This window comes from Carassius carassius, chromosome 13 (assembly GCF_963082965.1).
Source record: "Carassius carassius chromosome 13, fCarCar2.1, whole genome shotgun sequence".
Lineage (NCBI taxonomy): Eukaryota > Metazoa > Chordata > Actinopteri > Cypriniformes > Cyprinidae > Carassius > Carassius carassius.
In genome coordinates, this window is record NC_081767.1 from 19,219,050 (window position 1) to 19,363,228 (window position 144,179).

Consider the following 144,179-nt stretch of genomic DNA (forward strand, 5'->3'; position numbering starts at 1 on the left):
TTTATAAAAAATATATTAAAATATTTCATAATGATAACATTCTTGACCATTATATTATTTGACTAATATTTTTTGCTACATTGGAACCGCAAAGTTTTACAAATTTCAGCTTGTTAGTAATATGCACATTCTATTGTTGTTAAGCCCATTAATTCTTGACAAGGTCAAACTAAAAAGAGTGGGCTTTTATTGTGGCCAGCCTAAGGCACACCTATGCAATAATCATGCTAATCAGCATCTTCATATTCCACATCTGTGAGGTGGATGGATTATCTCGGCAAAGGAGATATGCTCACTAATACAGATTTAGACAGATTTGTGAACAATATCTGAGAGAAATAGGCCTTTTGTGTACATAGAAAAAGCCTTAGATCTTTGAGTTCAGCTCATAAAAAATCATTTATAATTTTCAGTGCATATACTGCTTACTTTATGACTTAAAGTCTAGAAAATCTGAACAATATTTGTTGCAGAATGCTGGACACATTTACAATTTACATGTATTATTTTTTCAGTTTGTGTAGAGGTCTATGTTGTGGATGAATATCTCTGCCCATATAGACGAGCCGCTCCCTGCTTCACCCCCAAAATGAACATTTTGTCATTAATCACTTACCCTCATGTTGTTCCAAACTCGTAAAAGCTTTGTTTGTCTTCGGAACACAATTTAAGATATATTGGATGAAATCCGGGAGCCTTGTGACTGTCCCATTGACTGCCAATTAAATTGCACAGTCAAGGTCTACAAAAGCATGAAAGACATTGTCAGAATAGTCCATCTTCTATGGTTCGCTAAAATAAAGGATCATTGCACAGCAAGTCAAAAAATATTAAATACCAAGGAGAAGAAATATTAAAAAATAAACAAAATAAAATACATTTTAAGAGAAGACTTAAAAATAGAAAGAGTTGAGGCAGTTCTGATATGAAATCGGGAGACTATTCCACAACTTAGGGCCAACAGAAAAAGCACGATCACCTCTGTTTCTGAGATGTGCCCTGGGAATTTGCAATAAACCAGAATCAGCCGATCTTGAGTGCTAGTCTTGACTGAGTGTACAGATGTAACAAATCAGATAGGTACTGTGAAGCCTGATTATAAAGAGGTTTATAGACAAACAGTAACATTTTCAAATCAGTTCTATATTTGACTGGCAGCTAATGCAATGAGAAACTGGTGTGATAGACTCCTGTTTGCGCTTCACACAAAGAAACAGAGCTGATGCATTCTGAACCAACTGCAGATGAGAAACACATGACTGAGGAGCACCGATATACAGTGAGTTACAGTAATCTAATTGAGACGTTACAAAAGCATGTCTAACCATTTCAAACTTCTTAAAAGATAAAAAATGTATGGAGTCAATTTAATGCCACATATACAGTATGTGCAAAATAAGTTTTGCAAAAGAAAATAAAGTTTTGCGAATTAAAGTTTTGTATGAAGTATTGAGAAAAAAATAAATGTGCTTTTTGCAAACAAAAATAAAGAATTGCAAAATATAAATGAAGCAATGATTTTGCAATACATATTTTCCATTGGCCATAACTACTAATTTATTTTAACACTGCTTTTATTTTGCGTTTCAGTCAAGTTTGAGTTTGCGATACCATTTTTCCCTTTGCGCTTCACGTTTCTGCACATCTCACTTTCTGGCACCGTTTTAACATGGGGTGGAGTCGAGGGACGGGGGCGTGTAGAACAGGCCTGGGCATGCCTCCCTGGAAGTGACGTCATCGGCCCGAGAAGCAGCTCACTGATCCAGGTTCTGGTGGATTCCAGGGCTGCATCCGACAACTTAGGCAGGTGACTTGCTGCCTTGCTATCTAATCAGTCAATGACTTTGCAGGCAGCGTTTTTGCCATAAGGCACCGCATGAAACGGATTTCGGACAGGCTTCTGAGGCTGAGTAATGGTTTACTGATCTACAGCAAAATATAGATAGCTTTGGTGATAACTGAGTGGATATTTCATTACTGCTATATTAATTTCTCGCTAGAAATTCCATAAAAAGTGGAAAGGTTGTTCAGAACTGCTATATTAATTTCTCGCTAGAAATTACATAAAAAGTGGAAAAGGTTGTTCATTTAAACACAAACTGACCACCGACCGCAACTTTCAGACGCCATCTTTATTTTTTGGCTTAACTCTCACAGAATGGAATGCACAGGATTGTGGGATATCGAAGGCAGCGAAGGATACATCTATGCTGCCTTCAAAAATCGGCCAGATGAAGGCAGCTCAGGAGACAGGAAATGAAGCTGACATTGATTTCGGACGTGCCTTGAAGCCTTCCTACCTTGGAATGCGACCTCCGAAGGCAGCATTTTTCAGTTTTCGGATGCAGCCCAGATATGATATATCACCCTCCGAAGGGCATTTCGGTGTGAAAACAGTCATGGCCGCCATATTGAAGGGTCGTTTCAAACGGAAGTGCTCAAAACTGGCCACTTCAAAGAGTCCTTCGGAATTAAGGATTTTGAAGGGTACAACTGATGGACACTTCTGGCTCCCATGATCCTTTGCACAGATTCTTTGCATGATGACGCAGCCTCTTTGATGATGACGCAGAAGGGCACTTCAAGAAACTTCAAGTTGTTTGGTCCCCCACACCCTTCAACCCTTCGAAGCTTTCACTCCGGAGGGTAAGCCTTTTGAAGGGATTAGGGTGTATGGAATGGAACGCAGGCACCATCATAAGCAGAGGCATGTAGGTGGATCATTTCCTTTTATTCACTAGCATTAAAACATGCATGTTTATTCAATCAAATGTGAACATTACGGAGCGCTGAACATTCTCCTGCAGTGTCTGTTTCATTCATACTCGAAGCTGGAGGGCGCTCTCCCACAGAAAGTCCAAAATGGACTCATAAGTAGTAATAACTTTTGACATACAGGAAATCCCTAATATGGACAAAGGCATCCAGCAATACTGTAGCTAAGCTGAATAACAAGCATAGACCATAAAAATGATTGCGTCTGACAACATATGTGTTTTTCCAAGTCTTCTCCAGGTAATAAATTATAAAAAAGTATATGAAGGATACAATGCTAACTGCCATAGCATTTATTACAGTAACTACACAATATATAAAATATATTATCTGCCTTATTCTGTGATTAAAAATGCAAAAAGTGTTTGGAGCTAAAATAAGGTTTATTTTTGTTTGTTAAATAATTAACTATTGCACCCAATGTTATGTGAGTTGGCACCACCTAGGGGTTGAAGCAGGAGATGGGAATAAAGGACCGGTGACTTCACCTGAGGGCGTGGCCAGAACCGGAAGTAACAGTCTTTGACCTCACGGCCTGACTCCATAGGAAACAGATTGATTCAATCCACCTTATATCTTTTCAATCCTTTATTTATATGAGAGTTTGATTTTTTGATTTTGTATAAACATACTTTTTTGTCATAAATATTATTTCAGTTTGGAAATCTATCCTGTGGACAATGGAATAATTTTGGAAAGTAGAAAGTATTTGTAGAATTATTATTACATTTGACATTTCTGCCCACCTCACTCCATGATTGCTATACCCCTGCCACGTAACATTACTGAGTATAAAACTTTAGCTGTTTTCTGTGCTACCTTCATTTTAGGGATCAAACTGGTTTTGTGGCTCCACGTGAATTTTACTCTGTGGAAAAGGGGCCAAAATGGCTCTTCTGATGTTGAAGTTTGCAGACCCTGACATAGGATTTAGAACAAATTTTATGTAAAGGAAATAAAACTGTTATAAATAAAACAATGTTTTAAATTGTTATCAAATTATATTTGTGATGAATAAATACATCAATAACAATATTATTTTGCAATAATATTGTTAAAAGGTGTTAAGAATATTTTCTATTTGATGCTATCTTTGTCGTCCCACTTTAGAAAAGGATGTTTCAAAAGTGGGACAGCATGTTTTGACTAATGTGGGACAGTCAAATATGCTGTGTTATTCAACTGATAAAAAAGTGCATTAAGAAGGTTAAATGCCATACATGTAATTTTGTAAATTTTGGGGCTTACAATGCAGCAATATTATTTGTTTTATGATCCAGATTCACAATTTAGCGACTAGGGGGTTTACATTTTTGACTTCCTTGATTATTATTATTGTTGTAAATAATAAAATAATAATTTATTTTAAATAATATATTTCTGTAAAAAAATAAATAAAATGCATTCTATAAATGAACATATAGGCTACTGTTTTTTTTTTCACTTATGAAAACAAGAAGACAAAGGTGATAAAAATAGGACTTGACCACCGCAGAAGTGTTAATATTAATTGTAACATCTAGTATATTTTCAACTGAGAAGACCTGGATGCCTTTAGAAATAAAATAAAATTATAAAGCCGTTTTCCCCAGTAACAATTAAATTAAAACAACGTCCAACATCAATTAGAGAACCAATTTAGCATGTTTTATTTGATCATAGTTCAGTGTTTAAATCAAGGAAACAGCTACTGTTCACTATATTCACTACTGGTTCACTGTGTCAAAGCCCCGACCCACACACACCACACACACACACACACACACATCGCACCCCTCACACAGCTTCCGTTCAGAGTTCATTTACTTGGTAAGTGGTTCACTGTGTCACAGCCCTCTCGGAGCGAGGGAGGGGGTGCTTTTAAAGGGCACACTTTTCATCTTGATATTAAGTTTTACAAGAATTTATTTTGCTGTGAAATCTTCCCTGAATTTGTCTTCCAAGTAAATATAAGAGTAACTATCAGGGGCGTAGCCATCATTTCAAAAGTGAGGGGGACAGAATGTCAAGCATTATACCAGTTTTTTTTTTTTTTTAGATCTTTGTAGACAGGTTATTGCTTAATTGGCTTAATATGCTATTCACGTGTAAAGCAATAAAACAGAAAGAAAAAAAGGAATACAGATGTTCTGTAATCTATATTGCACATGGTATTGTATATTTTACTATATTGTTTACATATTTTAAATAGTTTTTTGTGTATGTTGTTTTGTATGTGAATGGCACACAGTAATGGATACTTTCACATTCACACTCTACTTTATTCTAGTCCACATTTCAGGAAGGAAATAAAAAAAATCACTCAAACCACACATTTGCAGATACTGTATGTATTGAACTCAAATGACAAACATGTCACAGTAAGGAGACCTTAAATTAGTGGAACAATAAGATGCAATAAACAGTTAGTGTTCATTCACATTTATGCTTTTCCTTTTAGGCTTGTTTTTTTCAAAAGCAGCAGATTATTCATACAGAGTTAACGTGTATATATATCTCAGCATTTTAAGCTACTTGAAACTGCCAAAAGTGTTTCTGCGACGTTGATTTCCATCTATGAATTGCTGAGCAATCATCTCCCTATCTATACTGTCCAGTTTGTCACTGTGGATGTGACACACAGCAACATTGTTAAGACGAGACTGTGTCATTGTGCTTCGGAGCCAGGTTTTTAATCTTCGCAGACAGCTGAAGCTTCTTTCAGCCTCTGCTGAAGAAACAGGGCAAACAAGGAGCAACCTCACAAGTGTTTCCACTTGGTCAAAGAGTTGGCGGACTTCTGGCAACATATTCCGAAGAGTGTTTGCAGCCTCAGTAGTTGACTGATAATCGTACTTGGACCTGAACAAAATTCTGAACTTATTCCAGTCATTTGTTTTCCCTCACCTCTGAGGCCTTCTTGAAACTTTCTGCTTCATTCCCTCTCAACTCTAAAGTAACTTCTGGCTCTGTCTATTGACAATAAAGAAGTGTTTGAAATATGCAGAGACATGGAATTGTGACATACATAAGAAATTATGTACACTGCTGAACAATAACCAATAATTTGAATCGTAAATTATGTTTCCTATATTTTCCTAATGGTAATTTTATGATTGGTCTATATATGGTACTTCAAACACCTGTTGTAGATTTTATACAATAAAAAAATGCAATAGCAGGTGTTTTTAAAAGCCAGTCTATCACTTTTCACCTGTGAAGTTTCTTTTTGTTGTGTGTCATCCTCTTTCTGACCTGACAACCCTAGGCTCCCTGTTTCTTGATCAATCTTGACAACAGAGAAGAAAAAAAAATAAAAATTAAATTAGCGCAATAATATTAATGAACCCTATAAATTAAGACCTAAATCAGAACATTAATGCATACAATTGCATACTGCATTTATATTGAATGGTAATACTTTACAATAAGGTTTCATTAGTTAATCTATCTGTCTGTCTGTCTGTCTGTCTATCTATCTATCTATCTATCTATCTATCTATCTATCTATCTATCTATCTATCTATCTGTTTCACTTAACCAAAACTGTCTTTCATATTGAAAACATGCAAACTTAATGCTTTTAAAACTTCTTCAGACTTTCTGGTTAGGCTTTTTAAAGAAAACTTAAAGTTTGTCTACAAACTTTTTTAATCTAATTGTAAAGTGTTACCTTATTATATGGTAAACATCTTGTACACGTTACAACGCTGCATGATTCAAGCAAATAAATTAGATAATGGCTGTTAGCCTAATGCATGAAAATCCAAATTCAGCATTAACAATCACAATCTTTATTATAATTTGAAGGGCTTTGATAACATATCTGTGAAAATAAAAGACATTACGAATAAAAAAGATCAAAATAAGCTGCACGTTTGTGCAGTAACGTTAGTGAAAATCTTCAATTTATTTAAGGTTCTTCAATCTTCAATTCTTCATAAAGAAAATTAGGCGAAGTTATTCATCAATGACAATGAGCAACCCAATTCGGATACCACATGACAACTTACGGTGCTTGACTTTTTCGCGAAAAAAGAGTGAATAGTTTTTTGTCGTTTTGAATTCATTTCGACCTTCGACGATGGATTCAGTGCGGGTGCGAGCATGGGCGTGTGGTGATGCACGAGCGCGAGTGACTGATTACCATGGCAACGTGAAAGTCACGTGTAGATAGATAGACGATCTTTTCTCTTTGAATTTTAAATCTGTATGTATAACTACACATTGTCTTGCGAAAACCTCACCATGTCGTGAACACTTCCCCTATGAAAAAGTGCGGGGGACAAATTTACATTTTCTAAAAAGTGGGGGGGACACGTCCCCCGCGTCCCCCGCGTCCCCCGCGTAATCTACGCCTATGGTAACTATGATATAAGCAAACAGCAAAAGGCGCCTGTCCCTTTAAGATGACAAGCTACCTCAGCCAGTCTGACATCACCATGGCGGAAGCGCAGTCAAAAGAGGCTGCAGCAAGACGGTACACCCCCATTACAAGCCTTAATAAAGAAGAAATTAGGAAAGGACTCCCTGCTTTTGTTAGATCGCCGTGCACTAGTATTCTGAACTTCTAGCGACGTCAGATGCGTGACCGATGATGAGAGACGACTGATCTCGGCGGTGACTGACTTTCTGAGTCGAGTAGCTGAAGTCCAGAGCCAGTGTTGACGGAGTTCATTCAGTGTTTGCGTGATTATTAATAGACTCGGCTTACTGGCTCCAGACTGAAGGACGAAAACATTGTTAGCGCATTTTTAAAATTATTTGCTCTTGGGAGTTGTACAGCTATTAAAGACGTTCCGTGTGGTAAATAAGCTCTGTAACAAGGTAAAATCGCTTTATTTAATATAATATGTGAAGTTTTGAACGGGAAAAGCACTGGTTATTAAATGAGTGTTTTATACAGTACGGTGACAATAGCGATAGTTGACAAAGCTGGCCGTTTAAAGTACTGACGTGTCCTTTGGCGTGCGGTCAGTGCCAAATCTGGAGGGACACGCCTGTCGCCGTTCCCCCTAGCTTCTTTAACCGGGTGTCAGCCGCCAACGCCACGTCAGAATGTCAAGAGCCGGCCGAAGATACAAAGCTCTGCACGGCAATAACGGGCACGCGCTGACAGGATTCGACCTGCTGAGAGGGGCGCGCGTGCGCGTGCGCGTGCTGCTGCTGTGTCTCTGCGCCGCGCTCTCGCTGGCGATGATTCTGGCGCTGTATCTGTCTGCAGAGCCCTCCAGCAGCCTCCAGCATCATGCTGCACATCTCATCAGGGACAGGGTGAGCTGACATTGAGCTGAAATGCATTTCCAGTTATATAACAATTCTGTCTTATTGAATGTCTCGTTTGACCAAAATAAAAAAAATTCTGTCATTATTTTGATATGTAATTCCATCCTTATGATTGATTTTATAGCAAGGTTATTATTGTTAAATAAAACTATTACATTTTTTTTTTATTGAAATTAAGCTTAAAGAAAGAAAGAAAACCGTAACGTAAACGAAAAATGTTGTTGTGGAAACTTTAAATTAAATAACTTTAAATTGAAGCACTGAACTTATTAACTGGAATTAAACTAAACTTAAACAGAAATAATCATAAAATAAATGTAAATCATAAATTAAACCTAAATAGTAATTTAAGAAAAGTGCATTAAAAGATACTAAAATTAAATGTAATGGAAAATGCAGAAATAAAAGCTGCAAAAATTGGGGGCAGTTGTGGCCTAATGGTTAAGTCATGGGTTCGAGTTTCGGTACCAGCAGGGGTTGTAGGTGAGGGGAATGAATGACCAGAAAGTGAGGTGAGACCCTTGAGCAAGGCACCGAACCCCTAACTGCTCCCTGGGCAACGCCGCAAAAAACGCCTGCCCACTGCTCCCAGTGTGTGTTCACGGTGTGTGTGTGTGTGTGTGTTCACTTCTCACTGCTGTGTGTGTTAAGATAAATATGATCATATACTCACCTCTTCTTTTCTGTATTCTTTCTGCAGAATGCTCATAAGCCACAAAAACACTCTGTGGCACAAATAAAGAAGTTTGCAGCACAGGTGGACGGACATCGGCTCTGGGAGACTCACCTGCGGCCGCTGCTAATCGAACGCGTTCCCGGGACTGCAGGCAGTCAGACCGTACGACAGGTGATGCCTCACCCTGAAACATCTTCATTCACAGCTCAATAAACTCCCTGACCCTAGACCCAAGTCCTAATATATTGTACATTGTTTCCTATTTATCAAGATTTACAAGTCATAACATTGCTTTCTCCTTTTTTTTTTTTTTAGTAAGTAGTTAAGTAAAACATACTCTAAGTTAAGTAAGTACTTCACCCAAAAATTAAAAGTTGTTAAAAAAATAAAATAAAAACTCCTGCAGGACGTACAAGATGTAGATATGTTTGTTTTTTTCATCTTAACAGATTTGGAGAAATTTACCATTACATCACTTGGTCACCAATGGATCCTCTGCAGTGAATGGGTGCCGCCAGAATGAGAGTCCAAACAGCCGATGAAAACATGACAGAAATCCACAAGTAATCAACATGACTCCAGTTAATTAATTAACATCTTGTGGTTTATTGTTATGTTTTTATCAGCTGTTTGAACTCTCATTCTGATGGCACCCATTCACTGCAAAGGATCCATTGATGTGCAAGTGATGTAATAAAAAATAAAAAAATCTTGGATGGCTCTCAGAGTGAGTAAAGTTTCAGCAGCTTTTTAATTTGGAGTGAACTATTCCTTTAAGCATCTTTTTCTGATAAACATGTAGTGAAGGTCAAAAGTTCTCTCACTTCTTCCGACTGCAGCATATCTTGTCCCAGCTGGGTTCACTGTCCGCAGGATGGACGCTGGAAGAGAATTCCTTCGTTTCATCCACCCCGAAGGGTAAAGTGACCTTCACCAATGTGCTAGCAGTTCTGGACCCCACGGCTCCTCGCAGGCTGCTCCTAGCATGCCACCATGACTCAAAGATCTTACCCGCACACCCTAAAAACCCCAGGCGGGTGTTTGTGGGTGCCAGTGATTCAGCCATACCCTGTGCTATGATCTTGGAGCTGGCCACTGCTCTGGACACACAGCTTAAAGCTCTAAAACTGCAGGTAAATCACAGTCATGAAGAAAAGGGTGAAGACGTCACATATTTAACAAGAATCTGCTTCATCACACAGTGCTGAATCATGCCTAAAGTGTGTGCACATCATTATGAGTCAGAGAGAGATGGAGCTGGTTTGAAATAGTCCAAACACGTAACAGATTACATGTATGCTCTCTGTCTGCAGAGGTCTGCTGTGACATTGCAGTTGGTGTTTTTTGATGGAGAGGAGGCGTTTGAGGAATGGACAGAGTCAGACTCTCTCTACGGTTCTCGTCATCTGGCTGAATTTATGGCCCGTACTCCCCACCCTTCTGGATCCACCACAAGCACTCTTCTCCAGGCAGTGGTGAGGTTGTGTGTACTTGGATCACTCCGTTTGATTTTTCATATATTTTTAAAGACTGTTTATGGATGAGAGGTTTTTAGCTTGGGGTATCTGCAGGTATCAGCATGTCATATGTGATACTTTTTAATACCCTTTTCAAGATGTTTCAGATAGTTTAAGACCTCCTCGTAACTTTGATTCATCGTTCAAAACTGGTTCAATTCCATTGATTCAGTTCATTATTTAACTCTGATACATCAGCTACAAAATGAGATGTATTCAAATATATACAACAAATAAAAACATTAATTTATTGGTGGTTTATAAAAAAAAAAAAATATATATATATATATATATATATAGAAAAACACCAAAATACGGTATAGAAATGTTTTTAATGAAAGCAAAAAATATCTGATATTTGACTATTTTAGCTGTATTTTATTATTGTTATTTTTAGTATAACGTTACAGTAATAATTGATTTTTTTAATTGCAATTTTATTTTAATTAATCAGCCTAGAACTGAGGAGGGGAATGTAAAAAAAAAAAAAATCTATATTATAAACTGATTTATAATTTATTAGAATAACATTTAAACATGAATTTATATTTTATAGTATTTTGATAACGATAATTTTATTACATTTTATTTAATTATATTCTTTTATTTAAAAAAATTATTTGTTACCTTAAAGTAGTAAATTATTTTAATGTAAATTTTACAGTAGACCTGAAGAGGGAAATGTTAAAACAAAAAATATTTACTGGTAAATTGATTTATTACCCTTTTAATTTTATTATTTTTAATGCATGTGAATACCCTGTTGTTTTAATGTTGAAACTCTATTTTCTTCCAGGATCTGTTAGTCCTGCTGGACCTGCTCGGTGGCCCAGAACCATTGATTGTCAATCACTTTGATAACACAGCCAGATGGTTCGACCGACTGATCGCTGCAGGTATAAGTAAAAAAAAATAAAAAAATAAACAGGATTAGGTAGCAGCTTAAAAATGCATGAGGATTGCATTCAGAATCCTTGTCTGTTTCTCTTTCAGAGAAGAGACTCCACAAACAGGGTTTGTTGACATCTCACCCATCAGAACAGAGTTACTTCAGGAAGGATTTTTATCTTGGCCCCGTGCAGGATGACCACATTCCATTTTTAAACAGAGGTCAGTGAACAGTCTGAAAACATATGCTTCTATTACATTTGTTTTTACACATTTCATACTTTATACTTCTGAACCAGGTGTACCCGTGCTTCACTTGATCCCCACACCATTCCCTGTCTTCTGGCACACACTGGATGATGCGGAGGAGAGGATGCACAGGCCCACGATAGAAAACCTAACTAGAATCCTGGCCATCTTCGTAGCTGAGTACCTGAGCCTCTAATCATGCTATAATGATCATCCTACAGCAGACGATCACAGCACATGACCGTGTGTTCAGTGCAGCTGAATGTGTGATGTAAGAGCTGATGATGATGATAATAACAGAGCCATAGATCAGAATAACCAAAGAAACAAACTGCATAATGATGTTTATTTGGAATGCGAACGGTACATGCTGAAGATATTCATATATTTTTCTGCTGAAAAGAGCCATATGTCGTAATAGTCCAAACGTTACGGCAGCGGTATGAGCCCTTATGTCATTGTTAAAGAGACTGTTAATTTTGTGGTAAAACTTCACATTTGACTTTGAAGTGGAATTCAGAGTAAGGTTTGTTTAATGATTACATTCATTATTTATCATTTGCACAGTATGATGCATTTTAAATGCCGTTGCATTCAGGCTGTGTTCAGGAAAGGCAGTGATGGTGCACTTTACAAGAAGGTCAGTACGCAAGACGCTGAGAGACAAATGTTTAAGAATCTGTGAGTAGCATTTCATGTGAACTGAGAGAGATCTTTTTTTTTTTTTTTTTTACACATTTCTCAGTCATTGAGCTGTTACCATTATGAACCAAAAGACCTTGTCAAGGGTCTGATGGATATTCATAATAAACTTAAGGAAACTCTGGATTTGTTTGTCTTTAATTTTGCTGAAGTATAGAACACTAAGATTGATCCTGTGTTGAGTTACAGCCAATTTAAAGTCTGCTGATGTGTTGATATGTTACTCTTTGTGTCTGCAAAAAGTCATTGTGAAATGGAAGTAGAGGTCTGTCTTTTCTACTGTATTGAGATGCATGTCCAAGTTAAACGGATTCCTGAAAAAGGGGGAAAAAAGTAGTTAAAATCAGCTGTAATAAAGGATGGGGTTTGAGAACAAAATAATTGGAAGAGTTCAGCACACACCAGCGTTATGACATGATTAAAAATGATGTACATTTTTTACAAAATGAAGCATGCATGGATATATATAGTTCACAATAAGATCAATAACATGCAATTAGAAAACAGGTAGGGTGAATTTTAATTGCAAGCTGACTTAAAAAAAAAAAAAAAGACTATGCAAAGAGAGGATGTGACTTATTTATAGCAATGGAAGAAGATTGAGCAGCATTATAAGTCACAAATTATGAAAAAAAAGGAAGATATGTTGGCATTTTCAATTCAAACTACAGTTCCACATGTGGAATATACTTGCTTTACTGAAATACAGTATGCACTGAAGTACAGATGTTAGCGTGCACTACAAACTTCACAAACATTACCAAAAAAGCCTCGATGGTATTTGCTGCCAGCTGAACTGATGCTCTGTTTTGTGTTTTGCAGAGTTCAAGATTGACTTTGTTAAAGGTGCTTTGAGCGATTTTGCTAACTTCTGCCAGACTGTCAAATATGTCAGAAAACACAACTGCTTAGGAGGCTAAAAAAAAGCACTGGCCTATTCCCCTGATTCTTTTATGCTAGGACTCACAGCTGTGACTTATAAAGACGCCTATTTCAGTTTTTTGACCTGTATTCCACTGCATCAGTTTCAGTAGTGTGTTGGTCCCAGGTGACGTAGAGAGGACGTGTGGGGAGAGAGCTGCTGGGAGCAGGAGAAGAGTGTGCTGGGACTCGCCGGCGGTGAGAGTTCCTCATCAGAGCTCAGGAACGCTCCTGCTGATGTCCTGCTGGAACACAGGAATAACTCGGATATCGGATCTGAAATATGCCATACTGGGATCAAACAGTAATATGTAAATGGATTATTGAAGTTAGAGATACTGAATCCTTTTGGTTTGTGACATCCAGCAGAGGGCAGCATGGAGCCAATGAAAGAAGACAATACAATGCGACTGCTTTGACTATAAAGCGGTGGTTCTCAGCCATTTGTAGAAGGATTTTGTACTCCAAATTCTATTAAAACATTTTTGATTTTGGCATAGAAATATGTATATTCATTATAAGAAATGCCAATGAAGCTATATTTTATTAATTTACAAAACTTTTCCAGGCATAAAAATAAAAAAAGTTAATTAAGTGAAGTGACATTCAGCCAAGTATGGTGACCCATACTCAGAATTTGTGCTCTGCATTTAACCCATCCGAAATGCACACACACAGAGCAGTGAACACACACACACACACTGTGAGCACACACCCAGAGCAGTGGGCAGCCATTTATGCTGCGGCGCCCGGGGAGCAGTTGGGGGTTCGATGCCTTGCTCAAGGGCACCTATGTCGTGGTGTTGAGGGTGGAGAGAGAACTGTACATGCACTCCCCCCACCCACAATTCCTGCCGGCCCGGGACTCGAACTCACAAACTTTCGATTGGGAGTCCGACTCTCTAACCATTAGGCCACGACTTCCCTATCACATTATCACATTAGGTTAAATTAACCTAATTTAACGCTTGTTTTGTCATATTTTAGATCATTTGACGTCATCCTGAAGTCACCTGGTTGAGAACCACATATCTAAAGCCAAACATTTCATAGAGCTTAAAAAAGTAAGGGTAAATAAAGATTATTACAGTATGTTTTACAAGAAAATGCTCCTTCAGTCTACTTCAAAATTTAAAAATGTTACTTGCTGTTTCTTATTTGTGAAATGTATTGTTTCTGAGTCAAAATTGTTCACTGTGTTCCAGCAGGAATTTAATGTTGTTCCCCTGGTGCCTGTAGAGTGAAGGAGTGTCTCTTACCCCTGACGGCTGGCCGCAGCTCTGTCCCGCTGGCGATGGTTCTTGAACCAGTTGCTGACTTGTGTAGCAGTGAGTCCAGTGGCTGCAGCCAAATCTCGTTTCTCTCGCAGCGAGGGGTACGGCTTTCTGCAGTACCACTCTCGCAATACACTGCGAGACCTTTCCTGCGACCAAAGGATGCAACCAAAAACTCTTGAAATCTCCCCCAAAACATTATTTTGAGACTTAACACACAATCAGATAAATCAGCACTCATTGATCCATTTACATCAAGGACTTTGTGTTTTTAAAACTTAATGTACTACAACAGATTTAAACACCTTGAAGCAGTAGCTGGTCTCCTCTCCATCCCAGATGGTACGAGGAAGAGGGAACTTGCGGCGGATTCGGTACTTCCCCACGGCCCCAAGAGGGAGGCCCCTCTGTAATTCAGCCTCCTTGTAGTGAGCCTGGAGCCAGAGCTGCTGGAGCAGAGGGTGACTGCGCGGGGAGAACACGTTCCCTTCTAACAAGGCGTAGAGCTCAGCGAAACGACAGTGGTGGAAGGCGACCGCAGCCCGCGCTTTCAGCACGCTCTCTTGACTGTGGGCCATTCCCAGATACACATTGGCAGGTAAAGAGCATAAGAATGAGGACAAGCGATCCATGCTTCCACTCTGGAGAAGAACCTCACAAACACACACCACCTGTTCTGGGGAGAAGCCCATCGCCATTATGGGAACAAGGACGGTATAAGGTCCCACACAGGGTGACAAGGAATTGGTCTGCAAAACAAGTTGTAAATCATCCAACCATGTTCCTAAAAGTCCACTCAAGGGATCCGGAGGACAACTGAGGACAATCTGTTTCAAAGCCAATAGATGAATCCACAAGACGGCAAGCTTCACAAGAATACCGAAACCTGCAGAAGTGTGCAAAACCAAAGTAATGTAGAAACTCTCAGGTAAAGGGGATCTCACAATAGCCTTTTTGTTCTCCAGTGATGTGCTAGCCAATAATTACAGCCAATGAGTGTATCAGCTTTTTTGTTTTAAGAGGTTCTACCTATTCCTGCCACAAAGACCCGCCCAGACAACTTGGTACATGCAGGTAATCGGAGAGCATGGGGGTTAAAAAAAACAGACAGGCCCCAACACAGACGTACACAAACCTTTCAGACTAAGTGTTGTTTGTATTTGTATCAATTACCTGGGGGAGATGTCAGGTGCACAAAGGAGCTTATTTAAATATGAAGGCAATGTTATTTCCTAATCAAATCATGGGGCAGGATTTGTTAGACAATTTGGTTAGAGTTGGCATTGCACAAATATACGTATATAGAAAATAAGGTTGTAAAGATATGGCAGAGAACCACAGGTGGTTTGGTTCTAGGCGAAAAAAAGATTTTTAGTTGTACTAAGATAATTCAAACAAAAAGCATTCAGATGGCATTTTATATGTTTATTACATATCACAAAGTGGAATATAAAAAATAAAATAACTATTAGAGACAAAACACGCCTCTGTAAAAAGAGATGTTTACAATAATGACAAAAACTCCATTTACTAAATAAAATGACTGGGGGGTGGGGGGGGGGGGGGGGGTCAAGGGTGTACTCTTTGGTTTAATCAGCTGCATAATTTTTCTGTTTGTACATGAAAAGTGAAGAGAAAGTATTAAAAAGTGAACAGAGCAAATATAACTACTGAATAAAATACATGTGCATTAATATAGTAATCATTACATTCTGGAGTAATATTAATACTCAGGGACAAACACACACACACACACACACACACACACACATTCCCTTACTTTCCAAAAACAGTTAAAACATTGTCCAGGTGCTTGAAATAAGAACAAGGAGGGAAAAAAAACTTTGGAAAGTCAATGCAACAAGTCCTATGTAACATAAATGTGTAAAATACAAAAACTACACAAGACGCTACACATTGCAAAAGCAGAAAATGGAGTGTAAACCTAAGCTAGAATGAGGGAAAGAGCTTTAAGGTTGAATCACCCCGAAATGATTGATAAATGCATTAAATATTGTAAAAAAAAAACAGAGACAATTACACTTAAGGCTAGAGTTTACAAAGGTGACTACTATGCACCAGTCAAAATCTCACAGGCCAAATATTCCACAAAAGCCTTATTGTACAGTTGCATGGTTTAAAAAAAAAATAGCACCACATTTTGAAGGCTCATTAAAAAAAATGTAAATGCTCTATGAATAAAAACAATTAAATGTGCAAAATATACAGAACTGTGCTCTGCAATAAGGAAATCAGTCTGGTGGTTATAATGACCTGTGTTGAAAAAGACAGACTTGTAGCTTTGAATCACCTAGACCTAATTGCATTTGATAAGTATTAAGTGGGGGAGAGAAAAAAACAGACGTTTCCTGGAGCTATGTGGAAATTTTCCAATTAAAACATTTGATTTTGAAATATACAAAGACAAGATAAACATGATAAAAAAAAGGATTTCACTGTATATGTACATGGTGGATTTGTAGTGTAAGAAGCGGCTGTTTTTAACAGTAAACAAATCTCAAGGTTCATGTGGAACAGTTGCATAGACAAATATTCAGTACTTCAATTCCCTTCAAACACTCAAGCCTGTAGGTTTAAACACAGTTTTACGGTAAAGAGCTGTAATGCTTGGGTAAGCTCAATGGTTTATCTAAGGACACCAATGTCAATTATCTATCATATTACAAAATATAGGATATCCATGGTCGGTTTAGTGTGCCATCATAAATTTACGCTGCAAGATACTGTATACATGTAATATAAAACAACATAGAGTGCTTCACAGAGTGTATTGTTCAAAACCCAAGTGAATTGCCATTTATAAATCTGACACATGCACCATCTGCTCTCTCTCTCTCAAAAGGTACTTAAGCCAACTGAAATGTTAAAGCAAAATATAATTAAAACAGCACCTAGACTGAGCAGTGAGGATGCATTATGGCCAATGTAGTTGTCACAGACACACTTAAAAGTTAATTTGTCTTATCTTCCACCCAATGTTGCGAGTTCTGATTTCCTTCTCCCAGCGCAGGGTGCTGTTGGTGCATCTAGGTATCTTTATGAACCACCTGTACAGGCTGTCTGACAAAATGCTCCCAGTGCGTAGCTCGTGTTCAGACTCATTGCATTCTTAGATTGAGCTGACCCATTTCACTCCAAGACACCAGTTTTGTGACCAGCATAAACATGTACCTCTATTATATTGTCTCTAGGAGGGAAACCCTAATATGACTTGTTTCTCTTCTTTAAAGATAAAAGTACTTGTCAAGAGTCATTTAATCTATAAAACTGAAAAGTAACAAAAATGTAAGGCACAAAAGAAGGCATTCCCACATGCTCTTCACTCCCAGATAAAATAATCTTGATTGCCTCTGACATATTAGTGTCTTTTAGCCACTTAAGGAGTCATGTAAGCCCTTGTAACATACATCAAAAACCATGTAGATACAACCTTAGGTTCCTGGAGGTGAATATTGGTTATAATACAGTTCTCTGTGAAAAAATGGCAGTGCCTTTTAACCTCTATAGTCATGACCTTGCTGAATATGTAGGTTTCACAACTGAATTCCATATATAAAAGAGAGGTTCTTTTCTATAACTCCATTATTAGGTTGAATACTTCCACGACACAAGGGGTTGGAGTGGGGAAAGACTCCAAACCTCGGCGGTCATAAAACATTGCAAGCAACTCTTGCAGGTTGAGGTTTAACACTAACTGCATCTAGTAGGTTGTCAAAAGGACTGGCGATTACAAACCCAGATCATCATCCACAGGGACAGACTGCAGTTGTGTAAGAATTTTCGAGTCCCCATCCATGTCCTCCACCTCATCCAGCTGAGAATCTCTCTCCACATCTTCGCCTGGAGGAGGAGTGCCCAACAGGAGGGACTCTCTGCCTGGCAAGCCCAACAAAGCAGGGTCCTCTGGAAGATCTCCTTTCCCACGCATGTCAAATAATGTCAGACAAGCAGAGGAGGAGAGTGGGACAGGGCTCCAGACTGGCTGGGAGAGGTGGGGGCCAGTTGTCACACCGCTACATATTGGACTGAGTGGTAGCATGCTATCAGGGCAAAGGGTTTGCTGGGATTGTAGGACACTTGTAGGAGTGGGAGTGCTGGAAGAGTCTGGGGTGTTAGGAGAGGCTCCTGGTGTTAGGTTGGCAATTGTCCCTGGCTCAGGGCTGCAGTAAAGTGTAGAGGAGCCAACAAACCCCAAAGGAGATAACTGTAGTGAATTTGAGGTTTGAGCAGTGAGTGAAGGTGCTGGTTGATTCTCAAGTGGATGCATAGCGGAGGGTTGAGGATCAAGGGTACTGTTGCTTGAGACCAAATTATCTGGGACGGACTTGACAGGCATGCTGGTGAACTGGATGCCAGCTGGGATAGTGAGGATAAGTTTGCCATTTTGAACACTTAAGATGGGGCTGCCCCCAATGCCACCTGCAAGTAGGATGTTGCCTAGATACAAAAAAAGAATAAATACATCGGATTTCAGAACAAAACAAACAACTTTTTTCCACTGCTAGTTCTAGAAATTATTTTTGTGACCTACCTGGAGAGGCAGAAGGTAGCTGAATCACCCCAGAGTTGATAAGCTGAACACCTGGGATGGTACCAGTAGGGACACTCTGAGGAGGACCTATTGGGCTAAGGCATATTGGTCCCTGGGCAACACTGAATCCTGTTCCAGATCCAGATGTCAGAATCTGGAAACCACCTCCATGGGACGGAATGGAAAGGGATGGAGTTGCTGGGACCACCTGAGGGAAAGACAGGGTTCCAGTTGGAGTTCCCGCAATGGATGACACAGGCATAAGTTGAGGCAGTGACAGGGGGACCAGCTGAGGTTGGCTTGAGTCTTTGGTTTGGGATATTGGCACAACTTGAGTCGGGGAGGTGATGGGAATGACTTGTGTTCCCATGGAGGTCTGTATCTGTGGAAGGGTGGCTGAAATAGATTCGTCTCCTAGCTGAGGTGTAAGCATTTGTGTAACTTGCCCATCAGCCATCTGGGGGATTGATAAAGCACTACTGGTGCTTACTGTGGTCAAGCCGTTTTGGAGCTGTGTTTGCACAAGTCTTGGACCGATGTGCAAGGTCTGTGTCTGAACTTGAGGAATGGGAACTTGGGGTAACTGTGAATTCACTGGGGAGACTGGAACAAGCTGGGGGCAAGATGACACGGTGGCCCCAGATGGATGCTGCATCAGTTGAGAAACTGGAACGCCCTGTATTGATGGAACCACCTGGGGTAAAGACAGCACCTGAGGGCTAGAGATGGAGCTGCGAGTTGGTGACTGAGACTCTGCTTTTCCTAATACAACAAGTTCAGGTGGCTGTGTGGGCTGTAGTGGCACCATGGGACTGGAGATGACTGTACTCATGGAGCCAGCTGAAGATGCAGGAATACTATTGAGGGCCAGTGCCATTGAAGGAAGAGACGTGGGAGAGATGACAGAAGTAGAGATGGTGGGCGGGGACATTAAGTTTGTAGGCAGAGACTGAGTGTTATCTGAATTCTTCAAGGTCTCCGGAAGACTGATGAAATCCAATGGAGAGACGTTGCTGCTGGCTGTTTTTGCGTCCTCGCCAAGCGAGAGAGGTATTGTGCTAGTTAAACCGGCTTGTGGATTCAGAACCACAGTGGGCAGACTGCCATGGGCCTCTATATCATTGATGCCCCGTTCATCTTTGGAGATTACTTGAGCCCCATTTAGTAGAAATGGTGAATTAGCTGAAACAGGACTAAGAGTGACTGTGTGGCCATCACTCAGTGTCAACCCATTGATGATGACCCCTGTCCCTGCCCCCGAGAGTATAGGGCTCCCATTGAGTAGCAGTGGGTGAGAGCTTGTAAGGAATCCCCCAGTGCCGTTGAGAATAAGCTGACCAGTACTGCAAGGAGCACCAGAGTAAGATATAAGGGAAGCATTGGAGCTGCCTGTCTCTTGAGCAGAAGGTTTGTCAGCAATATCCTCCAGATCTCCTTTGCTGGCTTCATCTTCTGTGCTGTGGTTTCCATCAGATTCACTAAAGAAAAGACAGAAACATTACATTTGGTCAAACGGCCTACATGTAGTTTACATGAATGTCTACCATCAATTAGCAATCATCCAAAACTTTTTGATAGCTGTATCAATAGAGGAGAAAGCTAAATTATTTAAAGACCAGACCCAATGAAGCTTGTGGTTCAACTGAAACCAGCTAACTTGCATTGCATATGGTCACTGACACTCTTCTGTGTGTGCACTTGTAAGACACACTCATAGTAGTTGCAGACATTAAGATTCATTCATTTTATAAATCAACGTGCATCAGTCACCATGTGCAAGTGCTTCAATGATCAAATTAAAGAATAAAGAGTGGATTCACATATATACAACAGTTGCTGAATGTTATTCTAACATCTGATGCAGAATGTTTTAGAAATGTATTTTAGAACAGTTATCACATAAATCACATATTTGCTGATGAAAATACACATAATAGGCATATGCACAACATTTTAGTAGGATTTTAGGAATATATATATATATATATATTTTTTTTTTTTTTTAATAATAATGTAGATAAACAAGTTTAACAATGTTTGCCTTAGTATATTCCTCATATAATGTGACCGCAATATTTTTTTCTGAGGGCAGCCAATTCAAGTTGCACTGAAGGAATTTTTTTTTAATGTATCTAGTTCATTAAATAGAATGGGGAAACACACACACACACACACACACACACAACAAGACTGCAAAGAAACTAATGCACTCTAAATTTTGTCTAATTCTTATACTTAGATATTCCCAGATTAAGTGTGGCTTTCCTCTCCAAGTACTTTGTGGAACCACTGTAAGTAAACTTAAATCTTAATGCATCATCTCTCTCTCTCAACCATATCCTCTCTGTCCTGAGATTTAACTATCCATGGACTACAGAAGGACATTGTAGTTCAGGAAACTAGAGCCACTCCTGGCGCCCCATCTCACATTTCACAACAAAGCAACATGCTTTCAGTCTTGTTTTCTAAGACCTCCTTGTCATTTTCACTTGTGAGACACGTCATTTAGCAATTACAATGCAAGGGAAATTTTTCCAAATATATATATATATATATATATATATATATATATATATATATATATATATATATATATATATAAATCACATATGTATCACCCATCTGTGTTCAAACTAACAAAAAAAATCCTAGTATTTTCAAGGGTTAATTAAATACAACAATCTATCATCTGTTGCAAACTAGGCCTTATGAAGAGTAATTACAGTAAGAGAATGTAAAAACCTCCGTCAGACAGGGCAATCTGTTCAGATGTCAAGTTTTTTTAGTTTACACCCTCGTTCTAGTGTAAACCTCGCACACAATAGCGGTTTGTTTACTGCTCTATTGTCTCAGTTTGGCTCAAGAATGTTTCTCTCGGCCCTGAGACTTTATATACTTGATCGAAACACAATGTGCTACCTCTTGCTGTTGGTACCGGACGGAGTCCGGTCTCTCTGTCGGCGATTCTTGAACCAGTTGCTGACTTGGGTCAAAGAAAGTCCGGTGACTTTGGCTAAATTCTTCTTCTCGACCGGAGTGGGATACCTGTTGATCTTGTAACATTCCTTCAGAGCGTTGCGCGACTTCTCCTTGAAGCAGTACACAGTCTCCTCTCCGTCCCAAATGGTTTTGGGCAAAGGAAACTTTTTGCGCAGTCGATATTTGTCCACGGCGCCTAGACTGCGACCCCGGGACCTCTCAGCCTCCTTGTAGCGCGCCTTCAAGTAGAGGTCTTGAAGGAACCCATGGTTACTCGGGTGGAAGTCATGACTGTCCAGGATTGCGTACAACTCATTGAATTCCTCCCGGTGGAAAGCGACCAGAGCCTGGGCCTTCAGTAGGGTCTCGTTGCCACGTAGCAGATCGGCCGAAGGAGGGATGGTGGCGAGGAATCTCCACAGGCGATCCACATTACCCGCTTGCAGGAGCGCTTCGCACAGACACGCGACCTGATCGGTGGAAAAACTGAGCGCCGAGTTCTGGAAGCTTTGGAGCAGCTGTTCCGAAACTTCGTCCGGATCCGTCTCCTCTTTCACTTTGGCTTCATCTTGCGTGGACTCCTTTGGCTCGTTTTCAGTTTGTTCTGAGGACTCCAAAGACAAGGAAGCCATTTTTATTGTAACTTTTTTCCTTCAAGTTCCTCCTCCCTCCCTTTCTATGTCTCTCTCCCATTCTCCCGTAGGCGAGTGAGCGCTGCTGCAGAGTGAGGCGTCACGCCCCTGCATTTCGTCAACCTCCCCCATCTAGACATCCACCGCAGGCCTGCTGCATTTCAACCTGGCTCCTTCATCACCATTGTGCAATCCTTTTCCCTTAACCACATTTGTTTCACATTGAGAAACAAACAATAAAAAAAGTTTTGGAATTGTACTTATTTGCATACAACTGCTTTCTAATTCACGTATGGACATGAAGAATTACACAACAAATGACATGAATCATATCTAAATCATATTAGATAATTTCATCAATACTTTTATTTTTTATATATTCTTTTTTTCCATCTAGCAAAATATTTTACCAATTATATGAAAAATTTCATACAATGCTAAAAACTAATACTGGGATTCCTTAACAGTTTAAAAATGTATTATTGTGTATTTCTATCTATCTATCTATCTATCTATCTATCTATCTATCTATCTATCTATCTATCTATCTATCTATCTATCTATCTATCTATCTATCTATCTATCTATCTATCTATCTATCTATCTATCTATCTATCTATCTATCTACAGGCCTACTGAACACCCTTCATTTTATGCATTGAAACTGACTGGACTAAACCCATCTCTTTGATAAGTTTGACCAGGCCTTTATTTATTTTATTTAATTTTTGGACATAAACCATATTTGATATTCCATTATTGGTTTGGTTTAGTGTGTCAGTAAAATGTTTCGCCTGAGAAAACAGAAGTTGTTAGATGTCCTCAGTAATTTAATGAAACCAACGTTTGTGTGTGTGTGTGTGTGTGTGTGTGTGTGTGTGTGTACATGTTTTTCTTTACTGGTGGTGGGGACTTAAATTGAGGTCCCCATGGGTACAGAAGCTTATAAATCATACAGAATTATTTTTTTTAGATTGTAAAAATGCACAAAGTTTTCTGTGAGGGGTAGGTTTATGTGAAGGGCTGGTGTAGGGTGATAGAAAATACAGTTTGTACTGTACATTATGAAAAAAAATTATGCTGGAGTCCGCTCAAGGACAGTGAACCAGAGGTGGGTGGGTGTGTTTTGAAACTTTGCATGCTGAATGGGCACGGAGGGTAATGGTTTAAATATGAAAGAGGACACGCACACCTGGAAGCAGATGGACAGAATGAGATGAAGCAGAGCTCTGTACCCCATATATCATCCCTTTGCAAGAATATAAACTTTGTTTTAGGGAAAGTAGGAGATCTGTCTGTAGTCTGTCACCCCCTTCCGACAACTCTTTATCCTCTCAGCCCATAATCCCTAATCCTTTCATCTTCTACCTGTACACACTTGCCTTTTAACATAACCAGTCATGTTTTGCAGTCAATACATCTACAAATGAGTAGCAGTTTTCAGACTCACTTCATTTGCCACTGCAGAGACACCGTTAAATGTGCCTTGGTTTTTGAGCTATAGGCTGTCTTATATATTTGTATACACTCTAGCTAATGTGTATTTTAAATTATATCAGCTTTGAAGGTATTTCAACAAAAGGGCTCCAATAAGGTCCAATTAACTAACGTAAAAATATAGAGAGAAAAAGAGAAAGGGTCAGTGCTTTATATACGAACTTGTCACTGTTTTACTATTATGTAAGTCGCAGTACCAATAACTAGTAGTTTTTTTATCTGGTACTAGTACTTATATTTAGGTGGTGATGAGGAACTATTAAAATAGTTAGGTTACTATCAATTCCTATTTCCTATTTGTGAGACACATCGTTTCTATTATATATCCCAAACTATTATCTTAATATTTGTCTTACCAATTACAAATACATTTTTATTTTCATATGCAAAACTAGTAAGTTTTTATTATCATATAATTTACTACATAAAAACAATAAAGCAATGACAATTAGAGTACGTTTTCAGTCTTCCTACTTCAAAACGTGACGTTTAATTCGATGCGTTACATGTCCTTTCTTTGTGAAATATACTAGCAATTTCTGAATAAATTTACTGTCGCATGTTTTATCTTTTTTGAGGCGTTTCTAATACTCTAGCAGCATCGTGTGGAATACATTCAGTACTGCAAGCATGTGTGCTTTTCGGGCAGCTTGGAGCAGTCTGCTCAACAAAACAAACAGTGATTGGGTAATAACGCTTCACTGAGTAGCCCGATTCGACACCGTACGTTTTCCCCACCCACAAGACTAATAAAAGTTTCTTATTGGTTGAATTCAAGGTCCCGCCCCAATGGCCAATTCTTATTGGCTCAGAGATCAATATGGGTGGGTGGAATCTTCCAGAATCTAGTGGCGCGGTCTGTGACGGAAGACGACGTTTTCAGGAGAGCCAAAACAAGAAGATAGTACACGTTTTTGAGGTTTAAATTCTGAAGACAGCCCTTATAATTTTTGGACCGTGTGGAACTGGTGAGATCTGAACGTGCAAACAACTGACTGAAGTAGTGAATAAAGTGAAGGACTTGTCAAGTGAGTTCATGTGAATACTGGCTAGTCTCATAGCAAGCTGAAAGATAGCAAATATAAATATCAAATCTTAAGTGGAAGCCACGGAGAAATAACTTTTCTGTCCGGACAGCTGTATTTTGCTGCATGAATACCAAACAAACCATTTGATTTTCAGCTCGACCACCCCAGCAGCATCACAGTTTGTTAGTTCCTGAAGATGGACGGGAGTGTGACCGTCCTCTCCAGCCCCACGGTGTCCGTGCGGTTGACCAGCACCGCCAGCTCCTTCGAGACGAACCGGAGATTCAACCGAGGCATAACGATCGCAGAGTTTAAGGTGCGGCATGCCTCTTGTGTGAATTAGTATGGTTTTTTACCAATAGTCAGACATGAAATCATTATGTGAGACATGGGGTTCTGATTTTATTTTGTTCCCGCATTAAGTATACTGTTGTCTATTACAATTATGTGGTTTTGTTTCATAATTACAGTATATACTTTTCCCTTTATTTACCGCAAAAGAATGGAAGTGAAATGTGACCATGTGACCCATAGATGAGGCACATTTGAAACACGTAAGGGGCACGATATATCATGACCATACGACAGCATAAAGCGATTATGAACTGCATTTATTAACATTTTATAATGTTCTCTGAGGTTCACTTACAATGGTAGTCTGATTTTACATTAAAACGACAACTTAATTTTGACGTAGTAGGCTATTTTCTGTATGGTTTTTAAGCCTCTGCAGAAGGTGTGGCGCATTCAAGACTCGCAAGTAAACGCCCACTGCTATGATTGGCTAACAATGTCGCTTATTAAAATACAGATGAACGCTGCTGTGTGGAGAACATAGACTGTATAAAAACATGGACGTAGTGTCCGTGACGTCACCCGTAGACTCCTGAAGTGTGTTTTTGAAGCCTAGCACGACGGCAGTGTCAGTAGCTGCAATCCACCTGTCACTCAAGTGGCTACGCCCTTAATTATGCAGAACTTTAAGTCTTAATATAATTTAAACGGATGAGTTATAAAAAAAATTCACCCCCCTCACAGTTGTCATGAAGGGCATAATTATATATTTCGACAAATCATTTTTTGCACCAGGCTGTAAACATGTTTTTTCCTGCTGTAAAGTTTGGCATTTTAACATGGGGAGTCTATGGGACTGACTCCCTTTTGCAGCCAGCCTCAAGCTCAAGATGAATTGCAGTTTTAGTCACTTCCTTATTGGCCTCACGAGAGAGAGCGGGAGGTTGGCGCTCGGTGGAGAAGCGTCAAACTGCAGCCTGCGGTGGACCCACATCCAAGTGTGACGTCAGACACCACGCCCATGTCCAAATAGGTCACGTTAGGTGTGTTCGACATCGGCTGCGGCTGTATGCAACCGATCGGCGAGAGTAGCCGCGTGCAGGTGGGGAGGAGCTGCAAACGGAGATATGAAGCCGGACACGTTGTGGCTCCCGTAGTTTGCTGCAATTACGTCAGTCATGGCAGATCACGTGGCGTTTGCTTACTTGATCGCGTTTAAGATGCGTGTATAAGTGGTGTTTTGGAAGGGTGTCTTCCAAAACAAGATAACATATTGGATATATACTTTAGCAGTATGACATGGGTGTTTCTGCTAATACAAAATGATAAAAGTAACCTATAAAAAAATTCCCTGGTGGGTATGTGTTTTTTAAGAAGGTTTCAGCAACAAGATTTACAGTACCCTCCTGCTGAGCTCTTTTTAACATTTTAAACTTAACACCACTGATTTTCATATACAGAAAAGCACAATTCTGTTGGATTTATATTGTGATTTAGACCAACTATTTGAAAGTGAACAGAGTGTTGTCAAGTTGTTAAGTTGAAGTTACAGCAAGTTGTTAGCAGTTTGCTACCCACATTCAGGTGAAGTATAAACACAGCAAAAATAAACTAGAGAATATGAAGAAACCAAACAAATGGAGGAACATAATGTATTATGTATGATTTGTATAGGAGCATACATTTATGACCACATTATTAGATTGTTTGTTTTTAAGATTAACATTTTAGTTATTAAAATGCTAATTTGAATAGGTTATGCTGCTGAATACTATAAAAAAGAAAGTCATGCAAAATAAACATACACAAACTTTGTATTAACAATAAAGTAAATACAGTAAAACAATATTTAATAAATATGATTTATAAGATGAAGACGACATAAAAACGTATTGAACTGTTTTAAAAGTCCATATGAGAATTTCTGAAACTGAAGTCGAATCGCAATAAACTTGAAACGCACGTCATCGGTGTCATCAGTGAATTCAGCCAATCGTGGATCAGTTGTGTCGTCTACAGAACCTGTGCAGCCGCTCTTCAGAAGCTGCGCTGGCTGAGTTCTCCGGCTACTCTCGAATCGCTCTCGCGGTACTTTGATGGCACACGTCACTGTCACGTGGCGTCAGCGCTGTAGCAAGTCGGACAAAATTTCTAACCGGCATGCACTGCTTCAAGTCAGCCGACGATCGGTTTACGCAGAGCTGCATGAAGTCGAACAAGCCTATTCTCATTCATTTCGAAAACTGCGTCATAGAGGCTTGTTTGAGGTGCATTGGCGCTGCGCAGACCGATCTGCATGTCATCAAAGTAATTTGAAACAATGCAATAGTGTTATGACACGTTTACGCACACTTAAAACGCATCTAAAAAAATTAGAATATCATGGAAAAGTTCTTTATTTTTTTGTAATTACATTTTAAAAAAGTCTTATATTCTGGATTCATTGCACACAAACTAGATTTTTTTTATATATATATATATAATTCTGGTGACTTACAGCTTAGGAAAATTAAAAATTCAGTATCTCAAAAAATTAGATACTGAATGTTATCTGATACAGTTTGTGTGTGTGTGTGTGTATATATATATATATATATATATATTAGGGCTGTGCGCGGATAGTCAAACATTCGAATATTCGTTCTGCTCTAATTATTCGATAAATAAAAATTATATTCGAATTTCGCAAAAAAAAAAAAAAGTTCACAATAAAACCTAATTTGGTCTCTTTCTGTGATTCTCCACTGCATATTTGAAGATGTATGCAAGCAAAAAATAATTAATGAATGAATAAGGGGCCGTTCACATATCGCGCCTAAAAACGCGTGGAAAACGCTAGTCGCGCCGCTTTCTCCTTCTTTCCAAAGCGCTTGGGCAGTAGTGCTCCTGAGGCGTCTGCTGTTGCTAAGCAACAATGACGCGCTCTCTCCATGAAGACTTGGAAATTTCAGCAAAGGATAAATGGATTTGCAGCACAAAAAATCGCTTTCAGTAGCTCTGCTACTAAATTTATTTAAAAATGGCTATCCAATTACAGCTATGATCAGCTGTTCCTTCATCTTGGCTGAGCTTTCAACGTTGTTACGGGAAAGGATGAAGCTGATTGGTTGGTTCTTGTCACATGACCTGCGGTGCGCTTGCGGCATTCTGAAAAGTTGAGATGTTTTTAACTCGATGCGTGCGGACGTGCCTGGAAAAAACGAGTGCGTCGCACCCACTGATATATAGATCAGTGGTTGCACCGCGTCGCTTCCATTATGAGCGCGCATACCGCGCGCCTACATTGGAAATAACGAACTTGAGCATGCAAAAGACGCGATATGTGAACGGCCCCTAAGAAGCGGTCTTCTACAGTACTTCAAATATGCCGTGGAGAGTCACAGAAAGTGACTGAATTCAACAACATTGTTGCGGCATCTCTCAAGCAACGAATAAACACCGCTAACTTGGAGAATGCAGTGAAAACTCTTCTTCTCGCGTCTGCCCTAGACCCTCAGTACAAACATCTCAGGTTTCTCGATGAAAACATAAGATAAGTAAGAAAAAAAAACTTTTTTTGAACATTATCAGAACATTTTCTTTGTTGCGAGTGTTGCGGATGCAGCCGCCGTTACCAACGATGAAGAGGATGCAATGCCCACTCGTCGGAAAAGGCTGAGCCAGTTCTTCAGCGATGATTACAGAGAGTCCAGCCGAGACGAGTGGGAACCGTTCTTGCTGGAGCCATGTATTCCACCAGATGAGGATCCCATTCAGTGGTGAAGCGCTTCACAAAACTTATTCGCTTAGCACACCGTTATTTGTGAGTCCCGACAACGTCTGTGCCGTCAGAGCGCGTTTTCTCTGCTTTATTGTTAACAGACTAAGGAGCCGACTTTCCCCCGATCATGTTTACATGCCCGTATTTCTTAACAAGAACATTTGAAACAATAGAAAAAAAAGCAAAAAAAATTTGCTGACAGTTTCAAAGTTTCAAAGTTAAGTGTAAGCTACATTCTGTACAATAGCCTAATTGCTGCAGGCTGCTTTACGTTTTCTTTGTTCACTTTTTTGTTTTGTTTTTTGCTTTTAATCTGTACTTTTGTTTGTTTGCACGCATTGTTAAAGGTTTTCAGCTACTAAACATGATGTGTAATGTTCAAGCTTATTGTGTGTAAGCTTGTTCAAAATGACGGAAACCATAAATGTTGCTGAAAAATAACGTCTGTCTCATTAAACTTAATTTAAATAAACGAATATTCGAATACTAGATTTTTGTGAGCTCAAATATTCGAAAGTGATATTTGCGGAAAACGCCCATCCCATATATATATGACAAACTAAAATATTTTGTGAATAAAATAACATGCAAGTTTTGTTATGCTAGCACGTGTGGAAATGTTTAAACCATATGTATTACAACTAACTCTTACAACTAATTGTCTGTGATATTTGAGATATGTTATGCTATTTTTTATTTTATTTTTTCTAACTGTGGATGTATTATGATGATCACATGCAGATGCATAATGTGTTGTCCAGTGTGGCAATGTGCTCAAATCACAGCCATGAACACTCTTGCATGATATCATGATATCTAATATTCAGTACAACAGCAATTGTCTCTGTAATAATGAGCCCTTAAAGGGACATGATGTAAAATATGGTATAAGAAGAAAAATTATATTTCAATGTTTTTGTGTTCTCTGACAAACAGTTAGCATTCCCCTAAGAAACTTTGCCTTCTTTCATTCTCTTGCAGGTAAAAGGTATAAAATACCTGAGTTTCCTTCCACTTCATATTATTTCCACTGAAAATGTGTTGCAAATGAGGGCAACGTTTCTTGAGGGATGCATAGAATTGGTTTTTATGAACCATTTAAGGGTAAATAAGTTACAAAGTTGACCCTAAAGTTACAGCCCCAGTGGCAAGCTCTTTTACCCTAAAGGTACAATTTTTGCACTTTATTTTTTGTGTTTTACATCACAGGTCATCGAACCGTGAGGATCTATTTGGAATCATATTGATGAAATCGTTTATTTTTGAATTTAACATGTTTTTTTTTGTTTGTTTTTAAGTGTAAATTGGAGATGATTGTGGGCACCACAGCTGCCTATATTGACCTTGAGCTATTCAGCACTTCTGACAAGTTCTTGCAGAAGCTAGACAACAATGAAGCTCTGCTCGGCTCCTATCCTGTGGATGATGAGTGCAGAATACATGTGGGTATTGACTCCATCAACACAGAAAGCAAGTGATATGACAAAATTAGAACTTGTGGAAGGGATATGAGATGATATCCTGAGCTTCAAAACTCTGCTATTCTTTACATTTCGAAACCATTTTGATGGCATTAATAAAGATGGAGTTATACTGTAGTGTTGTCTTCTGTGCAGGTGACAGACCGCAGTGGTACGCAGAGTTCGGAGTTCACTGATTTGTCAAAGGTGGATAAATTCGAGATCTCTGATGAAGCCTATGAAAAAAGAGGAGGTAATCCAGATAGGACATCATATTTCTGCCTGTGACGCATTTGCTGAGTGAATTAATTTATAGCAACTTAAAGTAACTTTAAATAGTAGAGCTGTGATTTAACTCCCAATGAAATTAAATGGAAATAGAGACGCGTCATATCTTTCTTATTGTGACATACATGTGAGTTAAATGGACTACTGAAGATTAAAAAAACAAAAAGTTGAACAGGTTTCTGTCAATCGTTGACTGGATGGAGGCAGATCGACTAAATGTGATTGTGCAGTCAACTGTAAGAAGAGTGCAGGGTTTAAATGGAGTTAACATTCTGATTAAAATGGACAAAAATCAAGTAAATATACATGACATAATTCACAAGAAGTTCAGTAACCTGCATTTAAAAAATAGATAGGATCTCATACTGACTTTAACAATTTTGTTAAAAGTTATGGGTGAACATGGTGTAATTATGCAATATGTTTCCATTTGCATTTTTGGCTTCAATGCATGAAATAGTGTCACGTTAAAATAAGGTAGTCTATAATGGTTGAGAAATGTAGATCCCACATATTAAAAGTGCCATTAGAATTAATGTAAGAAAATATCTAAGTTATCAGGTTTCTTATTTGTCAGATTCAATACGGACCTTTAAGAAGAATTTAAAGTTAGGTCGATTTAATGAGGAAAACAGGGCCAAGCAAGAAGAGGCTCTTGCTAAAAAAGAAGAGGAGGAGAAGATGGCTGCTGGATCCATTGCTGTTGGGAACCGCTGCAAAGTTGAAGTTGTTGGGCAACCTAGCAAGATTGGCACTGTTATGTTTGTGGGTAAGTTTACCCTCATTTTCATATCACACCTCTCAGATTAAGGCTTTGTTTGCATGACCTGGTTTAATCACATCTACTGCTCTGGTTTACCACTTGAATGTTACATCTACTCAAAATAGAGCCAAGAAATGAATATGATAACATTTTTAGAGATGCTTTTTAAAAGTGTAAAACACCATCCTGACCTGGGGCTCCCTGGTTTCTTTAGAGATGTGATTTTTCCACACACAGATTGCTGTTTTCCAACCTGAGAAATATGTCCCATGTGAATTGTGTAAATCTGAGAAAAATGCTGCATTTAAATGCATTATTACTTACTAATATTTTTTCAAATTATTATTATTAAATACTTATATATATATATATACTTATATATATATATATATATATATATATATATATATATATATATATATATATATATATATATATATATATATATATATTTTTTTTTTTGGAAGAATATAATAATAATAAATAATAATAAATAATAAAGTAGTGGTAACAACAATAATATTCATAATAACTATTATTATTTTAAATTATTGCCATTATTGTCTAGTAATATTGAATGTGGCTCAAACGCTTTCTTTGTTTGCAGGTACAGTAGATTTCAAACCAGGCTACAGGGTTGGTGTGAAATATGATGAGCCGCTTGGGAAGAATGATGGCAGGTCAGTGCACGCCCAAGTTATTTATGTTTATGAATTAAACCAGCATGTGTCTGAAATTGACTGATCCTTCCATGAATATTATGAGAAAGTCTAACTGATGCGTTATGTTCGTCTTGATTTAGTGTGAATGGGAAACGTTACTTTGAATGTGAGCCAAAATATGGCGCCTTCATGAAGCCCCTCTCAGTGATTGTGGGAGACTTCCCTGAAGAGGACTATGGTTTGGATGAGATGTAAGACTCCGTAGATGAGCAGTCAGAAGCATCAGAAGGAAGATCCTTTCTTCCAGAAGTTTGGCTCCATGACATCGCTGCGGTAGAAGGTTTTTTGCTGCCGGTGCAGATCATTTTGTTTTATACTGGTGTGGAAGAGATCAGCAAAAATGTTACCTTCATTTCCTGCAGTCAAACTCGAGGAATGATCTTAAACAACATCTGTGCCCTGGCGACTAGAAGTAACTAGTGAGGTAAATGTGAGAACCCCAGCCGAGGTCAGAGTAAAGAAAAGCATTCACTAGCATGTTGTTTGTTCATTAATGAATTCCAAAGTTCTGCAGCTAATTTGAGCTCAAACCAAATCCTTTCAAAATTCAAACACAACCAACTACAACAGAAAATGTATTTCACATTTTTGCAATACTGTACACACTGTATTGTATAAATGTATTTTGTACTCCTTTTCTGCAGCCTGTTATATTCTTCTGCATCAGTATGACTGTGTTTAGAGTTTCAGTCCCTCATTGACTTTAGCGATTAGCTCACTAATGAGATGTGTAAAGTAGAATCCCGTGGCTTCAGTTTTTCCATTCTTCTGTATTTTCAGTGTAAATTACAAAAATGTGATTTAAGTCTTGCTTTTCTTGTTAAAATTGGCTGTAAGCTTTGTCATGCATGTCAAATTTACGTTTAACAGAAAGGCCTAATGTTTTTAATGGAATTCTGTTATGTAAAATCTCTTTCAAATAAATCCATGTGTCGATTTTGGACGTCCTGCAGATATATGGCCAAATTGTCTAATATTTTTTTACTGCTTCAATATTTAGCATGGGACACGTTGTGGTGAAAAATACTGATGTAGTACAGCCCTAAAACCTTGATAGCTCACAAGTAATAATAAACATCAGGTTTTGGTGCACAGCAAATGATATGATTCATATGAATGCTGTAATTATATTATAGTAGCTTTAACAAAACAATGCAGTGTAAAAGTAAAAACGTTAGACACTAGACTAAGGCCAGGCACAAACACTGATGTTGAAGATAGATCTCTTTACATCATGCTTGCATTAAGTGGCCATAAATTTGAAAAGACAGTGCTGTATTTCTGTTTTTCATTTTGTGATGCTTTGAAAAACGTAAAACCTGGCCTCAGTCACCATTTGCAAATAAAATACATGATCATTGAATTGATCATTGATCAATTACATGTGGCCATGGGATTTCTGGCTCAATTGGACGTGCCTGAGGGGATTTAATAAATGTATTTTGATTTGTCCCTCTAGACTGTGATGCTTAAAAAAAAATAAAAAGCGTTTCAAATCAATCAGTTTGACCTCTACTTTCAGAACAACAAAAAAGCATCAAAATGACAATAATGTTGCATCAGTTATGCAGCGCAGCTTTCGAACACACACACACCCACACACCGATCGACAGATGTGCAGTCCAAACCCCCAGTAAAGACCATCTACAGTTTCTACAGCTGTTGATTTAAAACTGGACATTAAAGTCTAACTTAAGTCTAACGCATCCCTCTGAATGGCACCTGAAGCAGTTAAGTCGTCGATAATGATAATGAGGACACACTGAGCTTTTTTTCCCGTCCGTCATGACTGTCGTTCAGTTTAGGATTGTAGTACGACTTTAGTTTTTCGTAAAGAAAATGAACCGCTGTTTGTGTTTCATCTTCATTCATTCCTGTCTGATTTTGTCATTGTGTAAGTGTTTCTCTGTTGTTTATATTATGAGAAAACGCGCTGTAACGGAACTTGCGAAAGCTTCCATTGTGTTTAAGTGTACACACACAGAGTTTGGTTATGTCTCAAAACTGAGTGAGCTGCCTACTTAGACAGCAGGCTCTGAAATGAAGCAGGGCTTTATGGCAAAGATGCTAAATTTGTCAGGTTTTTTTTTAGCATTGCCTTCGAAGCAAAACTTCACTATTGCTCATTACTGTTCTTATTAGTCTTTTGGGTAGTTCCCAAATAGTGAGGAGAAGCTGAACGGCTGTGAAAGGGTCAGAGAGATGTGCTTATAGTTTCTTTAATAAGCAGCCATTCAGAAACAGCCTATTTATTACCTTGAAACGCAAAGCCAGAGGACTCTAGCAACCATATAGCAATAGGCCCCAGTCATATACCTCAACACCTCCAGGAGCTCCATGGTTCCCCCTGAACATCTCCTTCAAATCGCGTTTTACTCAATTTCTACCTGATAAAATATCCCTCATACATCCAGATTTTTCAATACAGTGGAAACCCTGGTTCTTTTTTTCTTCTTCTTCTTTTAAATAAATAAATCTTAATTTATAGTTGTTTGGTCTTATATTAAAGTTATCTTGAGGCTGTCATGCCCTGTTGGGCCCTGGCCCCCATTTCAAGAAGAGCATACTTGAACTCAGTGTATTTTCAGTGTCTGTGGGAGACCTTATTGGATTATTTTTTTGGTTACAGTTCAGGGGTGTTTTGTTGAAAGGTGGTTTCATGTATGGTGGCCTGCAGGTTTTACTGTGTAAAGGCTTTTTTTCTCAGACACAATTACAGTATAAGTGTAATTCTTCACTCATGGTGAGTATCAGATTAAAGACATTATCTACCAAAGTACATACTTTATTCCAGTCCCTGATTGAGAGCAACTAATTTAGGCAGATTTCATTTCTTACTGTTTTTAAGACAATTTACATGTAAACAACTTATGAGTTATTCTTAAAGGCTTAGTTCACCCAAAAACGACAATTATGTCATTAATAACTCACCCTCATGTTTTTCTAAACTGTGAGACCTCCATTCATCTTCGGAACACAGTTTAAGATATTTTAGATTTAGTCCGAGAGCTTTCTGACCCCAACAGCAGGTCCTCGGTTTCATGCATGTAGTTTCATTGGCGGTATGATGCTAGCATTTATCATCATAATGATCGTCACTCTGGGCTACAGGTTGGCCTGCTCACAACAGCAAGTGCACTTTTTTTTGCAGTATATTTACCTTTAAATAATTGCAAATTTTGTGTTTTGTAAAGTTTGCTGCTTGAGCTGTTGTGGTGTTCATTCATATTGTTTCTAGATTATTGTGTACTCACAATGTGTGGAGTGATCAGATACATTTTAAATAATTGCAAAAAGCTTCATTGGCCCAAAAACGTTTTTTTTTTCACCTCAAAAAAAATAAAAAAATAAATGTTTTGTGTCTGACACAAAATGACCAGCTAACATTAATTGACTAATCATATCAGTAACACATGTGAAAGTGTGAATGAGTAATAGTCAGGTAAAATCACCATCATACTAATTAGACTGTAAGAGCAGACTGAAGGAGGGAAGAAGCACTTCCAATCATCATCGCTTTGCATCAAAATAACCTCACAGGCAAGGAAATTGCTACAAAGAATATTGCACCTGAAAATCGCCTGCAGTGAAGAAGTCTTCAGGACGTCCCAGAGTGTCCAGAAGCGTCAGGACCATCTCCTCCTCAGGAGTCAGCTACAGAATTATGTCAGCAACAGTGCAGAGCTTGCTCAGGAATGGCAGCAGGTTGATGTGAGCGCATCTGCACACACAGTGAGGCCAAGACTTTTGGACAAGGGCCTGGTGTCAAGAATGGCAGCAAAGAAGCCACTTCTCTTCAAGAAAAACTTCAAGAACAGACTGAAATTCTGCAGGAAGTACAAGGATTGGACAGCAGAAGACTAGTGAAAAGTTATTTTATCTGATGAAGCTCCCTTCCAACTGTTTGGGACATCTGGAAAATGGATTGCTCAGAGAAGAAATGGTGAACGCTAGCATGAGTCCTGTGACGTGCCTACAGTGAATTATCCTGAGACCATCCATGTGTGAGGTTGCCTTTCAACCAAGAGAGTGGGCTCTCTCATAATTCTGCCCCAAGACACTGCCATGAATAAAGAATGGTATCAAAGCTTCCTGCAAGAGTGTCTTCTTCCAACGATCCATGAGCAGTTTGGTGATGATCCGTGCATTTTCCAGCATGATGGAGCACCATGTCACAAAGCAAGAGTGATAAAGAAGTGTCTCGAAGATCATTACACTTACATTTTGAATCTGTGGCCAGGCAGCTCCTCGGATTGCAATCCAATAGAAAACCTGTGGTCAGTCCTCAAAAGGTGAGGGGACAAGCAGAAGCCCACAAATTGTGATCAACTTCAAGAACTAATAAGGCAAGAATGGACCGCTATCAGTCAGGATTTGGCCCAGAAGCTAATATCCAGCATGTCAGACTAATAGCAGAAGTTAATATGAAGAACAAGGGTCAACACTAAATATTGACTAATGTGTTTGAAATGCGTATCATTGTTTTTCAGTATAGCCTACTATAGAAACGTGGGAAAAATAATCCACAAATACTGAAGCAGCAGACTTTGCAAAACACAAAATTTGTCACTGCCAAAAATTTTGGCCATGACTTCCCTATTTCTCATCCACCTTTTCAGCCTATGTGTACTTAATGGCTTTTAAAGAGGTAAAGAACTTCAATTCCATGAAGCAATAACTGAATAAAAATGATAAAAATATAACACTACTTATCTATGAAAATAATAAAAATTGTGTTATATTTCTCTATCAAAATCAGTGTTTAACAGGTTTTTTTTTTTTTTTTTACAGAAAAATCCACAAGAGTAATGGCAAATATATATGCCATTACTCTGGTGGACTTCTGTACAGCATCATGGGTAATGTAGTTTTTCACAACAAATTCAGCTTTTAAACACATTTACAGCTCGTAGAAAACAGTTAAAAATGTATTTCCCTAAGGAGAAAATGATCAGCATTTTTACTTCCGGAACCGGACTGTAGCACTCTGTTATGTATTATCCCATGTTTTATATACGTTCATTTGTAAATGTAACACAGTTAATATTTATTTCATGTCCTGCAGTGAGGAACATGATGCCATCATTTAAAATGGAGCCGCTGAGAAAACACAGGCTAAAATACAAGCTATTCATAATCTGAAGATTACATTTTCATCATAATGTGGTTAATATGCATGAGATAGTCTGGTTTTATAAATTTTATATTGTAATCTAAAATTATTCCCAGCAGTTTTTAAACTTAAAGTAGTGAATACTTGAAATAAGAAATGTCTTTTTTGTTTGTGTTTCTACACCAGTGTAGTTAAATTTGTACTACAGGACATTTTAAGGAGTTTGAACTTAAACTAGACTGAACATCTATAGTGTTTATAATAAGAACCATTAAAAAAACATTAATGTTAATAAAAAAATAGAGTTAATCATTGTTAGTTCATGTTAATTCACAGTGTGTTAACTAATGTTAACAAGCACAACTTTTGATTTTACTAATGCATTAGTAAATGTTATATTAACATTAAGATTAATAAAGCCTGTAGACGTATTGTTCATGCTTAGTTCATTTTAGTTAACTAATGAACCTTATTGTAAAGTGTTACCCGTTCATAGTATCTGTTTTTTTAAATGTGTTGATGTTGGTTTCATGTAAGGTAGTGATCCAATAAAGTGATTTAACCTGTGTGGACTGCAAAATGTACAGTGTAAAACATTTTCCAATTAATCTCTTATAATACTCTGCTCATAACACATAAAATGTTGGATTAAACGGATCAGACACAGCATCTACCAAAGTATATACTTTATTCAAGGCCAATTTGAAAGTAATATGCAAAGAGATATAACGTAACAGAACTTAAGTTTCTAAGGTACATGCACATACATTGATTAAAAAAAGAAAAAAAAAGAGATCGTAAATGGATATAATTCATTGTGGGTGCATTTAAAAGAAATCTAAATACCAATCCATTAACTTGTGTGATTAGTACTACAACTACAACAAAAATAAACAGTTACTATATATTCTGAACAGCTGCACACTAAGCAAGCATAAAATCATGTTTAAGTGACATACACATGTTCTATAAACGTGCAATACCATCACTGTACCCACAATTCATAAAACATTTTGTTGCATTGCTCTCTCAAACACTGTTTTTACTCCACTAGAGTCTGCCAGCAATACTATGTTTGCAAAAATAGAGATTTCTCTTAGCTTGTCTTTTTGTTCTCCACGCCACTTTTATATTTTCTCTATAACCTCTTTCATTAACTTTCATTACAATGGCCTAGTTTTTGACCATAACATTTTTTGTTTACCGAGGCAATGGAGTTATAAACCTTACAGCGGTATATCCACCCCCAAAAGACAACAGAATATTATACTGATAAAACTTCACTTTTCAAAAACAAAACATTTCAGTACAACATATATTTAGTGTATGGGCCAGTTATTGAGCTATAATCATGTAGTGTAAAGGGAACCATATTGTAAACAAGAGGAAATATACATATGACTGAATTACTACTGAATGCAAAGCATCTGCAGCAAATCTGTAATGGGCAAATCCCTGTAGTGTTCTACTCTAGTGAAATAATGTAAACCTATGTAACCTTCCTACTGTGTCTTCAGGACTGCCATCAGAACCAGCATAAGAGGACTTGTCAAATCTTGCTTCATTAGAGATCTTCTCACCAATCAATTACACATTTTCTCATTAGCTTATATCTTACGTGTACATAAAAGTATGATGAATTCTTTTTTTTGTCATCCATTAAAAGAATCATTACTAACAACAACAACAACAATAAAAAGTCTTTGGAAGCCTCAAAGAAATCCTGACAGAAACTATAACTGATAGTTACCAGATTCAAATCCAAGCTAACAGCTAATCTAAAGCACTAACCCTCAAGACATGCTCATCTACCCATCTAAACGTATCAGAACCTTCCTTTTCCTTCCCCATATCCACCTCGGCACCAAACATCAACCCAACTGGCTCAGACTCTACTGGAGCTCATATCAGAGATGTACTGATCAAAGTTTTAGTTCTTTGCTTTTGGATGAAAAAAAAGAGATTTGCACTGAAGTATGCAATTAAGCAACAACATATCAACTGAGACACTAAAATCGTAAGATAAAAATAGATATCGGTAATAAAACCAAACGATCCCTCCCACAGATTGATCATGATGTAGCGTCCATCTAGTTAGCGTTCTTTGTGAATCAGTTACTGTAAGGCAGCTCTTAGAATAGTTGTTCTGTATACATGAAAGCAAAAACAGTTCCGATTTGTTCTTTGATCACACATGAATGCCATAACCCTAAAGAAACAAAATCAGGTTTAAATAAAACTAACACATAAAGAGGCTAGGGTTCTTTAAAGAGAGAGAGAGAAAAATAATCAAACCCTAATTCCCAACATAATATTTTTTTGTCTGTTTATAAAACCTTTGAAAGAAATATACTTTGATTAATGAAGCAGGTAAGTAAAAGCAAACGTCAAATTTGATCTATGATCTCTAGTGTGAAAACGACAGGATCGTGTTTCATTTTTTTTGTCTGAAGGCACTTGATTCTACAGTTTCTAGTGTGATATGCTGGCACAGCCAAGCAGCAGTATTTAATTAACCAAAGCCTTACGATTTAGACCTTTCAATCACAATCCTATCAGAAAACACGTACAGACGACCTCCTCATCACTTTTTGGTTTCTCAGGCTCATTACTGGGAGTAAAAAAAAATAGGCGAGCTGAGATCAAGGATGTTCTGAGATGGGATCTGCAGCCACAGGAAGTTGCAGAAGGTTGATTTAGAGGTTCGTCTGTCTTTATTTCTCTCTCTTGGGGAACCCAGAGAGGAGTTTTCATGAGGGGAGAAACGACACTTCGTGCACACAACTTCACATTCGCATACTTGCACGCTGATGGGCTGTCAGTACAGCCGTGAAAGAGATTCGGGTACTTGTGAATACTTGTCTGTTCATGGGCCAGCCTTGAGGATGCAGACATGAAAAAAAAAAGAAGCACAAAAGGTCCAAAGGTTAAAATACCTCAGCTTTTAAAACCCATTCGGCCAAACGTAGTGAATAGAAGATAAGGAAAACGAAACAAAACAAAAAAAAACTGTCAAGTAGGTAATGTCTTTTCTTTTCTCAACTCAGAGCATCTACACATCCTTCACAGACTGGATTAGAAAGCAGTTCAGCATGTTGGACGAGAAGGCGTAGTGCTGGATCCAGGTGCTCTAAAGCCAGGTTAGAAAGTTCTCCTTGTCGATCTTGGTAGCCGCCAGTACAGTCTCCATGTCGTTGAGGATGTCAGAGCTCAGGGCTTCCTGCAGGCTGGGCATCAGTTCCTCGCCCTCCACCGCCATGCTCTCTCCCTCCAGGGTGCCCAGGTCCACATCTGTGCCCGGGATCGCGTCTAGGTAGTCGGGGAAGCGGCTGGGCTGTGTTGCCATGGAGCTGGGGACGAGGGTATCACCTGAGAGCGAGACAGTTTGTTTACAAATGTGCTGTTATCAATGTGTGGTTACATTTGGAGTATTTGGGTTGTGGCGTACCTGTCTCCATCTCGTCCACACTGTTGAGGAAGTCGTCTGGAGTGCGGGGGACGCTGTAGCTGCTCATGCTCAGGCCACTGTCTGTGCTCTCGTCTCTGGAGTGATATGTCCCACTGCACAGAAAAACATCAGGCCACAACTGCTTAGTCAAATCTAAAGCGTGTAGCTATGTAACAAATTCAAAAGTTTGGGATCAGCAAGATTTTTTTTTTAAAGAAATTAATGCTTTTATTAAGCAAGGGCGCATTCAATTGTTTAAAAGAGGCATTGATAAGATCATTTTAAATGTTACAAAAAATATTTTTATTTAAAAAAAACTTCATATCCATCAAAGAATCTTGGGGGAAAAAAAGATTTGCTTGAAAATATTAAGTATCACAACTGTTTTCAAAACCGATAATAATCAGAAATGTTTTTTGAGCATCAAATCAGCATATTAGAATGATTTCTGAAGGATCATGTGACACTGAAAACTGAAGTAATGCCTGCTGAAAATTTACACTAAAAAAATACTTTTTAAAGACTTTTTCATTATTTTTTACATTTATATACTGATTTTTGATCAAATAAATGACACTTTGGTGAGTATATATATATATAAATTCTCCACCCCAAACATTTGAACAGTTTTATACTGTGAATATACCTTTTCATGTTTTTCATATTTGACAAACATACAACTAAATGAATAATATTAGAAAAAAAAGATATAATAATATACTGTGGCATTAGGTGAACACACACTTGATTATTTATTTTTGACCACAATCCAAACTCAAAAAAAGCTAAGAATATAATGGTGCAAAGCACTGAAATCCAGCAACGATGACCAGGAAAAAGTTAGCAAAAAGAGCATAACATCTTGTGGGCCACGAGTTACTATCTTGAGGCCACGAGATTTTTTTTGACAAAGTGGGACCAGAGGGGCTACGTAAATTTCCATTTGTGTTACTCCAAAGTAAAAAAAAAAAAGAATCTTGAGTAAAATAAAAATTCATCTGCTAATTTTGCAGTCATAGGCCTGCTATGAACTGCCTTTGAGAGTCATTGTAAAAGGTGTTGTTTTGCTGGTGGTCTGAGAAAAGCTCTCTATAAATAGTTCAGTATATAGTGCTCAACTAAAGAGGACAGAGGACATGCTACAGTGAAGGAAAATACAGCAAGTTTCTTCTAATTAAGAGAATGAAATGTGGCTTCAGTGCATGAGAGTTGCTGGATGAATGAGCTCTTTGTGAGCGTAGCAGAGGTGGGAGGGGGGGGGGCCTTGTCTAAGACCCAGACCACATGTTCTCACGGGTCGCTTTGCTATTCACATCAATCCCTTATCTGCCCTCATGTAGGAGGAGAGATATATATGTGCTTGACCGCCAATGGAGGGCGCAATTTTCTGCAAGCAATTCTCAGCTTAATCCTGACTTGCTTTCAACAGCTTCTTCAGCAGGGGTCACCAATGAGTGTTATAAAACACACACACACACACACACACACACACACACACACACACACACACACACAAACACACACACACACACACACACACACACACACACACACACACACACACACACACACAATGCAGCCAAACATCCTTTGTGGGAAGGTCTATTGTCCTTCTGTGTCTTTTAACTGAAAACTACTACCATGTGCAAATGCAAAAGTGAGTTTTTCTTGTAATACTGCAGTCCTGCACTTTTGCAGTTTGATGGGTCTTACCTGTTCAAGAACGGGTCAGAGCTGTTGGTGGTCATGTTACGGGCATCTTGTCCCATCCCGGGTGAGGACACAGGGTTTTGAGTGCCTCCATCTTGCTCCATGCTGTTCGGCAGCTGGTTTCTCAGGGCGAGCTCCTGAAGGAATATGTGTCAAAGTGTGAAATTCAGAAAGTGAGCAGACTGGGTTCCAGGAACGGAAACTTAACGCATGACGAAATTAATGGTTTTCTTTGGAATTACTCCAAGTAGAGAGATACGAGCGGGTACATTTTTTTCTACTGAAGACAAAAGGACGGAACAAACTATTCTGGTTTTATTTTCAAACTATGTACACGTATATGAAAACAGTGAGTGACTTGACCTGCGAGATTTACTCATTTTCCTGTATCACCCTCTTGAGTAAAACGAAAGCCTTTCCCATCCAAGTCATGAGTTACAAATCTGGTTATCATTTGTCAATGGATTGTGCAAGATTGTGTGTCAACATCCTTGATTATTTTACTGCCTCAGCTCAAACTGCTGGTTTGCACAGACTCACGCAAAAGTGTGGGTTTATTGCACATCATTTAGGGTATGGCAGAAGGGTCAGATCTTAGTTTTTTTTTATATTACAGACTTCCTATGAATAATAGAAACTTAAATATGGTCACAACTTTTGCTGACTAAAGGACAACTCAACAGGCCATCACCACAGAAAAGTCTCCTCAAGTCAACATTGACTTTCCTAAAGCACTTTAGTCATCTTGATGCAAATGAATCATTTAATCACATAATTTAAAAGAAAGAAATGCCCTTCTGTTTTGACTGACATCTTTAAATGTAGTTTTTATTCACTGTATTTTATTTTTAGTAGTTATTACAGTTCATTTTGATCTGTTTATTTGAGTTGAGTTTTACATTAATTTAGTGTTTTTATATTAGTTTTAATATTTTTGAGCTGCCAGAGTTAGGCGTGTTAACTGGAATCATTTAAATAATGATATGAAATATCAATGCAGGTGGCTTATAAAATTGTAAACGATCACAAAGCATTCTGACAAAGAATTTTTTTTAGTTAATGTTAGAATCCTTCAAATGTTTTTTTTTTTCATTTAGTTCTTAGCCAAATTTTGTGCCAAGCCTTGCACTACATTTTATGTTGATGAATATGTTTTTAGTAGGAAATATGTAATAATATTAAAATAGGCTGTGAATGCAATTTTATGATGACTTTAATTTTAAAAAACATGAGTGATTCATTACAGGATTTCCAGCCACCACATCAATGCCTTAAAGTGTATTTGAAGGCCTATCTTTATTGGTCTTTTAAGTGAGCTAGAGCCGGTAAGATCATCCCTGAAGATCTCGGTTTATTTAGTTTTCCAGCAGGGGGGTCTGCAGCACTGAGTCAACACAGTGTTTACATTCCAAAGCAGGGGCAGCTGAGCAAAACCTCCTCCACCTCCCCATCTGCCCCCTCATCTTGCAGCTCACAAAAACATACACAACAAATATCTCCACTTCAGATTTACCCAATCTACACAATATGTAATGGGAAACAAAGTTTGACAAGTTGCTTTCTATGTTTGTCAGATGCATGACTGAGCTGCAAGGTGGACCAGACCTTGTGCCAATGATCTTTCAGAACAACCTGTACAGTTAGACGACACGGTATTACAAACAAAAATAAACAACACAAACAAGATCTGGGCCATTTCTGCAGAAGAAGACTGTGTGAGGACAGAATGTTCTGACAGGTGTGTGTCTGACCTGGGGTCTCTGGCGAAGGAGCTCTTGTTTGATCCTCAGTCTCTCTTTCTCCATCTGGATCTGCTGCAGTCTGATCTGGTTGTTTCCAGCCAGCACTCCGCTCTGCGGGCTGGAGGGCAACTGGGAGCCTTGCTTCACTGGAGCACTCTGGGAAATTCGCTGTGGGTTCATAGCTGAGGACACAATATTAATTACATTTGGATGTTTCATTCGTTCTGATGATAAAATGTAAACATTAATTAATCATTTTATATAGATTACATTTTAAAACAAATATTCTCACACCAGAAATTATAGTCCCACACATTTAAATAAAATATAATATCTGTCATGGCATTATGGTGTTACTATATTGTGTATATAAGCACTACTAGAATGCAGTGTTTAGAAGCATACAGAATTGTATATATCATTTGTATGTGTATGCATGAATAACTACATATTTCGATTTACATCTACATATTTACAATTTCCAAAACTGTGAATGTGTGTGTGTATACATATATAGAGAGAGATTTGAATTTATATATTGCATCTATAGATTTAGTACACACACACACACACACACACACACACACACACACACACACACACTTATTTGTATATATAGATTTAGACTCTATATATTCTGATATACATTCATGTTGTCAGACCTATAACAACATACATACATACATACATAACATACATACATACATATACATATATATATATATATATATATATATATATATATATATATATATATATATATATATACATACAGTAAAGACCAAAAGTTTGGAAACATTACTATTTTTAATGTTTTTGAAAGAAGTTTCTTCTGCTCATCAAGCCTGCATTTATTTGATCAAAAATACAGAAAAAATGTAATATTGTGATATATTATTACAATTTTAAATAATTGTTTTTAAATGTAATATACCTTAAATTATCATTTATTTCTGTGATGAAAGCTGAATTTTTAGGATCATTATCACATGATCCTTTAGAAATCATTCTAATATGAGGATTCATTATCAAAGTTGGAAACAGTTCTGCTGCTTAATATTTTTTCAGAACATGTGATACTTTTTTAGGATACTTTGATGAATAAAAAGTAAAAAAAAAAGAAGCTATGTTTTTAAAATATAAATATTTTGTAATAACAATATACACTACTGGTCAGTAATCTGGGGTCAGTAATTTTTCTTTCTTTCTTTTTTTTTTATAAAATCAATACTTTTATTCAGCAAGGATGTGTTAAATTGATAAAAAGTGATAGCAAAGAAAATATATTATTAGAATATATATTATTATAAATATTGTTTTTATTTTGAATAAATGCAGTTCTTTTTAACCGTTTATTCATCAAATATATTAGACAGCAGAACTGTTTCCAACACTCATAATAAATCAGAATATTAGAATGGTTTCTAAATGATCATGTGATAGACTGGATGTTACATGTGACACTGAAGGCTGGAGTAATGATGCTGAAAATTCAGCTTTGCATCACAGGAATAATTCTTTTTTTTTTTTTTAAGTATATTCAAATAGAAAACTATTATTTTAAGTTGTAATAATATTTCACAATATTACTGTTTTTTCTGTATTTTTGATCAAATAAATGCAGGCTTGATGAGCAGAAGAAACTTCTTTCAAAAACATTAAAAATAGTAATGTTTCCAAACTTTTGGTCTTTACTATATATATATAAATATATATATATATAGAATTTTCAATATTCCGATTTTCTTATTCAGCTAGTCATACACATTCTATACTTAAACACAACACTATATTATTTCAATCATTTTGTGTTAATTGAAATGAATAGAAAAATCATTTTCAATGTATTTTTCAAAAATGAAATAAATACCTTAAATTCAATCTTCAGTCAAAAATAACCATTCATAAAATCCGTAACTAAAGCGAGTAGTAGCATTTGCAACGTATAAGATACAGGGTATAAAAAGGCCTTTCAATGCAAGTGAATGGAGCAATGCGTATTACCAGAGACGCAAACACAGAAACAAATGTTTTGGACCATGGGAGGTGGGGTGTTACAGTAATTGGACCAATGAAAATTGCTGTTTACTTATGCACTGGGGCCACCAGTGACAACAAAGCTGTGATGGAGCCGGCGTTGTCATGCGCGAGGGAGCCCCGTCTTCCCCGCTTATCCTCATCTCTATTCAATCAGAGTGTGTTTACACTACCTCAGGCCTGAATGAGTCTCCACTCTCCTCTCACCATGGGAATCAGATCAGAGATTCACCACGCCTCAAACACACTACAACCACCATCCCCCACACTGCCCGAGGCGTGGAAGAGTGTGTGGGAATGTATATGAGAGCTATTGGGGGTGTGTGCGTGTCTGCGAGCTTGTTTCTCTTTAGAGACTCTTATCTTGCATAGATAGGGGTCTACTGAAGCCGAATGACGGCTCTGGTGGTGGAGCAATGGCTGATCTCAGAGCAAGAGTGAGCAGTTACAGGCTGATTTGTTGCATCTGGGAATGTGAACTCAACAAAAAAACTCTTGATTCTCAGATCTGGATTTCCCTGACTTGTCTGTACTTGACTGCTGTGGAGTTTCTGTGGGCATCTCACTTGGGAAACTCCTTACCACAGCACGGAGATGACAAGAACACACAAACAAGTCTTATCCATGTGGCCGAATGACTCAGTGTTGCATAAGTGCAGCAGAACTACAGGTTCGTGCCATGGACATGTTCTCCTATGAGCCTATAAGAGGAGGAGGAAACGTGCCAGAAGGACAAAAAATAAAAGAAAAAAAGAGAGCTTGATAGAGATAAAAGCTTGGATTGACGTAGTTTGCCCGTCTTCTCCACTCTAGTTCTGGAACACGACCATCCAGTAATAACAGTCTTTATCAGGACATCTCACAAAGGCGCCAGCCAATAGCAGCTCCACGTCCTTCGCAGGTGAGACCGAAGTGGTGTTGGGAAACGTCAGGAAACGTAGCACCAGGACCTTTGAAGCCTTTGTAAATATTTGCTGGCTGTCGATTTAACAGGTTTATTGTATAAAAGTAGTGCTCAAGTTGCGTTTCCAGTTAAGAGATAAGCGCACAAAGCAGAGGAGACAGGGAAAGAGAGTCAATCTGTGTCCAGAAGAAAAGGCTCTCTATATCCTATCAAACAAAAACCTCAGCAGGCCACAAAAAGAAACTCAGCTGTGACTAGCATGTGGTAGTAAACCAGTTGAAAGCGAGATGGAAGCCGTATCAGTTAACAATTTGAAACAGCAGGTGGTATATGTATACATTAAGACTTGGAGACTTTCACAGTTATTATTAGTGATTACTGCAGTGAGAAATGCAAATGTGTTTCCGTTATCCACACTAAGCTACTCAGGTAATACAAATAATCTAGCAAATAATGGCCAGTCAAACTGTCATTAAAGTGCTTTATAGACACAGAGTTCTTCCAATACGCAAACCTGATTTAACCACAAATATCTGATCATTTATCCAATTATTTCACTAGATTACACTTGAAATCTCCTTTCTCTCACCAAAAAGAATACTTTGATCACACTAAAAGGAACATTTGAACAAAATCTGTGTTCACGCCATGTCGGAATTAAATCCTTTTTATAAAAACCATTCACTCCCCTTTAGAACTCCTAATTTAACTCTAAATTTTCTGAGAGGTCCAACTTGCACCACCTGCTCACGGCAATGTCATGCAGAAACACTTAATGTCAGCGATTACAGCAGTTCTGGTAAATAAATCTTATAACTGACTATTGTTACTTCCTTAATAATGCAAGAATAATCTAAAAATAAATGAAAGACAATAGTTTTTTGCATTCAGCACAGAGTCAACTATCAAATGTCACGCAAAAACTAATGTTTATTAATAATGCATTTGCATAACGACTGTTTTTGATTTTGTGATTTTGATTACTCAAATTACACATTGATTTTGCTGTTAATAGTGTTTACACAGTAGCACACAGCTCTGATCGTACTGTCATTGTGGAATGGTATGAATTCAACAAAAGGTGTACATGAAAAATCTGATGAAAAAAAAAAAAAATCCAGATATGAATGAATGTTAATGCCATATGTAAGGAGCGGCCTATTTGGACTTGGGCTAGTAAGCAACCACCCAAAACATGCTAGCACCCGACTAGCAGCACATGAACACCCCAGCAACACAACCTTAGCAGTGGGAACTGTAAGGGGAAGCACCACTAACATTTAATTAAACAAACTCTGCGAATGCACTGATAAACTCGGTCACCTTTGAATGTAAACCACTGATGTCACATTCATCACCCTGTTTCCCAATAAGGCGAGCGCCTTGGGAGTCGTGAAGTGTTTATGCTATCGCTCATGAGTCTGTGTGTCAGCTCAAAGCTCTGGAAAAGATGAGGGCTTCACAAGAGCATGACATCACTCTGCACTTGCCAACAAGGTGCCAACTCCTGCACTGTAGTACCACGATAATCCAAGCAGCCTGCAGCACATGGCAGATAACTGAGGGTTCCAGTTGGCCTTTGTACTCAAAAACTACACCACAACAAAAAAAGATGGGAGTTTGTGGAGTCTAAGGGCCAGATGAAGTGCGAAATACATCATAAAGTCTCAGACCAGGCCTTATGCCCTGTTTGCCACAAAGAGGCACAAGTATATCCTGTGGACTTTCTTCCTTTTTCTCCTATTCCTCCATTTCTTTTCCCTCTTCCCTTCCCCCTCTGTGGCCCTGCCTCCGCCTGCCCCCTTCCTCTTTCTCTGTCTCTCTCTCACATTGGGTCTCTTTGACTGAAAAGGTCTGGAACAGATTAAGAGCAGAGCTGCAGCATCGAGAGGCCTGGCACCGACTCAAGTCCGTCTAGATGTGCAGCTGAGAACAGTTCTGCCTGCGCTGGGCCTCACGCAGGGTGGGACAGAAAGAGAGAATGGCCAGACTTCAGTTCTCTGTTAAAGGAGTACAGTCCTATTCTGTTTCCTGCTCAAATTACCTATGTGTCTCCAATAGGTGAGCGGAGACCCAGATGGGACAACATGTCAGGTTAGCAACACATTTAATCATTTGTTTGGGTTTCGACGGGTGCAAGGAGTATTTAAAGTTCTTTTAACTTATAGAAGTGATTCTGAAGTTAGTGAGAAAAAGTTCCTTCAGATGTCTGCGGTTCATTGACCTCAGTGACAGGAACTGAGGGATAAAAACACAAACACAAAGGTCATAATAAAATGCCGGCATAAGCAAAAACCACATGGGAACGCCCCAACAGTCTCAATCTGCCGGCAAGGAATGAGTTAACTGTGTCTACCCCTTTTGCAGTTCTCCCCCTCACATTACGTCTGTAATTCAGGGGCCCACCAGCCTTGTCGGCTGAACACTTATAAATCTTCAAAGGGCTTCACCCACCAGAGCAGACCCCCACCACTACCCTTTTTGTCTTTCGTTCTTTCTCTCTCCCTATCCCTCCTGCCTGACCCAGCCATTGATAGACTGTTTACCACTTGCGTGTTAGGTGTATGGAGACCTGTTTTGTAGCTGAATGTTTGTAAAAAATGAGGCAAAACATGCCTGTTCATACATGAAGGAGATAGTGTCCCTAGGGAAAACTCCTTTGGGATGAAGGGAAAGCACCTCAAGCGTGAGTAACTCAAAGTGACACAAGAAGAAGCCTTCATCTCTTTGTGAGCCTTATGTGCTCATAGAAAGAGATTAAAGAGAGGGACTGAAAGGGGTAGAAAAAGGACAACCATTTCAGTCTGACAACCTTTCGGTGAACCATTTATCTTGACAGCAAAAAAAACAGATTATACGTTTAACGTGACAATTCCACAGCTTAGGTGAGTTTCATTGTCTCTGCATATGGATTATCGATGCATATCAGAACAAGGGGTTTAGGGAACGGCATAATCAGATGCAGTTTGAGCTAGTTTGTGAGTGTGTGTGAGCACAGGGATCACATAGCAGAGTCCTGAGTGTGGAGCAGTTTTGGCTAACCTCGGTATGAGTCACAGGAAGCAGGAATACAGTCTGAATAGTGTGCCACAAAAACACATACACACTCACACATAGCGCAGAGAATAGCCATCTACACTCGATTGTAATCAGCATGATAATAAAGCAATAAGAGACAGTCACAGTTGTTTTACCACAGTGGAACCGGGACTTTGAGTGCATAACAGGCCCTTAACAATGAGACCTCTGCAATAATGGGTCTTAGGTACAGTGATGAACCGAAATTCATTTTTAACAGAAACACCAAACTTTTAAAGTCCTCATTGAGCCAAGAACCAAAAATTTAAAATAAATGTATTTCAATTTGGGGACTGAACTCGGTACTCAGTTTAGGGTATTTGTTCACAGGTGATAAACCAGTCGTATTAAAGTTCTTCAACAACGAGCCGCCTCTTGATACTTCAGCAGAAATCATTATTATTATTTTTTACATACTTCTACTCTCATGCAGACGTATTTAATTGTTGTTAGCTTATCCACACTACCAATGTTTATAATGCATCATTGAAGCGTTAACGGTTTCCATCAATGAAACTGATTTGCTGTTTCAGATGAAAATTTTAGTGTATCACTACTCGGGTGGCTTATTCATTATTATTATTTTTTTAAATGGTGGCAACAATGTTATGCTAAGAGACCAAAGTCCAATCAAAAGTAATTTATTGTGATATTATTTTTATTACTATGAACTTTTGTGACTTTAAGCTCACCGTAACGCGGGTCAAGTCGTGGGTCCAGCCAAGAGGTGGTTTTGTTCTTGTGATTGATATAGTAGATCTCTCCTTCTGAGGTAATAGCTTGCTCCCAACCATCAGGAAGAGGACCTGAGAGAGAACAGTCAGTGTACAGTAAATGATCCATTACTAACTGAAATTCAAATTTGAGTAATCTTTGGCCATAATCCATACATTTTTTTTTATCCCGCATTTTCTCGAGGTCATGAAAGGTACGAGGTTGAACAGGGGGCGTTTCTTCAATTGGGCAATAAGGCGACGCGCACCACCAAAGCACTGAAGTGTGAAAGGGATTTTTTTCTATTACATTCAACCACAGTATTACACTAACTGTAACTGTTTGTTCTGCCTCTGGATATATTGTCCAATCAGCATCAAGTCACATTATGTGGAGTACGCCAATTTTTAGGCGATTTCACTGTGGCCGAAAATCACATGAGTGTTCTCAAAGACTTCCATACAAACGTTTTTTTTTTTTTTTTCTCGAACTGCCGGCACTGCAATGCAATCTCTATCGTTGCATCCGAAATCGCATACTGTCTGAGTAGGTACTACATTTGAACTTGAATTTACTTCACCACAGTCAAAAACGTATGTTCTATATAGTATGAATATGGGTAGTATGAATGAAATTTGTACGCACTACATCCGCCATGTTGTCATATGACCGACCAGTGTCAGTTGCGTCTCTTCACTACCATTCATTAATCCTCTCCTGTGGCATCATGGGATAATAAAGTGTCCATTGAATGCACACTTCAGAATCCGGGCAGAAATAGGTCATCCGGTTACTTTGTCAACAATGCTATCAATTCGGACATACTACTCTCCTCACGTACTGTTTTTTGGCTACTACACAGTAGGGAAGTATGATATTTCGGATGCAGCAAATGAGTTCCAGGAGGATTAGCACAAATGTGCTTTCTTCATCATAAGCAAACTTAACTTATGCAACGATTGGAGGGAACAAATACCTCTATTAATTATCTTTATGCTGAAGTCAGGACTTGCCTGTATGGTGTGAATAAAGCCAACCAGTATCTTTTCAGTAAAGTTTTGATGGATGATTGTAATGGAAGGAAAGACTATTACAGTGACATGCAGGAGTTGTACATTATTTGACATGCGTGAGTCCGTTATTATTAGTGTGCAAATAAACAAACCGTGCATGTGCGCGCTCTGATTGCTTTGGTCAAATGTCTGGTAAGTGTTTTAAAATGGACACTTGCTGAAGATGTGTGTTTTTATAGGAATTTGCTGCTGTCAGTAGTGTTTATATACTGTACATATGAGCATCAGCACTCACTCTGACAGAGGATCTGTTCACTGCTCATGTTGAGCTGCCTTCAGATCGCCACATTCAACAAATTCACAATGTTTTTATTTGCTTTTTTTAATTTGTGTTTTGCTCGGTTTAATAATTCTGGATGGATCCATATGTATTTATTTACAGTCAAGTTAAGGCGACTGTTATAGTGGTCTATTGGCATCTCTTTGTGGTCCTGTTTGGTATTGCAGCTTGACTTGTAGTCGCTCTAAACAAATGTGACATTTATTTGTTCCTCAGTTTTTGCTGTTGCACTGTATACATAAATCGTGAATAATTCTTGCAGAAAATAGTTTTATGAGAATCATCCTCAAACTTAATCTGGAACTTTACTACCAGGATGTATGCTAAAATTGTTGGATGTGGCGCCCCACATACAAATTGCATACCTTATAAAATAAATAAAATACCTTTGTTGAGTACTGTTCAGTCCATTTCAACGCATTGTTTTAAATAATCGAATTTAAATTATTACACTGCCCATAATTTAGGAAAGAAATCTCCACCAATCACATTATCGTGGAAAGCAAAGTGGTTTTCAAATACTCTTCTGCTTTGATTCAAAGTTTGTAATGTTGTGATTCACCTCGTGGCTGACTTACAACTATTTAAGATGTTTAAAAGAATTCCTATTGAAAAAACGTATAGGAAACTTTCTTCTGGAATCAAGGCCTCTTGAAAAGAGTGGGCAGAAACTGTTGCACTCAATAGTTTCCAGGACCAAACCACTTCGCAAAGAAAGACATTTAAGTCTGTGGAGGACACCTTAAAACAGAAACTCTTATACCCAGGACCATACTGTCACTCCAACCAGACACGTCTACAATCAACAACTGCCATTCTGATGCATTTCTGATGCACCCGTCGAATTACCATAAGAATGCTGGGACTAAGTAGTTTTGTGTGTTTTTGAGTGTAGTTTTTAATATGAAATGAGTGTCTGGAGCAGCTGACCTGAGGCAGGGTTCATGATGTTCTGCTGCTGCACAGGCACTGGGCTGGCCGGGGCGGCCTGGTTCATCTGAAGAAGGGCTTTACGTGGGTCCTGCCAGGTGGTCGTCTGGTCATTATGGCTATTAGAAAACAAAGACATACATAAGCATCACAATTAAACAAAAATATTGCGGCTGTGACCAAAATCGTAATGAACTTCTGCTTTGGCTAAAACACAACTGTCAATTTTACATTTAGGACATATAGAATATATACATAAATATATATGTATGTAGATATTAATATTATAATCTTTTTTATTAATGATTACATCTGTTCTTGTTCCAGGCTGCATAAATCTACATTTCAAGGGCAGTGTACTGCCATATAACCCAGTGTTAGATATCCCACATTGGTTTATTTGATTTAAACTGAGTGCCCCGATAAAACTCCCAGCAAGTGGAACTTTTCAAGATCTTTGTAAACACCTGAACACAGATCCATTTGGACAGCATCTCAGTTCCATAAGCAAAAGCAAGCAGGAACCAAACATCTCCGAAGCCTCCTGCAAGCAAGTAGTGTAAATGATGGCCTGTCTTGTTAGCAATGAAACTCCCATTCATTTTGTTTGCCCTGGCTGCTAAAAATAGGCTCTTATGAAAGTCCATTTCATAAACTTTACGATTGCCACCCACTCTTGTGTCAGATCTGCTGATGTATTGCTGTGGAGGAGGGAGTGTGGATAACCGTAGGCCACTGAGTAAACTTTGACCCGATTACATGTGATTCGCCTGCGTGCAGTGGACTGAACGGGTGCCATCTGCACATGAAGTCACAGATTACTGTCTAAGGTCAGTGATGAATAACAAGCTTACTGGAAAACGAAACAAGTCTAAAGTGAAAGACTGAAGCCAGGCTTACACTCTTCTGTTTATTCAGATCTTAGTCAGCAGGGTGGCAGGGAGAGCAGTGCTGCATGACGCAGTGCTGTTCTCTTTTTCACTGCAGTTTATCACTTAAAGGTCAAGCAGTTTATGCTGGAAAATTAAGGCTTTTAAGCCTCAGTCTCAACACAAATACCCAACAGACACACAATCAAAAAGAAAACAAGTTAATCTTCAACTATTTACCTCCAGAAATCAACATTTGTATGTTTTCTGGCATACTATCAGAGCTCATTTCATGATCTAATCTGGCAGTTTCCTTAAGATCAGACCTTTCCTTCCTAAACACTAGCTGCTAATCTTCACATTTTCTTTTAAACAATTAGACTCTTCCAAGAAAATGGTTTTGGTGTCCTGAAGGCACAAGCATGCAGTTTACGAGCAGTGTTTGGGATGGAGTGGGTGTTTCAAAAGACCTGCGATTGGAGGTGTTGCACGTTCTGTCAGGTCCATGAAACTACAGTCACTGCGGATTATGCCCGTAGGTTTTTAACTCAAAATACAGCTGCAAGTAAATAATACTGAAAGAAGCAGATTTACATAACTTCTGGAGAAACCAGGCAGTTGTGAAACACTAATGAACACTACTCACGTCTATTCTACATTGAGAACGGGCTGTAACACTCGTTGTAGAGGCATTTGTAATGATGGCTTTGTTGGCGCTTGTTGCTCGATTAAGATGTAGAGCTAACGCAGGAAAAGGCCCCTCTATCTCTCATTCTCTTTCTCTCTCGCTCTCAGCTGATGGCCTGTACATTCAGCCAGGGTCAGTCATGGGTCTCCTCCCAGGAGGTTTCTTTCTCTCGCTGCCTGTTCCAACACACTTAAGTGTCAGACTCTTTAACAATCTGGCGCCAGTTTTACAAAGCTTTCACCTTCTGGACAAAAGCTCAGACCAAGCTACGACCCAAAACCCTAAATGCTATTCACTTGTTTCTCTTTTCCTTCAGCTCTGCTCTCTTTGCCTATTTAAGACAGTTTTTTTGTTGTTGCTTAAAACGTAAGATATGCATGCACTGAACTTATTCTTGGGCATCTTGACTAGATAGACCAATAAATATTTTTCTGAGATTATTGGGATTGACTGATAAACATCTTTGATTGTATAATAAATGTCACCACCTCCTTGTGCTAGTTTCCAAATCTACTGACAGCCTTGTCAATAGATGAAAAAGGAAGATCATTTAAAAATATATATTTTTTTTAATTTTACATAAATATTATAAAAAATATTTATTTTATTAATTTTCAGTATTTATATCTACTGACATAATTACACATAATATTAATATTTTTGTGGAAACCATGATACTCTGAACTCTTGATATTGAAAAACCCAATTTTACGTTCTTTGATTTCTAGATTATATACTATTTATGTACAGCGCTTTGGTCCATTTTTATGGTTTGGAAAGTGCTTTATAAATAAAGGTTGAGTTGAGATATACAACTTACCACTGATCTACTGGAAGAGAGAAAAGGGAAAAAAATATATGGAGGATGTTTGACCTTGTGGATAAATGAATTCTGCAACTTTCTAACAGTTATTTCCCATCATAAAGCCCTGTGACCATTTTTTTCCTGCCGTCAATTTCTCTTTGCCACCAATTAGTCACTATTCCACCATCACTGCCTTATGAGAGAGTGAGGAAGGGAGCAAGAATAACAAAAAGAGGAGAGAGAAAGAGAGAGACACTGACTCAGCACTTCACCACCCCCTCTTCTCTAAGCTCTCTCTTGTTTATGCTTTACTGATCAAAGGATCAGTCAAAATCTGCCCCTCTCCCACCCACCTACCAGTAAGCCACCCTACCCCCAACCCACACACACACTCCAGGAGAACAGCCCAGGCCACAGCAGACGAACAGGGGGCCTCTTCACAAGGGTCACAGGGGAGGGCCATATGACCGTCAAACAAAAAGAAAAGGCCACAGAGGAGGAAAAAACGAGCGCGGAAGCAATCCTTCAGAACTCATTGGCTGAGTGGATGGCTGTGGTCCTGTTACACTTAAAGTCACCCCGATCCTCCCCCTCCTGTTGCTGCTGGAAACTATGACAGAGATACGGGGGGAGCGAGGAGGAGAGGCCGTGTGACTTAATTTTAATTGGAGCACAGGATGTTGAGTATGAAGATCTCCTCTTGGGTTTCGCACTCACACAGGTGGGCTTTATTAGCCCAAACGCTCTGCCCACACGGTGCCTTTTCCATGCAATACACTGACGCTTGTTTAATTCAGTGTCACAATGATCTAGAACGAGAATTATTGACCGTAACCAACACAAACGACAGCTTACTTACAACGTGCTGTTTTCTGGCAAAAATCTGCAAACAAACTCCAGACACACTGAATTCGAGCTGAAAGATTTGCTTTGTTCTAGTGGAACGACTCGCTGCCTACTGCCTACATAGGCAGCATCCTAAACATCATAATAGAATTACTGAATGCACTATATAGTAAGCAACTCTACAAAACACATATCTCCATATGGAAGAATCAGCTTCTAAGCTGATGATTAAAAAAAAAATCAATTTCATGCATGCTGAATAACAGTTTTTTTTTTAAATAAACAATTTTAAATATTAGCGCAATTAAAATCAATTATTTTTTATTCAGTTTTATAAAATGATCTTGCATTCTGCAGACTGGGATTGCTGTCTTCAAAGAAGGATCTCTTTGAATGCAGCATAATTATGTTGCCTAGCTTCTCCAACGGATTTTATGTCTGTGATGCTGCTGTCTATTCAGACAGTTCACTAGCTTTTGGAACAGAGGAAATGTGCTTTTGTAGTCAAAAGCACACAATCCAGTCTGGGTCAGAGCCCTACCATTGCGTCACTCTTGAGCGACTTCTCATGCAATGTTCTCCCTGCTCTTCCAGCACACACAAACACACTTCACAAATGAGGCAGACTGGCTTCCCTTTACTCAGCGGGAAAGTACCGGGAAAATGGGAGGAGAGTCAAAAAACAGCCAAGAGTAACAATAATGGTGAATAGAAGCATTAGAGATGATCATAATCATATGTTGTTTTTGTAAAAACAGTTATCACTCAGAAATTGCAAGACAATTTCACAAATAATTACAAATGGAAAGTAACACATTGAATTAAAATAAATAAAGTATAAAGATCAATATGTTTTCCCTTGTAAAACACACTCCTATAAATCATTTTTTGTTTATTTTTATTTTTTGTGTGCAGTAACAATAAGTGATTAGTTAAGTTCACTCATCAGTGAAGTTTAATGAGGCTGAGGCACATTCACGCCAACAAACCTAAACCTATGGCAACAGTCTCCCAAACTCCCACCGGAAAAACATCACCACCACTCAGGGCCATTACAGATCACTGGGGGCCACCAGCTGAGAGGCATTATTGAAGATTATGGGGCCAGAGATAGAGACAAAAGCATAGACAGGATAGACATCCGCTCAGGAGACCCCCACAAACACCCTCCAGAGCTTCAAACATCATCAACTAGATGACTGCAACCTTCTTTCTGGAGCTCTACTTCCATCCCAGACTAAGCACTGAAAAGACAGACTGGGAGAATGACAAACAGACAAAGAAAGGTCTACAACCCTGGTAGCAGGCTTTTGCTTTATAACCAATAGACAGGGAGAGCGGAGGTGGGGATTCTGGCACTCAAAACACATTGAGCCATGACCACACAGGAATCACTCCATGACACTAAAGGAGACAGTGCTCTGTAGAAGCTCACTTCCTGATGTCCTCTCCAGCTGTTATCAGTGCTCATGAAACCAGAGAGCGCTCGAGGAGGAGGAGGAGGTAGAAAGTGGTGGTCAGCGAGCTCACGGCACTGGGCCTAGACCCACCCAAGCGCTCGACATGATTGATGGCCCAATTATCAAGGCCCTGTTTACTGTGCTGTAGTTATTTATAACACAGCAGAGCTTGAGGTGCAGCGATGAATGCTCACAGTTCCACTCAACTTCGCCAGCACTGCATGTTTTTCACTTTGCCTATGAAATAACAAATATTTGACATCAAAATATGGAGTATATAGTGGATGAACGATATTCAAAATAAAAATATTAAAAAAAGAACAAAGAAAGCTTTCCCTATTCTCTACTTTCAAACCAAATTTAGCATTGTACTGACTTTGACCCGAGAATTTGTGGTAAAGGCGCATTTCAGACAAAACACAACATTTTCCACTGAAAATCATTTCAACTTGTTCCAAAGATCATAATGGAAAAGTGTTTACAATAATTATTCCCAGATGGGTAAAGAAAAGCAACTTATCCATCACTCTAGTCTCATGGCAACATGAATGATGGTTATACTTTAAAAATTATAAACATTCTTTTATTATAGCAGCATTAATGCACATTTTTGTTAATTTTTTTTTCTTCCATGTTGAAGAATGAACTGAGACCATTTGCAGTAATAATTGATTGGGATACACTGATGCTGCTTTTAAAGATTTTGTTGTATTCAACATATATAAATATGGATATTCATTTTTTGAGAATCGAGTAGATACATAATAAAAAAAATATATAATCATTTATTACTTCTATAATTACCTGTTGATAATATATAATAAAACATAATACATATATGAAAATTGAATTCCGTTTTAAGTAAAACTTTAACCCAAGTAAAAAGTGTGTCCATATTGGACACAAGTTTGAGGTTTGATAGCTGCTGTTCTTAATTCTGAGAAAAAAAAGAAAAAAAAAAATCATCAAACAGTTTCCACAAAAATATTAAGCAGCACAACTGTTTTCAACATTGATAATAACAAGAAATGCATATAAGCATGCTTTATGAATAATCATGTGACTGCTATAATACATTAAAATAGAAAACAATTATTTTAAATTGTAATAATATTTCACAATATTGCTGTTCTTACTGTATTATTTTTTAAGAATAAATCTTACTGAGCCCAAACTTTTGCACAGTAGTGTATCTGTCGTTTACTAGTAAACACTATTAAGATAATGACTTCTACACCAAAACTGCATACACAAAGACTCTGTATATTAGCTTAACATAACACACACTGCATCTAATGAGGCCAAAGAGAGACAGCCCTTATGAGTGACTGAATGCTGCTGGTCAGGACAGAAAGAGGACATCAGACCTCAGTCAGCTCTGCATTTCTCCCTCACGGCCGAGCGAGCGGGCGCGCATCAGGACGGGTGGATGAGTGACTGAGCTTCCGTCAGCAGGACATCATCAGGAGAGATTATTGAGCGACCTGCTGACCTCTGGCCGGATTTAAGTTCCTCTTTGAAGGAGGGCTCATATCACAGGAGTTAACAGAGTCAAAGAGAGAGAGAGAGACCATAGAAACACTTTAGTAAAGGTTATGAAGTTCTCAGAAGTGGTAGGCAAGCTTTATTTTAACATTGAAATCATTAATCTATTTCTTTTTTAAAATGAAAATGTGATTCTTCACATTTAAGGTGGGTCATGATATACCATTAAACTGCTGCTTAATGACAAAACCAAGAACCAAAACAAAAATCTGAGTGTGACACATTCAACACCCTCACTGAACTATTTGGTACATATAAAGAGCATTCTGAATGAGACGCTGGTCTAAAAATATAGGCAGGGGTTCTTCTTGAGGCGGTTTGTTCTGCAGTGACAGTAGGAGCGTTTATGTCTGGGGTAAAGGTGCTACATCAGGACTGGGTAAACTCTGGTCTGGCTTTCTGTAAGTACACACACATACTCACAGATGACACTTCAACAGGAAAGGGGCTTGTTTGTGTGTGGTCAATAAAGCACATGCTTGACAAACACACATTTGCTCAAAGTAAATGCTTCACACTGGATGAGCTGAGAAACGAATCCAACCCGACCTGGGAAACTAAACATTACAAAAACGAGGCCACTGTAACCCAAAGGAATCAAACCAGGAAATGGGTCTAAATTGGTTTTTGGAATTGGAGTTTAAAAATAAGTGATGCATGACCAAAATACTATATATTATATAAACAATTATATTATGCAAGAGTAAATCAAAAGAACAATAATATTATACTCTACCATCAAACGTTGGGGTCTGATTTACATAAAATTACCATTTTAGTGTATATTATTTAAACAAAAATATAGTAAAAACAGTAATATTGTGAAATGTTATTGCAATTAAAATAAATTGTTTTCTATTTGAATACATTCTAAAATGTTATTTATTCCTGTGATGGCAAAGCTGAATTTTCAGCAGCCATTAGGACTGTCACACAGTCCTTCAGAAATCATTCTAATATGCAGATCTGGTGCTCAAGAAACATTTCTTGTAAATGTTGAAAATAGTTGTGCTGTTTAATAGCTTTGTGGAATCCATGATATATAAAAAAAAATCAGGATTCTTTGATTTATAGAAAGTTCAAAAAGGCACAAAATTTATTTGATCTTCTGTAAAATTATAAAATGTATTTACTGTCAATTTAATGCATCCTTGCTAAATAACAGTATTCATTTATTTATTTACTGACCCCAAAACTTTTAAAAGCAGTTAAGATTTTATTTATTTTTTTAAATGCAAAGAAAAATACTTTACAATAAAGTTACTAAAGCAAGCTATATATTTTCGTTGGTAGTTAATAGTTTTCTTTGTGGCTCACACTCGAATATAACATTAAGCAGTCCTGTCCACTGATATCTAATGCATTATAACAGTACGACAAAATCTCTACCCATTCACACATTTCAACCATCACACAGTATTCTCCAGCATAACACTGCACAACTCTAGGAGATAGGTCTATAAAAAGGCCTTGATCATGCATGAAACAAAAGTATGACTGTGGTCTGGGTTTGAGGGGAGGACAGCCTCTCCCTGTGATGTTGATCACATTTGCAATAGCAAACTTTCACTCCCTTCACCAGTCCTCCACACAAATGTGCAACAAATGGAGCTGAGAAGAGAGGCCTGACCCAGACGGCTAAACCGTTAGCCATCAAAGAGACGGCCAAAAGCAGTGCACAACATGCCTGCTCCAGACTTACACACACGAGAGTGCAATTCACATCTTTATTTTGTCCTTAAAACCAACATGAACCATTTCGAAATTGAGACTGATGTGAATTCAGCCTATGCCTCCTTTCAGGAAGGGGGAAAAGGCAGAAAAGCAAATATTTCCCCAACTGTCCACAGAAAAAAAAAGTTTGAGTGTGTGAGGAAAATCCAAAATAAAACAGGCCAGCCCCAGAAGACTGCAGCACTCGATAACAAAGACTGTCTAAGCTGGCAGTGTGAGTCTGGACATGTGACGCTTCCAGAAGCAGCACCATTGCACTAGAATACTACTACAGCGAATACAAATGCCTTGCTCCTAATACACATGATTTCTTCAAAAAAAAAAAAAACTTTCTGTTTGTTTCCAGTGGAGCACCAATATTAAACCAAACCAGTACTATTCAAACATTAAACTGGCAAAAATTACTTTTAACATGTTCCCTTTAATAATAATCTTAATGAGTACTAACATTGCTTTCAGCAATGAACAACAGTAATAATATATTTATATCTTATATACATTTAAATTCTGGGGTATACTTCATCTCATTCGTTTAGATTTTATTCATAACATGGACACAAACCAAAGTTAATAATTTACTCATAATATCATAATAAAAGACTTGATTTAAGCACAAAAGGTTTAAAAGAATAAAATAAAAATCCTGTTTGTTTCCATCGGATAACCAGTATTAAATTCGTGTTATTAAAATACTAAACTGGCAAAAATAACCAGTTCCCCCTTAATAAATCAATGAGTAGTGAAATCTCACATCTCAGAAAATGTGTTTTATGGTTTTATTTAATATTTTGTAACCCTTTAATATTCTGTAACAGGTATTATTGATATATCATGCATCTCTAAGTCGACTGTGCACGTTACAGCTGCCAAACACGAGTAATGAGAGTCCTAATAAAATACATTCAAGGAAAAGCCCTTCCATCATGTGTCCTTGTGTTTTTCTAGCTAGCCCAATCATGCTCACCTCCTTCCCGAACCCAAGAAAATCCCCTGGTGAAAGCAGACAGCAGGAAGGAAACAAGGGGGCCATTTTTAGTTTACGGACCTTGAGGCCACACTGATCTAGTGGTAGACAAAGTCATGAAAACCAAACAGTGCTCATTAAATCACTTAACGCCACACTTTTCCCATCACCACCGGGTCCCCTCACACCCTTTAACTCCTCACCCAAATGGTAGTTCCTATCAAAATTATTTTTCATAGTTAATTCAAATGTAGCTTATCAGACATATTCAGCTACATTTCTAAACCAGAAAGGCATTTGAGACAAACATTACAGTTTAAAGAGTGTATGTGCAACTAAGTTTTGCCTTCAGAAAAGACTCGGAGACACACCTTTGTATAGTAATTAAAAGCAGTATGTGGGTGGAGGGTTAACGGTGGTTCCATCACAGGGTCTAATCCCTGTGATAGTTGGGGTCCACATCCCTGAGGGCCCTTCTCAGCTAGGACTGCCCTCCCATGGGCTAAATCCCCCCACTGAGTCCTGGCTTTAATAAGACAACGGAAACACTGATTAGCCTCTCTGTTTGGACACATTCTCCAAATTAGAATCCTTCATTAGTTTATGACCCTGGTCTCAGTGTTTGTGCCCTGTGAACCTCACCCCCCCCCCCCCCCCTCCTCCTGAGGTCCTAAAAAACAGGCAGGCGAGAACTAAACAAGATGACCCTCAACCGCCCCGAGCCCCCTTCCCCTCGGTCCAAGTCTATTATAAATCAAAGCTCACAGTAAACTGTTGGAGAAAGGGGAAAGAGATGAGAGGTCAACACATCATGTTGACCTTTCCCACTTCTGTCTTCCACAGGGTTAATGATGAAAGAAGAAAGAGAAGAGGGAGTACAGGGCACAGAGACCTAGAAAGTAAAAAAAGGCTAGGCTACAACTTGTTTTAACCTCCAGAAATTCTAGGTTCACTATACACTCAGTGTGCAATAATAGTTGCAAAGAAATCATATGAATTCCACATTTTCTGCTGCTAAATAAAGCTGTATATAGAAGATTCATAAAATTTTAACAATGGATTTAGATCCCCTTGAATACATTTGCTTCAATGTACCGTTTATAATGAATGTCATAATTTTGTCTGTTAAGATGATAAGTTTGTAATATTCTTATATTTTTCATTCCTATTCTGTTCTAAATCCCATTAAAAGGACTTGCTGTGGAATAAGGGGAACTAAACTAAATGTTTATAATATTTGTAAAGGTTTCATTTAGCATATATCCTTTTTTATACATTGTTTCTTAATATATATATATATATATATATATATATATATAAATTACTTATACACTCAATTACCTGTTGTTATTTTTTCTCTTACCAATGTAATTTTGACCCAACTTAGTCACACGCAACTTATTTTCCAGAAAATACGGTTTTGGATTCTCAGGAAGATCCACAACTAACATCTGGAAGCACCACAGAACTCGCTCCCTATAATCCCAGGCTTTTGAGGCGGCGCTAAAACAGTCTTCAAATGACTGGGTGTCACAGGTTGATTATGACTTCTGATAGCTTTCTGTTTCCTGTCATTTTCTTCCCGCTATCAAAGTGTCACAGGACACCACTGAGGCCTGAGCAAAGGCTGGATGAAAAGGTTACAGTGTAACCATTCATGGCTAAAATCTAACTAGTTTTAATGCAATAAATATTTTACTGCGTGTTCAGAGTCTTGTTTGTTTGTCTATATCTGACCAGGTCACATGAGTGTCACTGGATAAATAAAGCAACCGGCTCATGCTCTCGCTGTTTACTTTATCTCTAGTGAGCAGATTCATAAACTGTGCTTTCATTCACATTAAAACGGAAACCAGGCTGCTTGTCAGACTGGCTTATCTGCAACCAAAATGAATGGTAACAAACATGCTCTCTAATGAAATATCTGGCCTTAGGAGAAAATGACTTGTTGAGGGTTGTGTACATGCAGAACAGTAGTGGTCACCTGAAAGTAATGTGAGCTTGTTACAGTTTCAGACAGGTTGGCTCACAGCCCTCATCTGAAGAGGGTCTGATTATAAATAGGAGTGCGTTTGTTTTCCAGGACAAGCTCCCTGAAGCCCTCAGTGTTTCCAGATTCAAACTACACTTTTAAAGGTGCAATGGGAGTTACAAATTATTCAACATTTCATGCACCTGGTAAATTAGTCTGTATTTACCAATTGACTGTAGCCACTGAAAAAACTGCTATGAAAGTCAATGGCTACGGTCAACTGTTTGAATACCAACATTCTTCAAAATATCTTCTTTTGTGCTCAACATTAGAAAGAAACTCATACAGGTTTGGTGGGGGTTGAGTAAATGATGACTGAAATTGTATCACTGTGTGAACTATCCCTTTAAACTATACCAGACCAGAATAAGAACAGTTATCAAGCAGTCAGCACTTGACAATGTAACAGGGAACCACAAAACTCAACTAGTTGGTCTAAAAGAAGCACTGTATAATTTGCTGGTCCGAAAACCATTTTTTGAGCTTTGAAGCTTCAGTAGTAATCAACACTGAATATTCGAAGTTCCGGAGGAAGAGGGCTGAACATATTTTTCTCTCTAGCACCGTGTCTATACCGGACGCGAGCTGCACGACAAAATACAATATAACTTATTATGCTGCCTAGACTGGATGCGGCACTGCTTGCAATTTCCCGACAGTAAACTGGTGCTGTGTTATATTTACGATGTACTGACACAAAAACTACAGAACAGCGCAGGCAAGAAGCGGTACGCCTCATGCGTGCAGGACTTTTATGCTCCGAGAACAGACACTGCACTAGTGATACAAAACACACAGGTCTGTTAAGGGGAATACTTTTTAATAGGCTAAGGACAAATTGTTATTAGGCTCGACTACTGTACACTATTTTCTATAACTGCCGTATTCGCAAGTATTTTCCAAGCAAATTAAGAGTATGTTTTTATCATGTGTAAAATTACTAATTAACATGCCGGATAAAAGCTTTTTTTTTTTTTTACTCCAACAATGTACTATAGGCGTACTAACAGAACTCAGGTAATTTTTCACACTTGATGTGCTGTTGTGGTAGGACAGTTTCAAATCGCACATCTGGCAAACTGCCTTTGTTTTGTCCTCGCTTAATTTAAAGTGCTCCCACACAGCTGAGGTCTTGAGCATTTTTGTCTTCGCTTCCAGATTAACTGAATCATGACATTCATGACGTTCACTCATGGGCGATTCGTATTCAAGGGTGAATGAGAACCGTTTCACGGGGGATGCCAGGTGTTTAAAAAAAAAAAAAAAAAAGAATATTTGAATCTCAAAATTGAAAATCGAATGCCAACCCACCGAACAAATATTAGAATCATCGAATATTCTGGTCCAGCCCTACTGTATAATTAGACTGGTTTCAGATTCATCTGACCTGAATCAGAATCATTCTTAGGAGTTTACATAAGATGTGCAAAGCAATAGAGCAAAACACATGGCGTCTTGAGACATATTTTAAATTTTACTATTTTTAACTTGACACACTGTCTTAAAAAACAACCCCCAAGATTTTCAAAGACATCTGGCTCTTCTTTCAGCTCCTTGAATTTGATAGGGGGTCACAGAGGTATGCTCACTACAAAAATGAGGAATCGTTGACAAACCATGTCAACTTCCTGTGGGAAAGTTATCCACAAACAAAGCAAGGGTCAACAACAAGACGCTGAATAAAATTAGTCTGCATTTCTCTTAAACCCCAAACAAAGAGAGGTTAAAAATTAGGGGAGATGTTCATTTCAGCAGTGACAAGAGACTGGGTGAAGTTCAAACGGTGCCACTCAAAAAGGTAGCATTGAAAACATCACAATGTTTGCTTAAAATTTCCTTCATTTTTTTTTGTCTAAGAAGAACGAGAACTACCAGACTTAATTTGGAGCCAAGTTCTCATTGTTGGATGCATTAGCAGTTGCGACATTTCCAAAACATCAGCCTTGGTCTTCTTGTGAGCCGTCTGCAAAAATGGCCAGTTACCCTTCCTCAACCTCCTTTGCACAATTTCTGGAGACCTGGTCCAAATGAAGCAGATGTTCCTCTTCTAAACATATGATTTTAAAAGCTCTCCATTTTATCATATCATAAATTGGAGGCTAATCATGTTTGTCTAGAAGTGAATGGTCAGAGGCTCACAGTTCCAGACATCCCAGAAACTTTGTATTCAAAAATTCAATCCTGATTCGGTCTTAATATAGCACCTATTAAATAAATGATGATAACTTGAATGCGACTTATCAAAAAGACACAATGTACTCCTTAAAGGAGCTGTATGTAAGTTTTTTACTCTAAAGCATAAAAATACCATAATATGTTATGCAGATATTTAAGAAAAATGTTAAAATAAAAGGTGTCATCTGATGCTTTTTAAAAATATCATTATTTTGTGTATTTGGTGTGAACAGAATATGCTGACATGCTTTAATGTACAAAAAACATTATTTTTCAAATACTGTACATTATTGCAGGTCCTCTATGCCCCGCCTCTCTCAGATGCGTTGTTTTCTACAAAGTCTCTCCTTCCAACAAGGGCAGTCTGCTCTGATTGGCCAACTGACCCAGTGCATTGTGATTGGCTGAACACTGCAAGCACTCGTCGGAAATATAATGCCCCTTTCCATAATCGTGCTTCATCTTTCAAAATAAATTTTAAAACGGTTAATAATGTCCTTAGTTTTACCATCAGTTCAAGCCTGAAAAGGGAACAGAGTGGCATGACAGACACAGTGATGAAGTTCGTATGTGTTTGCAGTACACAAGCCATGGACGGTTAAGACAGCTGACTCCACTGTGCGCTCCATTGTACGCGCACACACACACACGACACACAAAACTCCACAACAGTCAATAGCAAATATTTAAACTATAATAAAACATACTTACAGTAGCTGATTTAGAAGTGCCAGATTGTCGTAGCAAAGTCAGAATTACCTCCTCTCCTAGGTTCACGAAACAGTAGTCCATAAAATGCGTTGCTGTTGTAAGCAATCTTAAAGATTCCTAAATGCATCTACTTTCGTAAGGCCAAATAAAGTGGTTTTGCTTTCTCCTAGATACACACAGCATCTCCCTGACATGACTGCTCGAACACTAACTGTGGTTAATGATGCCACGCCTTCTTTCTTTACGTGAACATTTAGGCGGCATTACGCAAATTTTCCACATAGTGACGTAGACATGTGGGGGTGTGCTTGAATGAGCCGTTTTGGGGGGGGGGGCAGTGTCTTAACTTTTATAAAGAATATCTCCTTGGATTTGAGACTTTAATCTTTGCAAATTTACAGATCTTCTTTATGCACCGAGTTTGTAACACTCCAAAGAGAAAGGAAAAATTTAAAATCGCATCATATGACCCCTTTAACATACTTGTTTATCTGAAAAACAATGCTACAGTCAGTTATTATCCTTTGAAAATGTGCGTTCCGAGCCGGAATGTCGGTCTCTGTTTTGGTTTGTGAAGCCCACCCACTGGCAGTTTACCCAATTTTATTTTGACCCCCCCACAGTGCATCTCATTTCATTTATTGTCAAGTGTGCTGGTTCGTGTTGGTGTCATCAATCTTCCAACCTGCGTGCATGTCTGTCTGAGGAGGAGGGGCCGGGTGAAAAAAAAACCCTCTACAATATTTTTAATTTGGACTGCAATATCTAGTTCAACCACTCTGTGTCAATCCTACATACAGCACCTTTAAATCTCCCCTTTTAACTCCTCCTGTCCTGTGGACAGACTTCTGTGGTCAGGCAGATGAGTTTACCAGGCCGGCCCGTCCTCCACACATTCTGCACTGCTACACAGGGCCTTTGTTCCCCTCTGTAACCCAATCCACAGAAGCACCAAGTACCCACACACAGACAGAAGGAAAGCTTGGCACACAGGCTAACACACTAGCAAAGACTAGGATATATAAACCAGCTGGAAAAAAATATTGGTAGTTTTGATTAAAAATAAGCTTTCATCTGCACATTTAAAAAACAAAAAAAACAAAGCGATTTTCATAATGTAAGTATCAGCTGGCAAGTCTGATGTCACACACCACCGTTTTTGGGTCCAAAAACTCCATAAATCTCAAAAGGAAACAACAAATGTTGCTAAAATATACTCACACAGTGTTTTATAATACTGCTGAAAAATCATGATTGTAAATTTCAACTTTAAAGGTATGGCGTTATTTCCCTGTCAAATGTCGAGAGCGCATTATTGTAGCGCGAAAGTACATTAATATAATGCGTGAGTGCGAATCTCTCTGCTCGCGCGTGTAATATAATGTGCCCGAGCGCGAATCTCTCTCCTCGAGTGCGGAATATAATGTGCTGAGCGCAAATCTTTCTGCTCGCGCGGGACCCGGGCACGCGCTCTCAGATACATGCTGCTCTTGTAAGAATTTTCTCTGGGCTCACTCAGAGAGTATGCCTCCACTTAAAACGTGTTCAGTGCAATCGCGAATCTCTCCTCTTCGCTTAAAGTAAGCGTGAATGTGCTTAGACTGTGTCCCGTGCGTTCGCGCATGGCCAAGTACTCTTCTCTTCGATTTCTTTCTCTTTGCTCTTGGCATAAATACTGTCAAAATGGCAACAACCAATCAGAAATAGGCTTCAACAACTGACCAATGAAAACGTGACATTGTACATGGAATCTTATTGGTTGATATTGAACCACACATGGAACACATGGAATAAGTTCACTGAAGTTCAATCAAGACGATGCATTTGACATATTTAACATCAAAACAAATAAAACTGGTTACCTGAAATCGTCGATTTGGTGGATCCATCTCGGCTCGTCTTGATTGAACTTCAGTGAACTTATTCCCAGTTCCCGTGCGCGAGCTGAGAGATTCTCGCTCGGGCACAATATATACCGCACGCCGGCAGAGAGATTCGCACTCGCGCATTATATTAATGTACTTTCGCGCTACAATAATGCGCTCTCGACATTTTACAGGGAAATAATGCCATATAAAGGCGTTTCAGTTTTTGAATTGTCAGACAGTGAATTTTTTTTTATGAATTTTCTAAGTATATCTAGGACGGCGAGACAGAATACTATAGTTTCCATAAAGCTTAGTTTAAATGTATGATATTAAAAAATTGTGCTCATAAATGGCTGAGTGACTGGAACAGAGTAGAGGTTTAGACCCGGAAACAGTATTTGATACATCACAACTTCAAAGCAACATTGCAAAACTTTCTGTCCACTAAAATTCACCTTTGTTGTAAACCTTTATATGTACCGAGTCTTCCATCTTTAAAATGACTGGGAGCACTGCAAACCTGACCCCAATCTGAAGGGGAACAATGCCTTATCAATTTAAAAGACTTAAAACTAAGTTGACATAAACATCAGATCAAGCATTACAACATTAACAACTCACTTTAGGAAGTATCTCTGGCCTGAAGGGGTCTTGGCCATCTCCCAGCCTGGGGGCAGTGGCACATCATCAGGTATTTCGTAAGAAGACTGGCGGAGGTGCTGAGGTGGGGCGTTTGCTGGACCCATGCTGCTCAGGGTGCCAGGAGAAACTGCACCCAGCTGCAGGGAGGCGGGAGAGGAGTGTGCCCTGACGTGCTGGGGCGTGAGGGTACCAGCAGTACCTGCATCCGTGCTGGCCTGTGTACGGATAGAGGATTATCTCAGCATAAAGACGACATTTAGATTAGGATTAGATTTAAAGCAAAAATGCTACAAGCAATAAGTCTCTTAAATAGCAAAGAGACTTATGTCTAAACCTTAATAATTCAAAACACTGATGAAGTCACATTTACAACACAAAGAACATGTATACACACACACACACACACACACACACACACACACACACACACATACACACACGTTTGTTTTTGTGAAAAGTGGGGACATCCCATAGGCGTAATGGTTTTTCTACTGTACAAACTGTAGATTCTATCAACCTTCACCAACCCTACCCCTAAACCTAACCTTGTAATACCTGTGTCATACCCATGTCATTATACAAAGTTGTGTCCTGATATGTCACAAAACAAGAGCACACACACACACACACACACACATATATATAACAATGATTCTCAACCTACATAACTCAAAGATGCCCTACTGTGAAGATCATATACTAAATATTTTAAATAAATTTTCCTCTTGTACGTCTGCTGAAATTATAACAGAAACTAGGGTTACAATGCATAAAAATTAATCATGAATAATTTCAAAATGGTTAATAATCACAATAGTTGTTAAAGCATTGTTTCTTACGCTTTTTGTTTTCTTTCCTTTCATATATATCAAATGTTTTCTTGATGCCTTGAGTCCTCCACATGTAATTTTTTTGTTTGTTTTACCATAAACCATTCTTTGTAACTCTAATTATTCTAGCTTATGGCTTTTTAAATGAAACAATCTGTTTTATTTTCTGCACTGAAATTTTTAAGGTATGTGAACTTTGGAGGGTTAGTGAAGTATGGAAATGATTCATTTCTTTTCCAGTCAATAAAGGGAAAGTCAAAGTGCGTTTGAACTAGAACAACAACAACAGCAACAACGTAATTCCGAAAGCAATAAAACTCCAAAAATGGAAACGTAAAACTGATTAAATTTACACAAGGGCACAGTTATCCTCTTGAATCATAGCTAAGTGTTGCTTTCATTAGTTTTATCAGATCATTTTACAATAACAAAAACTTAACAGACTGATGCGGCCCACGCTGCAGACTTTAGGAGGAGCCAAGTAGGAAACAGACTGTCCTGGGGCAACTTCTCAGGAGAACTCAACACATGCGCATGCGCGAGATGTGATTGCAAAACCGAGTATAGTCGATTACTTTTGTTGATAACTTATTATTATTATTTTTTTTTCAATTAAGCTTAACAGGTTACGTATTTAATGTATCTTCACTCATGGAACAAGTGCTAGAAATCAAAGACTTTAAACCTCATGGTTTATAAAACGGACATCAAAGTCCAAATGTAGCCTACATTAGGCATGACGTTTCATCGAAAGATACTTTACTTTATTTAAAAGTAAAGGTCAATGATGTAATCGCAATGGACAGAACACTGGAAAGTATATTTTTGTTGAATGAAGTCCTATGGTCTGTGTTTTCCGTCGGCTGTTTAGAATCACAACTAGCGCTGGCCGAATCGCAAAAGAATCACTCATTTGAGTCGGTTCTTATCAATGAACTGTATAAACGGATTTGCAAACGATTCAGTCTGAATCATTCCAATATCACACTTATGAACTGAATCGTTTGTTTCTGAGAGAAGTTACTCTCCGTAAAAAAGTAACCGAATGCTTTATAACGCAGAACAAAAAGCGCAGAATGAAATTAGCAAAGTTTACCTGCCATCAGCTCAAAACAAACATGGTAATAAATAGTATCTTTTGAGAGAGACTTGCACGCAGCTTGAATGACTTGTACAGTCCGTCAAGACATTTAAAGCCACTAAAATACGAAAAATACAGAATGATATGACAAAGTACCACGTACTACCATCACTTTGCCACAATGGTACCTTTTTTCCACTTCATCTAGCGTTAGAGGTGAATAAGAGAGATACAACTGTGTCCTTCTGTAATAGATCAAACTATGTGTGTTTGTTGCAGTGTAACTTAACGATACCTTTCAGTTCAGCTATTTTTCCACTGGAATAGTTGATAGCTTGCACAGGAGTTAGTCTAACACTGGTTAAGAATAACACATTTCTAAAGCATTGCGATTTTTGTGTTATGTCTACTTTATTGATTTGTATTATATATAAGTATATATATAATATATATTATATATATAATAATTTATATTATATATAAGTTATGATCATTATTTTTTTTTACTTTACTGTCTTATGGGGATATAGGTCTGTGTATGCACGTTATTTATTTTTTGTTTGTTTGTTTGTTTGTTTCCCCAATGCAACACTTACTGTTCTTTGTTCCTGCAATAACAAACCTAAAATGCTAGCGTTACGACACACTAAACGGCCTCAGTACACTCAAAAGAGACTGAAGCGTCGGGCTGAAGAGTCGCGTGAAACTGTACAGTGGCAGGCGCACGGAAACTTTATGGAAATAGTTTGTGGTTTCTGTGGGGGTGGCCTTACTTGTCTGGAGTGGGACTTTGGCTCTGGCGGCTTGAAGAATGAGTCTGGCAGCTTTCTCATCCTCATCGGCACGGAAGGGGGGCTGATGGCGTTTTTCGGGTTCATCACAGCATTAAAGAGAGCCTCCAGATCGGTCTCGGAGTCTCCCCGAACATGGACGATCTGATGGCCGGCAGGAGGGTTGTGCTGGCTCGGATCCATGACTCCAGATGAAACTGACCCCTTCTTTTTATCCGACTGAGATGGTGTAAACAGGAAAGTTGACTGCAACCATACAATGACTAAAAATTAAATCCAAGCAGCTCAAAGTCGTTTTCGGTCCGTCCACTTTTATTAATTATCCAAGCCTTGCGAAAAAAAGTAGGCAACGGTGTGCTTTTCTGCTTCCCGAGAACACCCCAATAAATGTGGAAACGCGCATATCTACTGAAGTTTCTCGTTTAAACTTCTTCTGAAGTATTTGAACTCTTTAAATGTGCTGTCCGTTTGACTTTCCCAGAAGTTTACGGCTCCTGTAACGCAGACATTGGTAACGACTGTACTGCGCATTGAAAATCACAGCCTTCTCACTAACCGAACTAACTTTTTTTTTTCTTCTTCTTCTCTCAACTTCTGAAAGTTTGGGCAGGACATCAAACTTTATGAGTCATGTGACCGCGGATTCGGAGGGGCGGGGCTTAAGCAAGAGCCTTTAAAGCTACACGATTTTCTTCTGTGCGGGGCCCATGGATTCAGTAGGCTACATAAATATTTATATTTCAGTGTTTTGAGTACGATTAATAGAGTGCTTCTATATCTATTATTGTCTTATATATCTGTATTATAATTTATTCCAAGCTAACACATTTGAATGCATATTTTCATGTAGCCTATCATCAAAAAGGTTTATTATGATAATAAAACAATCATCATGACACTGCATTTATTCTTATATTTAATAACAAAGTGGTCATTCAAGGATTATCTGTGTGTTTTTATGGGGTGTCACAATTTTTTATTCATATTTAAGCTATGCCATGAAGTGTCACTCACCACACGGAATAAATCTATCTCATTATACAGAAATACACAAGTGAAGTTCAAGCGCTCGCTTATTTATGAATAAAGAATGAAATTGTCTTTCATTATGTAGAAAGCCGCAGAAAAGTAGTTCTATGCAGTTCCCATAATTGTTATGTAAATGAGCCCTCCCGGGCCATTGAGAAATCATTTTGTCAAGGCTGCAGCTTTTTTCCCATACATTTAACATTGAGTGACTGATTATGAACCCCTTTTAATCCCCTGCGGGAACTGTAAGGGCATGATGAATGGATTTAAAAAGTTACTTTGTACTTTTCTCTTTTAACCAGCCAACCAGTATCCAGCTCTTACACGAACTGTCTCTGCAAGAACCCATATATAATTAACCACCACATTATGTGTGTGGTTTTTGTCAATGCCCTGTCATTTAAATCCTTCTCTAAATTATCTCTGTATTAAACTCTAGTGATCACGAAGTGAATGTAGGGGAGACCAGGGAGTTGTTAGTTGTAACACCATCATTTAAGAATGGTGTGAAATCATTACTTGACCATCAACCTCCTTAATAGCTTTGAAGGTTCTTCTTCTTTCTTTTATCAATGAAATTGTTAAAAGTGAAATAAGTGTGGTGTTAAATGACGGTATAGGCCTATTTATACAATTGCTTTGCACAATTAAATTGGATTACCATAATTCCAGCATAAATGATAATGTCCATGTTTACTTAAAAAAAACTTATCATTTAAAGGAGTTGGAAGGTTTGTTCTCTTTGTAGCCTGTATTTAACATTCATTTACAGAGTGTAAAGTTTAATTGTAGATTTTAAATGAGCTTTATTTTGCAGCAGACAGATACTTAATTATATATATGTATGTATGATAAGTTAAAGATGTTTAAACAAAATTATCACTGGTTTGCCCTACAAGTTTCAAACTCAGATCAAGTTTTCTTTTGTATTTCAGTGCAAAATCTTACCGTCTTTTTTATTTTATTACAGTATAGGCTATTTGAGGGTGTTTGCAGCAGTACTGTAACTTGACATGATACCGATACTCTAAATAAGTTGCTGTGTATTTATGGTCAATGGAAATATGTTTCTTCCTCAATTTGATTGTCCTGTTTGCGCATGTGTGAGATCATTAAAGAGTGGTAAATATCCTGAAATGATTGAGTCATTATTTGAGGTTTGTTCAGGGGGGCTACCCTGCCCGACCCTGAGGGAGACCACCCACTTAGCTGTCCTGAGAGTAACTCCATCATTTAGTCAACATGTCCCAACATCTTTGAGCCTGTGACAACTGTTGACATCAGAATTACACGAGAAACAGAAGTGTTATTGAAAAAAAAAAAAGATTTGTCAGTGGTTTTAGGATTGTAAAACTGTAGGCATATAGGAACATATAAATGATTTTAAACATAAATATAATTCTCCTCCTATGTTATAGATCACTTGTAATAAATGGGGTAATTCCCCATCTTTTATCTTTTAAGATGAGACAGGTTATTTGTTTTGTTAATAATCCCCGTTATAATACGCATAATGAAGATAACAGTGGAAATGCTTCCATAATCCTCATCTGAATGGAAATGGGAGCGTTTGTGCGCCCTCTATGGGTCAATGACAGTTAAGATGCGATTATTAGACATTATATTATGTTTACATTGAGTAAATTTTTATCAATGTTTTTTTTTTTTTTTTTGCAAACTGTTCCTTTAAGCACTCTTTAAAACATTCATTTTAATAAACTTTTTATTTAATCACGGTGTAAATGTTTTTGTGTTCATTTGTAACTTCATCCTTTAAAAATATTTTAAAAGCTGATTAGACTTCATATTGTTAAGACATAACCAACTCTTTCATGTAAAAAAAAAAAGAAATTTCTAAAGGTAGAGTGCTAAAGTGGACGTCTGTACAGTTTGCCATTCTTTTGCATGGCTATGACTGCAGTTATCTCATAATCCCCAGCCTACTATGTGTGTGATGGTTTAATAGCAATGTTTTATTGCATAATATGAACATCTTTCAAGAGCTGACTGACGGCTGACTGCTACTATTATAACGAAGACAAGGAAATTGCCATGCCCTTTCTTTTTTATGTACTGTATTCACTTCACACAAATGTATATATATATATATATATATATATATATATATATATATATATCAGAATGATAATGGACCTCAAATAATTCGACTGTGTCCCAAAGTCATTTTAGGATTTTAATAATGAACCACACCCAAGGTTATAAATGTTTTGTTTTTAGATTTTAGGTTTATCTCTAGTAGTCTCTTTCTGTAATGTAATTAATCACCCATTCTTTATTTTAGCACCCGGATGATGACAGAATAAACGACTGCTCATATTCCAGCATAAGTCGTTCACATTGATCAAGAGTGAATGGTATGTCCAGGTTTTTTTTCCCTCATCGCTATTGTTGTAATGTCTGGGAATCCAGAATGCGCATCCATCAACAGAAACATATATTAACTGCTAAACCATATTACAGATGCTTTGGATTAAAGTTGAACCGCGGTCCCAGCGCGTACCGAACCGTGTGCAGTGAACCAAACGGTACGGTTTTTTTTCAGCGAACTGTGCCACCCCTTATTTATATATAAATGTTAAAAAGATAACTGTCACGTAAGATAACGAAAGAGCAAAATGTTTTTAACACTACATGATTCTATGTTCTCACACTAACAGTAATTTTGTGTGTATAAAGTGGAAACATAACATCCGCCAGTAAAGGAAAGTGAAAAGAGAAATTTAGGTGAGAAACTGCCCTTTAGACAGTACAGTACAGTACAGATACACAATGAGTCGAAAACCTGTTCAGCAAGTGTGCTCTTGCAATACATTTCAATTTGTCACATTTCAAAGAGGGAAGGTAATCTCTGCCAAATTCTTCAAAGATGCAGGGACCTCCTCCACCCGCTGCAACAAGCCAAGGCAAGCTGACCGGAGAAGAGACTGCACCCTTCCCAGAAAGCCCTGACAGAAAGAACAGTGGCGAATCTCAAACCACACAAAGCACGATGGTGTTTTTCTTTCTCTTTTGCATGAGCGGTTAAGTAAGCATTGCTATCCTGTAAGCCTGCTATCCAAGTTAATAACTGAATTGGAAAATTGGCAGTGATTAGCGTAACACATCAACCAATGTTCCCTCGAAGAAAACTGAAAGCTGGGGTTCTTGCTCAAACGTTCACGTTTGATCACGTTTGTTGCTAAACAATCAAGAATGCTTTTTTTTATTATTTTATAAATGATGAAGGCACACATATTACCTTTACCTTAATGATGAATGGATTTTTAACATGAAGTGGCTTTCCATTTTAAATAAATTCGGATTATTTTCTACTCTGTTCATCGAAGAATCCTGAGAAAAATGCATCATGGTTTCCACAAAAAATAAATAAATATATATATATATATATATTCAAACAGCACAAATGTTTTCAACATTGATAATGAGAAGTGTTTCTTGAGCACCAAATCAGCCTATTAGAATGATTTCCACAGGATCATGTGACACTGAAGACTGGAGTACAGCTTTGAGCAGAAAGGTTACATGACATGATGACAGTTATAGGGTGGTGATGGCAAAAGAGCATCAGGAGTTTGACTTCGTTATCCTGCAAAGCCTGTGCGGTGAGTCTCCAATGCACTGGAGTAATTCATAGTTACTCAAAAGTCACTGTCACACACCTAGATAAGCTTTCCCATACATGTATACACTGATTACACACACACACACACAAACACAAAGCATCACTCACACAGATCATAGGCACACACATACACACGTAAAACTCACACCCAGAAAAACCTGTCATGATTATGCCACACATACAATGTAAATCTGTATCCATTTTATGCTTTACTGACACTTGACTTGACTTGTTACACAAAAAGCCCTTTATCCGGTCTTGGCACAGAAAACAAAGCAAAACAAAACTTTTTTTTAATGCAATTTATTTTTCTCCAAGAGTTAAGATTGTTTAGAATAAAAATACCAATATGCATACATTAATAATATAAAATGTATATGAAAATATATAAAGAAATGAATATATATATATATAAGGCAAACAACACATTCTTGTAAAATGCTTTATGTCACAAACGTAATTTATGGTGGATTGCCAGAATCATTTCACACATATTACACCTGATTAAAGGAATAGTTCACTCAAAAATGAAAATGTACTCACCTTCAGGCCATTCGAGGTGTAGATAAGTTTGAGAAATTCAACATTGCCTCAATTGCTCACCAATGGACTCTCAGTGGTGAATGTGTGAAGTCAGAATTAGTCCAATCAGCTGGAAAAAATAAACATCACAATAATAAAGTCGATGAACTATCATCTTATGAAGTGCAAAGCTGCCTGTTTTTTAGAAACAAATCCATCGTTAAGGCTTTTGAACTTTAAGCTGTTGCTTCCAAAATCCAAGTTCATAATTCATAATAATATTTCATCTAGTAAAAAAAAGCTATCCCCTGTTGTCCTCTTGCATCAAAATCTTACATATCAGTTTTTTTTCTGTGCATATTTCTCTCCTGATTCAGAAGAGACAACGTTTTCACTGGAGAAAGCATTTCTATAAATAGAGGACAGGATGTTAGCTGATGGACTGGAGTTGTGTGGATGTTTTTATCAGCTGTTTGGACTGTCATTCTGATGGCACCCATTCACTGCAGAGGATCCATCGGTGAGCAAGTGATGAAATGCTAAATTTCTCAATATCTGTTTTCTGTGGAGAAACAAATTCATTTACATCTCGATTTTAATTTTTGGGTCAACTATTCCTTCAAAAACAAAAACAAAAAAGAGTTCAAAACTCTCAATACCACTCAGTTATTTTAGTATGTCTCTGCAATATACAACATATAATCATAAGGTTTGCAAAGTGCAGCTGAGAGAAGGTGTTTGAGAGAGTGGTGGATCATGGGCGGTGTAATCTGTAACGCTGTTGAGTTTGGGTGCGATTATCAGCAGAGGCTCGCCGTCTACGCACGGTGACACCTACAGTCTCACCAGTCTGGTTCTTCAAGGATGAGGAGACAGAAAGATGGGACAGAGCTGTGAGCAGGTCACATGAGTTCAGGGGAACAGATCGCTTCCTCTGATTACATGGGCAATACTCACAAACGCAGGACCCAGAGCAAAGATGCCCTTCACTGCTGGGATAACACCAGCTGCATCTCGCACATCTGTTAAATCAAGTGGAAGTGATCAGGAACACAGCTGTTGATATTTTGAAAACATTAAAACAAGAAATGCATACATAGGGCCATGTTAAAAGCTACTGCCCTTGCCTCAAATCTGTGATAAACGTAAATTTTGACTGTTGATTAAATGTACATGATTTTAAAATGACACTGACATTGCAGGCGTTGATTAAGTCTCTCGAGTGACTGCAGGATCTTCTGCTCCTCTAGTGAAAGAGCGCTGACATTGAGGGACTTTATTCTCTGGCTCAATGGAGCAATCGGACCGTTGCAGAACTTATGGATCTGTGCACAGTCCACCACTTCATGGGCACCGTCTGAAACCTCTGGGCCTGTAACGGTGGAAAAAAAAACAATGTTAATGTTAAAGTTTAAAAGTCAACTTAAGGGCATTAAACAATTTGGCTTCTAATCATTTGATTGAAAAACATACTGCCATAAAAATAATCTGTTTTATATGTATAAAAAGTGACAGACATTTATAATGTTACAAAATATTTCTATTTCAAGTAAATGCTGTTCTACTGCTCTTTCTATTAGTTAAAGAATCAAAGAAAAATTAACAGAGTATCCTCCGTAATAACTCAGCTTTGAAATGACGGTAAGTAAATAATGAAAATATTAAAATTTTGGTTGACCCTTTTTTTTTTTTAAAACATGCTGCGCATTAAATGATTAATGTATGTTTGAACATAAGAATAAACATTAACATTTCAAAAATGTTTTGCTCTTGCCCTGGTGAAAATCTGCAGAGGTGGCACATTAATCTACTTGATAGGAAATTAGATATTCGTTTACATGATAAATTACCTTCACTTTCAGCTGCATGACTATTTTTATTTGGGAGTTGAGGTTTTGGCACAGTGACCTGTTAAACCAAAAATTATCAGTTAATAAACACTAAATTCAAAAGTGTCAAAAAGCCAAAAGCAACATGATATAAACACAAAAATTTGCAAATATACTGTCAACATTACTTTTATCTATTAAACTAAACATCAGATAAAATGACAGCAAACTTACAAGGGGCTGCTTTAATTAAGCTTATTTTATATTTATTTATATATGAAAATTATATAAATATCCTTGTCAGTTGAAAGACACCTACTGAAATGGTTTCTTTTTCCATAGCACTGAACTAAATGCTATAAATACACCAATGCAAAACGAACCAGCTGTAAATCGACTCCAGTAATAGCTTAGTTTTCTTTGCTTTCTAGAACAATATCTTTAGAATATGAGCATGTTTACTTGAAAAGGAAAACTGGGCTTTCTCTGTGTTGTTCCTGTAGGTTGGTTCCTGCTGTTTTCCAATGAAACTCGGTTCTTCACCATATTACTCTCCATAGCTTGTCTTCTTATTGGACTTCTCACTGCTTACAGAAGAAACTCAGATTAAAAAATACATTCATGTCTAAGCAGCAAACCACTTCAGCTCAGGTTACTTGATGTATGGGCTCATATGTACGCTCAGTAGCTTTAATTTCCAAACAACTCTAGTGAAGCAACTGACGTGTTTTTATTCCTTTTTTATCACTTATATTTTGCTAGCAGTAGCAAATATTCTGGCTTTTGGTCTTTGAGGAGATAAATGTATTATACGGGCCCTTTTGACATCATTTATTACATAAAACTATAGAGGAGGACAAGAAAAAGCCACCCATTTTTGTGGCTCCATCTACAAGACTGATCAGACTATCACCACTGATGGTGACATGGGACAGGCTGGAGGCGAAGAAGGCAACGGGCCATTGTGAGCAAGAAAACTTTGAGGGTCACCTAAGTCAATTCAGAGAGAAAAACACAAAAATACAAAAGAAAAAGACAGTTTAATTAAAAGGTCCTAAAGTATGAAAGTCACTTCTCCTGCTCTTGAGGTCTCGGTCCTCAAAATGTAGAGGCTTCCTGATGTTATAAAAAAGAATTGACCTCAACAGTCCATCATTAAATGGATCCATTTCAACAGAGTAGTAATCCCAAGAGGTGCACTGCTGAGCAGAGGGCCAAAGAAAACAGACTCTATTGATCCAACACTTAAAAAAAATTATTATCCAAAGACTCTAGAAAAATATCCCCCAAGAATCTCAAACAAAGCGGCTGAACTTGCCGACACACAAAGGGAGCTCAGTTCTTTCAATCGACTCTTATTTGACTATATGGCAAGGTGCAGTGAAAGTTCATGGGAAGCTGATGATTCCATGACTGTTGGTTTTGTAATATGTGGCCGGAATGTTCCTTGTCAGCTGAAAGACACCTGAAAATGCTTCTTTTTTCTCCACAGCAGGTTAGCATTCATTCCCAAAATTTAGAAGATGTTAAGCAGAATGGAAAAATACAGAAATAGGAAAGCAATAAACTATTGTAAATAGCATACATATAGGCTGGGACTTGTTACAGCATCTTCTAACCAAGCATGGTTGCAATGTGACATGATTAGAGCCAATCAAAACATATTTAATGTTTAATTATGTAAGCCTACTAAAGCCTCTACACCAGGGGCATCAAACTCAATTCCTGGAGGGCTGGAACCCTGCAGAGTTTTGTTCCAACCCTGCTCCAACACAAATACCATGTAGTTTTTAAATAAGGACTTGATTAGTTGAATCAGGTGTGTTTAATTAGGGTTGGCTCCGGCCCTTCAGGAATTTAGTTTGACACCCCTGCTCTTACACCATTAACTTGATCAACACAAAACCTTTGTATACAATCCATCTATGCATACTTAAAAATGAGTTGAAAATGTGTGTATGCAGTATGATGAATGCATCTGAAGTATATACATTATCATTGTACTGCATTTTACATATTAATTAAAATTATTATATATTTTACTTGATTATTATAATTTAATCAATTTTCTAAATCCAATTTCTAAAATATACTGTGTTATAAATTTACAATATTATATAAATCAGGCTTTTATTGTAATTTATTGATCACAAAAAAAATTCCTAAAAAACATATTTACCCTCAGAATATTTTATATGTCATGCTTTCATGTTATAAATGTTATACACCAATGTGTTGTGGGATTTTAAACTCACTCAGCTTAAAAAAATTTAAAAATGTGTCTTTACCGTCTTTGCTGGAGAGAGCATTTCGGACCCCATGCCACAGCTGTTGGAGTCCGGTCCAGACATATCCCGTTCTCTCCACACCTGCGCCTGGCACTGTCTGCAAGCGCATCTGGAGGGGAGAGGGAACAGATGCCTGTCTCATGGGTGTAGGTACAACAGGGTGGCACTGGAGCACAGACAGTATCTGTTCTGAGGGTAGGCCGATGAACTATTGTCTCTCTATTTGGAGTGTCTTTGTAAAGGGCCAGATCCTGCAGATCTGGTCTGCTCAGTACACCATCGGCATTGCAGGATGCCTTTGAGATGTACACGGGACACTCAGCTAAGTTACACTCCTCAACTTCAGGTTTTGGAGAGGGTCGAGGCACCAAAGTCTTCCCCTGGGTCTTGGCCACATGTTGTGCTTCTCTGGCAGATTGTGGTCTGATGATAGTGCCCTTCCTGGCCCGGGAGGTAATGGGACACGAGCCGACTCTGGCTGAGCGTGCTCTCTGGGGAGTCTGTGGGCCCCCAACGCAGAGGTCTCTTCTTTGAGAGGTGGGATCCTTGATATGCTTCTGTGTACGGCTTTCTTGGGGATCTACATCTGCCCAGGCCTGTCTAGTGGATTGGGGCCCAGTAGGGACAGCAGAGGTCTTATTGGAGATGTTCTTTGATATCCCTGTGAGTAAATTCACATGGCCTGAGTGATCTGCCGAGAGCTGTTTATGAGTTTGTTGAGGCAGGTTAGCATGCCAGCTGGGGTCTCTAAACATCTGGTCCACCCCGTCAACTCCATCTAACTCATCAAACCAGCGTAGTTTCTTCTTAATGGTCCTATTCTGCTCTGGCTTATTGAGTTTTGCCCTGGCCAGTTCTACACTGTCCCGGATTAATATGGCCACTTCTTTGGTGAAAAGCAAATGGCCAGGTGTATAAGTGAAGTTGACATTTCCTGATTTGGATTTTAAATGGTTTTTAAGAATCCCTTTCAGGCATCTGACATTGTTGTTAGGGGCAGAATTGGTTAAAGGGTCTGCAGATGTTCTATTTGGTTCCTTTAAACATTTAGAACAATCCAGCACACCAGCTTTGGCCAATTTGGTGACATCGGTTTCATTGTTAGCCCTGTGGCAACAAATACATCTGGTTTGTGTTTTTGTGACTGTGAAGAATTCAGTACTTCTATTGGTTGTATGTTTGGGGAACTCATGTCAGTCTGATGCGCTATGCTAAGATGGGCAGAGGAGTTCGAAAAGGCTTTGACGGAGCTGTTGCTGTGTTTACATCTGCTGACTGGAAGAGCTGTCAGTGATTCTGATAAATGTTTAGCATATTTCTCCTCCGGGGTTCTTGTCTGCTGTTTGGATTCTGACTTGAAGTTTTTAGTCAGACTTAAGAATTCCAGGGGTGTGGTATCTGGCAAGGCTTGTGTTTTGCAGTGGGCAACCACAGATCCTTTGTGTTTTAAAATGTTCCCTTGAGCGTTCCTGTCATTATCATGAGTAATATATTCTGAATTAGCTATGAAGACCTGCTGAGTCAGCTCTTTTTGGCAGCCATGAGTAGACTGGGTGCTGAAGGTCTTCAACTGGTCTTTTGAATTATCAAATCTTTCTCGTTTGCAATTCTGGAGACTCCTATTTTCCCCTGTTGACTCATGATCCTTTGATGAGGGTGAGTTGAGACTGAGTTTGCTCTCCTTATTTAAGAACTCCTCCAGGATACTCTTTGCTATGAAACAGGAGGGGTGAGACAGTGAACATGGGTTGTTGGACTGTCTGAATGGTGATGTATAGCTTTTGGGTTCTTGGAGCTTAGGGGGATTCACAGGGAGGAAGAAAGACTGGGCACAGGTGGTGCTCTGGTGGGAGCAACAAACTGCTGTAGTGTCATGGGTCTTCTGAGTGTCTCCATTCCCTAAGCTGTCCAGACTAGACAGACTCTCTGTCTCACTACGTGGGGTATCAAGAGACTCCTGAAGATCAATATATATAAAAGAAAAAACATTAGAGCACCGATGCACTGATACTGGAAGACTGGGTGCTTTTTCAAGATCATGTTGCATGCATGCTGCAGAGGGATGGAAAATAAAACCTAGGTTTATCTTTATGTAAAGGAAATAATATCAGTTTCTCCTACAACTTTTTACAATGAATAGTAGCATTTATTTAATCAAAAACTACAGTAAAACTGAAACAATATTAATATTTAAAATAATCATTTTCAATTTTAAGTTTGACTTATTCCTGTAATGGCAAAGCTCAGATTTCAGATTTTAAAAGTCACATGACCCTTCGGAAATCCTTCTAATGTGGTGATTTGGTGCTTGAGACATTTCTTGTTAATATCAGTGCTGAAAATATTTATGCTGCTTAATATAATATATATATATATATATATATATATATATATATATATATATATATATATATATATATATATACACACACGGGTTTCTTGTATACAAACAATACCGGATGCGCGCGCATCCAGGAGGCAGAAAACTGCTTTCTGTTATGCAGAGTTCAGTAAAAGAACATTGTAATTAACGTAGATTTCGCATTGTTTGTAATTTCTTGTTGACTCAATAATAAATGGCAATCTCAGATTTGGATCTGTTTGTTTGTGTTTCATATTAATATATTATTAATATAACATTATGTAAAACGTCCAACTGTAAAAAAAAACCATGTTCCCCCTAGGCACGTTGAACATCTGACATCTGGCTCGGTTGGTACAATTGACAACGCAACAACTCCTTGGCATTTTGACTAGCGACAACACCACCACCTAAACCATTTACTCCGGTACGAAGAGCGTGGGTCTTTTGCCTCTTGGTTGTGTGCGCAAGCAGTGATGACGTCGCCGAGAAATCCATGTATAGTGTGACGCGTGTCCCGAGCTCTCATCAGCGTCGCCCTGGAAACAGAGCAGGCACAACTGCACCTGCTCATTACGGGCTGAGCCGCCAGCCCACAAAGGACACAGACTTCACGGACCCACACAGCACTGCGCACCGAAGGAGAAGAGCAGGCCGAGCACCGGAAAGCCCTCACGTTGGCTATTTCCCCCTTCACCATCACAATAAAATCCACCCTTCGGGTAACTTACCTTGATCCTCGTGTCGTGTGCTTCTTCACCCCATCACACTGGTGGAGAATGCGGGCATTACAGTGAAGTCACCGACCAGGATCCCACTACATCACTATTTACTTGGTTTGTTGACGGACGTTTTTTTCCCGGGTTATTTTTCTCACGTCCCCTTCCTGTTTCCCCAGGTAGCCAACGATGGAGGATCTGATGAAGCACCTCACCGAAGTGAGCATCGGCCAGCAACAGATTATGGAGCACATGGCCTCCCGACAAGGGGAAACGGAACGAGAGCTCGCCGCCCTCTGCATGGCGGCCGCCCCGTGAAGACCAATGTAACATTTTAAATGTATTTCAGTTCATTTATTTAAAAGATTTTACTTACCCCATACTTTTGAATGGTATTGTAAACATTTCAATAAAGAAAAGGATCTACATTTATGCTATACGATTGAAGTCTTTTTAAATAAATTTAAATTTAAAAATAAAAAAGCATTAGCATCAAGTATTAAAGTCGTCTTACCCAAAAAATAAAACCAGTAAAATAATCTATCAAATCATACTAATCTTCCAGAGGGAAAACATAGGTCAGGTAGAGTATGATGGTCACAGACATTCCTATGAAGGGCATTCTATAAGTCTGACTACATTTGAGTGCTAAATGGAACACTTTTCTAAGAATACCCAAGACTAAAACCTATCCTATAAATAGGGTTATCACCTTCAGTGTCCTGCTCTATTCACAGTTCACTGTATTACAGTAGGGAAAATATTTTTTTGATCCCCTGCTGATTTTGTAAGTTTGCCCACTTACAAAGAAATGAAGGGTCTTTCATTTTATGGTAGGTTTATTTTAACACCTAGAGACGAATAACAACCAAAAAAAAAAAAAAAAACAGAAAAAGACGCATTATATGAGGGTTAGAAATTGATTTGCATTTCAGTGTGTGAAATAAGTATCTAATCCCCAAGCAAAACATGACTTAGTACTTGCTGCAGAAACTCTTGTTGGCAAGCACAGAGGTAAGATGTGTTTAAAGTTGGTCTACAGGTTTGCACACATCTCAGGAGGGATTTTGATCCACTCTTTACAGATCCTGTCTAAATCTTTAAGGTTTCTTGTCTGTCATTTGGCAACTCGAAGTTTCAGCTCCTTTCACAGATTTTCTATAGGATTGAGGTCTGAAGACTGGCTACTCCATGACATTAATGTGTTGCTTCTTGAGCTACTCCTTTGTTGCCTTGGTGGTATGTTTCCGGTCATTGTCCTGCTGGAAGACCCATCCATGAACCATCTTCAGTGTTCTGGCTGAGAGAAGGAGGTTCCTGTTCAAGATTTTACAGTACATGGCCCCATCCATTTGCTCCTCAATGCGGTGAAGTCGTCTTGTACCCTTAACAGAAAAACAGCCCCAAAGAATAATGTTTCAACCTCTGTGCTTGACTGTAGGGATGGTATTCTAGGGGTCTTAGACAGCATTTCTCTCCCTCCAAACACGGATAGTCAAGTTAATGCCAAAGAGCAAAATTTTGGTCTCATCTGGCCACAGCACTTTCTCCCAAGCCTCCTCTAAATCATTTGGATGTTCTTTGGCAAACTTTAAACAGGCCTGTACATGTGCCTTCTTGAGCAGGGGGGACCTTGCGGGCGCTGCAGGATTTCAATCCATTCATAGTGTGTTACCAATGTTTTGCTTGGTGACGGTGCTCCCAACTGCCTTAAGATCATTAACAAGCTCCTCCGGTGTAGTTCTGAGCTGATCCTTCAACTTTCTCATGATCATCCATACCCCATGAGGCAAGATCTAACACAGAGCTCCAGACTGAGGCTGATTGTTATTTTGTATTTCTTCCATTTCCGAATAATCACACTAACAGTTGTCTCCTTCTCACCAAGCTTCTTGCTGTTGGTCTTGTAGCCCACTCAAGCCTTGTGCAGATCTATAATCTTGTCTCTGACATCCTTTGACAGCTCTTTGGTCTTGCCCATGGTGGTGGAAGAGGTTGGAATGGAAGATACAGACTGTGTGGATGGCTGTCTCATACAACAAACAAGCTGACATTAGGAGTAACTTCAGGACTAATCTGTGTTCCACATGGGCACATAACCAATCTGTGGGAGCCAGAATTCTTTTTGGTGGATATTCTGTCTCTATCCATTAAAATAAACTTACCATAAAATTACAAACCCTTAGTGGGCAAACTTACAAAATCAGCAGGGGATCAAATTAATATTTTCCCCACTGTAAAATATGTGTTGGCCACAAGCCAATGCAGGTAACATTCCAGCTGGTGTGTGTAAGAGGACATAACTAAGTGTGCAAGAATATTTGTTTGAGGTATAGAGAAAGGGGAATGTGTATCTGTAGTTTTAATATGTGTTTGTGTGATTAAAGAATCACCTCTAGAATAAAAACTTCCTAATACTTTATTACATCCAAGAAGTTCATGCCTTTCTGTTTTCAGTCGCAAAAAAAAATTATGTTTAAGAGAAATACATTACAGGACTTTTCTCCATATAATTGACTTTAATTGTGGCCAGTGGGTTGAAGGTCCAAATTGCAGTTTCAGTGCAGCTTATTTAGTGAAATGATAGATAATTTTCTAACAAATAAAATAAAAAATAAAAAATGACATACTTTTTAACCACAAATGCATGTCTTGAAAAAAATTATATTTTGGATATTCTGTTGACTTACAAGGGAATGTCTCGGTTACGTATGTAAACCTCGTTCCCTGAACGAGGGAATGTAGACGTTACGTCAGTGACTGACGAAATCGGGGATCTCGCTAGAGAGACAAATCGCCTTCGAGTGTTAACAAAATGAGCCAATGAATATTGGCGTGTGAGATTTGCATCGCGCACCCCGCCCCGCAGCGCAGATATAAAAGGAGAGCATGTGGTAGTACAAACAGTTTTTCGCTGAGGAGCCGAGACGGTGTGCCCCGGCCGTACAGCGGTGGTACAGCAACTCTGGCGACGGAACGTAACATCTCTGTTCCCTCCTTCAGGGAACGAGGGTTACATACATAACCGAGACATTCCCTTTCAGTCAGTCACGTCAACGCTATGTCAGTGACTGACGAAATCGGGGATCCGTGTGGAAAACGCCACTATTGCTGACCCCCTCCAGTGTCCTGCGAAAGCCAGCAAGAGTCCCCCCACACCAGTTGGGGCAGAAGACAGGACAGGGCTTAGGTAGAGGAACCCGCACTGCTGTTCCATACAGTGAGAATTGGATAACACTGGGAAAGCGTACGCAAGTAGGGGGACGCTGCGGAACCACATCCTGCGCATAGGAGGTAACATGTGGAATTACACATATCAGTGTTTCCCACAGAATTAGATTCTATTTGCGGTGGTGTGGTGTTTGGGGACCGGGGAAGGGGGGGTGATTAAGTTAAATATATCATTATATATATATATATATATATATATATATATATATATATATATATATATATATAATGTATATATCATAAATATATCATATATTTTTAGTGACAAGTACACATTTCCATTGCCAAAACTTAGTGTCAGATACCTTAAAGGGATAGTTCACCCAAAAATGAAAATTCTATCATCGTTTACTCACCCTCAAGTTGTTCCAAACCTGTATGAGTTTCTTTGTTCTGTTGAACACAAAGGAAGATATTTGGAAGAATGACAGAATCAAACAGATCTCGGTCCCCATTGACTTCCATAGTAGGAAAAAATATATACTATGGAAGTCAATGGGGACCGAGATCTGTTTGGTTACAAACATTCTTCCAAATATCTTCCTTTGTGTTCAGCAGAACAAAGAAACTCATACAGGTTTGGAACAACTTGAGGTTGAGTAAACGATGATAGAATTTTCATTTCTTCATTTCAATTCATCTTCTCAGAGTTATTTTGAGCAACAGTGTTAATTACTAACCATTCAACTCCGGATTGATTCTGGAATCTTCGCTGGGGGAATACAATCTGTAACTAACGCATGCTCATGTTTTGATTCAGATCGTGTTCGAAGAGGAGGGGCTAGTCGTGCGTGCCTCCGTTGTCAGTTTGTGAGAGGGAGGGAGCAAGCAGCGCGCAGCTCTACAATAAAATACAATTGTACCCATATTAAATAGTTTAAAAATCTGAATCAATCCGTGGCGGTCAGCGTTGATATTGTGGCGGGCCGCCACAAATTAATGAATGTATGGGAAACCCTGCATATGGACTGGCCGTAGGGCAGTGCTACATATGGAAGTCCCTGCGGTAGACTCACTACACAGCAGAGATGGCAGAGAGACACAGGCTCTACACGGAGATTAAAGAATCTCGCAAACGTGTTAGGTGTCGCCCAGCCGGCAGCTCTACAGGTGTCTGCTATCAAGGCGCCACGTGCCAAAGCCCAGGAGGAAGCCACAGCTCTTGTAGAGTGTGCTCTCACTCCAAGGGGGCATGGTAAGCGACGGGCCTGATATGCTAAGACTATAGACTCCACTATACAGTGGGCAAGTCTTTGTTTGGAGACAGCCTTTCCCTTCTGCTGTCCTCCGAAGCAGACAAAGAGCTGGTCTGAGGTCCTAAAGCTCTGCGTGTGGTCCACGTGAATGCGCAGGGCACGAACGGGACAGAGCAAAGCAAAGGCTGGGTCTGCCTCCTCCCAGGGCAGCGCTTACAAGGTCACCACCTGATCCCTGAAGGGCATGGTGGGAACTTTTGGCACATATCCGGGCCGGGGTCTTAGGACAACGTGAGAGTTGGCTGGCCCGAATTCGAGGCACGTTTACTCGACCGAAAACGCCTGCAGGTCCCCGACCCTCTTGACCAAAGCAAATGCAGTGAGGAGTGCTGTCTTCAGTGACAGAAACTTAAACTCTACTGACTGCAGAGGCTCGAAGGGCTCCTGCTTCAAGGCCGTCAGGACCAAGGGGAGATCCCAAGAGGGTACCAGATGAGGGTGCGGAGGGTTCAGCCTCCTTGCCCCCGTAAGAAACCTGATGACCAGGTCGTGCTTGCCAACGGACTTGCCATCTACTGCATCGTGATGTGTGGCAATAGCGGCAACATACACTTTGAGAGTGGAGGGAGACAGCCTTCGCTCCAGCCCATCTTGCAGAAAGGAGTGCACAACCGCGATCGGGCATCTATGGGGGTCTTCCCGGCGGGAAGAACACCAATCGACAAACAGGTTCCACTTCAGTGCATAGGCGTGCCTAGTAGAGGGTGCTCTAGCTGAAGTGATGGAGTTTACTACTGCTGGAGGTAAACCCCTTAGAACCTCCGCGTCCCATCCAGAGACCACACGTGGAGATTCCACAGGTCTGGGCGTGGGTGCCAGAGGGTGCCCCCTCTCTGAGAAAGGAGATCCTTCCTCAGGGGAATACGCCTAGGAGGGGCTGTCATGAGGAGCATCAGTTCTGGAAACCAACTCCGACTGGGCCAGTATGGTGCTACTAAGAGGACCTGCTCCTTGTCTTCCCTGACCTTGCACAGTGTCTGTGCGAGAAGGCTCACTGGGGGAAAAGCATACTTGCGTAGACCACGAGGCCAGCTGTGTGCAAGTGCATCCATGCTGAGGGTCCCCTCAGACAGGGAATAGAACAGCTGGCAGTGGCACTTGTCCAGGGAGGCGAACAGGTCTACCTGAGCGTCCCCCTGAAGTGTCTCCAGATCAGCTGGACAGTCTCGGGGTGGAGTCGCCATTCTCCCGGAAGGTCGGGCTGCCGTGAGAGCTTGTCGGCTGCATGATTGAGCTCACCTGGGACGTGAACAGCACGAAGCGACCTCAGATGCTTCTGACTCCAAAGGAGGAGTTGGTGGGCGAGTTGCGACATGCGACAGGAGTGCAGACCTCCTTGGCAGGACGGGGTAACCAAGACCCGGTGCATGCTGCGCTGCCATGCCCATCTCGGGAATCAATCGTGAAGCCAACGCTGAAGCGGTCTCATATGAAGCAACCCGAGCGGCGTGACCGCGGCAGCGGATGCCATATGCTGGAAGTGTTTCAGTGGAACCGCTTTGCTGCCTCGAAATGACTCCAGGCAGTTCAGCATTGACTGAGCACGCTCTGTTGAGAGGCGTGCCATCATGTCGACCGTCCAACTTGACACCGAGAAAAGTAAGTAATTGTAATCTTTTAGTAATCGCTCTTTTAGTACTTTAAACACAGAAGTGTTGAAGCGCCCAGGAGGAGTTGCAGCGTGACCGCAAAATGAGAGCTGCAGCATGCTGACAAAAAGGCAGCAGCACTGGCAACCCCCGCTGACGCACCATAACACCAACACTCATCGATCGGCTTGTCTTGTCGACACTCTGCTCAGGAAGCTGTTTGTGCGACCGCACGGCAATGCAAATCTCGCACGCCAATATTCATTGGTTCATTTTGTTAACACTCGAAGGCATTCGTCTCTCTAGTGAGACCCCAGATTTCGTCAGTCACTTACGTAACGTTGACGTGACTGACTGAAAGGGAACACCCTGTCAACTTCAATTTCTTCAATTTATTTGTATAGCACATTTATACACAACTTCGTTGCCCAAAGTGCTTCACATTGTGAAAATAAAAACAAAATAGACATACAAAATTTAAAATACAGATTTAAACAAGAACTAGAACTGTCATTGTATTTGGCAATGTGAGTACTTACAGTCCTTTTGGAAAGAATTAGTAGGTGTAATATCTAAAACTATTGGCAAAGAAATCTCTGTTTGCCCTAAAATCTGCATTCTTGCTCTTCTTCCACTGGCCTTATCTTTGGAAACATACAAACAGAAGTTTGTAAACCTGTGTCTACTACATGCAAAATATCTAATTGCCATTCACTGGTAAAGTATTCATGGTCCATCTCTGTCACTCTGGATTAAAGAAATGTCCTCTTGTATAGCAATGGAAAGACTAACTTACTCAATCAAACAAAAAATGCTAATATTTTACAAGATCTGGGACTCCTTCGTACGTTTTTTATATCAGAATTGACTGACTCTTGAGTAATACCAAATAATGTGATCATGCCCAAGTGTTTAATTACAGTTAACTCTGTTTTAATGTGTTTATGACTCATTTTAACATCTTTTTTTGTTTTTCATTTTTCATTGGCAATTACATATGCTGAACTGTCATTTTCTTAGTATGTTTTACAATAATGCCCCTTTTTTGTGTGTGTATGTGTAAATGTTTCTTATGACTCTTATGTTGGGGGTAGGGTGGGTGTTCTTTGTTTGGTTACTGTTACAGTCTATATGTAATTTCTTTTCTTAATGTTTAGAAACATTAAAAAGCATCTAAACAACAAATGCGTGTCTCTGCGCTGCACATCTTGGATCACTGGTGGGTAAGTAAATTATCAGGAAATTTTTATTCAGGAAGTGAACTAATCCTTTAAAGCTTCAGGATGAGCTTATCTCTTTCAAACACCTCAGTCTGTTCAGAAGATGCTGCAGCATGTAGTGGCATGAGGAGCCCTGGGCTAAAATTACAGTCTCCCAAATAGTTGGAATTGGATCTTAAAACCTTCACACACTCCTTAAGCAAATTTGCCAACAGGCCTTTCAACATACACAATCATGGCCTTACTGAATCACTGTGAACTATCACTTGTACAAGGAAGGTGATCATAATTATTACAATCTTGTTACTGTAAACAAACAAAAGCCTAAACTCGGAATTAAATAAACCTTCAGATGATGGACTGAACTACTCAGCAACATTTTATAATAAACATTTGTTTAAAGGAATACCATCCAGCTATGGTTTAACCATGTACATGAGTATGTATATTAACCTGTGGATCGGCCTGCTCTTTTTCTTTCTGGGTCTCCTGTTGCTCACTGGGGAAGAGCAGCTGGTTGTTCTTTAAGTTACTCAGGCTCTTCTCCTGCAGGAGTTTGGCGTAGGCCTCAGCTGCAGATAAGGCACGTAGGTGATGGGCGACCCCTGAAGGCTTTGAGGAGGGAATGCAGCTCCTGAAATAAACAGGTGGCTCAATGCATACCCAGTTACAAGGAACAGACATTCATATAGCATCTGGTTCCCCAATATTTAAAGTTGTATAGAACTAAATAATTTTTTAAGTGCTGCCAAAAGTATAAATATTTTGAATAATACAAAATGTTTTGATTTTAAATGTTTATTCATTCAAAATTGTAATGACATTTTCATTATTGTGGTACCATTATTGATAAGATTAATTATAAGATAAGCAAACATGATTAATTTTTATATAATGCTTAACATATATACACACACACACACACACACACATAGTTTCAGTATTTAACATTTCTATTTTTTTTTTTTTTTTTTACAATTTACAATTTCATTAATTGAAGTTCTAATAAAGTATTACAAAATTGTTATGTATCTTCTACCAAAATTATATTGCTATGGCAGTAATTTTATACCTGCTAATGGTGGAGGCACCAGCCAAAAATGGCAATTGTTGGATATATAAGTGCGGACTGCCCTGAATATGATGAAGTGCTTCATCAAGGTTGACTGTTCTTCTCTTAAAGGCTGCTGAAGGACACAAATGACTTTATTTAAATGGGGGATGAGATGTTTACATCACATACTGCCCTAATAATAACTGCCTACAGACAGTTCAAGAGATAAAGAGTGCATGTGTACACACATAGATTAGACTGTTTCGTTGATTTTACCTGGCCTTTTTCTCTGGGAACGAGGGAGATGAGCTCTTTGGAAGTTTTCTGTGGCGTCCTGGACCCTCTGATGACGCTGCTGTAAAATATTCTCCCTCAGTCTCTGCTCTTGAACATCCCACTGTTTCCTTCTCTCTTCTAGAGCCCTAGAGAGACAGTCAGAAAAAAAGATATGCTGTTTTTGTGACCTTTGACAATTAGACAATGGTTTGCACACACACCGTGTCCTCTTAAAGATATATTAATTATTTTTCAGATGGATGGATGAACTTTGGCAAATTTGCATTTCAAATACACCACTTGAATATCCATGCTGCAATGTACTGTATTAAATGTTTTTGGAAGCAAATGTTGACATACTTATAAATGTATAATTTGAATGGACAGCACAAAGAACACAGATTTGCTTTCTATAAACATTAAAACTATCTATTCAATTTGTGTTTTAAATGTTGTTTCGTGAAGAATATACACATTTCCCTGAAATGCACAAAAAGTCTAGCATTGTTTATTATCATAGATTTTTATGCTGAATATTATGGTCTATTATTGACTTAATGTTAAGTGACTCACAAATTCAACGGGAAGTAAATATGATGTTTTCATGATATTAAGTTACAAAGAGAGAGAGATTACAGATTTGTACATCTAAAAAATTATTTGGACAGGACATTTGAAATGAAACAGTGAAACCAAAAAGCTGATTGAAAGTGGTTAAAAACCTAAATAAGTTAACTAATAAATAAATAAATAAAAATAATACAACATCTAAATACTTGACTCTCACACATTAAATGCTTTTTAACCTTAAATCTGGATGCCTGAAAACATTCATGTCAACTAAAAATAAATCACTCAAATATAATCACTCAAGATTTTTTAAACAGTAATGAAATAAATATAAAATCAATTTATTTTTGACACTTACTTTCGTCTGCGATTTGTTTCCAAAGAAAGCTTGCGAGCCTGAGCTCGACAGTACCTCTGTTCTTGTACCAACGCTTCTCTTTCATTTTCAATCTCTTCATGCACACCTGATCTAATGTTCCTAATGTGATACAAAGTCAAGGAACGCATTATTATTATAGGATAAAACATGATCTTATGCATGCATTGTCTTATGATATGCTCAGCACAAAGAAGCAACAACAAAGAAAACACAAAATAAAAGTAATATCTAAACACAGACAGCATTATGGAATAGTAGAACACACACACACACACACACACACACACACACACACACAAATATATATAAATAAAAAAAGAGTATCAGATTATTAGAAATCATTCTGAAAATTCAGCTTTGTCATCACTGGAATTTTAGAATACATTTTAGAATACAGTCAAATAGAAATCTTTATTTTTTATAATGTTTCACACTATTGCACGGACCCTAGGCCATACTTGGTTGTTAATTAGTTAGCCCAGGTCCATTATGCAAGAATAATAATTAAAGTATGTTATGGTTATTATGTTTACTAGCGCCGCTAGTAAAACTATGAGAACAGCCTCCATATAAACGCTGGTAATTCAGGCAAGGAAAAGGATACGAGTAGTAAAGTGTGTTCTCCAGGACTGACATCCCGAACATCAGGAGGACAAGCTGATGACAGGTCTCCACAAACCACACTTCTCATCCGAACAAGAAAAGCTGCATGTTACTCAAGTTGGAACGGCCGCGCAATAACATAGAGCAAGAGCAGAATTCATCCGCGTATGTAAAATACTGGTGCACTGAAGAGTGTGTGCAAAATGAAGACTGGCTACAGACAGCGCACAACACTTAATACCTATAACTTTAACTTCCTGTAGTTTGATACGAAATTCATCTAGACCAAAACTGAGTGAATGCTATGTTGACATTGTTTTAAATTAAAGCAGGCACAGCACAGGTAAGCCTGTATCGTTATTCGCTACAGCTGAAACAGTTACGCAATGTCGGTAACCATCGACACGCTTCCTTGACAACAGACGCACACTCGAGGGTGGAGGCGTGGTCACGTCTATCAGAAGCGCTTGACGTTCATCGGTCTCAAACAAGGACGTAGTGTGTCACTGCTGCTGCAGAGTGTGAAGTGAAGCGAACCTGCTGGGTTATAGATGTTAGGATACTATTGTAAGCAGCTGACAAGGCGTGTCGATCCGTTCAGGTATGGTTCTTCCAGCATGACCCAGTCTCGTCTGAACCAGAACGCTTGCTGTCCAGGATCTGTACACTGCTGTCCATCTGTGAGTGACCCTTGTAACTCAGATGCATGAGTATGCAGCAGAGTCCATCTCCTGTGTTGAGCTATCTGAACGTGCCAAAACATAAAAGTGGAAAAAAAAATTTAAGGGAGTGAAAGATGGAAAGTGAGTGAATATGCAAATTAACACATAGTAGTGGATAAAAAAAGTTAATAATAATAATTATAATAATAATGTGAGAAAATAATTTGAACTAAATATTAATTATATTTAACATTTAAAAAAAGTTAAAATACAAATAAAAAATTTTGAATTGTAGAAATTATGTAGAATTATATTAAAGGGTTAGTTCACCCAGATAGCAAAATTATGTAATTAATAACTTACCCTCATGTTGTTCCAAACCCGTAAGACCTCTGTTCATCTTCGGAACACAGTTTAAGATATTTTAGATTTAGTCAGAGAGCTCTCAGTCCCTCCATTGAAGCTGTGTGTACGGTATACTGTCCATGTCCAGAAAGGTAAGAAAAACATCATCAAAGTAGTCCATGTGACATCAGAGGGTCAGTTAGAATTTTTTGAAGCATCGAAAATACATTTTGGTCCAAAAATAGCAAAAACGACGACTTTATTCAGCATTGTTTCTCTTCCGTGTCTGTTGTGTGAGAGAGTTCAAAACAAAGCAGTCTGGATATCCGGTTCGCGAACTAATCATTCAGTTCACCAAATCGAACTGAATCGTTTTAAACGGTTTTTGCTATCTGGGTGAACTAACCCTTTAAGCATTTTAACAGAAAATACAGAAATCTTTTCATGGTTGTTTATTATTCTGTATGCCAAATTGTCTAATTTGCTTTGTGAGAAATAATAAACTGAAATATATAATAATAAAAAAAAAAAACTTGAATTACATTGTTTCACTCATTTAGTATATTAGTTTGAACTCCTAAAATAAATTATTAATTTCCGTTTTCATTTAATAATTTAATATATTTACTTCATGTGTCTATTATTCAATAATTCAAAAGGACTTTCCTTATAGGCTATACAATTCACATAAAAGTGCTCAGAAACAGACTTTATACTGTATGGGATAGTTTTATACAGTTAAATTCGGTCATCAGATTATGACATTACCAACATCACAAGCCTATCTACAAATAAATTAGTAACAGGAATAGTTTTGATTTAAAAGCTGCATAGAGCAAAATCAAAAAGTTCCCCGGTAATATTTGACCTTACACAAGCAATCTTTCATCAGCCACATTGGCTTGTTGCCACTGTTAAGCTGGTGTTTACAAGGGATCTAAAATGAATTAATATGACTTACACTGGCTCCCAGGTTCTCGTTGCTTCTATTTCCCTCCTGAACCGCTGTTTGTACTAAGCGAATAATAAACCCAGGCTGAGCATGTGGAGGACAAATGTAATCCAGATCTCTGTAATCCAGTTATTGTGAGACATCCTCTCTGATCCGGATTTACAGTCAAAATGAAACACATAGCGTGTGAAATGTAAGATGCCACAGAAGTGCTCTTCCACACTGCATAGGGATTAAAGCTGTTTACACTATCCTGATATTAACACACATCAACACATTACAAAACCAGCAAAAAACCTTGACATACTGGTCCTCTTTCATCTTAAGGGACTGAAGTTTCATCTGAAAAACAGTAGTGGGTTACTCATGTTGTGTCTCTGTAGGGACAGCAGTACAGTAGACCATATCCTCCAGCAGGAGACGTTAATGCACCATTAATGGCTTTTAACTGATCGCTACTTCTCCGTCTCTGCTCTAGAGGGCGCTGTTGTCCCTTATTTGATTTCAAAACGTGGGTGGGTAAATGTGGGAAAGAGAGTCTGTCTGGACTGGAGAGATGGGGGTCAGATAAATTTTGCTAGTACAATTGTGTCGAACTGTCATCTGAGAAGGAAAGTGCTTCAGTAGCGCACAGAGTCTGACAGTGAAAGCCAGCTTTCCTCCCTTTTATTGTGGGCCTCAGGGTAACATGACTGATCATTTCTTCCAGACGGGCGGCTGACGTTTCACCAAAAATGTCTCACAAACTGCATCATCCAAGACTGATTGGCCCTCTCTTTGTTCAGTAAAACACGAGGCAACCAGATTTAGACTGGACCGTGTTTATCCTTTCTTATAAAGGATGAATTTGTCCCCATGTCCTGAGAAGGAATAATCAGGAAGTAAATAACTGAGACTGGGGCTAGTTGTCACGCTTCTGCCTTTATTTTTGAACATCAATTTCTACACAGACACCTACCTTGAAGTCTTAGCTACAAAAGAAGCTATTGAACATTTCTACCTTTGTTGCCCAAAATGAATAAATAAATAAAGAAGTAAATAAAAACAGCTGAACACATATTGATTCTTCTGTGACAACATGCCCCCAAAAGAATGACATATTGTTAGACTAAGTTTGAACCTGCTATTAAGCAGCCTGTCATAGACTGTTCAACAACAATTACATGCAAAAGGAAACATACAAAATAAATAGCAAATTAATTGTAGATTTTGTCTCCCCAGTATGAGTACAAGTTATCCTTTGCAGTATAAAATATAAAGTAGTAACCCATTTAATGGATATTTCGGTAATCATTTGTTCACCCTCATGTCGTTCTAAACCTGTGTGACCTTCTTTCTTCTGGGGAACACAAACACACAATATATTTTGAAGAACCCCCCCCCCCCCCCCCCCCCCAAAAAAAAAATATATGTTTTCTGTGTGTGTTTCACAGAAGAAAGAAATGCATGCCGGCTTTGAATGACTTGAGTAAATGAGTGGAGTCAATAGTACTCTGAGGAGTAATCATTATGCCATTTCATGCAAAACCACATTCAGAAATGATTTTCTCTTCTTCAAACTGAACATTTCCTGCTAAAGGTTTGTTATTTAAATTCTAATCAAAGTCTAATCTGACTGTGGGTTCTTAAAGATAATACCATTACAAAACCTAATGTTTTAATTAGCCAATTACAGAAACGCTTAAGGTGACCGTTTCACTGCTGAAAGTAGAGTTGCCTTCTGGGCTTCAGCATATGATAATCTGATGAGGTGAAATAATACATCTCCTAGTGAAACTTCCCTCTATGATTTTGGTCAAAGCTTCAAAACTTTACATTGCCGTGAGGAAAACTTTCTGCATTTTGTACAGAGAGTAATGGTCTTATCTTTGAAAGCTTTCATTAGCATTAGCATTACAAAGTCACCAACCGAAGAAGCTTAAAGAGGCAGAATAATTACTGCAGAACCTGAAGGACACATATACCTGCCTACTTGCTACTGCTTCAAAGATTTGTTCAGACTCTAGTTTTCTGTGAACTTGAGGTATGTGGTAGATGAACAAGGGTTATATGTCTCAGTTCGAATCCCTTACTAGTGCGTTTTGTAAAGCTAGCAGAGACACATTTGTTTTACAGGCAAGGTAAAACGTACAATTGATTGTATCATTCTTTTATGACACAGTATATGGGCCGATTCTCTCCAACCATACAAAAAACAACAGAGTTAACACACTGACCCAAACAAAACCCCGATTGGAATTTGTTGGTATCAGTATAGCTTTATGCTATTGAATGTGTGAATGAGAACTACACCTACCAGAAAGTTTTAGCTACAAAAACGCTATTAAAATTTCTACTTTTACTTCACAGGAAAGAAAGAAATAGCTGAACACAGGCTGACCTTTTGTGACAACATGACCCAAAAGTGGGGTATATTGTTTGACTATAATGGGTTACGTATAATTCAACAAATCCGATGATGTCTTCGACACTTCTGAAGTGTTTTCACTTTTGTGTCCTATATGCATCAGCATATATATTTATATACCTATATATTTCACACAGTAGTACTGATCAAAATGTACTCCTGCACTCTTTCACTCTTACAGTATAATTTTCTTCCTCTTCTGCTCTGATTTGAAAAACACTTTATTAATATGAATGAGAAATGCTGCCTCTCTGTTTCTCTTAAATGCTCAATTTTAGTCAATCAGTCAGTCGGGCGTCTTTGTCTGCTGGATGTTGATCTCCTCTGTGACATCTGAGTGTTTCACAGTATTCCACAACAGACTCTTCATTTTATGCCTGTGTCCTTCAGAAAGCTCCTGCTCTCAGCCTATTATTGCCATAATCATTTCTGTGTCCGAATACAGTAAATTGTGCAAAAAACCTCTTAGGTGTGCTAATGCATCATCTGGCTGTGTTGTGCATATTGAGGTGTTTGGACATCATTGTCGCTTGCTGTTTATATATTTGATTATTTTCATGTTTTAAATGTTACTCTTGTAAAAGTGTTCTATCAACCCATAAATATAAAGTACTATTGAACCAGCAGATTTGTTTGTAATAATATATAAAAATATATATAGCTTTGATACCTTGATAACGCCTGCTGTGTACGGTAGCTGATGATCCAGCCGTGATCATCCTCCACAGTGATGCTGGAAATAGACAACATCATGAGACAAAAGCAATAGCCTTCTATGTCTTTTCCAGATCACCAGTTCAGATGTCGAAAACCTTCCTCTGTCTATTGTTTGCTGCTTGTCCTTACTAGGTGTGTTTCCTTTTATCTTCATAACTATAAGAATTCATGGATGGACATGATTTCAGTGGCCAAAGAGGGTCTATGAGGATACTCTGCTTTAAGAAAATGCCAGATTGCAGTGTTTATACTGATCAGTTACCGACACTAGAAAGAGCATCAGTTTCTTGACCGAGGTTGGGCTTTTGAGCATGAAATGCATTTCTCCCTGACAACAACTCGCCTTTCGGAAGAAATATTGCATGGAGCTTTTACTGTTCCTTAGGCATTCATTCTCCCTGCAGACTAATTGCAATAACTGTAAGATGGAATTTGGTATATGGGTTATTCAGACTGAATCAGTCCTGAGATAGTTAAAAACACAATATTTGTCATTTTGAAAATTTTCTTTCTTCACTAGGCTGTTTCGATGGGACTCAAATGGATTTCATGGAAACAACAATGGCAGTATTATTATATGATCCTAAACAAAGACCCTTCATTTTTATTACATACAATGAATGACACAGTTTTACAGAGCAAATTCTGAATAACAGCAATTTGGCATCATGCTTATCTTTGCAGGTCATTTGTCCTTTCAGTAGCATTTACTGTTGCCACTTGAGCACTGAACTCAATGATGTTGTGCAATTGAATTACTTACACTCACATACCCCAACACAAACTGTGCCTCCGTAATTGTTTATATCATAGCTAATTACAAAAGAAAAGATGCTCTATTTCTACTAGTGTAGTTGCTGGCAACTTTTTGATATGAAGTGCTATCCCATCATTTACAGTGTTGTTTGGATAATAAAAAGCAACAAAAAAGAGACCAAAGCGCTTTAGCAACTGAACCACACAGCATGACCCACAGGTCACCCAATCCATTAACTTGCAAAACCCATTGCAACACAGAACAGTTTTTGTCAAATTCATGGTTTGGTTGCTTACAGTGAGGAATAATAATAATTAAAAAAAATTGCCACATGGAGTTCTAGAGAAAAATATCAGCATCAGACAAATTTTCCAAAATCTTTATTAGTGGGTTTAATCTTTGATTTTAATCACTCATATAATTTGTATAATCAAGGGTTGGATTATCATACTTAAAATATATAATTTTTTATTCACTTCCCAAAGCTAATTTTCACTTTCATTGCACCCTTAACAATAAAGGTTATTTTATTTTTAAATCTATGGTTCTATTAAGAAACTTTAACCTTTTAATTTCACTAAAGGTTCTTTATTGTGTAAAAAAAAAAGTTTTGTTTAAATGTTATTCACAGTAAGAAAAAAAACTGGTTAAAAAACACTGTGAAAACAACAGTTGTTGTAGAAAGAATTCTAACTTTTTCACATTGCTGGTTAATTTCACAAATAATTAGTTATTTGAATGAAATGTGAAACATTAAGTACAAAGTAATTAAGTACAAATAATTAAATATTATTTCAACACTTTTAAAATAAGCAACAAAAGTTTCAGATCAGTATGATCTTTAAAAAATAAAATAAAATGTGAATTCAGCAAGGATGCATTATTCTTTTTTCTTTTCTTTTTTTTACTTTCATTTAATAAGAGAATTCTAAAAAAATAATTTTGGATTCCACAAAAATATTAAACAGCACATCTTGAAAAAAAATGAGCACCAAATCAGCACATTAAATGATTTCTGAATGATCATGTGTAACTGAAGACTGTGTACACTGGAGTAATGACTGCTGAACATTTAGTAATGCCATCACAAGAATAAATTACATTTTAAATCTATTTAATAAGAAAATAATTATTTTAAAATGTAATAATACAGTTAAACTGTAATACCTTTTACATTATTACTGATTTTACAGTTTTGATCAAATAAATAGATCAAATAAATAGCCATGATTAACACAAGACACAAGATAAATGCAAAACTCTTACTGACCCCAAATTCTAGAACAGTCAGGTGTATATATAAGTATATATCACTTTTCCCTCATGTTTATGCTTTCGTGTACCAGCAGTGGCACTTGTTTCTAAGGCTTCCAACCCTTTGCTACTGTTAGCCGTTCCTGTGGAAGTGGCAGATTGGTGATATCTGTGCTATCACTCATCCTGTGTAATCAGCATGCTATGTCTGAGGTGTGTTTGAGTGGTGAGAGACTGCCATGATTGTCGTCTGCGCTCATGTACAGCCTTGCTGCTCTTTTCATCGTCTTCTGACTGTAACGCACTGACATAAGAGACAAAATCAGAGAGGGTGAAGTGACCTTATTGCGCTCAATGAGGGGAGACGTGTATGGCGGTGACTAATGGCCCATATCTGGGCAAGAATGAGTGTGCGTATGAATTTAACAATGTATGACTGAAAACAAATTATAACTCTGGGAATGACTACACCACTTCACTGATTATAGCAATTCCTGACCATTTATACAGGAGCCGTGTGGACAATGACTAATAGCGGGGGAAACACTGTAAACAGGTAATATCTGTAAAGAAATGTGTACTGTAAAAATCTCTTCGGTTGTGTAAGATCTACATGCTCCTCTTATTTCCGCTTCCTTTATCCCGACTTAACCCCTCAAGTCAAATTTAGTCGTAGCAGTGTTTGGTTTGTTCCCATGGGAACAGGAGCTGACAAGTTCACTAGTGTGTGTGGAACCGTTGTGCATTGAACCTTGCAAGGACAACACGTTCTGCTGTTTGAAATGCTGGGTATGTAACTTCAGCTATTTTAATTTAAAACTAATCATCACAACCTTTACCTCAAGGGTCTTTATCTGTCACATTATGTTCAGTTCAGTTGCTCTCTTGAATAAATAGAACATTCTCTTCTGTAGTGGTAAATTAATACTTAGCTATTGTAAAAGGGACCGAATGGTGAAATAAGTATTGTTAATCAGCCACATGCCAGGATAAAATTTTAATCAGGACAGAAGCAATATTTATGCCATTCTCATACCAACAAATAAACAGACTGTTGACTCAAATATTCAATATATATAAGAAAAAAAGTCTTTGAGTAGATGACACCTGGTGCGAACACAACACCACAATCTTAAATTAGAACACGCAGATTTTTTTGATGAGACTTCTAAAGATGCAAAATACATCCAATTAATTTTTTACAAGTCTGTTGCTGTATTACATCACATGGTACAGAATTGCTTTGATAATTTCAAAGTATCTCCTATTAGCTATGTGGATTATGTGTTTTTTCCCCCCTGTTTATTTATTTATTTGTTATTTTGCACAGCTTTGGGGACTGTCAAATGTTAAAATGAATGTAATAGGGTTCTAGAATATTCAAGTGTATTAATGCTTTTTACAGTGCACATGGTTTCAAAGCAGTTTCACAGAAAATGTATGTTATATGAGCATGATTCTAAAATACTGACTCATTGTGAAGGAGTTAACAAGCTATGTTGCTAACTAAAATAAAATCTTAGCATTTTTATTAATTGAAATAAAAAATATAAATTTTAAGTAAAATTTTTAATAACATTTTAAAACATCCTAAAATGGTTCTTTTAACTTTTACTAATATTTCACAATATCACTTTTTGTACTGTATTTGATAAAAAAATAAATAAATAAATAAACTTTCGTGAGCAAAAGAGACTTATTTCAAAAATTAAAAAAAAAAAACCCCAACAACATACCAACCTTAAACATTTAAATGTGACAAAAAGAAGAAGAAAAAAGGAGAACATTCTAACATAAAAAAATCAAACTCTGAGCTTACCATTTCAATCTGATTTGCAAACAAATTACTGCAATGGCTCTTCTTTTAATGAATTTGTCAAAAGTGTTATAAATTGTGGATTTAAATCATTCTAATGAATCATTCACTGACAACTTTCAACTGTTATGTTCAACTTGAATTTATGAATAGTTACCTTGTTATGTGCACTTAAGCATAGGGACCACATTGTGAAATGAGGTTTGTGACACTTAAAGTTCGATATAATTACTGACTGTTATATTAACTCTACGTAGGCTAAATGTAATAAATGGTATTTTAAGTAAAAGGAAAACTGCTAAATTCAGTATTTTGATTTTTAAACCTATAGAGGCTAATCTGAACTCCCCAACTTCCTTAGTTGTTGGTATCTGGAAAATCCATTACTCTTTAACCTCTCTCTCCTGTATCTGAGTTGTTTTTCCCATATTCCTATTTTCCTCCAAACACCCGGCAATACACATCAAATCACGTTCAGATCTGATTGTGGGGGTCACATTGTTCCAGCAGAGCTGGAATGCAGAGCCCTATCTACCTTGATCTAATTACTAGGAGGATTCAACAGGACCCTCGCTGAGTCTTCATCTCTTATTCCTTTTCATAATGTTCCTCATTCAAAGAGCTTTTCAAATTTGGTGTCATCATTCTGTACGTACTCTGTGTAGGAGGGAGATCTCCCTTCAATACTGTACAACATGAAAGAGAAAATACCCTCTGCAGTCACAAATCTATCAGAACAGGTGTCAGCTTGATGTCATCACTCCCTATTGGCTCTCACCATTAAACTGATCACCCTGGGTGCAGAGAAAGAAGAGAAAAGATTTTATAATTCCTTTACTGCATGCATGCTGTAGACCACGATGAAATTTAAAGAGGTTCCCAGAAGAAAGAAGGTCATGTGGAACAATTGGGTAAAGTAAATAATTACATAATTTTCTTTATTGGATGAGCAATCCCTTTAATTGACATTTTAGACAATAGGGGCCAGATATACTAAATTAGTGTGAAACCGCAATCCCATAAAAACGCTGATGGGAGTGGAAAGAGCTGCTTAGGAATGCACAAGCGGATTGTCTAGTCATTGAGCATAAGAAAAAAATATGAAACCGTTGTTGCCAGATTTCATCGGGGATTTCAAATATTGAGTTTAATCATACGCGTGGTGAACATGTTGTGGACTTCCATGACACTTTGAGTTACAACCTTACATTAGTAGGTGGCAATATGTTACTTATCGTCTTTATGAGTGAATCATTGAATCATCCAGTCAACTGATTTGTTTGAAGACACTTATTTATTCAGCAATGAAACACATGACTTTCTTTACGAGTAAATCAAGGAATAATTCACTCATCCGGTTCATTCAAAAAAACTGGTTCACTGGAACAAAATAAAATTACTGTGCATAGTCATTGTAGCTAACATTGATATTATTGCTAGATTTAATGACTTTTAAGATCTTTTTGGTGTCTTTTTCTTGCCAAAAGTACTGTATGTGTAGCTCATAAAAATGCCCAATGGCTTGTTCTTCTGTAGTCTCGTGTAGCCAGACCTTCAGACTGATGGCTGAAGGTCTGGAATCCATAGCAGCTTTCATTGGCCAAGGCTGATGAGCCCGTTTGACCGATATGTCAAACAACCAATTACAGTTTGTTTCGTTCAGTGTCACGTTTCAAGGCGTGGAAATGTCGCCACAATAACAAACTGGTGTGTAAAACTCTTAGACGTATTTTAAAGATTCTATGCCGCAAACTTTTAATATTTCACATACTTTTGAAACGTGTTTAGTTGATCCTGATAAGTGCTTATCATTATAGTTGTAAACACTATGGCTTTCTTCTTTCGTAAGGGTTGTTTGGCGTCACGGTATCTTTGTTTCCAGGTTGAACCTTTATGACATCTCCCGAAAATACTGAAGAATTCAACCAATCCGATGACGACTTCGACACTCCTGAAGTGTTTCCGCTTTTGTGTACCATATGCATCTGACATTTAACCAACGGTCCTTGGGCGTGATATCTATGGCTGAAACTAGTTCATCTGTGACTATTTTTGTTGCCAGAACAAAAACTGCAATATTGTATCTAAACTGTATATTATTAAATATGGACAAATGCTCCTGAAAAAAGCATATAGGTTATATAACATTAATAAATTGACTGGATTTTACATATGTCTACATTATATTAAGAAATATTCAATATCAAAAGAAGTCCACATTACAAGATAATATAAACATTAATGCATTAATGTTGTGATAGTGTGGAGAGAATTGTAAAAAAAATTGCAAATGTACCTGAAAAAGTATGTTAGTGTTAGTTATTTGGAGAAGTGGTTTGCATTACACTGCATCTCTTTCTTCTTCCCTGTTTATTCTTGCTCCTCTGGCAAAACATGGTAATATTATTTCATTATTTTTGGTCTGGTATGCCTTCAGCATCATTCATGATATTTATTTTTGTGTTTCAGTGTTCGAATAAGTCTTTTTCAGCACCTTACAGACTGCCTTTTGTGTTTTCTTATTTTAATCATATTGCTTAACCAAGCTGCAGATCATATTATACTACTGTACATACTTTTTTTGTTGATATTTGTCATATTTATTGAAAGAAAGCTATTTGTTATTGATCAGAAGTATACGTGGGTATATAAAAGGATCACCCCCTTTTAAAATAATCACAGTTTGTTGCTTTGCAGCCTGAAATTTAGAAGGACAGAGTTTTTGTTTTATCCAGCTGTATTTAATCAGTACAACTTATAACATCCAAGTAAAAGATATAACACCAACATATCAGACAAAAACATTTTGGTGTTACATCTTTCACTTAGATCAGTGGTTTTCAAACTGGTTCTGGAAGCACCCCTTGCACCTCACATTTTGTTCCCTATATCTGAAAAATCCATTTCAGGTCTTGCAGTCTCAACAAATGAGCTGATGAGTTAAATCAGGTGAGATAGATAGACACATAAAATGTGCAATGTGAAAACCACTGACTTGGGCCATGTCCACACGTACATGGGTATTTTTTTTATCAGAGTTTTTCCTTCTTTCTTTTAAAAAAAAAAATCTAAGTCCACATGAAAATGTAAACACATGCTATGAAGCGTTTTCAAGAGCATGCCAACCCTTATGAAAAAAAAGTTTATTCAAGTGTGCTATTAGTATACTTATTTCAGACAAAAAATAGGAAAGTATGCTTTTAGTTTACTTTTTTTATGTACTTCTCAGAAATTGACTTTATGTACTCCTCAGAAATATACTTAAAATTAAAGAATCTGTGTTTTCATCATTATACTGCAGGGGGTGCTAGTACACATCTTCTGTGCAGAATAAAAAAAAAACACAAGTGAAGAAGAAGAAAAAAAACACCAAACTCTAACACAAGTAACATGATCAACTGACATAAACAGCATTAAAACTGTAACGTTAGGGAATAAAATGACCGATGAAGAGGTAATAATTACAGTCAAGCTTTGGGGTGTTGATCGGCTCCATCTACGTTTTGATTATCATTCTGAATCCAATTTATAGTCTTTTTTTCAGCGATTTGTTTAAAATGTTATTTCTTAATTTTTTATAAAACACATTAAAGTGTTCAAAAAACGAATGCATTAAGCTTGAATAAATAGTTTTTGTTTACAAGCAGATTTCTTTGTTCTGTCTTTGGATGTTTTGTATGTTCATGTTGCATGTCGAAATGAATCAATTCCAAGGCGTGCATAATTTGATGGGTTCGCTTAATCTTGTTCACTGCACGGCATTAATTCACAGTTGACCAAACTCTGCGTGTGTCCACATTACTACAAAAATACTCTTCTTCTGCGTCTACTCCACGCCCGCTCCTGTCTTCGGTGGGCGCCCTCTCCTTTAGGATTGCTATAACAATATGCCTACTTAAGCATCACTCACTATGAATTAATGCATTTGCACCAACCTTGATTTAAACACATTATCTGCATTAACCCCATCATAAATTTAGAATACATATGAACTAAGTGAACAATAAAAATAAAATAAAGATATTTGGGGGTGGGGTACTCTTTCTCTAAACATTAACATGAACATTACAGGCAATGTTATTCTGAGCCCCACATTCAGATATTCATACAACAAAATATATACACATTAAAACCTAAATAGGGACATAGTAGTATACTTAAAGTATGATGTAAAGTTCACTTAAAGAAAACGTATGAGTATCCTAACAGTATAAAACTACTAGACTAGTAGTTTACTGAGACTATACTTCAAAGTGTACAAAGTATTTCATTAGTAAACTATCAGTGTACCTATACCACTTTGAGTATAATTGCAGTACAAACTACAAACATAGAGGTAAACTAGTAGTGTACTCAATATTTGCTACTGTTATACCGGCACTTAAAGTATACTTTTATATACTAGAAAGTGGGCCAATTTAGTCCCAAGGAGTATTGAAACAGTACACTTACAAGTATACTACTAGAACACTGATATTTGGATACTTGCTACATAAAGTATACCTAGAAATATGCTTGAACTTTACTTAAGTATACTTATTTAAATAAACTTGAATTATACTACTTTTCCGTAAGGGAAGCTAACAGGTGGCTACATAATCTCAACCGTAAAGTCATGTTGGCTAATCAGAAGCCTGAAAAAGTTTCCAGTAGGCAGAGATAACAAAAAACTAAAATGCTGGTTTCACCCCGACAAGAGTTTTCAGAAATATTCGGTTTCAGTGACCTGGTGCTGCTTTGCGTGTGGATAAACGGCCAAACCGCATAGAAAAAGCTGCAGTTTTAAAAATATCCGTGTATGTGTGAGGTAAACTGATATGGCTTTAAAACACATGATTTTAGCGCAATATAAATGTTAATCAAAACCAAACAGATGTTTTTTTTTATTTTATCAGAGTATCTGATGTATCAGCCCTATTCTGGAAAAAGGGGGTGGGGAGCAGCAGCTAATTTGCATTTAAAGATACATGCATGAAAACGGTTTCTGATTCCTCTCAAAATAGACATTTCCAAATGATATAATAAATGATCTATGGTGTATTTTGAGCTGAACGTTCCCAGACACATACATATTGTAGAAAGGGGCATAATAGGTCACCTTTAAAGTGATTATTTTAAAGGGGGTGATTCTTTTCCATACCCACTGTATTTGTATGTGTGTTAAAATGTCTCAAAGGGATTCTGATTTCTTGCCATGCATGCATTGCCCCAATCACTAGTGGGTTTATATGGCTATAGTGAACTAAGATGGTGGTTTTTCATGTAATCCCTGCTGCTCAAAGTACCCTCTCTGGAGACTGGAGATGTCTGGAGACATCTATTGAATCCATTAGTGGCCTCTGCTTTCAACATCAAATCCCAAATCTCTGATTAAACCACTGTACGCCTCAACAGACTTTCATCTCAGCATGCCGCTGACTGACACTGAATGACAGAGCAGGCATGTCTGTCTCCCACAAATAGTAACAGAGGCTGAAGTATATCAGCAATCTGTCTTTTGGAAAGATGCGTTTTCAAGGTAGTTCATGCTAATACTTTTTTTGCTTGACTTCATACTTCAACATTCTCAGGCTACTCTGACAGTCTTTGATACATTTTTAATGCACTCCGAGGGATTCCATTGTAGCTTTTAGAGTATCATATTGTTCCTCAGAACAGTATATTTAAATCTTCAATATGCCACATGTTACTTGAGACAATAATAATAATAGTAAAATTAGCTTAAAATGTCTTTGCATGCACTTTTTAACAAATTGTTCTTAACATTGCATATTATAATATTATATATACTTTTAAATCCTTTTCCACTTAATGTTAATTACATTAACATTTACTTAAAATATGTTGCAGTGGCACCTAATAACATTTAAACCAACCATATATACAAATAGTGGACTGTTACACACAGCAGACTTCTTTGAATTTTTTTGGAAATAATACTTCATTACACATTTAACAAACAAGACATTCAGCTGCACACAAAACACAATAATGGTTTACAAATGGAATTTGAGTGTGAAAAGAAAAAATGTGTAAATAAATGTAAGGAATTATCATTAATATGTGCACGTGCAGATTGTGCTAAACATTTCCCTGGAAACTTATAAAAACAAAGGCCTGCACCTATCACACATGCTCTTTTGAGAGTGTACTCTTTTTCGTCTGGGACTTCATTAAACATGCCCCTTTTTAGCTGTCCTCACTCTTTCCTTTCCTTCTGTCTCTTTGTCTCTTGCCAGCACTACCACAATGTGAAGTGCAGTTCTCAAAGCCTGCCATTGTCTCATACCCCACATCTTTAATGGAATCCTGCTGCGGCATCAAAGAATTGCTGCAACCTTCCTATCCCAAGCAATCCCCTTGACAGTGTTGTGAAAGTTCTGTCTATGTGGAAGGGCATCAGTAAAGTGTGCTTGGCTCACGCTGTTTGTTGGAGAATTGTTATTCCAATAACAGGCTGAGTTTAAACTGTGAATGGTGTTTTATCTTGTTTCACACTTTGGAAAGTGAAGATTTTAAAGAAATAGTTCACCTAAAAATGAAAAAATTTCATTTACTTTCATCATGTCTTTCCAAGCACCTGTGCCTCTCCCATGAGACCCACAAGGAATTTTTTTTGAAGAATTGTTGTTCTTTTCCACACAACCACAGGGAATGGGGCTTTTAAACTCAAAAACACTAATAAATCAAAAAATAGAAAAGTTTAATGAAAGTGGTCCATAAGGTGATCATCTGTCCAGTTTTAGGTCAGACAGTGTGCTTTTGAAATACCATGTCCACCTACCTGTGGCACTTTGAGCAGGATGCTCTTTCATGTACTGCAATCTGTTGACTGTCTGTGTTGGTCTGTTTCTGTGAATTGGCCTTTATACACAATGTTGTCAGTATCAACTGTGTTTGCTCTCTTCTCCCAAGAGAAATTGTTCTAAAGAGAGTCTTAGTAGAACCAATGCATCTCCTGTCAAAACAGTTGTGTTTCATTCTTGAATGTTTCAGAGTTTCTGAATGAACTGGGTGAGTCGATGACTCAGTGGCCCATTCATTAAACAGTCATTTGCTTGAATGAATCAGTTATTTTGACTGAAATTCACTAATTAAAACAATGATTCGGGAAAGTTATACAGGTTTTGAATGACATAACGGTGAGTAAATAAAAATGCTAATTTTCAATTTTGGGTGAACTATCCCTTTAAGGCTTACAAAGTAGCAACTGAATACCCATTTAAAAGAATGAGAGAAACAGCTTGAGATCTTATTAACATTCTACTGTCAATCTCTAAGATCAACTGATTAAGTGAATTGTTCCTTCACCAGATAGTTTACAGAGTGCAATCAGTCAGGCCCAGAATGCTCCGAAAATGAGTGCCAAAGAGCATTGCCAGGAAAAACAACATAAGGCATAACAACTATTTCAAAGCATACAATTTCCCCTGTTGCATTTTCAAACAAATGTTCTAATCAGAAGAGACCCAGTAAACCCCACCACTACACCTCTCAAAGTACATTCACAATCACCATGGAAACCACAACCTGTGTAAGGGAGTTACAGACGTTACGTTACCATCACTGCTCCCACCAGTAATCCCACTGCTCCGACTGGAGCTGAGCTATTGAGAGTGAGGAGATGTCATCATAGCACAGAGCCCCTCCCCTCGATATCACAGTCCATGTTGGCAGGACACCGACGGCAAAACATGATTGTTTACGTGTGTTGTTAACTTGGTAGTAGAGGATGTTCTCGCAATTCCGCACTGTTTTACCATGCCTGGAAGTTACTGCTGCGTTAAAAACTGCTCCAGTACCTCACACGATACATATGGAACACATAGGAACAATACAGTTTTTTAGGTTACACCAAGCACAAAACAGTGGTATTTGGAGAAGCTTTCAGGCATCCAAAATATCGACCCATACGAGCTCCCTGCAGCGGAATGGCACAGAGACCTGGACAGCACCTCCACGCACACATATGGACATTGTGACTCCTCACTCTCAATTGATTGGTGAATTAGCATTATCTTTAAACTCGGTTATCAGTAAATATTTAAATGGCCAAGTAAATGTTGTTGCACTGCATTGTTTATTACTACTACCATAATGTCTCATTTGGAATAAATTAAGGATGTAAATTGAGTAAACATTATATTGAGGTTTTGTTGTGAGCTACATGCAAAAACAGAAATACAACTATTGAAGTCTGATTAAGGAACAAATGATTCTTATGAACCAGATCTTTTCAATTGATCAACAACATACAATATGACCAGTGTAGTCCAAATCCTGAAACAAATTCAGTGGCATGTTTCATTTTTTTAAATTAGAATTTGTTTTCTCATTATAATAATATATACTTTATTAAATAACAGTTAACTTTACAGTCAATTTAACAAACGTAACAAAAACGTGTTCAATATTTACATGGAGCAAATTACCCAAATAAAATAAAATACTTTATTTCTGTCAGTGTTCTTGTGAAATGCTGAAACCGGCTTGAAATGTGTAGTATATAGTGAATCAAATCAGTTTATTCTATTGTGGCATTTATATTCACAGCTCTGGAATAACATAAGGACCATGAACTTCATGACAAGAACTAAAAAACTGTTGTAAGCTTAAACTTTAAAAATGACCTATTATGCCCCTTTCTACAATATGTAACATAGGTCTCAGTTGTCCCCAGAATGTGTCAGCTCAAAATACCCCATAGATAATTTATTATATCATTTTGAAAATGCCTTTTTTGAGAGAAAGCAGAAACACACTGTTTTCATGCATGTATCTGCTCTCATCTACACCTTGGATGGCCTGAGGGTGGGTAGATTTTCAACAAATTTCCATTTTTGGGTGAACTATTCCTTTAATTCTCATGGTCATTTCCCTATATCATTGTTTTTAAATTTCTGGCTACATTAACATGTCTCTTGCGATGCAGCTGTGGCCACTGTGTAGTGGGGTGGTGACATGTCACTTTTAAAGATAGCTGCCATTACTTTGAGCTGGCCCATGAAATGCTAAGAGCACATCTCTGAATTTTTAGCCAACTGCACCACATTGATTCATACTGCATAATATTTTCTTACAGTGGCAAGACTTGATGTTCATGCAAGCATGTGAGGGTTAGCCCTCTGAGCGTGTTTTGCCATTATCCTGGCCTGCCAACAAAACAGAAGAACATGGTTATCAAGAGGGCGGTGAAATCACATGCGGCTAATTCCCATTAGCTGCCATCTCACAAAATGGACAAAAAGAAGCACTCAGGCCATGCTTATCATAGAATGGACTGCAGAAATTCCCTTAACATCTGGATAACCTTTCAGAAACCCTTGTCTTGTCATCACAATATGGGTGTACACTCACCAAATTTAGGTCTCATTGACATAACCATACAAAATCTGCTTTTGGGCAAAAATATTTGAACGGCCTGTTATTGATCTCCAGTGGTAATTTGTGTTTTTATTCATTCTTTGCAGTCATTTGTGGAGAGCACCACAGAGGTAAAAACTAGCATAATCCAGCTATAGACAGGTCTATAAACTGCCAGGGCCGAGCATATCCAAAAACTCATTGAAAATAACCAAAACAATCCAATGTTTTTGTTTAGAACAGTGGCTAGATTAATGAATAACCAGACGCCACCTGATTCAAATATTCCATCAATGTTTAATAGTAATGACTTTATGAATTTCTCCACTGATAAAATAGATAACATCAGAAATACAATAACAAATGTAGATTCTACAGCGTTTAATACTTCAGTTGCATCCATCGCACCCAAAGACAAACTGCAGCGCTTTACAACTATAGGACAGAAAGAGCTGTATCTAAACCAACAACATGTTTATTAGATCGTGTACCCACTAAATTACTGAAAGAGTTGTTACCTGTAGCAGAAGAACTGCTTCTCAATATCATTAACTCGTCGTTATCTTTAGGTCACGTCCCAAAACCATTCAAGCTGGCGGTTATTAAGCCTCTTATTAAGAAACCACAACTAGTTCCTAGTGAACTGGCAAATTATATGCCCATTTCAAGTCTTCCATTTATGTCTAAAATCTTTGAAAAAGTTGTGTCTGCTCAACTGAGCTCCTTCTGTCACGATCCACACCCAAGAACAGAGGACAGGTAGATCCAATTGCAGTTAGTATTTTTAATAAGGGAAAACCGTACATCAAATCCAGTCCAGGCAGGGGTCACAACCAAAATAGCAATCCAACATAAAACAGACACAAAACAAACTGGCAAGAGCAGAACTCCGAAGTGGCGTGATAAATACAAGGACTCCGTGACACATACTAAAACAGACAGGGTATAAATACACAGGGAAATGACAATGCTAATGGGGAATTGGCTGAGTGCAATGATTAATGACCAGGGACAGCTGAGTGCAATGAGGAGACAGAGATCGTGGGGAATGTGGTTCAGGAAGTGACAGACACCGTGGGGAAGGAGGACATCTAGTGGTTACCCAGGGAACACAAACCAGACACTGTGACACCTTCATGCAAAATAATTTATTTATTTTTTTAAAAGTTTCAGGCCCCACCATAGCACAGAAACTGCACTTGTTAAAATTACAAATTACTTGCTTCTTGTGTCAGATCAAGGCTCCATCTCATTGCTTGTTTTACTTGATCTTAGTGGTGCGTTCGACACCATAGATCATGACATACTCATAGATCGATTACAAAACTATACAGGTATTCAAGGGCAGGCTATAAGATGGTTTAGATCCTACCTGTCCAATTGCTACCATTTTGTTTGTTTAAATGGGGAGTCATCTCATTTATCACCAGTAAAATATGGAGTGCCACAAGGATCTGTCCTAGGTCCTCTTCTAATTTCAATATACATGTTGTCCCATGGTAATATTATTAGAAAATACGGGGTTCGTTTCCACTGTTATGCTGATGATACTCAACTATATATATCAACGAGACCAGATCAAACTTCTAAAATATCTTAGCTAACAGAGTGTGCTAAAAAATTAAAAGATTAGATGACCAATAATTTTCTTCTATGAAATTCAGATAAGACAGAGATATTACTCATTGGACCTAAAAACAGTACACAGAATCTAGTAGAAAACAGTTTGCAACTAGATGGATGTACTGTTACTTCCTCTACAGTCAAAAATCTGGGTGTTATATTAGACAGCAACTTGTCTTTTGAAAACCATATTTCCCATGTTACAAAAACTGCATTCTTCCATCTTAGAAACATTGCCAAGCTACGACACATGTTATCTGTTTCTGATGCAGAAAAGCTAGTTCATGCATTTATGACCTCTAGACTGGACTATAGTAAGACACTTCTTGGTGGTTATCCAGCATCTTCAATAAACAAGCTAGAGGTAATGCAAAATGAAGTGGCTAGAGTCCTTACCAAGTCAAAAATATATGATTATATTAACCCAATTTTACAGTCTCTGCAATGGCTACCTATTAAGTTCCGTATCAGTTACAAATTATTATTACTTACCTATAAGGCCCTTAAGACGGGAAGTCGTGGCCTAATGGTTAGAGAGTCGGACTCCCAATCGAAATGCTGTGAGTTCGAGTCCCGGGCTGGCAGGAATTGTGGGTGGGGGAGTGCATGTACAGCTCTCTCTCCACCTTCAATACCATGACTTAGGTGCCCTTGAGCAAGGCATCAAACCCCCAACTGCTCCCCGGGCGCCGCAGCATAAATGGCTGCCCACTGCTCCGGGTGTGTGCTCACAGTGTGTGTGTGTGTGTTCACTGCTCTGTGTGTGTGCATTTCGGATGGGTTAAATGCAGAGCACAAATTCTGAGTATGGGTCACCATACTTGGCTGAATGTCACTTCACTTAATGGTTTAGCTCCTGCGTACTTAACTAGCCTTATACCAAGCTACAATCCATTATGCTCCCTAAGGTCACAAAACGCTAGACTTCTGGTAGTTCCTAGGATAGCAAAGTCCTCTAAAGGAGGTAGAGCTTTTTCGCATTTGGCTCCCAAACTCTGGAATAGCGTTCCTGATAATGTTCGGGGTTCAGACACACTCTCTCTGTTTAAATCTAAATTAAAAACCGTGCGCACGATTTAGCAAATCGACTGAACGCAATAGTAAATCGAGGGAACGCAATAGTAATTGTATGCACATTTTAGTAAATTGAGGGAACGAATTAGTAAACCGTGCGCACAATTTATTTATTTTTTCTTGCATGTCATGTGTGGGGCTCCGTACTATACAAATAAACTTGAATTGAATTTAAATTAATTTAATTATTTTAGTTTTGTTCGGTTTACAATGATTTGGGCCTTTTTGTTCCCACAATGGAGCCTATCAGACGTGTATTTCCTTGCTTCTATTTGTGTATATGTAATTGAGATTTTTCCAAACAAAGAGGTGTACAAAGGTTTAGAATATTATCATGCTGCACACACTCAAGTCTCTGAGCATCTGCTCTGTTTAGAGTGCATTATGTTTCTTGTATGCAGCAATGTGAAGTCTAGGTGCAGAGCTTTTTGGAAATGAATGCCTCTATAATCAATGAAAAACAAACAGTACAAGGCTCTGTGCGTGTGGGTTCATGAGTGCTTGTATATACATGTGTGCGTGTGAATAACCTAGACCTTATGAAAGCGAATGAAGGTTTGTGTGTTAGTATAATTGTGTTAGCCATTGAATAGGACCTGCAACTCACTGAATGGAAGATATTTGTATCCTTTCTCAGTCAAAATGTCTTCATCGAGTTGGAGCCATGCCTGGTGAGCACTCACTAAGGAGTTCTTTTATCCACTGCTCAAAAACCTCAGCAATGTGATCAAAACCAATTTCCCAATTTTAATAAGCTTGAACACGTTTCCTTATCTCTGCTTTGCAGTCCAAGAAATCCAGGCACAGATGATAGGTCTATGGAATGGTGAAGAAATGAAATTAATTTTGAAGGTAAGCACCGAGCAAAAGCATGCTTTATGATTGTACCCTTGCAGGTATAAACTGGAGCCTCAGCCCACCTTGAAAAGGTGATTTCACCTGAGCTTTTGATTTAATTGAGTCTTAGAGCCTGGGTCCATTGCTTTGATTTAAGACCTGTTTACAATGAATTTGAATTATCACAAGAAAAAGGCTTGCATTAAACAACGGATTCCTGTTTAACTGTTTGACCTAGAACAAATCAGTTTCGTTGAAATAAATCTTTAAAAACATCTGTAGTTAGTTAGTAATTTTTGAGTTGGTGGTCATAGCTGTCCTTGCCCTAATTATAATGAAAACTTTAATAATTCATCATATACAAGTAAAATCTCTATTGTCAGCAAACAGAAGGAGATAATACAGATAAATGGCGTTCTGACAGAGCTTTATTACAGGCTTCAGTAGAGGAGCAAGGGATCATCACAGGTGAGATGATATGGCTGAGAATCCTGAGCATAGACTTAAGCTGAATAGTCACTATGGGTCTCTTTGCAGGATAAGGCTGAGACAGCCTTTTATTTTTTGATGAGGGGAGAATCAGTGTTTGAGCAACATAATGGATGGTAAGTGATGATATATTTTTCATTTTAAAGTAGTTTATCAGGATTAAATTAGTTATTTCCAACAAAGCATTTTAGACTAGCACGTATTACGCCAAAATTCATGCAACTTAAATATGAAAAATAATATCTTAGGACGCGTGGTAGAGCACATTATCACGGGTGCACTCAACTCTATTCAGCAAAGCTTTTGCTCACATTTCAGTTGTTTGCCTGGATGCATTTAATTGGTGCTGTGTATCTTTTGTTTTGTCTATATCGTTTACGCTCTTTTTCTGCCTCATACTACACATTTTAGGCTTTTTAGGCATTTTTTTTTAAAGGTTTGGGGTTTTGGTTTGTTTCATGGCTTGAGCAGGGAGTTTTTATTGGATGTTTTATTTTCCCCCTCATACTCATTATGTCTGGATTGCAAACATGCTGACCCATAGCATCACTCTGTCCTCAGCTCCATTGATATGTGGTATCTTTATGACGTGTTGTAAGGCTGGAAGAACCTCAGATACTTTGATCTACTAAGATGCGGACAATACAAATGCACTGTATTACAGGCATCTGTTTCCATATCTCACTGAGAGAAGACTGAAAGCTTCTTTCTCACCATTAAATTTGTTCTTTTCCCCCCCATTTCCTTCCCTCAACCCATCCCTTCCTTCACTCAACTCATTCAGAATAGCCAATAGCAAAATATAATTTTCTACATGAATGCAAGTGATATTCAAAGTCATATTTGGTATCATTTAAAAATGTCTCACAGCGACAATGGTCTCAATTATACAAGGAGTAAACTGAAAGATAATAAAGATCCTAAGAATTTAGAGATATTTTTATCCCTGTAATGAGTGTGCCCTTTCCCAGTTTCTTTCATGCTAATTACCATGTCCTCAAAACGTGAAAACTTTCTGTGTCTAAGACTTGATCAATGCAAATTAAAAATTTTAGTTCCTGCCTCCAATTGGAGGATGTTTTTCTTGGTCTGAGTACTTACAGTAAATGAAAGTTGCAAGAGGATCAAGGCGCTTCTGTAGAAATGAGCCCATGGTGTAAAATGTGTCCACACACTCTATACTTTGTATCTTTCTTAAGTCAGTTATGCATCCTTTACTCTTAGATTTTTTCTTTGAGAATTTGATGTCTTGTATCTGTTTGGTTTAATGTCTCTGAATTGACTATGTAATTGCCATAATGCATATATATATATATATATATATATATATATATATATATATATATATATATATATATATATATATATATATATATTCCCGGCTGATAATAAATTGTTACATTTGAATTGATTCAGTATACTCTGAAATGATTTACTCTGGTAGATTTCGTAGGTTTTGCCATACTTCTGTGTCAGGTAAATGGATTAAAATCCATTTGAAATGTAAGATAGAGCACACCAACTGGATCTTTAGGGATCCGGCTAACACTTGGAATTAGTTCAAGTGGAATTTCAGAATCTGAGTGTTGTTCAACCAACCTAAATAGGGTGAGCCTAACCTCTGTTTACTGTAATGTTACTCTAGCTAAGCGTACATGGGAAACCATGGCAATACCAAACCAAAGAAAGTAATGTTGGTTAGGTTATATCTACTGTATGAAGTGAGAAACAATGAAATTGTATTTAGCTACTAGGTACTATACACAGTGGAAAACCTCCCAAAAGTGAGCTGTACTGAACATTACCATGCAGTGGAAAAGCGCCAAAATAGTGCCATTGCCCATGGTGTAGTCAATGTCAGAACAACTGGAAAAAAAATCACACTGTCATTATTCATCAGTGAGTGTTTTGTTGTGATTGCTGCTAGTTTATGACATAAAAAAAATATGCAAACTTATACATGCTGTTTTTTAGTTGTTGTTGTTTTTATTCTTGTAATATTCATGGTCGACTTTTCCATTCTTTTTTTTCACTGTTAACTGTTTGTTAATTAAAACAAATGAACTCATTGAAATGAAATTTTATCTTGGTAATTGATGTGGTCCGGCTTAACTGGACTGGTTCTTCTGTCAACGATAAGAAAGACAGATTACTGAGAGATTAAAGAGCTCTGAATCAAAGATCTCCAATACCTAATTACTCACTTAACAAATTAAATTACACATACAACTGGCAAACAAGATCACTAACAGATTTAAACATGCTGATCGTATCATGATTGATTCTGAGAATTCACTGTTTGTGTGGCAATTGCAGATCGTTTTATTTGGCTGTCTAAAGGTAATGCAGGCTTTATAAAAAAAGACTACTGTAGCGCTAGGGTGTGCTTCAAAGCGTATGACCATGGTTCACCCCCGCTTTGTTCACTGACCTTCTGAATTGTGTGTCCATGCTATTTTTAGTTAAATCAATGATCCTTACAGTAAGTACTTTTTGACAAGAGATTCTGATTCTGCACACATTTCACCAGTTTTCTTTACAGCCATTCCTGTATGATGACACTATGCTATAAAAAGTAGGCTTGTGGAATTGGGCTAAACATAAATATTTAGCTTTCTCAGAGGTAATTTTTCAGGCCTGATGCTACCAGAACTAGAGCAAACTCTGAACTGTATGTTTTATTTCAGTGATCCGAACAGAAACAGAAAGAAACTGAAACACATTGCAGAATTTTGAGCAGGTAGCAATACAGCAGACCAAACTTCTCATGTTTTTATATGATTAGCCCTAAAAACATAAAAGGAGAAGGAATCTTTATTTCAGACAGAACTATTAAAATCAAGATGACTCTGCAATAATGGAAATACTGTACCATCTGACTGTGTGAATAGTTTTTTATCCATTTTGCCTCCATTGGATTTTAGGTTGAATGAATATAGGTGTAGTTAACAGAGTAACTATTTTTGCAGTAAATGGAAGTCCCATGCAAGGGTTTATAATCATTTGATCGCAACATGAGATGATGGAGCTACCAAAGTACAAGACAGGCTGATTTTGTGTTGAGCAACCAAGGGGTCAAGGTTTGGCTGGTTAAAATGACCCTGTTAGATTTTGGACAAATTCTGGACAAACTGTAATAATTTTAATTAACAATTAGTAATATTTAATGAATATTTTCAACATTCTAACATTAATATTATAACACCATTTAAAAAATAATAATTTTCATTTCATTAAAATGATATATACATTGTTCTTATATAAATAGGTCTAATTATGTTATTATTAATATGTATACACACACCGCTTTGTAAGAAAATGAATGGATGCTCAGCAAGGATTTATTAAATTGAATTAAAAAGTGACAGTACAAACATTTATGAACATCTGAACTTTAATAAAGAATCTTGACAAAATATATATATTTTTTATTAAATAAATGAAGCCTTGGTGAGCATAAAGTATTTCTCAGAGAGAGAGAGTAATATATAATTTTTAAGAATTTTGTATTAATTAAAAAAATAAATTAAAATGTGTAATAATAATTGTCACCAGATGATGAAGACAGACAAATGCAAGTTAAAAAAATACTAACGAGGTTTAATCCACAAGCAGGGAATAAGGCGTAACAGTGTGCAAACATCTACTGACCCACATAGAATGAATAGAGAGAAACGAAATACATGGTGGTGACAAACTTGAAGATCAGCTGTGATGACTGGTTAGTGTCCAATGAAACAGATGATCGGCGGGAACTCATGTGATGAATGAAAACAAACTAAAAATCCATGAAAACTAAGGCAAACTGAACATAACTGTGACAATAATAATATTAATAATTATTAATAAAACATAATAATACTAAATATTATTTCAGAATATTGCTGTTTTTACTGTATTTTTGATGGTGATATAAAAAATATTTCTGCAAATGTTTTTACAGTGAAAACTATTATTCAACATGACAATTATTATATTAGTGCCTAAACTATACATAACAACATCCTGTGCTCTAAAACGTTCCTCCGACTGTCTTGTTTCTCTCCATACATCTGTGTAAATGAAGTCTGTTTACATCAGTGAAATGATTTATAGAACCTCTCTTTCAGGATTTGTGGAATTCAAAAGGCTTGAGGAAAAACAATCTCTGTGTCTTGTACCTCTTTCTGTTTGTCAGGGTGGATTACTGAACGGAAAGCAGTGAGCTGTGGCATAGAGAGGAAAGTGTATGAGCTCCTAAAGTGAATATGACACATCTATGAGAGAAAAATCTCATTTTTCACATCTGGGGAATATTGGCCCATTTAGGCGTTCAGTAGTCTGATGAACAGAAGAGCAATGGGTCTTTTCTTATCTTTTCTGTTATGGCCATTCCCACTAGTCAAGGCTCATTCTGTTGCCACCTGTGAGCCATTGTGATTAACACATATTTTGCTAATACTAAGGTACAAATGATGGCAGGCAACATCAGGTGTTGCTTTCCCATGAGAAAGCAGTAATTATTCACTAATCTTGATACAGTTGCACAGCACAAAATTGTCATAATACAGGCAACCTATTGTACTTCCAATTCAATCAGTTCTGTCTGAATGGAATATACATGGAACGAGTAATTCTTTTAACTGAAGTAGGGTATCACCATAATTTCAGCTGAATGCACTGAATGTTTTTATTCAGAAGAAACATGCTCTTGATTATATATTTGGTCAAATCAGCATGGCTTGAAAAGTTGCCTGTCTTTTTATTCTGTATTTCTGAAGCCCATAACTTCGACTCATGAAAGGCCTGTTTTTAACAAGCTGAAGAATTGAGATTCATACGCCGTCACCACAGCACAGTGCAATGAAAGAGATTTCCCATTCTCTGTGCAAACGAAGTCACAATAAATGATCTGTGCTTCCCGACAGAAACCATCTTCAAACTTCGGAGAGATTCTCTGACACGCTCTCCAAACACACTCCATTCCTCTCAGCCCACTCCCCCCTTGAAATTCAAACCTTTCTCAAACTGAATCATATGAATTATTTACCTCAGATGACAGGATGTGGGCTTCAAGTTTGGCTGATGATGGCTTGGCTCAGTCCATTTCTAAACTGTGTTTATTGTCATTATAGCTCTCACATTTCATTCTGCCTTTAATGAGACTTTCTCATAATTAATAGTTAAAAAGAGCAATTACTGAATAAAATCTTGGCGTTACCAGAAATATGTGAAAAATGTTTTCTTTTGGTGTCTTCTCTGTGTGGGATTAAAGGTGATGTGGTATAGCAGAAGTTCAAGCATGAGTCAAAAACAGCTCAAAGAGAAAGGCTTTCAGGATTTGGACCTGGGGATGAAGCTCAATTGCAAAGAGCACTGGGAGCCATAGTACTTCATTCCACAGCTTTTCAACTCTCAGCCAAGCCGCATTGACTTTTGGCATTGTATAACAGCATAGAATCTTTTCCAGATCAGTTTATATCCAAGTACTACTCAACATATCCAAGTTATTTTCTACATTCTCTTGGATGCATTATGAAATGTAACATTTCTATAATTGTGTGTGTGTGTGTGTGTGTGTTTAGATGGATTAAAAAAGAAATACTGTCTTTAAGCCTTTCATATTGTATGTTAATTTTAAGAGTCATTTACTATAGAAGTCTACAACTGTTTTGTTCAGGCAGAACAAATGGCTACTTTTGAATGCTTGTCAATGAATATAGATTAAATACATATAAAAAGATGATGATGCAAGAGAAATATGATGAAAAATTTTTGTCTGTATAGTTACAGCATCTTCTAGAAGGTTTCTATCATTGTAATACATTTGTAAAATATATATGGTATAGTGTTTTAAGAGCTTTTCCTTTTGTAATTGTAAATAAAATATAAAACGCTGCTGGTGATTTTATCTTATCTGAACTCAAAAATAAAGAAATAATACCTTTCCATTTTTCAGCTATAACTTTTATAGAAGGTCACAGTCAGGATCACTTCAAAGGATTTCAGTCAGGTCATTATTATAATAATGATGACTAAGAGCACAACAGTACCTTCTTCTAGTCTCCATTGTACATAAAAGTTCTCTATAATGTGTTTTATGGTGCATGAAATTCATGCAAGAGTCAAGAGAAATAAACGTCCTCCTCTCAACTTTACCATGTGAATCATAGAAGAATTTTATGAATTTTTAAGCAGGGTTGGCCTGCCACCCTGACAGCATTTCCCTGTCCCCGGCTTCTCTGAGTTCTCCATGTGAGTAAATCAGCATTGATGACAGATGAGAAATACTGGCCAATAAAAAGGGAAATTTTGAAATCTCCATTTATCTTGTGACAGCTTTATGATTTCTTTTCAAGAATGAAGTATGTGCATTTAATGAAACGTCATGTGCTATGCAGTTTTTGGTGTTTTTGTGTTCATACACTGTCAGATTTTTCCAGCACTCTCTTTTTGGATCTGTCAACGGAGACCTGAGATATTGTGTGGTTTTGATTAATCTTAGCAGTCATTTTTTAAGTGAAGAGCTGAATGTTTTCCTTAGCAAATTCTAATGGCAAAATAACTGGAAGCAACAATTATTTTTGCCTTTTACACATTATATTCTACAGTATAGCACCGATACTAATGAATGTTGTTTTTAGAAGACCCTTAAAGACATTTTCAAAGTGAACTTTCTCTATATCATCTACAGCTTTTAAATCCATACTTCTCACCATATAGGGGTCAAATAATAAAAAAAAGAGGAAAAGTACAAGTCCTGTTTTTGATTTATTGATTTATGTTTTTACTCTAATTACATGGCAAAGATGAATTGTCAGCAGCCTTTACTTTAGTCTTCAATGTGCCTTGATCCTTTAGAAAGTGTTCTTATATGAAATGTTGAAAACATAATACACTTTTATTTCAGAATGCTTTGATGAATAGACAATTTACTGTAATTTTTGATCAGTTTAATGTGTCCTTGCTCAATAAATGAATAAATTAAGTGTATGAAGAGAGAAAGAGAGAGAGAGAGAGAGAGAGAGAGAGAGAGAGAGATAGAAGTTTATTTTTTTAAATTTTTTTTTTTTAAGGAAAACAGCTTATAAATCATACAAAATGTAGTTTTTTGAAAATCTAAAAATTCAAAACTGTGTGATGGGTAGGTTTAGGGTAAGGGGATAGAAAATACAGTTTGGGCAGTATGAAAACCATTACGCCTATTAAATGTCCCCATAATGATAGGAATACTATATAAATATTTATATACTGGCATAAATATTTTTATTTTGCATATTGCAACAAGACACAGGGACTTGTTAATTTAATTAAATTTATGTTTTAATGAGTTTTTCTAAATGAACCTCTTGAGCAAACTGACATTAAACTGCATCAGACATCCCAGTGATTTATATGAGGTGAGACATTTTACATTTTAGGAGAGTGTGTCTGCTTATTTTCTCAGCTCACGTCATGTGCAACACGGTGTAACAAAACTAGCAATGAAGCAATCATATATAAAAAGTAGCTCATTACTGAAAAAGCGACACAGTTTTGAAAACAGCGAAGCTACTGTCAGGGTACAGAAAAAGTTGTTAGTGGCACACTTTTAGCCAGATACTGTACTTCCTAACATTGAGTGGTTGTTGTTTTTATATCTGAATAACTATATCTTTTGGGCCTTTTCTCTTTGCATAATGTTTCTATTTATTACAGTATCTATCAAACTGTATGAGACAGTGATTTAAAGCTCTTATATTATGTGAAAATATATCACTGAGAGGTTTTAGTGCGCAAGAGCAGATGGCAGGTAACATAATCTCCCACAAACACCTGCTAAAGCTGAAGATTTTCAGGATGAGTTCACAGATTGTGTTCAAGTTTACCATGCAGAGATAGTTGTGAAATTGTGAAAGCAGTGGGGTGTTTGCCCATTTTCACAAAAAAATAAAAAATAAAAACCCTACTAAAACTTTAGCTAAAATTGAAATGAAAACAGAACATATAAAATTAAAAACAAATTCAAAATATTAATAAAAACTATAATAGTATCCCAATTATGCTAAAATAACACTGGTGGTAAGCTATTTTTAAAAAGACATTCATGTACATTTTTTATTAATACAAGCAACAGTCAAAAAATGTAATATATATATATATATATATATATACACACAAAAAATGATAAAGTGATATAATATCCGAACTTACAGTGTAGAACTGCAAACATTTCAACATTTAAAAGAACATATTCGGATGCAGCGTTCATGTAAAGTCCTAGCAAAGCATGACAGATCACATTAGTCTCTAACATCCCTCATATCCAACAGTACACGCAAATAAACAACAAAATCAGATCTTTGTGAATTTCCCTGTCAGTATACTATTCACCCAGCAATCCTGTCAGTCGGTCACAATCAATCAGACAGTGTTGCGCTCCAGGTCTGAAAGACCTTTATCATATTGCAGATGTCCTCTGTTCTTCAGTTACACACCTGATGTTGAGCTGATGTTAAGAATCAGTCATTTTTGGTGCTTTGACACAAAAATAAACATTGAGCCCGGGTCTTAAAGTGATTCTGAAAGTTATTGTGTTTTTCAACACTATGAACTTTCAGATAACAATGGCGTTGAATTGAAGGTGAGAGACAGAGAGGAGAAAAGAAGCAATGGAAGACGTCAATGCTTTGAATCAAATTTTAGTCTGCAAGGTTAACACATCAGCCCTTATCTAACAACGGCTTGTACACAAAATGCTCAGCGATTCAAAAAACAGCTTCATGGAGTTTCCCAGAAAGCTGACAGCGTGAATTATTCAGCTGTATTAAGGGTGAAAAAAGATGTGATGCAGAGATAGACACTTAAGATTCCCAGCTAATGTTCTGGCAAGGTCAATGTTCTGACAAGGTTCTCAAAGTTTTTAACAAACTTGCAAAGCAAAGTTATATAAATATAAAGTTATATGCAGTAAATGTTCGTTCAGAGTTATCTGATCTGCAATATTGGTCCCAAAGAGACCTTTCTATTATGTTTCCAAATGTTCTGTTAACATTCATATAACCAATAAAAAACATTTTTAAAAAGTGACATTTTAAATGTTCAGAGGACATATCTTTTTTTCTTTTTTTTTCTCTTTTTTTCATATAATGAAAATCATTGGGTTAAAACAAATAAAAAAACAGACATTTTTGTGTTCCACAGAGGAAGGAAAGAACAATATGAGGTAAATGACAGCAGAATTTTCATTTTAAGTGGATAGTGAGTCATGCTATAACAAAGGCCAAAAAAAAGCACTAATAAAAGTGATCCATAAAATATTACAAATCTTCTAAAGTCATAGACTTCATCTTTGTTTGACAAACTACAATTTTAAACATTATTCATTAATTATCTTTGTTCAAGATTGTGTATCTATGTCCAAATACCCTTTGTAATGGAAGAATGTAATGTAATGTCAAGTAACAAAATTATAAATCATTGGTCACAGCTGGAGCACAAAGTTAGGTCAAACATTCAGTGGGTCACATTGAACTGAGTGTGCTTTTTTATCAGCATGTGGCTTGAACTGGCCTTGAGCATCTTTTTCTGAATTCTTCTTCTAAGCAAGCAGAAATAAAAACATTTATAAAGCCAGCTCACAGAATCAAGCACAGTCCATGGATGACTATAATTAAAGAGATGAAGCTGTTTCACTCTTACTTTGTTCTACTGTCTGTAGGCCAGACAGGCCGTGACGTGTGCGCTTGTGTTATTAGAGGCTAAGGCTTGCAGTTCCACTGGAGCCGCAGGTAAAACATTATTATCAAGTGGATTTAAAAAAGAACATGCTGTGGGTCAAAACACTGTTGGCCCCCAGGGATGTGAATCTTTACCTCAGGCAAAGCTGAAAGAAGATCTCTATATCAGTCTCTGTTGGACCATACTGTTCCCCTACCCTGGGGGGATGGAAAATGTGCTGTTTCTTATCACAAAATGCAGAAATCTAATAACTAATGAGCTGGATTGGAAGCAGATTTAAGTAATTATGCAAAACACATTAACATATTAACATACAAATTAGACCTAGAAGGCCCAATCATTTTAATAAGAAAATCACCTTATGCTTAAAGGAGCACAAGTGGCGAGCACATACATTGGAACAGCACTTAAGAATGTAGATTTTGTTGACATGGTGACATATCATGAAAATATGACTTTTTCCGTGTTATAATCGGGTCTCCGGTGCATCTAGCAACCCAGGAAATGTGAAAAAGATTAACCCATTAACTTTGCTCTGGTAAGCCTTTTCTGCAAACATCTGAAAAAACGAGCTTGTCAGATTTCACTCCTTTTTTTGTGACATGGCAAAGGGATCTTGTTACAATATCACTGCCCCTTTTCATGCTCATTTCCACTCACAGCACTGCAATTCAATATTCACAAGTGACAATGTGACAATCTAAAGTTAGAGCAAAGCATGCAAACTGTTCTATCGTTAGCTGCACAGTCGAGCACAGAACACTATTTAGAGTACCAGCCTCAGAGGAAACAAGAGTGCTGTGGATTTATTCATTTACTGTATATTACCCTGCTGCCGCACAGATCTAACATAAACATGCCATCTCATTCCCAGGTGTTTACCTTCACAGAAATAACACACTGTTTTTGTAACTCATGTAATTTTAACATACAGGTCCTTCTCAAAAAAATAGCATATTGTGATAAAGTTCATTATTTTCCATAATGTAATGATAAAAATTAAACTTTCATATATATATATAGATTCATTTCACACCAACTGAAATATTTCAGGTCTTTTATTGTTTTAATACTGATGATTTTGGCATACAGCTCATGAAAACCCAAAATGCCTGTCTCAAAAAATTAGCATATTTCATCCGACCAATAAAAGAAAAGTAATTTTAATACAAAAAAAGTCAACCTTCAAATAATTATGTTCAGTTATGCACTCAATACTTGGTCGGGAATCCTTTGGCAGAAAAGACTGCTTCAATGCGGCGTGGCATGGAGGCAATCAGCCTGTGGCACTGCTGAGGTGTTATGGAGGCCCAGGATGCTTCGGTAGCGGCCTTAAGCTCATCCAGAGTGTTGGGTCTTGCGTCTCTCAACTTTCTCTTCACAATATCCCACAGATTCTCTATGGGGTTCACGTCAGGAGAGTTGGCAGGCCAATTGAGCACAGTAATACCATGGTCAGTAAACCATTTACCAGTGGTTTTGGCACTGTGAGCAGGTGCCAGGTCGTGCTGAAAAATGAAATCTTCATATCCATAAAGCTTTTCAGCAGATGGAGGCATTAAGTGCTCCAAAATCTCCTGATAGCTAGCTGCATTGACCCTGCCCTTGATAAAACACAGTGGACCAACACCAGCAGCTGACATGGCACCCCAGACCATCACTGACTGTGGGTACTTGACACTGGACTTCAGGTATTTTGGCATTTCCTTCTCCCCAGTCTTCCTCCAGACTCTGGCCCCTTGATTTCCGAATGATATGCAAAATTTGTCCAAAAGTCCAGTGCTGCTTCTCTGTAGCCCAGGTCAGGCGCTTCTGCCGCTGTTTCTGGTTCAAAAGTGGTTTGATCTGGGGAATGCGGCACCTGTAGCCCATTTCCTGCACACGCCTGTTTCTACTCCCGACTCAGTCCACTGCTTCCGCAGGTCCCCCAAGGTCTGGAATCGGTCCTTCTCCACAATCTTCCTCAGGGTCCGGTCACCTCTTCTCGTTGTGCAGCGTTTTTTGCCACACTTTTTCCTTCCCACAGACTTCCCAATGAGGTGCCTTGATACAGCACTCTGGGAACAGCCTGTTCGTTCAGAAATTTCTTTCTGTGTCTTACCCTCTCGCTTGAGGGTGTCAATGATGGCCTTCTGGTCGGCAGTCTTACCCATGATTGCGGTTTTGAGTAATGAACCAGGCTGGGAGTTTTTAAAAGCCTCAGGAATCTTTTGCAGGTGTTTAGAGTTAATTAGTTTATTCAGATGATTAGGTTAATAGCTTTTTTAGAGAACCTTTTCATGATATGCTAATTTTTTGAGATAGGAATTTTGGGTTTTCATGAGCTGTATGCCAAAATCATCAGTATTAAAACAATAAAAGACCTGAAATATTTTAGTTGGTGTGCAATGAATCTAAAATATATGAAAGTTTAATTTTTATCATTACATTATGGAAAATAATGAACTTTATCACAATATGCTAATTTTTTGAGAAGGACCTGTATACTTATGTGTATTTGACAGTTTAAGCGCAATAAGACATGACAGAGAACTTAGTTTAGTACTTACATGCCCTGTGACAGCCACTTCCTGTGCATGTGCTTCGGATGTGTGTGCTCAGAAAACACTACATCAGAAGTTTAAACTGATATAGCTTCAAAACACATAATTTTAGTGCGATAGAAATGATAATCATGGAAAACGTGGATTCCTGGAGCACAAGTATAGCTAAAATATATTTAGAATTAATAAGTCAAGTATACTTAAATGTCATTTTAAACATATTTAGTAAATAAAAGTAGACTGAAAGTATACTTTCCTATTTTTTAGATTTAAAGAAGTACACTAACAGCACACTTGAATAAACTTATTTTTCGTGAGGGATGTAATGCTAAATTACTCTAAATCTGTTACAATGAAGAATCAAATTTCTCTACATTCTTGATGATGTGAGGTTGAGTTTTCAGCAAATTTAAAATTTGGGTCATCTATTACTTTAATTAAACTAAATAGATTAAAAAGTATTACAACAGTATTAAAACTAAATACATTACCCATTGGACAACACAAACTAAATGTAAGGCTATCTGGCCCAGTAAAGATCTGTAGATTGTGAGATGGACTGTGTAATCATTATAGAAACATGCAGTCCCGGGAACATGGTGCTACAGGAAGTAAGGCTGTGTCCAAGAAATCAAGACAGAGATGCGTTTTTGGACAGCATGTACACAATACACACAACAGTGAACAACTGCCCTTCCTTTTCGGGGAACCCAAGGATGACCATGTTACAGTCCACTATGTCCTGCCTGTCTGAGTCTGAGAACATTATTATCACTGTCATTGGGCACATTTGCACATTTAGGCCCAATCCCAATTCTACTTTATACCCCTTCCCCTATGCTGTGGGACTATCATGCAGTCTGTAATGATATGACGTTAGCAAATATTAGCGATTTTTTCAAACATTTCTTTGAGTTTTTTATGCTAATTATATATTAAGTCATATCAGATATGTATTTTGATTTAGAATTTAGACATTATAGAAAATGCTGATCCATGTGTGATATAATATAAAATGCAATAAATATAAATATAATAAATTAAACATTACCTTGTCATAGTGTTTTATAATTTATACAGATAACTGTCATATATGCCAATCAAAGTGAAGTGAAGTGACATTCAGCCAAGTATGGTGACACATACTTAGAATTCATGCTCTGCATTTAACCCATCCAAAGTGCACACGCACAGCAGTGAACACACACACACACCGTGAACACACACTGTGAACACACACCCGGAGCAGTGGGCAGCAATGTTTTTATGCTGCGGCGCCCGGGGAGCAGTTGAGATTCAGTGCCTTGCTCAAGGGCACCTCAGTCGTGGTATTGCCGGCCAGAGACTCAACCCCACAACCCTAGGGTTAGGAGTTAAGCTCTCTAACCACTAGGTTATGACCAAAAACAGGTGAGGATGAGAAAGGCACATGATGAGTCAAAGCTCATTAGCTTTTCCAGGAGTTGAGGAGAGGGTTCATACAGTGTCATTCACACAAACACTAAACACCATCATGGTAACAACATTAGAGAAACCCTGATGTACATAACTCAAAAAAAAAAAAAAGTCATTTCAAAGAAACACACCAAATGTGAAGTGTCATGCAGGGAATTCTGGGAATGTCGGTTTGGGAATGTCAGTTTTCACTGTATAGTAACAGGTTTTTACCATTCAGTCTTTTGCTATATTATTTAATTTGATTTATTTTTTGTGTTACTATTGCAAAGTCTCATTGTACACAGCTACAATACAAATGAAGAGCTATTGTAATGCCAATAACTATCACCCTAAATTGACATTTAAATTGAGACACAGAGAGAACTGATGGAAATTGCAGGTATTTAAACTGAAAAACAAGCACATATTTTCAAGGTTAATTAGACCCAATAATACATCTTGTCTGTTTTTTTGAGTAAGGTGTAGTAATTATAGGGGAGCTTTTATGCTATTGTGTAGGAACTAGCTTTTCCCTCCCACGCTTAATGACATAACACCTCAGACTGCAGGATACAAATATGCAATCAGTCTAACATTGTAATTTAAACTCACACTTATTTAAGTTCATACTTGCAATTGTTCCTATAAGTATATATTTGACTTTTCCTCACAAAACACAATTTACATTACCAAGAGATCTGAAACAAACACACCAATTCAGATTTAAACCAAAACATAATTTTGGACGATTTATGAGTTTCTTAAATGCTGCGGATCATGTCAAATGAACACATTTCACTATATTTGAGAGGACATTCTAAAAATGTGGCCAGACAGGGATTTTGTTATTAATCAATGCAGTTTATTAATGCTAAATATAACCATATTCAAGGAAAAAGGAGTCCTGCATACAACCAGTGCTGTGGCTGAACAATTGAGCATCTGTATTTTATTAATAATCCCAATGTAAAATTGGTATGGTGTGGCTGTAGTTCTATGATTAAAACCACAAATTTTCATCAACAGTCTCTATTCTGTTAAGAGCCCATTGGAGAAGTGCAACACAAATGGATGCTTTCTTTAGACCAGAGGCTCTTGTATTGACTTCACCCCACACTGTCTGAAATGTCAAGCCACTTCAACTTACAACATGCTTACCTGCTTCCAGCCCTGTATTCCACTCTAAGAAACATGCATCTAATTACCAAGCAAATAGGAGTATATTTTTTTGTATCTTTTAAGATTAAATAAATTAGTTCATTCAGGTTCAAGCAATTTTAAAGCTATGAAAATTTTTTCTCAAACCAGTTATTAAAAAACAAAGATTTTCTCTTATATAAACTGTCTTGATTGTTCCAGATGAAGTACCACTGAGGGGTGCTTAAAAATTAATGACCATGCAAGTAATGCCTGTTTATGAAATTTAGATACATTTTAAGGGATTCTAGCAATATCATAATTTCAGATCAATTGGAAAGGGAGACCACCTAATTTGGAAAAGTAGTAATTGGGGATAAAATTCCAGACTGAGTTTGGATAACACAAAAACTGTCTAATCCAATTAATGTTGAAAGTGTTGTTCAAAGAAGAGAAATCAAGGAAATTAAACCCACCATAATCATATGAATTCATTAATAAATACTCTTTTTTACCTTTGTTACAACATTCAGTGTAGAGAAAATAACCATCATGACAGAAATTCATACATTTATAAACTGTAAGAAGTAAAAATCTACAATTTGAGACCAGGAATGCAGTAACTGTAAGAGTAAATAATAATTATAATAATGATGATAATGATGATGATAATAATAATGACTATGCACCTGTTTGTAAGGAAGCTTGTAAATTAATTTCTCTTTCCAATGCTATCATGTCAAGTGACAAAAGAACGAAAGATAGGTTAAAGCCTGTTATACAGTCTTTTAATTATTATTATTATTATTAATAAACAATACAAACATTAAAACATTAAGGCAGTACACTTAAAATCATAAAGACAAAAAAATAAATAATAATAATAATAATAATAGTAATTGTAATAATATACACACAGATTATTGCCAGGGTAACTCCAGTCTATGGTCAAAGCTTATGGGTTTGTCACGTGATTAAGGATTGACTCAAAGACCCGAAAGACTCATGAGATGAACTAATCAATTCTCTTTCTGGCTCAGACTGCATTGGTTACGCTTATGGGTCTTTCACGTGATTAAGGAACGACTCGAAAAAATCTGAAGAATCATGAGATTGAGATGAACTAATCAATTATCTTTCCGGCTCAGACGGCATTGGTTAACTCAAACCCGAAGACTTGTCCGATAAGAGGTGAGGTGAGCTAATCATAGACTGAAGATCCAGGTAAACAATGAATTCATCTTTTCTGTTTATTATAGCATTATAGTTTTGTATTGTTTGTAGTGTGATCAACGTTTGCTTACTAGTAGTACTAGTAGATGTTAGAGAAGTAACACGTAACATTTCGTTACTTCATTTTGCTGAATGAGACTCAAAGGTCCGAGTTGGTAAAATTATCCGAACTTCATATCACTAGTTGCCTTGCCTGCTTTTTAGTGAATGCAACACACACAGTCCAGAATGAATTAGTGACTGAATGGGTTGAGTATATGTTTCAAAGACTCATTTGATAATGCATGAATCACTGGGTGTTTGTAAATTGGAAGGCTCCATCTTGATAAGGCGTATTTCAGCTGCCACATCATTGAGCCCCACTGAAAGCTGTCTCAATCTGAAGGATCCTTGGAAGGCAGACTTTGTTTCACACCCTATATTCAGCATATTTTTTAAGATCAAATGTCTCCTTCTTGTTCTTGAATCAACCACAATCTTTTGCACACATTCCAATTCACAAAATAAATAAATAAATAAATAGGACAGAGAGGTGAGACCACTAGATTTCATTATGAAATGCAAAATAAAATGTTTTCAGAGATTAATCCCAAAGTATTTTCTTTTGTTTTGTTGTGAATTATTAACGTAATGCTAAACTGACCTTCAATTAAATCATGGAGAAACTGTGACGACTGGGTGAAGGAGGAGCTGGAAACAAGTGCGAGTTAAACAGTTTAATGAATATAACACAGACAAACAAGGGTACAACACGATGCTGGGAAGACGACAATCCAAGACGGCGGTGAGGCGGTGAGGAATCCGGATGGTGACGGTGAGAAGGCAGCAGGAGAGGATGGCACAGGAACTGCGGGGAATCGAGCCGAAGGTAAGTCGTGATGCTTTGTGGAAGTGCGGAGAGTGGATGAGGTTCCGGGGGAAGACACGGACATCCAACGCAAACAACACAGAAGCAAGAGACAGAGATCAGACATGAAACAACGTTTTCACAAACACAAGACGTGAGACAAGCCAATATATAGGGAGTGTGTAATGACTTCGGACCTCAACCCTTTGGCACAAATAAACGGGTCGGTGGACAACCGGGCGGAGGCGTTACCCCTTTGTAAGGCCGTCTTGACCTTCGACTCGACCTCCCATATGAGTGCTGAGACCACTAATTTCTCAGGTAAAATACACTCGGGAGTCACCGGGCGGGCGGAGGGATCAAAAAGACGTGATAAAGATTCGGGTTTGACATTTTTGGAACCCGGGCGGTACGATAAAGTAAAATCAAAGCGACTGAAAAAAAGTGCCCACCGAGCCTGCCTGGAATTGAGTCTTTTGGCAGTTCTAATGTATTCTAAATTCTTATGATCAGTCCAAACAATGAAAGGTACTCCTGAGCCTTCCAGCCAGTGACACCACTCTTCTAAAGCTAATATGACTGCCAACAACTCTCTGTTACCAATGTCATAATTGCGTTCAGCAGGAGATAATCGATGGGAAAAAAACGCACAAGGATGTACCTTATCGTCCGAGACAGCACGTTGGGACAACACTGCTCCTACCCCCACCTCTGACGCGTCGACCTCCACCACGAACTGCCGTGTGGGATCAGGGGCCACAAGGATGGGAGCCGAAACGAAGCGGCTTTTGAGGTTAGTGAACGCAGTCTCAGCTGCGTCCGACCACCTGAACGGAGTACTGGGAGAGGTCAAGGCTGTCAGAGGTGAGGCTAGTTGGCTGAAATTACGAATGAAACGTTGATAGAAATTGGCGAACCCCAGAAACCACTGTAGGGCCTTACGGGAATCTGGAGATGGCCAATCTATCACAGCCTTAACTTTGTCAGGGTCCATACGTATTCCCTCGGACGAGACGATATACCTTAGGAAGGGAACAGACTGTGCATGGAATACGCATTTCTCCGCCTTGACAAAAAGCCCATTCTCAAGTAACCTCTGGAGCACTCGTCTGACGTGTTGAACGTGTTCCTGGAGAGATGAAGAAAAAATCAGTATGTCATCCAGGTAAACATATATAAACTGATCTACCATATCTCTCAACATGTCATTAACGAGTGCTTGGAAAACCCCTGGCGAGTTGGAGAGCCCGAACGGCATCACCAAGTATTCAAAGTGACCTCTGGGGGTATTAAAGGCGGTTTTCCATTCATCCCCCTTCCTGATGTGGACCAAATGATAAGCATTACGTAAATCCAATTTTGTGAATATGGATGCTCCCTGTAACCTCTCGAAAGCTGAAGACATGAGTGGTAACGGATAAGTGTTCTTTATCATAATGTTGTTCAGCTCTGGGCAATCAATACAAGGTCGCAGAGAACCATCCTTCTTACCCACAAAAAAGAATCCCGTCCCCGCTGGAGAAGAGGAAGGACGGATGAACCCAGATGCTAAGGAATCAGAAATGTATTTCTCCATGGCCTCCCTCTCAGGAATAGAAAGAGAGTATAACTTGCCTTTAAGCGGAGACTTACCTGGCACTAAATCTATGGCACAGTCGTAGGGACGATGCGGAGGAAGAGAAGCAGCACGGGACTTACTGATCACCTCCTTTAGGTCCAGATACTCTGCGGGCACGTTTGGCAAAACCATGTTCTCCTTCTGAAAGACAGAAACAGGGACAACAGGACAAACAGAAACCAGACAAGACTCATGACAACTTTCACTCCACAATGTGACTGTGTTGGAACCCCACTCCACTCGTGGATTATGTTTTATTAACCAGGGGTGACCTAACACAATGGGAGCTACAGGGGAGTCCATGAGGAAAAAGGATATGGTTTCACAATGATTGCCAGAGGTGAGCAGAGTGATGGGTTCTGTGTAGTGTGTGACTTGAGGCAGTTGCTGGCCGTTGAGTGCGGTGACATGGATGGGAAGAGACACAGGCCGGACAGGAATGTTCAGGTGACGTGCAAGGAGTGAGTCGATGAAATTACCTTCGGCTCCGGAGTCCAGGAGGGCGTGACAGTCGTGAGTGTGACGGGCGGTGCAGGCGGTGCGATGGGCGCAGTGGGAGAAGTGAGTTGATGGATCTGCTGGGTGAGCTTGGACACCTGTGCCACCAGCGCTTGGATAGCGCGTCCGGTGTTAGAGATACTCTCCTGCTGCTGATCCATGCGTTTGACACTGTGGTGCATAAAGTCTGTTAGAGTGTTGGTGCTCGCTGCTTCCATGATGGTGAGAACGTTCTGTGACGACTGGGTGAAGGAGGAGCTGGAAACAAGTGCGAGTTAAACAGTTTAATGAATATGAAACAGACAAACAAGGGTACAACACGATGCTGGTAAGACGACAATCCAAGACGGCGGTGAGGCGGTGAGAAGGCAGCAGGAGAGGATGGCACAGGAACTGCGGGGAATCGAGCCAAAGGTAAGTCGTGATGCTTTGTGGAAGTGCGGAGAGTGGATGAGGTTCCGGGGGAAGACACAAACATCCAACGCAAACAACACAGAAGCAAGAGACAGAGATTAGACATGAAACAACGTTCTCACAAACACAAGACGTGAGACAAGCCAATATATAGGGAGTGTGTAATGAGTGACAGCTGCTGCTGATGACAATTAACAGAGACGCCCACAAACTAATCAGTGCAAACGCGAAACACACAGACTTCACCACAAAGTGCAAAACCCAGAGATTACGGTTTACCAACTGTGACAGAAACCAAAAACTCATTCATTGCATTGCATTAATAGAATGTAAGATACCAATTCACATAGTTTAATATTTAGTATTTTATAAAGATATTTTTAATAGTATTTTCAAACTGTGATTGCAGGGGGCAGAAACCTTTATGACATAGCTGCTGCCTTCAGATTGAGAAGCTCCCCTAACAACGATTCAATAACTCATTCATAAAAGTTGTTTTGTTCTTGAATGAAGCATTTTTTTTAATGAATCAGAAAGACAGATTTTGTTATTGAATGAATCAGAGTTTTTGAACTTAACTGTAAAATAAGTGATTCATTTACTCACTCATAGACAGTCATCTTCTGGAGAAAGCATTTAACCTGCTAAATGAGTCGCACAAAAAATCCCATTGCTTATACACACAGGCTGACAATTTGTCTGCAACCATTAAAATCCAAGGACTAGAACTAGCTGTTATATTATATATTAACAAATAATTATTTTCAAAATTAGACGGTACTTTTAAATGCCTATCTATGGAAGATATGCTTTTTCCTCCCATAATGGCGTCCTTATGGCATCCACTACAATTAAACCATGCTAGCAAGCCAAAACTTGACATGTTGGTCATTAGAGCTTACAAGGCAAATGAAAAAGGGTAATGGAGTGTGGAAAGCCAAGCCTCAAAAAAGACCACAACAACATATACCAACTCACACACAGGAAGCACATTTTTCCTCACACATACACACTTCATGCACACATGTTCACTGTTGCAATCAAGCTGTGTAAAGGGAGCCTTTACTAAATAAGAGGCTTTTGTTAGCATAAGGTTACAAAGTTTTCTGCCCACACTTTAACCTGGAGTGTGGCTGGACTGATCTAGGTAAGAGGTTTGCTCATGAAACCATTACGGTGACGGATGGTGACACTTTCCACGTATAGCAAGCTTATCTTGCCTCACATACACCAGAGGGACAGGAAAATCAGACTGACTCTGACAGGGTAGACATGGTGGAACATACATGAACACAATGAGAGAGAACAGCTGTGTATAATTCATGATTCTTACAATGTGACCTTTAGACATACACCATTAAACTAAGTCATCCCATACTGAGTGGGCTGTGTCATTTTACAATAGGTCTTTTTTGGTGGATATATAATCCCTGCTGCTTTGAGCGGCCTCTCTAGAGGCTTCACATCTACTGAATGCATTACTGATACCTCCTTTCAAGATCAAACCCCAAGTCTCCAATCACAACACAACATGCCACTCAAGCGGCTTTCATCTCAGCACTAAAAGCCTTGGGGTTGCATATCTGCATATCGGCCACACACATGTGCAAACACATGACATAATGGAAGTCAGGACACTTTCACCTCAGTTAAAATGGATTAAGCTAAAGGCAGTTAAATAAAACAAAAGCATTCCCTTAGTATTGACATGGTGGTCAATATCTTGCATAGGTCTAGGCAAAAATTTTATTTGGAATCGGAGAGACCTAGCCACTTATTGGCTCTTAGGCTGAGGGAATGTGAGTCAAAAGCATATATCAGCGCAATAAAATCATCAGATGGTCTGGTCACCATGAACCCTATGATTAACGACATAGTCAATGACTTTTATATAAATTCGTATAAAGCTGAAACAGATTCTGAGGAATCTGTTTGTAAACAGAATTTAGCTAAATTAGAATAAACCCAGTTCTCTCAGATTGATTTAGAATTTTTGGAGGCACCATTAAGTTTTGATTTATGGTAGAACATTTACTAAATATCTTCATGGAACATGATCTTTACTTAATATCCTAATGATTTTGGCATAAAAGAAAATTTTTATCATTTTGACCCATACAAGGTTTTTTTTTTTTTTTTGGCTATTGCTACAAATACACCCCAGGGACTTAAGACTGGTTTTGTGGTCCAGCATCACATATAGTAAAATTATTGTTCGCATTACAAAACCTCTTTCTATCAAATCCGTTTGGAATTGGGAACTATCTGACCTTAATTCATCTGTCGACTGGGAGAGGGTGAAGTCTAACCTCAGTTTAACCTCTAAAAAATTGGCTCATCGTCTTATACATTTCAAAGTTATTCAAAGAACATATATAACTCCATACAAACGATTAAAAATGAAACTACAACTAAATTACAACTGCCATATCTGTAATTCAATCAGGACCACTTCCGACAAGTATATTTATTACAGTAAAACTGCATACAGTTAGTGTTGGCGGTATGGTTATGTTCTGGGCAACAATCCACACGCCTGTCCATGCAGCCATGCTTGGACAGAGCGGGGAGAGCGGCAAGATAAACCCCCCTGGGGTACAGAACAGAACCATTATCTGCATACATAATTACAATTCACAACTACATGTGTTGTAACATAAACATGGTAGAGAAGCTTCCAATGAAGTGACTGTAAAGAAAGAACAAGGTCAGATTGAATAACAGATTAGTTGGTGGAGTTGGGGTTGGAGGAGGGAGTTAGTTGAAAGCAGCAATGCGATGGAAGAGGCGCAGAATGGGAATTTAAATAGACCGCTTATGATAGGTGTTGAGACCGGATTGGAACACGTCAGGAACAGCTGACTGTCGGCTGATGCAAGCGTGACTAACGTGGCCTGACTGAACTAACGCGATGCTCGATTACTGCGTCATCAGGGACTTTTTGTCGGGTCTCGGGGCTAATCACCTGTCTTTTTGGTGTGGGTGTGTGTGTTGGGATGGTGACTGCTCACCACGTCTGCCTGTTTGTGTTTTCCCCGCCTCCCTTGTTCCCCGTGGTTAACCATAATTGCTCGCCACCTGTTCTCTATGTCCTTCTAATTTTTTCCCCTTTATTATTCCCTGTGTTTCTCTGTCTATTGTCAGACTGTTGTTATTCGTTCCAATAGCTCCGATCATCCAGCAGTTCTTTGTACTCACCCTGTCGTGTCTTGTCCTCAGGCTCCAGTGTGTTTGGCTTATTTCTCTGCTCTAGTTCTTACAAGCCCAGAGCTCCTAGTAGCTTCAGCTGTTCATCCTGTCACTACGAGTGAATCCTGTGAAACGTGACTCATCTGCTGTTCATCCTGTCACTACGAGTGAATCCTATGAAACGTGACTCATCTGCTGTTCATCCTGTCACTACGAGTGAATCCTATGAAACGTGACTCATCTGCTGTTCATCCTGTCACTGCGAGTGAAACCTGTGGAGCGTGACTCTTTCTTCTCTGTCTCCGCTTTGTGAATAAAGCCTTGAGTTTACCCGCACCTGAATCCAGCCTGCTTTCTCCTGACAGAACAGTCTGAACATATTATGGATTCAGCGGGATCTGGTCCGCTTCGCGCGGCTCTCGCTCAACAGGGAGTGTTGATCGGGCAGCATGCCACTCAGCTCAACACCACCGCGCTGGATGTGGAAGTTCTCAGTGCCCGAGTCTCCGAACTCCTCACACGGGTGGACGATCTTCAGCAAGAGGCAACGAGCCGGGGTCCCGTTCCTCACACCGGTATGTCACACGAGTCCGAACCCCATGCCAACAATCCACCGGTCTACGATGGCGATCCTAACGCCTGTCAAGCGTTTCTCTCCCAATGCTCGCTGGTGTTTTCTCTGCAGCCCCGGCGTTACGCTAATGAAGAGACCAAGGTGGCTTACGTCCTTACACTCCTCTCGGGCCGTGCCCGCGAATGGGGTATCGCCGTTTGGAGATCGCGGGCTCCCTGTTGTGCCACCTTCGCGGTTTTCAGTCAAGAGATGGCCAAATTGTTTGATCGCTCTGCTCAGGGTGACGAGGCGGCGGCCCAGTTATCACGACTGTCTCAGGGGAGGAGCTCCGTGACTGACTATGCTATCCAGTTCCAGACTTTAGCTGCGGCATGCGGCTGGAATGAGAGCGCGCTGCGCGCTCGTTTTCTTGAGGGGTTGGATTTCGCCATTTCGGATGAGCTCGCGGCCATAGAACTCCCGCGGGAATTGGATCGGCTCATTAGTCTCGCGCTCCGCATTGAGGGTCGTCTCAGCCGGCGCCGCAAACAACGGCAAACACCCGCCCCGTGGCGCCACCTAGAGCTCTCTTCAGCCTGTTTAGCCAGCCGACAGCCCTCGCAGGAGGAGCCCATGCAGTTGGGTCGTCTACGGCTTACACCACGGCAGAAGCAGGAGCGTCTGTTGTCGGGGGCGTGTCTATACTGCGGCAAGGGAGGCCACTTCGCCCTTCAGTGCCCATTAAAGGGCCAGGGTCCACCAGTGAGGCGGAGCGTCCTGGTGGGCACTGTTCTCAGCTCAAGCTCTCCTGCAACACGCACTCAGCTGCCGTTCCAACTCTCCTTCCAGAGTCATTCACACACTGGACTCGCCCTTGTGGACTCAGGGGCTGAGGGGAACTTCCTTGATGCTGCCTCTGCTCAACGTTGGAAGATCCCGCTTGTTCCTTTGGCTAGCCCCGTTTCAGCATGGTCATTAGCTGGCCGTCCCCTTACCACCATCACCCACGTCACTCCCAAGATAGACCTCCATATTGCTGGCAGTCATCATGAGCGGATTGAACTGTTTATTATTGATTCCCCTAAGGCTCCTTTAGTTCTGGGACACCCATGGTTGCACAAGCACAATCCCCACATTGATTGGGTCTATAATTCTGTTTTAGCCTGGAGTCAGTCTTGTCACGTGTCATGTTTGGGTGCTGCTTTTTGTCCTGTCTCTGTGTCTTGTGTTCCTCAGGAGGATCCCTCTGACCTGACTGGTGTTCCGGCGGAGTACCACGATCTTCGGGCGGTCTTCAGTAGGGCCCGGGCCACCTCGCTACCTCCGCATCGCCCCTACGACTGTGCCATTGATCTCCTCTTCTTCTCCGCCTAAGGGTCGTTTATATTCCCTTTCAGGTCCAGAGAGAGAGGCCATGGACAAGTACATACGTGAATCACTTCAGGCTGGGCTCATCCGCCATTCCTCCTCTCCCGCTGGTGCAGGGTTTTTCTTTGTTCAGAAGAAGGACGGCTCCCTGCGCCCTTGTATTGATTACAGAGGTTTGAATGACATTACTATCAAGAACAGGTACCCCCTACCTTTAATGTCTTCTGCTTTTGAATTGTTACAAGGAGCTCGGGTCTTCACCAAGTTAGACCTGCGCAACGCCTACCACTTGGTGCGCATTCGGGAGGGGGATGAGTGGAAGACTGCATTTAACACCCCTTCGGGACACTACGAGTACTTGGTTCTTCCGTTTGGTCTGACCAATGCTCCAGCCGTTTTCCAGGGACTCGTCAACAGCGTGTTGGGTGACATGATTAATCATTTTGTCTTTGTGTATTTGGATGATATTTTGATTTTTTCTTCTTCTCTCCAATTACACACCCAGCATGTCAGACGGGTTCTCCAGCGGTTACTAGAGAACCAGTTGTTTGTCAAGGCGGAGAAGTGCGAATTCCACGCTGAGTCTGTTACGTTCCTTGGCCATATTATTTCTACGGAGGGGATCAAGCCTGATCCCGCTAAGATTGAAGCTGTTGCCCAGTGGCCGGTCCCTGACTCCCGGAAGGCTCTGCAGCGTTTCCTGGGTTTTGCCAACTTCTACCGGCGTTACATCCGGAATTTTGGTCAGATCGCTGCACCGCTGACAGCCTTAACCTCCACTAAGGTGTCTTTCAGGTGGAACCGGGAAGCGCAGGTAGCCTTTGACATTTTAAAGTCCCGTTTTGTCTCTGCACCTATTCTGATGGTTCCAGATCCGGAGGCCCAGTTCATTGTCGAGGTTGATGCTTCTGACGTTGGGGTTGGCGCAGTTCTATCTCAGCGTTCCCTCCATGATGGGAAGGTTCATCCTTGTGCATTCTTCTCTCGTCGTCTCAGCCCTGCAGAACGTAACTATGACATCGGCAACAGAGAGCTGCTGGCGGTACGATTTTCCTTGGGTGAGTGGCGTCATTGGTTGGAGGGGTCAGCGCAGCCCTTCTTGGTCTGGACGGATCACAAGAACCTTGAATACATCCGTTCGGCCAAGAGGCTGAGCTCGCGTCAGGCCCGCTGGGCGCTCTTCTTTGCCAGATTCAATTTCACCCTCTCGTACCGGCCGGGATCAAAGAACACCAAGCCTGATGCCCTCTCTCGCCTGTTCAGTGCTCCGGGGGGAGAGTTTGCGGCCGAGGCCATCCTTCCTGAGGGGGTGGTGGTCGGGGCTCTTTCGTGGGGTATCGAGCAGCGAGTTGAGGAGGCCGGTCGAGGGGTGCAGGTGCCGGGAGAGTGTCCGGCGGGCAGGTTGCTGGTGCCGGCTGCGCTGCGCTCTGAGGTCCTTGAGTGGGGTCACTCATCCAGGTTAGTCTGCCATCCAGGTATTCGGAGAACGTTGTCTGCCATCCGACAGCGTTTTTGGTGGCCTACTATGGCCGCAGATGTTAGACAGTTTGTGTTGGCCTGCCCCACATGTGCCCAAAGTAAGCCTGTCAATCGCCCTCCTGATGGTCTACTGCATCCTCTCCCTATCCCTTCCCGTCCTTGGTCACACATTGCCCTTGATTTCGTCTCTGGGCTTCCTCCGTCGAAGGGAAACACTGTAATTCTCACGGTGGTGGATCGCTTTTCCAAAGCGGTTCATTTTATTCCCCTGCCCAAGCTACCCTCCGCCCGGGAGACCGCCCAACTGGTGGTGGATCACGTCTTCCGTCTCCACGGGTTACCGGTGGATGTGGTTTCTGATAGGGGTCCCCAGTTCGTCTCCCGGTTCTGGAGGGAATTTTGTAGACAGATTGGGGCCTCTGCTAGTCTGTCATCTGGTTTTCATCCTCAGACCAATGGGCAGTGTGAGCGGGCCAACCAGGATCTAGGAAGAATGCTCCGCTGTCTAGCATCCAACAATCCGAGTTCCTGGTGTCAGCAGCTCTCCTGGGCAGAATACGCCCACAACACCCTTCCTGCGGCCGCGTCAGGTATGTCCCCTTTTGAGTGTGCTGTTGGTTATAATCCACCTCTGTTCCCATCACAGGAACCCGACGCAGCGGTTCCATCCGCCCTGGCTTTCGTCCAGCGCTGCCGTCGCACCTGGGAGAGAGTCAGGAGGATTTTGGTCCAAGCCTCTGACAGAACCAAGGCTGCAGCTGATCGTCGCCGGTCCTCTCCTCCTACCTATGTGTGTGGTCAACGGGTTTGGCTCTCTACCAAGGATCTGCCTCTCCGGGCGCCTTCTCGTAAGCTGGCACCCAGATTCATTGGGCCTTTCCGCATCACCAAGGTGGTTAGTCCGGTGGCGATCAGGCTCAAGCTCCCTCCTACTCTTGGTCGGGTTCACCCGGTGTTTCATGTTTCCAGGGTCAAGCCTGTGTTCT

At 38.5% G+C, this 144,179-nt stretch overlaps 6 protein-coding genes across 8 annotated transcripts; 2 read left to right on the top strand and 4 right to left on the bottom strand.

The window, feature by feature from the left end:
- Nucleotides 1–7,186: 7,186 nt before the first annotated feature.
- qpctla (glutaminyl-peptide cyclotransferase-like a) lies at nucleotides 7,187–12,196 on the top strand. Its single transcript, XM_059564857.1, has 8 exons — nucleotides 7,187–7,581; nucleotides 7,661–8,028; nucleotides 8,741–8,887; nucleotides 9,556–9,849; nucleotides 10,030–10,191; nucleotides 11,030–11,129; nucleotides 11,227–11,343; nucleotides 11,421–12,196. The coding sequence occupies exons 2-8, from the start codon at nucleotides 7,813–7,815 to the stop codon at nucleotides 11,564–11,566; spliced, it is 1,182 nt and encodes a 393-aa protein (XP_059420840.1). The 5' UTR covers nucleotides 7,187–7,581; nucleotides 7,661–7,812; the 3' UTR covers nucleotides 11,567–12,196.
- A 65-nt stretch (nucleotides 12,197–12,261) lies between these two features.
- On the bottom strand, nucleotides 12,262–15,242 carry six9 (SIX homeobox 9). 2 transcript variants are annotated; one of them, XM_059564860.1, is made up of 4 exons: nucleotides 14,573–15,242; nucleotides 14,253–14,416; nucleotides 13,079–13,238; nucleotides 12,262–12,386 (listed from the first exon to the last, which is right to left on the bottom strand). In XM_059564860.1, the coding sequence occupies exons 1-3, from the start codon at nucleotides 14,963–14,965 to the stop codon at nucleotides 13,100–13,102; spliced, it is 696 nt and encodes a 231-aa protein (XP_059420843.1). In that variant the 5' UTR covers nucleotides 14,966–15,242; the 3' UTR covers nucleotides 12,262–12,386; nucleotides 13,079–13,099. The 2 variants fall into 2 exon arrangements, with proteins under 2 accessions (XP_059420843.1, XP_059420842.1); XM_059564859.1 differs by having other exon boundaries at nucleotides 13,079–13,235; nucleotides 14,573–15,100.
- Nucleotides 15,243–15,677: 435 nt separating this feature from the next.
- Nucleotides 15,678–22,547, bottom strand: six5 (SIX homeobox 5). Its single transcript, XM_059564858.1, has 3 exons — nucleotides 21,739–22,547; nucleotides 18,820–20,297; nucleotides 15,678–18,725 (listed from the first exon to the last, which is right to left on the bottom strand). The coding sequence occupies exons 1-3, from the start codon at nucleotides 22,428–22,430 to the stop codon at nucleotides 18,016–18,018; spliced, it is 2,880 nt and encodes a 959-aa protein (XP_059420841.1). The 5' UTR covers nucleotides 22,431–22,547; the 3' UTR covers nucleotides 15,678–18,015.
- A 2,214-nt stretch (nucleotides 22,548–24,761) lies between these two features.
- On the top strand, nucleotides 24,762–33,196 carry tbcb (tubulin folding cofactor B). Its single transcript, XM_059564861.1, has 7 exons — nucleotides 24,762–24,955; nucleotides 25,110–25,271; nucleotides 30,308–30,451; nucleotides 30,626–30,722; nucleotides 31,335–31,526; nucleotides 32,128–32,200; nucleotides 32,323–33,196. Exons 2-7 carry the CDS (start codon nucleotides 25,152–25,154, stop codon nucleotides 32,435–32,437), a joined length of 741 nt encoding a protein of 246 aa, XP_059420844.1. The 5' UTR covers nucleotides 24,762–24,955; nucleotides 25,110–25,151; the 3' UTR covers nucleotides 32,438–33,196.
- A 6,485-nt stretch (nucleotides 33,197–39,681) lies between these two features.
- Nucleotides 39,682–72,911, bottom strand: yap1 (Yes1 associated transcriptional regulator). 2 transcript variants are annotated; one of them, XM_059564862.1, is made up of 8 exons: nucleotides 72,295–72,911; nucleotides 69,590–69,825; nucleotides 53,272–53,390; nucleotides 50,967–51,080; nucleotides 44,265–44,437; nucleotides 42,517–42,650; nucleotides 40,804–40,916; nucleotides 39,682–40,724 (listed from the first exon to the last, which is right to left on the bottom strand). In XM_059564862.1, exons 1-8 carry the CDS (start codon nucleotides 72,493–72,495, stop codon nucleotides 40,486–40,488), a joined length of 1,329 nt encoding a protein of 442 aa, XP_059420845.1. In that variant the 5' UTR covers nucleotides 72,496–72,911; the 3' UTR covers nucleotides 39,682–40,485. The 2 variants fall into 2 exon arrangements, with proteins under 2 accessions (XP_059420845.1, XP_059420846.1); XM_059564863.1 differs by lacking the exon at nucleotides 50,967–51,080.
- A 4,643-nt stretch (nucleotides 72,912–77,554) lies between these two features.
- Nucleotides 77,555–95,188, bottom strand: cep126 (centrosomal protein 126). Its single transcript, XM_059564379.1, is given in 15 exon segments — nucleotides 77,555–78,362; nucleotides 78,464–78,528; nucleotides 78,702–78,878; nucleotides 79,357–79,414; nucleotides 79,798–79,922; nucleotides 80,174–80,275; nucleotides 80,278–80,325; nucleotides 81,624–81,664; nucleotides 81,666–82,743; nucleotides 82,746–83,580; nucleotides 92,454–92,634; nucleotides 93,073–93,184; nucleotides 93,331–93,476; nucleotides 94,259–94,378; nucleotides 94,884–95,188. Coding segments are annotated over 15 exon segments (3,231 nt in total). The 5' UTR covers nucleotides 94,925–95,188; the 3' UTR covers nucleotides 77,555–78,260.
- Between the last annotated feature and the right edge of the window lie 48,991 nt (nucleotides 95,189–144,179).

Excerpts from the sequence above, each read along its gene's own strand:
- qpctla (XM_059564857.1), top strand. The coding sequence starts at position 7,813 with ATGTCAAGAGCCGGCCGAAGATACAAAGCTCTGCACGGCAATAACGGG. Across the intron at positions 8,888-9,555 it reads GCAGTCAGACCGTACGACAG|CATATCTTGTCCCAGCTGGG; the intron begins GTGATGCCTCAC and ends TTCCGACTGCAG. Across the intron at positions 11,130-11,226 it reads CGACCGACTGATCGCTGCAG|AGAAGAGACTCCACAAACAG; the intron begins GTATAAGTAAAA and ends TTTCTCTTTCAG.
- six9 (XM_059564860.1), bottom strand. The coding sequence starts at position 14,965 with ATGGCGATGGGCTTCTCCCCAGAACAGGTGGTGTGTGTTTGTGAGGTT. Across the intron at positions 14,417-14,572 it reads AGACCAGCTACTGCTTCAAG|GAAAGGTCTCGCAGTGTATT; the intron begins GTGTTTAAATCT and ends CTTTGGTCGCAG. Across the intron at positions 13,239-14,252 it reads GCTGCGGCCAGCCGTCAGGG|CAGGACATCAGCAGGAGCGT; the intron begins GTAAGAGACACT and ends CCTGTGTTCCAG.
- six5 (XM_059564858.1), bottom strand. The coding sequence starts at position 22,430 with ATGGCTTCCTTGTCTTTGGAGTCCTCAGAACAAACTGAAAACGAGCCA. Across the intron at positions 20,298-21,738 it reads TCCGGTACCAACAGCAAGAG|TGAATCTGATGGAAACCACA; the intron begins GTAGCACATTGT and ends TCTTTTCTTTAG. Across the intron at positions 18,726-18,819 it reads GCTACCTTCTGCCTCTCCAG|GCAACATCCTACTTGCAGGT; the intron begins GTAGGTCACAAA and ends TTTTGTATCTAG.
- tbcb (XM_059564861.1), top strand. The coding sequence starts at position 25,152 with ATGGACGGGAGTGTGACCGTCCTCTCCAGCCCCACGGTGTCCGTGCGG. Across the intron at positions 30,723-31,334 it reads AGCCTATGAAAAAAGAGGAG|ATTCAATACGGACCTTTAAG; the intron begins GTAATCCAGATA and ends CTTATTTGTCAG. Across the intron at positions 32,201-32,322 it reads CTTGGGAAGAATGATGGCAG|TGTGAATGGGAAACGTTACT; the intron begins GTCAGTGCACGC and ends GTCTTGATTTAG.
- yap1 (XM_059564862.1), bottom strand. The coding sequence starts at position 72,495 with ATGGATCCGAGCCAGCACAACCCTCCTGCCGGCCATCAGATCGTCCAT. Across the intron at positions 53,391-69,589 it reads GGCCAGAGATACTTCCTAAA|CCATAATGACCAGACGACCA; the intron begins GTGAGTTGTTAA and ends GTTTTCTAATAG. Across the intron at positions 42,651-44,264 it reads TCCTTCGCCAGAGACCCCAG|GAGCTCGCCCTGAGAAACCA; the intron begins GTCAGACACACA and ends ATATTCCTTCAG.